General features: G+C 45.1%; 2 protein-coding genes across 2 annotated transcripts in view; both read left to right on the top strand.

Annotated features, from left to right (window-relative positions):
- Positions 1-7,798, top strand: part of LOC136576787 (cytochrome P450 2W1-like) — a 22,087-nt gene extending 14,289 nt beyond the window's left edge. The window contains exons 8-9 of the mRNA XM_066576352.1: positions 3,375-3,516; positions 6,383-7,798. Coding sequence (XP_066432449.1) covers positions 3,375-3,516; positions 6,383-6,579 — 339 coding nt within the window. The 3' untranslated portion in view covers positions 6,580-7,798. The remainder of the gene's footprint in view (positions 1-3,374; positions 3,517-6,382) is intronic.
- Positions 7,799-50,229: 42,431 nt separating this feature from the next.
- Positions 50,230-137,820, top strand: LOC136576786 (cytochrome P450 2W1-like). The gene is made up of 9 exons (XM_066576351.1): positions 50,230-50,439; positions 62,845-63,007; positions 64,321-64,470; positions 70,851-71,008; positions 73,572-73,745; positions 74,159-74,306; positions 75,043-75,227; positions 131,342-131,483; positions 135,303-137,820. The coding sequence occupies exons 1-9, from the start codon at positions 50,260-50,262 to the stop codon at positions 135,497-135,499; spliced, it is 1,497 nt and encodes a 498-aa protein (XP_066432448.1). The 5' UTR covers positions 50,230-50,259; the 3' UTR covers positions 135,500-137,820.
- The last annotated feature ends 6,359 nt before the right edge of the window (positions 137,821-144,179 follow it).

The following is a 144,179-nucleotide window of genomic DNA, read 5'->3' as shown; positions in this document are numbered from 1 at the left end:
TCCACAGGGACTTCACAATAGGGAGTTGTACCTGCCTGTGTCTATGAATTAAAAACCCCTGTCAGGTTGGGGCATGCAGTGTGGGCCGAAGCCCACCTGCATTTAATCTGACGTTAGCTCTGCCGTCCAGGGCACTGCAATGGGATACATTTATGTACAGCCGGTGGGTTCCAGGGAGCCACCCATGCTGTGGGTGCACACGGAATTCCCATTGCGGAGTTGTACCTGCCTGTGACTATTTATAAAAAACCGCGGTCTGACTGGGGCATGCAGACACCTTGACAGAATGAATAGTGTGTGGCACATAGGTTCCCCATTGCTATGCCCACGTGTGCAGCTCCTGATGGCGGTGGCACAGGATTATATTTCTCATTGCTTCTGTACAGCATTGTGGGCTATCACCCCTTTTAAAGAGGGTCGCTGCCTAGCCGTGCCAACCTTCTGCAGTGTGTGCCTGCGGTTCCTCCTCATGGCACACGCACTTTTAAATAGACATGAGGGTGGTGTGGCATGAGGGCAGCTGAAGGCTGCGCAGGGACACTTTGGTGTGCGCTGTGGACACTGGGTCGTGCGGGGGGGGGGGGCGGGGTTGGGCATAATGTAACCCAGGAGAAGTGGCAGCGGAGTGTCATGCAGGCAGTGATTGTGCTTTGTTGGAGGTAGTGTGGTGCTTAGCTAAGGTATGCATTGCTAATGAGGGCTTTTCAGATGTAAAAATTGTTGGAAGGGGGGGGCGGGCCACTCTTTCCGCTATTGTGGCTTAATAGTGGGACCTGTGAACTTGAGATGCAGCCCAACATGTAGCCCCTCGCCTGCCCTATCCGTTGCTGTGTCGTTCCCATCACCTTCTTGAATTGCCCAGATTTTCACAAATGGAAACCTTAGCGAGCATCGGCGATATACAAAAATGCTCGGGTCGCCCATTGACTTCAATGGGGTTCGTTATTCGAAACGAACCCTCGAGCATCACGAAAATTTCGTCCCGAGTAACGAGCACCCGAGCATTTTGGTGCTCGCTCATCTCTAGTCTGCACCCATTGTATATAGAAGAGCTGCAGACACTGTTCTCTTACATCGTTACACTTTATTAAAAAATGTCACTATTACATATTCTTATTTTCTTGAGGACTACTAGTATCAGGGGTAAAGCTATAGGACAGAAGCACACAACCTTCAGCCAGATAGAAAATGGTTGTGGGCACCAACCATCAAGACAGAGACATATTAGTATGAATCCTGATGGTACGGAAAACATGGCTGTCAAAACACAACTGTAACCTTTAGATATAGACACCAGACTGTTATCATTGCAGCTCCCCTAATGTTGCTGATGGCCTCTTGGAAGCCTCCTGGACCAATTTTCTTCTGGTCTTTTCATCAATTTTTGATGGGCACCCTGTTCCTGGTAATGTCACTGTTGTGCCAAATTTACTCTACTTCTTGATGATCATTGAGCAGATACAAGGGCGAGCAACTAAAGCAATTAATGGAATGGGTGGACTACAATACCCAGTAGGTTATCAAAATTGGGATTATTTAGTTTAGAAAAAAGACATCTGAGGGGCGACCTAATGACTATGTATAAATATATATATCAGGGGACAATATAAAGATGTCTCCTATCATCTTTTTATACCCAGGACTGTGACTGTAACAAGGGAGCACCCCCTATGTCTAGAAGAAAGAAGATTTCTACACCGACATAGAAGGGGGTTATTTACTGTAAGACCAGTGAGACTGTGGAACTCTCTTCCTGAGTACGATGTCAAATTCGATAAAAGAGTTCAAGAGGGGCCTGGATGGCTTTCTTGAGCGATCAAATATTATATCTTATAATCACAAAAAACTTCAGAAGGGTCGGTGATCCAGGGATTTTTGTGATTGCCAGATTGGAGTCAGGAAGGTTTTTTTTTACTTAAATGATGAAATGAGAAAATTGGCTTCTACCACATTGTTTTTTAAAATTTCCTCTGGATAAACATTGGGTGGGTAATAGGCCGAACTGATATATTTTTTTGGCCTTACATACTATGTTACTATGTATGTTATATATGTCTTCACTATGTTCCATGGTATATGTAATGGCTTAGAAATGTTTTGCTTCCCTTCTCCTGACTGTTTCCTTTCAACAATCAGATCCCTTTGAGGTGCTGTAAGATCTTTACGGCCTTTGCTGAAAAATGCAACTTAGAAAATGTCTGGAAAATCCTTCTAAAAGAGCTGAACTTTATATGTCGGAATTCAGAATCCCTGTAAATAATGGCAGCGGAGTACTGGCTATTTTTTAACATGAGATTAAATGTGATTGGCTAATTCTGAACATAACTGCATCCCCAAATATAGGAGGGTGTTCACACTCATGCAACCACATTATTTAAGTTTTGTTTTTATTTCTCTATCCTAAATGATTTCAATTGGTTTTCAAAATTGTGTAAATAAAATGGATGACACTGAAGGAAGAATTTAATCTGAAATGATTCATCTTTGTCGGATAGTTTAAAATGACAAAAACCTGGCATTTTCACAGGGGTGTGTAGACTTTTTATATCCACTGTATATCCATGTAGGAGTTACAAGATACACGTGAGCGCTCTCTAGTAGCTACTCACATATCTGCCAGATCTGAAGGAGTGGTAAGGGGCACCAGAACAGGAAGAGGTAAATAGGCTGTTACTGTTTGTGAGTCTGGCACTGTTTTTGGGGAACTGGGTGTCTGGCAGTGTTCTGGGAGGGAACTACTTTATGTGATTGGCATTGTTTTGGGGGACACTATGTGGCTGACACAGTTATAAGAGGTACTGTGGTGCTGTATGATTGAAATATTAATCAAATTAAGGGTGGCTTTACATAGGCCAACAACTGGCCAAGCAATTGCTCGAAAGAGCGATTACGGATGATTGGCAGGGCAAGTGAGTGTGAATTGTTCACTTGTCGGAGTCACCTGGTTCTTAGCTCACCATGTGAACAGACAGTTGTTCATGTATGAATGACTGCTCATTTATTCTGAATGGAGGCAGGTAGCCGGAAGATCTCCAGCGTGTGTCACCTCCATTCAGTCACTTGCTCCTGTGTGAAAGCACAGAAGCAATATCATTGGCACGGCTGTCGGGCACTTAAGCCCTCAAGAGTCGTCCCGTGTGAAGCCACCCTAAAGGAGCAATCCTTTGTAAAGGGGTTTTGCAATCTACAAAAGACTACCATAAACCCATAAACAGTGACTATCATGCTGATGGACACTAGACTAATAGCTATTGGCTGAATTTCTCCATTTGTGGGAAAAGCTACAACAATGGCTGACATCCTATTAGAAATGTATTATTACTATATATTTAAAAGAACTATAAAACTTTGGAACTTTTGTCATTATGTTACAGGGAACCGTAATGATTCCACTCTTCACATCTATTCTCTATGATGAAACCCAATGGGAGACTCCCAACCAGTTTAACCCCAATCATTTCTTGGATGCTGATGGAAAGTTTATGAAGAAAGATGCATTCTATGCATTCTCCAAAGGTCAGTCTAAAGTGTAAAGTTTTAAAATGATCTGAAGCTTACTGAAAACAATGACAGTACCAAGCTTACTATATAGATACATTACCAGAACTGAGCTTACCATATAAATATAGTACCTGAACCAAGAACTAGAACCAAGATTACTACACAGATAGGGTTGCATAACCAAGCTTACCACATAGATATGATGACAAAACCAAGTTTACCACATAAATACAACACCAGAATCATGCTTACTAGATAGAGACAACACCAGGACCAAGTTTATCACAAAGCCACAGGAACAGAACAAAGCTTACTACAAAGGTATGGTACCAGAACCAGGAGCACTACAAAGATACAGTGCCAGAACCAAGGTCACAATATACATATGGTAACAGAACCAAGTTTACTACATATATATATATATATATATATATATATATATATATATATATATAGTTATGAAAAAAGCTGATAATATAAATACAATACCAGAACTAAGTGTACTGCATAGATACAATAATAGGACAAAGCTTACTACATTGATAACAAAACCAAGCTAGTCATAAACATATGGTTAAAAAATTACATTCAGAATGTGGATCTCCGGCCATTATTGTGCATGCAAAGAATGTTTTTCATAGTGCTGTGTATAGTGCTCCGCAAAGTGCTCCACTGAAAGTAATGCTATATTTATGGTGTCCTCCAAAAAGCCTCCAAAAAAATATATGGCCACTTGCATCATGTGCACATGTAAAATGTGCCAAAACTACCCCATATGGTATTTCATATAAAACTGTACCTCCAAAATATAAACACATTGCCTGGTGCTTACCTGCATCTCCCTCTGCATGCAGCTGCAGCATTTGCTTTGACTTTCCCGCTGTCCTCTGGTACTTCCGTCCATTCCTGATACAATTCTGTTCCTCATGTTGGAGTAACCCCTAAATTTAGATTTGGTAATAAGGTTACCAAGATCTAAGTTCTCTCATATGTTCAAATTAATTAATGATGATCATCTGAGAAAGAACAAGATATGAAGTCACTGCTGTACTCTTTTTAAAGGGCCCAGCCCAGTTTTAACTTTATTAATAGTGTGAGTAGACAAAGAGACTATAGTGGCCTATCATGGTAGACCACCTTCCTGAACTTAACAAATCATGACAAAGCTTAATGAATAATTATATGACTCGTTGCCAATACCAACGTAGTAAAGGACACAGTGACCAAATATTGTCTCTAGGCAATGTCAAAATCCACCACCACCAAGAATCACCCAGTCAGGTTTGTGCCAGTTTAAAAGTTTTAGACTTAAAGTTGTATTAACCCATGAGTGTAACAACCGTCTACTTTCAAATTCAGCCTGCTTCCGATGTCTTTCCATCCTGCCTCCTTATACTGGTCCTGACTTGCATTCATTTAAACATTTCCTCCTCTCCTTTTGCTGCATCTCCTGACTAACATGGACATGGTTGGGAGCTAAGGACATGTTCTAAGTCTTAAAGTTGGTATCAGTTTGAGGACCCATGGTCCCACTGGATGCCTCAGGACTCATGTAATCGCCATTGACTAAAGGGACAGAAAACCTTAAATATTTCTTATCTGTATTACATGTCCTGTTTTGTTGAATTCAGTTTATAATTATCCCTTAAAGTGAATCTCCAATTTTCAACAAACTATTCTTTTTGGTCCAAAATACTGTGCTGATTCGTTTCTTAATATACCTTAATAGCAGTAAGAGCTCTGTTTCTCTGATATGGAGATCCAAATCCCTTATATAGACACGGTGTTAACCCCTTGAGTGGCACGCCCGGAAATTTTCCGGGACGAGCTCCACTGCTCATAGCAACATAGCCCGGAAGATTTCCGGGCTATGTATCACTATGGGAGCTGCAGAGCACAATGCCACAAGCTGTGACAGTGTGCTCTGCCTGCACAGACCCAGAGAGAACAAAGCAAGGGCTTTGAAAAACCAGCAGAAGATATTGCCAATATGTCGGCAATCTCCTGCTTTGTTTACAGGTTGCCATAGAGACCATCGGCTTGTCAGAAGCAAGCCAATGGTCTCTGTGGCAGGGAGAGCTGGTTGTTAGCTGTCAGAGGACAGCTAGGTATTAGCTCTTACAGCAGAGATCAGAGAAAACCTCCGATCTCTGCTGTGTTAACCCTTTACATGCTGCAGTCTATGTGACTGCAGCATGTAAAGGGCTGTCACTGCAGCATGTAAAGGGCTGTCACCATCGGACCCCCGGAATGTGATCAGGGGCCCTGATGGGTCCCTGTGGAAGTCCCCTAAAGGGACAAAAAATAAAAAATAAAAAAATAAAAAAGTAAAAAAATTATAAAAAAAATAATAAAAACATTTGTCTTCCTTTACTTTGTAAAAAATCAAAAATACAATCACACATGTGGTATCCATGTGTCGTAATGACCCAGAGAAGGAAGTTAATACATTATTTAACCCCTTAATGACATGGCCCCTTTTTTTCTTTTTTCCCCATTTCTTTTTTTCCTCCCCCCTGTTTAAAAAATCACAACTCGTCTCACAAAAAACAAGCCCTTATATGGCCATGTCAATGGAAAAATGAAAAAGTTATGGCTCTTGAGACGCAACTGCAAAATTAGTTGAAATTCAATGATTAGACCATTTTAAAAAACCTGCCCTGGTGGGCACGACAGGGTGGTAGGAAACCCGCCACTCAAGGGGTTAAATGGTATAAGTCTAGCTGATTGCACCTACCACTAGGGGGAGTTTACTGCATACTCTTATTACATGAAATTCAAAAATTAAACAGTATACATCTTCCTTAGTAGTGGATCCAGTTCTGTTATGCTTCTTTAGCAATACTTTACAGACCTTAGTTCCATATTCATGTCTATACAGGGCGCAGAGTGTGTGCAGGAGAGAGCCTCGCCAGAATGGAGCTATTTCTTTTCATCACTGGACTGCTGCAGAGGTTCACATTCACACCGCCTCCAGGAGTGAGTACAGATGACTTGGACATCACTCCAGTACCAGTCTTCACCATGAGACCCAAGAGCTACAAAGTTTGTGCAACTCCCAGGCTGGAGGCGGTTTAGCATAGTGAATATATTCCACATGTATTTGAGCCTTTAAGTTGCACCCATCCAGTAGTAGGTATGAAGCCAACATGGACCTCACTGTTCCACGACTGGGCACTTACTAAACTGACCCTTTCTAATAATTACATTTAACAATTTAAGCTCCATCTTTGTGTTTATGCTGAAGCAAATTATGTAAATGTACCTGTTTTTCTGACTATAAGATGCATTTTTCAGCAGGATAAAATCTGTGCTTTATCATCCAGAGGCAGGAGGGTCAGATAAATCCAGAGACTTATACCAGAGACCCAGACCACTTCAATAATGATCCAGCAGTGTGATGATTGATTGTTGGAAGAGCTCTGCAGCCATACATACTGTTGCTGTACAGTCCTCCCTCTCCATGACCAATAAGTCTCCTCCAGCAGGTAGCACTGGAGATTACCTCCCTATAGATACCTCCCCAGGGTGTGGGTCCTGCTCTATATACACAGGGACAGACAATAGCAAATGTCAAAGGTCTTGCAGCAGAAACATAGATGATATCATAACCATGTTACCAGAAAGCAGCTAGAATCATATATTACTACACTTGTATGTGGGTATTTAGTCTTAACCCAGTAGAGTCCACAGAATGCCTTTTTACTGACCTCACTAATTGTCTCAGGTGGTGGCTTGTCTGACTTCTGAAAGTCAGGCTGCTCTAACAGTCAGTAGTGGAGAAACCTCAGATCCTGACAGTTTAATAAACTCTTGACAAGTCACAATCAATAGTAACTATAGCATGTAAGCAGATAAAAAGGGGAGGGGAGTCCTATGACCCATCAGTACCCTGCAATGCTATCGCAAAATACTTATGGGTTCCCATGGCAGTCAGAAATCAAGTATTCAATTATCTCATTACTGTTTTGCCATTATAATTCGATAGTACTCAAGTAAAACCCTATATGTTGAATATACCATGTACTTGTGTTGTGCGCACATACATACATACATACTGTACATACATACATTCCATTCAAATGGAGATATACTTCTTCTCTCCTAGGTTGTGTTCATTAAGCAGGGGCAAAACTATCAGGCCAGAGAAATCTAACCTATTTTTCTTCTCTCTTCTAATATCACATAGCTCCCTCCACCCCTTATGAACTGGAATTGTTATTTTTCTTTTGTGTGCCTCCAATAAATGCAATAAAAGTCGTATGCACCTCAAAATGGTACTAAAAAAAAAACTACGTTTCCTGCAAAAACAAGACTCCACATAGATATGTTGCTGGAAAAATGAAAATGCTATGGATCTAATAATGTGGCAATGGAAATTCATTTGTCTTTCTTTAAAAAACTGTTTAAAGTAGTAACAAAGAATTCTATATAAACTTAACATAGTATGTAAAGCCGGAAAAAGACACATATCCAACCAGTTCAGCCTATTATCCCCTTCAGTGTTGATCCAGTAAAGGCAAAATAACCCCAATGAGGTAGAAACCAATTTTCCCCACCTATGGGAAAAAAATTAATCAGAAAAATCCCTAGATCAACAAACCTCTGAAGACATTAGTGACTATAATATATAATTTTATATCCTGGACTCTTTTTTTGAATTTGCCATCACCACATCCTCAGGCAGAGTTACATACTCTCACTCCTCTTACAGTAAAGAACCTGCTTCTGTTAAAACCTTCTTTTCTCTAGACGTAGGGGGTGCCCCTTGTCACAGTCCTGGGTATAAATATATGGGAGAGGTCTCTATATTGTCCCCCGATATATTTATACATAGTTATTAGGCATCATTTTTCAAAATGAAAAAATCCCAATTTTTCTTAACCTCTCTGGGTATTTTAGTCCACTGTTATGGGAATAATATCATATTCCAGAAGATTGCGCCAGTCTGCTGCAAATTGGTTATAATGAGAAGCTTCATGCATGATAATGTATTTGAGCTTGACTCATGTTATCAGTTACTAATACCCTTCTCATTTATTCAAAGGAATACAAATCGCTTTAATGGACAAACATTACATCACAAAATAGGAGTATACAAAAATAGTTATTGTGCTCATACAGGATTGGTTAATACAATAATATGGTAATTCACGTGTTAGTAAAGTATGAAAAGTGAAAGAATTTGCAGAAGGTATAATCTTATCTGTAAAGGAGCAGCTTTCTTGTGAGCATGCTTGCATGTTTTTTCCAGAGCTCACAATTCAGTTTCTTGGGCTGACATGCAAGATGGAAGAGGTTCGGCTTTGATCACATCATACAAGGAGAGCACGACATAACCTTTATAGAACCTGCCTTCTTGACCATACCTCGATCCATCCACAAAGAGTGCAAATCAGGGTTATCTAATGACTGATCAATATGACAGAATTACCTGTCTCCTGGGCCATTAGCTAGTGCATAGTTATATGCATCAAGCTGAAAGGAAAAAAACTGTCAGGTGATTATAACCACTTCTCTCCTTTTCCAGAGGCAGCAAGGTAGCGGGACTGGGGGCATTGCGACGCTGATACGTTGAGTAGCATGAGCAGAGCATACTGTAGGTAAAAGGGAAATTCTATGGAGCAAAGTCTGAGCAACAACCTATGACAGTGTTAACTGAGACATCATAGGGCTAAAGACTGTCATATGTAAATTGAAGGCTCATCTTATAACTTATTTTCTTCCAGCTGCAGTTAGCATTTCTACAATAAGAGGGTGCAACAAAAGCAACAGGGTGAAGGCATTTTGAGTAATATGCTACAGGGCGTTGCCAACCAGTCTAAGCTTGTCCGTATGCTATAGTCTGTAACTCCAGAGCTGAGGGAAGCAAAACTAAACACTTTTTTAATATCAAAGCCTGAGAAGGCAATATTTATCAGTGCTTAGCCTGAATTAATGAATAGAATCACAGTTTCAGTGAAAATTGACACTGATATATACAAAGGCATAGAAATAGAAAAACAAAAAATGTGGCTGAAATTGACATCCTACCCTGACCGGTCATTAAAGTCTTATGCATAGGGGGAGAGAAATTTTTATCCCCAGTCAATATCTGCATCACACATTTTACATTCATCACAGCCTGAACACTTGTCATTAACTCTCATCCATCCATGCGGTCAAGTCTGTCTCTCTCATATAAATATTAATAACCATATAATCCTCTACACACAATGTTTACTGCTGTCACGGATTTCAGGAAATTGTGGATCCACTGGACCAACCAAATCAAGCTGAGGACAGTCCCTGAGTGGTCGGTAGCCGACTCCTCAGATAGAGGGACTGTAGACAGGGAAAGGGTAACTGGCCCTTGGCTGCAGGGAGAATTACAGACCCCCTACCTATAAGCAGAGTGACCACCCTCATAAGAGCAGCCCTGCGCCGAAACCTCGGGTCTGCCTATCTTTGAAGGGGAGAAAACTCAGAACCAGAAGGAACTGGCAGCAGACAGATGCAGGAAGATACACATATATAGACAGAACTGGTGACCATGCCAGCTCAGAAAGCCTACAGCAGACCCACTGAGACACAAGCATGGGATAGTTCACACAGAATGCAGTAGGATGTACACCAGGACATACAGATATGCTTGAAACAGACACAACACAGGGAAGGCTGAGTGTGATGAACAAAGAAACATCAATTGAAGGGCATTAAAGTGCATCAGTTCAGCTTAAATAGGAGTGTAATGACTAATGAACCCCTCAGGTGAGCTCAGAAGGAGAGAGCTGGGTAATCTTCTCAGTGCTGGACAAAAGCAGACAGGGAAAGCAGAGGGATGCTAGCCACTGTCCGCAACAGCATTACACAAAGAAAAATTTACAGAAGTGCTACAACTCTCCTCATCCGCATACAAATACAATTAATTGCTACCACCTTTCTCTGGAATTCCTGTTATCAGGAGCAGCAAACAGAAGAAAAACATTCAACCTTTAACGGTTTCCAATACTAGAACTGTACAACAGATTCCACAGCCAACACTAATATCACTAATATTTTTCCATAATAGTAACACTTATTTCTCCTACAGGACATTATCACACTGAAAACAGAATAACACCATTTAGCAAGTATACACATGTCCCACCAATGACAGAACTGACATTTACGCAAATAACAGCAAGAATGTACCTTAGAATTCCTATCTTTCCTATTTTTAAGACATAGTTATTCACTTGATTCATTACATATTTCTATTCCATTCACACAAACGAGTACCGCTGCAAGATTTACAAAGTCAGTCACAATGTGTCCCTCCTTCCCCGCTGGTTATCTATCTATCTATGAGGATGAAAGAAAAGGAGGGAGCCTGTACCCATAGCTCCCTGCAAGCACACATGTCGTCTCTCGCTGAAAGTATCTGACAAGTGCTGAAAAGGAAGGGGAAGGGGGGGGGGGGGACTCCAAGGTGGAGCTGAAGCTTTGTTATCAGAGGTTCTCAAGAATCAAGCATTAACCATTTACCTATTCCTAAATATATGTCTATTATCATACATCTTTACTTTTCTATATATAGCACTCCTGCACTGTCTCAAGGCTATCAATGTGTGATTGTTCTCACTGAGAGAAACCAAGTAATCTTGAGGATATCATACATTTGAATGGCTAACAAAAATGCATGATGTTACAGCAAGCTTTCAGATTCTTTATTGATCCTTCCTCAAGCTAAAATGGAACTGGTTTGGATGGGGCACATATATAATATACAAATGCAGAGAGGACACCTCCTATTGACTGAAATACAAATGTTCACACACAGAAATTTGAGACTGTTCTGCACTCAAAACTTAAAACAACAGACAAACAGAGCTGAGACACTACTTAATCAGTCAATTGAGCTCAGGAATGTTGCAGTTTTATGATGTGTTTTATCTCTCCTTCAACCTGCACATGGAAGATGATGCAGCACCACCTATTGGATGGCAACCTTATTACAAGTCAAGTTCTGAATTTTTTTAAAGTTCAAAAAAAAAATGATTGGAAAGAGGAAATCCCTCTAGAGATGAGTGAGCACACTCGTCTGAGCTTGATGCTCGATCGAGTATTAGGGTGCTCGAGATGCTCGTTACTTGAGACGAACACCATGCAGTACTCGAGTTAATTGCATTTCCCTTCCCCGCATGTTTAGCGCCATTTTCTAGCCAATAAACATGCGGGGAAGGCATTACCACTTCCTGCTGTGACATGCCAGCCCTCTCCCCCCTTACAGTAGTGAGTGACTGGCGATATCTGGTGACCGCCGAGTACTTAAACTGGTCCCGCACACGGCTTGCCTCAGATGCATGCTGGCAGTGGTTAGGGAAAGAGCTGAGGCTTATACAGGGAAAGTGTTAGAGTAGGATACTGTCTTCAAGAACCCCAATGGTCCTTCTTAGGGCTACTCCTCATCGTGTGCATTACTGTTGTGGCTGGCTGGGAGCAGTAGTGCAACAATTTTTTTTAAGCATCTAGGCCTGTGCAGGCCATTATAGTGATACTGTTCTATGTGTGCAGTGCATTAGAAAGAGTTGAGGGAAAGAGCTGCTTATATAGGGAAAGTGTTTGAGTAGGATCCTGTCTTCAAGAACCCCAATGGTCCTTCTTAGGGCTACTCCTCATCGTGTGCATTACAGTTGTGGCTGGCTGGGAGCAGTAGTGCACTATTTAAAAAAAAAAAAAAAACATCTATCCCTCTGCAGAGCATTACAGCTATAGCAGCTCACTCTCATCGCTAAATGGTACGCAAATATTTCCTGGCCCACTGCAAAACAGCATTTCACAGGTACCATTTTATGTGTTGAGTGAATAAGCCGCAGTTATCAGCACTATCCACTGGTTGTATAGCTTTCTGCCCCTGTGCAGACCATCGCACAATACCCTTTCCTTGGGTGCAGTGAAGTTGCCGCAGTTATTAGCACTGTTTACTGGCTGTATAGCTTTCTGCCCCTGGGCAGACCGTAACACAATACCCTTTCCTTGGGTGCAGTGAAGTTGCTGCAGTTATTAGCACTGTTCACTGGCTGTATAGCTTTCTGCCCCTGTGCAGACCGTCACACAATACTCTTTCCTTGGGTGCAGTGAAGTTGCCCCTGTTATTAGCACTGTTCACTGGCTGTATAGCTTTCTGCCCTTGTGCAGACCATCGCACAGTACCCTTTCCTTGGGTGTGGTGAAGTTGCCGCAGTTTAAAAAAAAATATATATATATCTCTGCAGAGCATTACAGCTCTCAGTCTGCAGTGCATTAGGCAGAGTTGAGGGAAAGAGCTGCTTATATAGGGAGAGTGTTTAAGTAGGATCCTGTCTTCAAAAACCCCAATGGTCCTTCTTACGGGCCACTCCTCATCGTGTGCATTACCGTTGTGGCTGGCTGGGAGCAATAGGGCACCATTTTTAAAAAAAAACATCTATCCCTCTTACAGCTATAGCAGCTCACTCTCATCGCTAAATAGTACGCAAATATTTCCTGGCCCACTGCAGAACAGCATTTCACAGATACCATTCTATGTGTTGAGTGAAGTAGCTGCAGTTATCAGCACTATCCACTGGCTGTATAGCTTTCTGCCCCTGTGCAGACCATCGCACAATACCCTTTTCTTGGGTGCGGTGAAGTTGCCGCAGTTATTAGCACTGTTCACTGCCTGTATAGCTTTCTGCCCCTGTGCAGACCATCGCACAATACCCTTTTCTTGGGTGCGGTGAAGTTGCAGCAGTTATTAGCACTGTTCACTGCCTGTATAGCTTTCTGCCCCTGGGCAGAGCGTCGCACAATACACTTTCTTTGGGTGCGGTGACGTTGCCCCTGTTATCAGCACTGTTCACTGCCTGTATAGCTTTCTGCCCCTGTGCAGACCATCGCACAATACCCTTTTCTTGGGTGCGGTGAAGTTGCAGCAGTTATTAGCACTGTTCACTGCCTGTATAGCTTTCTGCCCCTGGGCAAAGCGTCGCACAATACACTTTCTTTGGGTGCGGTGACGTTGCCCCTGTTATCAGCACTGTTCACTGGCTGTATAGCTTTCTGCCCCTGGGCAGAGCGTCGCACAATACCCTTTCCTTGGGTGTGCTGAAGTTGCACTAAACACTGGCTTTATATTTTTCTCCCACTCCATACAGCCTCTATGTTATATACAAGTCTCTGTGAGCGTTAAATGACCCTTTGGTATCAGCGCAAGACAGCGGTTTAATTTTCTCCGGTCACCGCATAGAGCCTCCGGTATCCACAAGTCTCTGTGTGAGGTAAATTAGCCACAGTTCTCAGTGCTATACAATGGGGTAATTTATTTTGGCCCTGCTCTACCCTTAATCCGACATGATGAGGATTAGGGGTAAGGGTCGAGGACGTGGACGTGGGCGTACAAGTGAGGATGTGGGCGCAGGCTGAGGTCCTGGGCGGGGTGCATCACAGCCGGCTGCTGAGGGATTAGGAGAGCGCCAAGTCCCTACAGTCCCCAGTTTCCTATCACAATTTGCAGGTCCGCGTGGTAGACCTTTATTACAAAAGGAGCAGTGCAAGCAGGTCCTGTCGTGGACGGCAGAAGTAAAGCGTCCAGCAATGTATCAAACCCTCAATCTTCTACGTAGTCCACTACTCCCGGCCTAGGGACTGCACCTCTGAATCCTCTGGCTGCTCCTCCTTCCTCCCAGCCTCGTCACTCCAGGAAAATGACAGATTCTGAGCAGGCAGACTCCCAATGAACTATTCTCAGGTCCCTGCCCAGAGTGGGAAAAAACGGTTCCTCTCTCACCTGAGGAGTTTGTCATGACCGATGCCCAACCTTTGGAAAGTTCCTGGAGTCCGGGTGATGATGCTCGGGACTTACGGCAACTGTCTCAAGAGCTTTTTGTGGATGAGGATGATGAGACACAGTTGTCTGTCAGTGAGGTAGTAGTAAGGGCAGTAAGTCCGAGGGAGGAGCGCACAGAGGATTCGGTGGAAGAGCTGCTTGACGATAAGGTTACTGACCCTACCTGGCTTGTTAAGCCTACTGAAGACAGGGCTTCAGAAGGGGAGGCAAGTGCAGCAGCAGGACAGGTTGGAAGAGGCAGGGTCAGAGCAAAGAATCCCCAAACTGTTTCCCACAGCACCCCCTCGCAGCAAGCCTTCATCGAGAAGGCTAGATGTTCAAAGGTGTGGATGTTTTTCAGTGAGAGCGCGGATGACCGACGAACAGTGGTGTGCAACTTGTGCCGCACCAAGATCAGCCAGGAAGCCACCACTACCAGCCTCACCACCAGCAGCATGCGCAGGCATATGATGGCCAAGCACCCCACAAGGTGGGACGAAGGCCATTCACCGCCTCTGGGTCACACCACTGCCTCTTCCCCTGTGCAACAACCTGTGCCACAGATCCAATCCCCCTCCCAGGATGCAGGCACGAGCGTCTCCCGGCCTGCACCCACACCCTCACCTCCACGGTCCTCCACAGCCTCTAGCAATGTCTCCCAGTGCAGCGTTCAGCTGTCGCTAACACAAGCATTGGAGCGAAAGCAAAAATACGCCCCCACCCACCCGCATGCACAAGCTTTAAACGTGCACATTGCCAAATTAATCAGCCTGGAGATGCTGCCGTACAGGCTTGTGGAAATGGAGGCTTTCAAAAACATGATGGCAGCGGCGGTCTCACGCTACTCAGTCCCCAGTCGCCACTATTTTTCCCGGTGTGCCGTGCACGCCCTACACCAGCACATCTCCCGTAACATTACCCATGCCCTGAACAATGCAGTTACTGGGAAGGTCCACTTAACGACGGACATATGGACAAGTAATGGTGGGCAGCGCCACTATATCTCCCTGACGGCACATTGGGTGAACTTGGTGGAGCCTGGGACCGAGTCAGAGCCTGGGACCTCTCACGTGCTACCCACACCAAGAATAGCGGGTCCTACCTCGGTGCTGGTATCTGCGGCGTATTATGCCACCTCCTCCAACCGCCCACCCTCCTCCTTCTCGTCCACCTCTTAATTAAAAAGTGTGAGCACGTCGATTGTGCGCGGCATGGAGCACAGCGGTGGGCAAACGTCAGCAAGCCATGCTGAAACTAATCAGCTTAGGTGACAAGAGGCACACGGCCCCTGAGCTGTTACAGGACGGAGCAGACACACCTCTGGCTTTCACCGCTGAGCCTCCAACCGGGCATGGTCGTGTGTGACAACAGCCATAACCTGGTGGCGGCTCTGCTGCTGGGCAGCCTCATACACGTGCCATGCCTGGCGCACGTCTTCAATCTGGTGGTTCAGCGGTTTCTGAAACACTACCCCAACTTGTCTGACCTGCTTGGCAAGGTGCGCCGTGTGTGCGCACATTTCTGCAAGTCAACCACGGATGCTGCCACCCTAAGGACACTGCAACGTCGGTTTCAGCTGCCAGAGCACCGACTCCTGTGCGACATGGCCACGCGCTGGAATTCTATGCTGCACATGTTGGCCAGGCTATACGAGCAGCGTAGAGCAATTGTGGAATACCAGATGCAACATGGGCGGCGGAGTGGTAGTCAGCCTCTGCAGTTCTTTACAAAGGAGTGGGCATGGATGGCCGACATCTGCCAGGTCCTTGGAAACTTTGAGGAGTCTACCCAAATGGTGAGCGGCGATGCGGCCATCATCAGCATTACCATCCCGCTGCTTTGCCTGATGAGATCTTCGCTGCTAAGCATAAAGGCCGACGCTTTGCGGTTAGAAGAGGAGACGGGGGATGACAGTATGTGGCTTTATAGCCAGACCACCCTCACATCTATATCTCAGTGGGTTTTGGAGGAGGAGGGCAAGGAGAAGGGGGAAGAGACTGCTGGCCACACTGGAGAGGGTACCCATGCTGCTTGCCTGTCATCTGTTCAGCGTGTATCTCTTTAGCCCAAAGAGGAGGAGGAGGAGCATCCTCCTAGTGAGGACATTGATGTGTTGCGTACTGGGACTCTGGCACACATGGCTGACTTCATGTTAGGCTGCCTTTCCCGTGACCCACGCGTTAGACGCATTCTGGCCAACATGGATTACTAGGTGTACACTCTTCTCGACCCACGGTATAAGGAGAACCTTTACACTCTCATTCCCGAAGAGGAAAGGGGTACGAGAGTGATGCAATAACACACGGCCCTGGGGGAAAAAGTGATGCTAATGTTCCCATCTGACAGCACTAGCGGTAGAAGACGCAGTTCAGAGGGCCAACTAGCAGGGGAAGGCGTGGGGATCTGACAGCATGTCCAGAGCAGACAGGGGAACACTCTCTAAGGCCTTTGCCAGTTTTATGGCTCCCCAGCAAGACTGTGTCACCACTCCCCAGTCAAGACTGAGTCGGAGGGAGCACTGTAAAAAGATGGTGAGGGAGTACATAGCCGACCGTATCACCGTCCTCCGTGATGCCTCTGCTCCATACAACTATTGGGTGTCAAAGCTGGACACATGGCACGAACTTGCGCTGTACGCCCTGGAGGTGCTGGCCTGCCCTACCGCTAGCGTCTTGCCCGAGAGGGTGCTTAGTGCTGCTGGGGGGGGGGGGGGGAATCATCACGGATAAGCATACCTGCCTGTCACCTGACAGCGCTGACATGCTTGCCCTCATAAAGATGAACAAAAGCTGGATTTCCCCAGAGTTCTTTTCTCCATCGGTGGAAAGCAGCGGATCCTAAAGAATCTTTTCGCTGCAACAGAAGAAAAATGCATCCTTTATCACCCCCAAAAAGGGGAGAATTAGCTTTGTGTATCCCTTTCGGATATTATTACTCCTCCTTCTCCTCCTAAAACAGCATGTCATCACGCTGAACTGCCAATTTCTATGCGGCCCAAAAGGCTCTGTTTAAAAGTTTTATACGTTTTTAAAGTTTTAAAAGTTAAACTTAAACCAATTTTTGCAGAGGGCTGCCTCCAGGCTCTGTTACAAATTGACCAATAACGAGCTGTAGCTTCAAAAAATGTTTGTGGGTTTCACCTGCCCTTGGCGTTCAGCAATTTTTCTCGGATACACTTGTACTCTTGGTACACCAATTTTTCAGGCTATTGCCAATAGTGTTAGCAAACTAATTTTTCCAGGCTTCGCCTACACTCTTGGTAAACAAATTTTTACAGGTGTTCGCCTATACTATTGGTACACCAATGTTTCAGGGGTTTGCCTATACTCTTGCTACAGAAATGTTACTGCAGTCTGCCTATACAGTTGCTACTGAAAGGTTTGAGGGGTTTGTCTATACTTTTGCTATAGAAATGTTACTGGGGTCTGCCTATACTCTTGCTACAGAAATGTTACTGGGGTCCGCCTACTCTTGCTGTAGAAATGTTACTGGGGTTTGCCTATACTCTTGCTACAGAAATGTTACTGGGGTCCGACTATACAGTTGCTACTGAAAGGTTTGAGAGGATCGCCTACACTTTGCTACAGAAATGTTACTGGGGTCCACTTATACTTTTGCTAAAGAAATGTTACTGGGGTCCGCCTATACAGTTGCTACTTAAAGGGGTTGTCTCGCGAAATCAAGTGGGGTTATACACTTCTGTATGGCCATATTAATGCACTTTGTAATATACATCGTGCATTAAATATGAGCCATACAGAAGTTATTCACTTACCTGCTCCGTTGCTAGCGTCCTCGTCTCCATGGTTCCGTCTAAATTCGCTGGCAGCTTGCTTTTTTAGACGCGCTTGCGCAGTCCGGTCTTCTGCTCTCAGCACGAGCCGCTTCAGCCTGCTAGCCGCTACAGCTCTTCTGCGCATGCGCAGACGAGCTGTCACTTCTCGGGAGCACGCTGGAGCGGCCATTCTGTACCATCCTCTCTTAGAGGAAGGTGCAGAAACTTGAGCCGCCCAGCTGTCCCGGGAAGCCGCCCAGCTGTCCCGCCGTCCTGCCGCCCAGGTAAGTGATGGGCCGGGGGGGCTGCCGCTGGGCCTGGGGGGCTGCCGCTGGGCCGGGGGGGCTGCCGCTGGGCCGGGGGGGCTGCCGCTGGGCCGGGGGCGTCTAGCGCCGGTTACCTGCTGCCTGGCGGTGGGTGACTGTGTGCCGTGGTCGGCCGCGTTCAATCCAGGGGTCCGGTCGGCGGCTGCGGGGCGTCTGGTTGTCAGGGAGACACAGCTGGTAGCGTATCGGGAGCGTGCACGTCGGGCTACAGCAAGCGACAGGAAAAAAGCCGGCAGCCATCTTGGGAAAATTTTTATAAGTTGCTGAAACGCTGGAACTGTAAGTACAAACCAGCTAGAAAAGTCATTTACAGGGGGGCTTAGTAATGTATGCTTAATAAGGGGGACTGGGCAAAAAAAAAAATTCACTGCTTCCTCGAGACAACCCCTTTAAAGGTTTCAGGGGTTTGCCTATACTCTTGCTACTGAAATGTAACAGGGGTCCGCCTATACTCTTGCTACAGAAATGTTACTGGGACCGCCTATTCTCTTGCTACAGAAATGTTACTGGGGTCCACCTATACAATTGCTACTAAAAGGTTTGAGGGGTTTGCCTATAGTCTTGCTACTGAAATGTTACAGGGGTTTGCCTATACTCTTGCTACTGAAATGTTACAGGGGTTTGCCTATACTCTTGCTACTGAAATGTTACTGGGGTCCGCCTATACTTTTGCTACAGAAATGTTACTGGAGTCCGCCTATACTCTTGCTACAGAAATATTACTGGGGTCCGCCTATATAGTAGCTACTGAAAAGTTTGAGGGGTTTGCCTATACTCTTGCTACTGAAATGTTACAGGGGTTCACCTATACTCTTGCTACTGAAATGTTACAGGGGTCCGCCTATACTTTTGCTACAGAAATGTTACTGGGGTTTGCTTATACTCTTGCTATATAAATGTTACTGGGGTCTGCCTATGCTGTGGGTGCACAAAGACTTCCCATTGCGTTGTTTTACCTGTCTGGCACAAATACACTGACTGACTAGGGCAGAAATGTGGGCCGAGACCCTTGGCGGGGTGAAACTCTGCCATGTTTGGGCACTCTGTTTTCCTCATGTGTAATACTATCTTTGAGTTCCTTGGGCTCGCCTATGCTGTGAGTGCACAAAGACTTCCTATCGCAGTGTTTTACCTGTCTGGCACAAATACACTGACTGCCCACGTTTGTGGCTCCAGACAATTTTGTGACGGAGGTGGCATGGGATTGGAATGATGATCGTACGTCAATTTATCATCAATTCTCAACAGCATTGTAGGCTATCGCCCACACTTTCAGAGAGGATCGCTGCCTGGCCCTGCCAACCCTCTGCAGTGTGTGTCTCTGGTTCCTCCTCATCACAGACGCCCTTATAAATCAACATGAGGGTGGTGTGGCTATGAAGCGAGCGTGTGGCATGAGGGCAGCGGTATCATCCGCAGGCAGTGATTGTTCTTGGTTGCAGGTAGTATGGTGCTTAGCTAAGATGTTGCAGCGCGTGTGCCTTGCTAATGAGGGTTTGTCCAAAGTAAATTGTTAGGGGGGGGGGGGGGGTGACCGCCAGTCTCTTGCCCCATTTTGGCTTAATAGCGGGACCTGGGAGCCTCAGATGCAGCCATGCATGCTGCTCCTGCCCTTCCCTATCAGTTTCAGTGGTGTTTCCATGGCTTTCTGAGGTTTTCCAGAGTTTCACAAGTCATCACCTATGTGGAGCATGGGTCCCATACAAAAATGCTCGAGTCCCCCATTGACTTCAATGGGGTTCGTTACTCGAAATGAGCTCTCGAGCATTACGAAAAGTTTAATTAGAGCAACGAGCACCCGAGCATTTTGGTGCTCGCTCATCTCTACATCCCTCTTGACCTCCTTCAGACCTTTCATATTTTCCACTTATGCAAGAATCCCAGGCTGAGGTTCATTCCATTCTTGAGGGTATCAAACATTGCCATAAATTTGTATTCCCAAATTTTTCTGTGATGCTGCGACTTGAAATTGCCATTCAGTATGATAACTCTCATCTGCTCTATGCTGTGTCCCTGACCACAAAAATCTTTTGCTACAGGTAATTCAGTCTTTCCCTCTCTAATTGAGTGACAATGAGATCTCATCCTGGCTCTCAATTTTTGTCCTGTTTCTCCGATATAAAGCCCTCCAACAGGACATTTACTGCACAGGGTCAGGTACACAACATTGGACATGGAACATGTGAATGTCCCAGTGATCTTATAGTCCTGCTGTGTGTTGGGGATCCGTATCCTGTCTGCAGTCAGTATATGTGAGCAGGTCTTGTAGCTCCTTACCTTACAGGGATAAAGTTCCTCAAATTAGGAGGTTGCCTATAACATAGGAGGGGAGGGTCCGGGAATATGGTTTTCAGACAGTCATCCTTGTGTAGGGTATGATGGAGTTTCTTTGTCTTTCTTAGTACCTCTTGCTGTGAATTGTAGGTCACTACTAGAGGCACAGTTCCATTTTTTTCTTTCTCCTTGTATTGGAGTAGTTGAGTTCTGGGTATCCTGGTGGCTCTGGTAATTCGGTCATCGATTGAGATGGGATGGTAGCCCTGATTTAAAAATGTCTTTTTGAGATTGTGTAAATGTTCCTCTCTGTCTGTTGGGTTGGAGCAGATCCGGTTGTATCTGATGGACTGGCTGTAGATGATGGACTTTTTGTTGTGTTTAGGATGGGAACTGTCCCATCAGAGGTATGTGAGTCGATCAATCGGTTTTCGAAATTTTGTATGGTGATATCCAAAAAGGTTGATTTCTGTATACGAGTAGCTTAATGTCAGGTTTATGGTGGGGTGAAATGCATTGAATCTCTCATGGAATTTTATTAGCTCTTGTTCGGTGTTGGTCCAGATGATTATGATGTCATCAATGTAGCAGAGGTAGGCCAATGGTTTGTTGGGGCCAGAGGCCAAAAAGTCACTGTCCAGTTTTGCCATGAAAAGGTTGGCATATTGTGGTGCCATTTTACTGCCCATGGCAGTGACGGTGAACTGTAGGAATATTTTTTTTGTCAAAGGATAAATAATAGTGTGTGAGTATGAATCTTGTGAGTTGTAATTACACACAAGGCTATCAAAAGTATCACATATTAATACTTTCTCTCTCTGAAAGTTTTTTTTACTGCCGTCTGCTATCTTCTGTTCTGTATCAATGTTACTGTCACCCATATTGACCTTTCCCCGCAGTGTGGACGCTATCTGACACTTATGTGAAGAAGACAACATATACAGCAATGATCAGTGTTCAGACATCAAAACATACAGGCAAATGGTGTTTGTCACATGTTTATCCACAGATTCAGCATGAACTTGCTTCATGTCATAGGGGGACACAGACTATAAAAGGATTCACTTCTCCGCCATTTCCCCCCTCCCCCACTGCTGAGTGGAAAAGATCTTTCCAGCAATTACTACATATGTGGTAGGGATGATGAGACACCTTATCTCATGTCTGAACAAAAATTTTACAGCTCATAGCAACACAGAACCAGAGAAATCACAAGTCAGGGTTCGTAAGTAGACAAGTGACCACTTAACAAAAGTTAACCTTTTCGATGAAAATTACTCAACGAAGCCTTGGCAAGCAGAATGATGGACGCACAATGGGGGAGGGGAGAATAGAACTCACTGTTTTCTGCAGTGTCCCCATTATTGATGTCCAGCAACTCGCATGCCCATAAGTTGGATTCGTATTTCCAAAGATCACTTGTCAATTTTTCCAACTCGGGCACCAGATGTTGTGGGAATAATATCATATTCCAGAATATTTCACCAGTCTGCTCAAAGTTGGTTATAATGAGGAGCTTCACACATGATAATGTATTTGATCTTGATTCATGTTATCAGTCAGTCTCTAATACCCTTCTCATTTATTCAAATGAATACAATCGCTTTTACAGGCAAATGTTACATCACAAAATAGTATACAAAAAGAGTTATTGTGCTCATACAGGATTGGTTAATACAAGGGACCAGCTTATCCAATCAGAATACACAACTGCTTGTGAAAATCATGTGTAGGAGGCATACACATGATTCTAACACATTCTGATGTTCTACATGAACACGTTTAACTGTTAGCTATATATATATATATATATATATATATATTAGGCAGTTAAAGGGTGAAGTTGTGGATGGAGTATATCTCCCTTCCAGGCTCTTAGTCTGGACAGGTTGGCGGTCCAGGCCACAACTTCACCCTGATTCCTAGGAAGCTCAGCTGTAGGCACTGACCCCATTACTGGGGCATAAAAGGCTGCAGGTCTTTGGGAGTCAGTGCCTGACAGCTTGAGGAGGAAGCCTCTAAGCACCCTGCGTGGTGCAGCAGTTCATTTCTGTTATACTGCATGAACTTTGTGTTCCTGTCTTGTGTAGCCTGGAGCATACGCCAAAATAAAGACTTAAAGTGAGTTTTGACGAACTTTGGAGTCCAGTGTGTCGTTGTTGCTCCCACCCCCTGGATAACAGTCTTACTATATATGTAAATGTGTTTGCCTATGCTGGTTTAGGAAACACATTTATTATTACTGTTACTACATGACCACCCATTCCGTTTATTACTTTAGTTGCCCGCCTTTGTACGCTTTCAAGTTGTGATATGTACTTCTTGAGTACCAGTGCCCAAAACTGTACACAATATTCTGTGTGTGGTCTGATCAGTGATTTGTAAAGAGGCAGAACAATATTCTCGTTATGTGACCCTAGTTCTCTTTTGATACACCCCATGATTCTATTTGCCTTGGCAGCAGCTGCTTGTCACTGGTTTCTCCAGGCAAGCCTACGGTTAACTAAGATCCCCAAGTCCTTTTCCAATGTCAATGTTACCCAGTGGTTTTCCATTCAGTGCTCAAGCCCCTAACTTATCCAGATCGTCTTGCAACCTCCTTGTTTTTTGTATCATCTACAAATATTGCTATTTTACTGCACAATCCTTATACAAGGTTATTAATAAATATATTAAAAACAATAGGGCCCTGTACCGATCCCTGTGGTACTATACTTGTACTAGTAACGGTGACCCAATCAGAGTATGTACCATTTATAAGCACTTTCTGCTTTTTATCGCTGAGCCAGTTACTTACCCATTTACACACATTCTCGCCCTGGCCTAAGCCAACTCATGTTATATTCAGACATTTTGTTTGTCACAGTATCAAACGCTTTGGTCAAAGTCAAGATATTCAAGATCCAATGACTCTTCTCTGTCCAGTGTAGAGCTTATCTTCTCATAGAAGCTGATCAGGTTGGTTTGACAGGAGCGATCTCTCATAAACCCATGCCGATAGGGAGTTATACAGCTATTTTCTTTGAGGTACTTTAGGATAGCATCTTTTAGAAACCCTACAAACATTTTACCCACAATTAAAAAATATGACTTACTGGCCTATAGTTTCCAGATTCACTTTTTGACCCCTTGTTGAATATTGGCACCACATTGGCTAGTTGCAATTTATCACATTATGGTCACGATTTCCCAGGAGCTCCCTGACCTGCATCCCTGTTATTCTGTCAGGTCTGAGGTTACTATTAAATCCAAAATGGCTGTTGTTCTAGTTGGGTACATATTGGGTAAGGTAATTATCTTTAATAATTGACAGAAACTTGTTACCTTTATGCGATCCACAGGTTTTGGATTCCTAGTTTATATCTGAATAGTTAAAATCCCTTATAATTATTACTTCATTGTGATTTGCTGTTCATCTTTTTGCCTCAGTAATACATTTTCAGTGGCTTCTCTTATATTTGGTACTTTGTATGAGGATTTTATTTTGTATTTCCCTCAATTTTTTTTTACTCAGAGGCTCTACTTGTTCATCTCCTTCTCATATATTTTCCTGTAGTGTAGGCTGTAACCCTTTGCAATCCAATTTTGGATTCAGGGTTTCCTAGGGGGCTTTCTCCTTCTGCCATTATACAATGGCACCATCTGCTGGCTAAAGCCAGTACTGTGGTATGGGACTTGCTGGAGAGGCCTCCGACAACAAAGCGGCCAGTAATATACAGTAAGAATACCCTGCCGGACGTCTTCCGACATCGGAGCTGTACAGGCTTCAATCAGAATGTCTTCAGACGTCAGACAGTGGATTGGAAAGGGTTTAAACAGGATTTTATAGGGTGCATGGCCTAACTAGGGAACATAGGAGATGCGGATCCAGAGTGTTCCCCGGGAAAGCACACATTTCCTGCTGCTGCCGGGACCCACAGAGCCCAAAGGCAACTAAAAACCCCACCATCATCTCCCTAGTGGCAATCACCTAAGCCGGGGCCTCAATTAGTTGGAGGTCCCATGAATAGCAGTCGCTGCCAGGAGAAACAGGGGGAGGCAGCAGTCGGATTGCACCCCGGATGGAAGAGCCAGGTGTGGGCTAAAGGTGTACAGCCACCAGGAGGGGATACTGTTAGCCTGCTGACAGGTCCTGAGAGAGCCGATGGCAGCCTGTACGGCAGACAGGCTCACCCTGTGATGTGAGCGGGGCAGTGCTAATTTACATTCTAGGCGGCCAGCAACGCGGGAATAAAAGCAGAAGAGTCCCCCTAATCAGAAGACAGGCGCTGTAGGGGAGGTAAGTCCCTCTATTTACAGCATAAAGCATGGGCTAGAAGGGGTAGCCCCCACTCAACATCATCAGCTGCTCCCCTCCTTCTCCCCCAGCCACACATCGCAAGCAGCCTCTGGACGCTCCCCCCTCCTTCTCCCCAGGCCATACAGCACAAGCAGCCTCTGGACGCTACCCCCCCCCCCCTCTTTTTCCCCAGCCATACAGCACAAGCAGCTTCTGGACGCTCTCCCCCTCTTTCTCCCCCAGCCACACATCATAAGCAGCCTCTAGACCAGTGATGGGTAACCTTTTGAGCTTGGTGTGCCAAAATTCGCCAAAAAACCAAGCATATCTCAGGTGGTGTGTCACTTCGAGAAAAAAAAAATAAATTCGCAATATTTATAGTTTAAATAACGAAAATGTATAATTGTAATGTATAACTGTATTTAATAAACCCAAAACACCCATAGCACAGGCCCTCGCCTCTCGCTGTCTCCCCCTCACTCATCTCAGTAATGATGAGCTTCCAGCAGTGACAGTGCCCCCCACAGCAGCCCCAGGCAGTGACAGCGACCCCCCCCCAGCAGTGAGAGAGCGGCCCCCCAGAAGCGACAATGCCCCCCACAGTGGGCCCCCAGCAGCAACAGTGCCCCCCCATGGCGGGCCCCCAGCAGGGACAGTGCCCCCCAACAGCGGGCACCCAGTAGGGACAGCACCTCCAACAGCGGGCACCCAGCAATGACAGCGGACCCCCAGCAGTGACATTGCCCCCCCACAGCAGCCCCCAGCAGAGACAGTGCCCCGCCACAGTAGCCCCCCAGCAGCAACAATGCCCCCCCACAGTAGCCATCCAGCAGCAACAGTGCCCCCCACAGCAGCCCCCCAGCAGCAACAGTGCCCCCCACAGTGGCCCCCCAGCAATCACAGTGGCCCTCTAGCAGTGACAGTGCCCTCCAGCAGTGACAGCGGCCCCCCACAGTGACAGTGCCCCCCACACAGCCTCCCGAGCAGTGACAGTGCCCCCCCGAGACCCACATACTTAGCCCATCCATGTCCTGGAAGGTCTGGTCCTCCGCTGGCCTCCGCGCCGCTAGCAGCAATGATCTCCGCACACGTCTCTTTCCCTGGACGCTCTCACGGAACCAAGTGGTAAGAGACGTCAGGGGAGGGGGGAGGAGGATCCCGGCTGCACACTGACATCACATTGTGAGCCGGGATCAGCGTTGCTACCTGTAGTAGCACTGGTTAGTGAATACCAGCAGGGGAGCCGCGGCCCCTGCTAGTATTCACTAACGGGGTAAATGGCAGACAGCGGCCGTGTGTCAGCGACTACGGCCACGCGTGTCAGTGCTGACACGCGTGTCATAGGTTCGCCATCACGGCTCTGGATGCTCTCCCCGTTCTTCCACCACAAAGTTACACAACATAAAGTTAGCCCACATACCTGCTGCACTGTGTCTGCAGAATATTGCTCTGTTCCTCCTGTGTCCTCACATGAAATGCTGATCCTGCCATAGACACTAGCTGTTAGCTACTGCTGAAAATGAAACTGCTGCCACCTAGTGGTGAAAATCTGCATTACAAGAATCTTAGAAGACATTAGCTGCACATTTTTATAGCTCAGTTAGGCAGTAATGTAGTTGCTGAGCATAGGCGTACTGGCAGGGGGTGCCGGGGTCACAACGGTGACCCGGCCCCTGTGTTTGAGGGGGCCAAGAGGCTGCCCTCCACCATATACTTTCACTTTCCCCTGCACTGTCAGCGGCCACGTGCTTAGTGCAGTCCAGCCGACAGCAGGAGCCAGAGACGACAGAAGGAGAAGGGAGGAGGAAGTACTTAGAAAGATGACAGGGGAAGAGGAGGGGGGTGGGGGAAGGAGCAGAGAGGACACAGACTCACCGGCACAGCACGGCATCGAGTGGAGCAGGGATGATGATGTCATATCCCTGCTGCTTCTCCTGCTGACAAAGCTGCTCTCCTCACCAAATTAAATGTCCTGACACTGGGGTATGTATCTATCTATCCATCTGCTTCTCTGCCTGTCTGTATGTCTTTCTCCCTATCTATCTCCCTATCTCATATCTATCTATCTCTCTATCTCCTATCTATCTATCTATCTATCTATCTATCTATCTATCTATCTATCTATCTATCTATCTATCTATCTCTCTATCTCCTATCTATCTATCTATCTATCTATCTATCTATCTCTCTATCTCCTATCTATCTATCTATCTATCTATCTCTCTATCTATCTATCTCCTATCTATCTATCTCATATCTATCTATCTCATATCTATCTATCTATCTATCTATCTATCTATCTAATGTCTATCTATCTATCTATCTGTCTTATGTCAATCTATCTATCTTATGTCTATCTATCTATCTATCTATAGAAAAGAAAGAAAAAAATATCTCAGCGCTCAAGAAAAGGGTACCAGTTAATGAAACTGTGAGCAATAGGTGTAATAAAGAACTTACTTCACGGAGGCGTCCGTGCGCAGACGCCTCCGGTCCCAGTAGGCATAGAACAAAGTCCTGCGGCAAGGCAACTTGATGGTACTTGATGAAGGCCAGATGACCTAACTGGCCAAAACGCGTCTACCATTACTGTAAGTTAATAAATACGTGGAACCGATTGCCTTGCCGCAGGACTTTGTTCTATGCCTACTGGGACCGGAGGCGTCTGCGCACGGACGCCTCCGTGAAGTAAGTTCTTTATTACACCTATTGCTCACAGTTTCATTAACTGGTACCCTTTTCTTGAGCGCTGAGATATTTTTTTCTTTTTTTTCTATATACTTTCCCCACCATTTATATGCTTGGGGGTCATCTCAAGCTGCTCTGCAGTATCCACTTTATCTGCATGAACTGGGTACACATCATCTTCATTTCAAGATCTGCATCTTCATCCACTATTGCATTATTCCTTTAATGCAATATCATCGTTGGTCATCTGAACAGTGAGCGCCTCCTTCTAATAACATTTATCTATCTATCTATATTATGTCTATTTATCTATCTATCTCTGAATCTCTCTCATATCTTTGTATCTATCCATCTATGTATCTATCCATCTCTCTCTCTTAGGCCTCATGCCCACTTGCACGCATGGATTTCACTGCTGAAACCCGCAGTGAAATCCATGCATGCCCGCAGACATGGAGAGGGAAAATACATTATACTCACCTCTCCGGACGCTGCGGGGCTCCCCTCTGTGCTGGCCGGATCTTCTTTCTTCCAGTCGGCGGACGTGCTCGGCACGCCGGCAGCGTGCCGCGTGCATGCGCGCCAATATTGAAAAAAATCTACTGTTCTCCCGCATATCCGCGGCACAGCACACAAACAGCTGTGTCTGTGCTGCGGATGCGAATGGCTTCCATAGGCTTCAATGGAAGCCGCAGGAGCCGTCCGTGCGGCAGATCCGCAGAAAAATGGAGCATGCTGCGATTTCTTCCTGTGCGTGTGACCCGCACGCCAGGAAGGAATCCCATCTGCATGCTTTTAGCTGTCCTACAGATGCTAAAGGATCCCTATGGGCAGCGAGATGCACGGATCTCCTGTGCGGGGGCCATGTGCAGATTTTATAAATAAAATCCGCACATGGACATTGGCCCTCTGGCATAGATACGGGGCGAAGGGGGACAAAGGGCCTGGGGGGGGGCCCGAGCTGAACTTTTGCACCCGGGCCCCTAAGCCTTTAGGTACGCCCCTTTTGCCCCTTTAGGTAGCTCCCCATCGCCCACACAGCGAGTGGATAAATTCTCCATATTTTTTTTTTCCAGCAACATCAACCATTTTTTAGCTACCCCTGGAAACCCCTTTGTATTGCTAACAAACAGATAAATGGCCAAGGGAGGCCGTAACAGATTTAACGCGTCCCCAAAAAGGAAAGATCGCTCCCTTAAGAATTTGTTCGACATGGCTTTTGCCCGCTCACAGGCGGCTGGCCAACAGCATACAGCGACGAATACAGTGAATACATCTCCGCAAAGCCTTCCACCTCCCCTGCAGATTCCAGCCCCAGATATGTCCCTGAACCTTTGGACAGCCCGGGAGCAGAGTCTCTCTTTCATAGCTCACCATCCCCAGGGGGCTCACATACTCTATCAGAGGGACAACCAAGTCAAGTTGCCTTCAGTTCACTCTGGGACCAGTGGGTCCAAATCAAGCCGATTACTCACCAGACGCTGTACTTCTTGACAGATTCAAAGAGTTACTTACAAGTGAACTCTCTAAGTCAACCAGCACTATAACCAAGACCATTCAAAAAGATCTCTCGGATATAGACAGATGTCTGGAATCTCTCGATTCCAAGGTGGATAACTCTGTATCTAGAGTTAATCAAAATACTAGGATGATATGAGACCTACTGGAGAGACTCGACACAGCAAACATGAAGATTGAGGACCTTGAAAACAGGTCCAGGAGAGAGAACTTCAGAATCTGGGGATTGCCTGAAAACGTTATGGACATTCCCGTAATAGTAACAGAGCTCCTGTGGAGATTGATCCCAGATATTGACCCAGTTCATTAGGAAATCGATAAGCACATAGGGCCTTAACAGCACCCCACAGGGATGGCAACCCCCGTGACATAGTAGTGAAACCGCATTTCTACTCTATCAAAGAGAAAGTAATGAAAGCATCCAGAGCTCTTCAATCAATTTCCCTCGTGGGGCATGAGACCAAGATCTTTTCAGATATATCCCCAGGAACGATATAGAGAAGCAGGTCTTTGAAGCCCTTATTGCAATGTCTATCCTCCAGGGACATACGTTATCGTTGGGCTTTCCCATTTAGGCTGTGCTTCAACTATAACAATGACCACTGTGAGGAATTCTGTGGAGCGCTGGATGACCAGGGTGATATGTGATGAAAGGTATCACTGCGGGGGTCAATTCATCCTGTATGTTTATACTAGCAAGGTGTAGTAATTGGACCTGGGCATACTCCCCCTAATGGTGGAGCTAACAGCCTATTTAATTGGGGCACTGATGTTGAGACATTGCAGCCCTGACCTACCATCAAGGCCAGAGGCTATGTCTCTATTCTCTGTTTTGTTAGGCTATCCTAGCAAGCAATTATACTATAGTAGCTCTGACTATTATGTCAGTGACGTCTAATGCAATTCAGCGCCGCTAAACTGGCCGCTATCACTAACGACCAACATTAAATATCATCACTAGGGGTTGCTGCAACAATGGTGTGACCAGTTCTTATAAAGAAACTATTCCATCTCAGCCACCCACCTGATATTTAAGGCACTGCAACAGCGAACGCTAGATATGACTAATAATATCGCTATCAATAGTATCCGGTTATACCTTGAGTCATTATAGTTACCGGTATATTGTCTAGTGCAAATATATCGAATCACTACAATTACCGGTATATGCGTTCAGTGCATAACAGTGGTGCGCTAATGACCACTACTTAATCCTACAAAAGTACAACTATGCAATTACATATAGAATATAAGTGAGCTCCTTTAGTTTGTGTATTTAGCGGACTTCATATCCCAGCACCGCTGGATAGTAGCCATCGTTACACTTAGGGTGGCTTCACATGAGGAGAAGACGGAGCTGAGCCTCGGCAGTTGAAGGGAGGTAAGCATTTTTTTTGTTTGTTTTTTACAGCACTTTTTCAGGATTTTCAGGGAAGGGCTTATATTTAAAGCCCTTCCCTGAAATCAATTGAAGGGGTTTCCAGCAGTACAATCCTCTACTGCAGCTGACATATGTGACAACTGCGGTAGAGAATAGAATTTCTCTGCTGCATCTGTCACAGATGTGGCAGATGTAGCAGTAGGGAATTCTTTTGACTAACGGGGGATGAAGGAAACATCTGCCTCATGCGGCAGATGTGTTCTTCATACCCGCGGGGGTCACGGCAGCGGCGGAGAGGTAAATAAATATATATATATATATTTTTTTTTTTACACTAAAATCTTTCTTTTTTAGGGTAGGGGCTTATATTTAAAGCCCTTCCCTGAGAAAAAATGCAGGGGTGCCGACAGACCATTGTTTTCAATGAAGCCGCTGGCAGCAGTTGCGGCTCCATTGAAAACAATGCACGGACCTGCATTCACGCGTGTTTTTGCTCGTACATGGGTGCGCACCTATGTACACGCAAAAACATGCTCGTGTGAAACTACCCTTAAACTGACAGCACTATCATTCAACTGAGATTACAGATAGGCTAGGTACTATTTTGACACCGAGCCTTCTCAGTTTTCTCCATAGCTTGCTTGGTGACCCCAAGAGATAAAGAAAATTGTGTACAACAAAACACATTGAAAGTTGTGCTTTTTTATACAGCACTTTAATTACTCTGACACGCAATACAAATTATTTAGATATTGGTTTAATACAATCAAAGAGTAAATCTTCACAGCGGATGTTACTTATGCAGAGCTCCTTATGTTCCTGATGATCTGCCAATACTAAGCGGTGAAACGCGCTGAAATAAAGTTATTGAATCATTTAAGAGCTGTAAAGAAAAAAATACATTTGAGCTCTAATTAAAAACTACGTTGACCAAAATTACATTGATCAAATAAGGTCTTCATGGATTAAATATCATAACTCCGATACAAAACACTGTAAGATCTTGACCATATCAAGCATTCATAAATGGGATATATACATATATAGATCTAAATACCTATATTGTGACATATTAGAACAAGGTCCCCTCAGGGCCCTCTATTGGTCACAATAAAATAGCCTATATCTTATAATGGAATCCCTACTAGCCCGTAGCATACGGATAGGGTATCTCATCAGAGTTTGCCATCCATGATTGACAATCGTTTTTGTGTCTGAGTATGTCTTTGGATGTTTTATGTCATGTTTGTTAGTCCTATCTACGAAACGAGACACCTATCCCCATATTTCTAGAAGGCAATCCGTGACCTATAGTGTTCATGGTTTTAATAGAATACCCAATAAAATTTATTTTACGTACTCTAGTCTGTGAATAATAACAAGGTGCAGAGCTTCTGCTCCTTTACAGATGCAGAAGCCTTGTTGGGACAATTGGGCCTCCTGTCTGGAGATCTTCCTTCTGCATCTTCACCAAGAAGAGATCCTGCGCCGCTATCCCCCCTTTGGAAAACGGCATCTAAAAGAAAAACTGTCCCAGCTACTTGATGGACACCTTGTACTCTTTGCAGGGAAAGTCTCTCTGTGGCATTCTACTACTGGGCACCGTTGGACCACCTACTGTGTGTCGGTCATGGTCTTGGTTTACTAGCTTGTTCTACTTACCAGTTTCAATTGATCTTATAATAAGTAATCTATATTATAAGTAGAGATGAGTGAGCAGCAAAATGCTCGGGTCCTCGTTATTTGAGTCGAGCTTTTCGTAACATTTGAGAGCTCTATTCGAGTAACGAACCCCATTGACTTCAATGGGAGACTCGAGCATTTTTGGATGGGACCCGCCGGTTGCCGAGTCTTTTTATTTTTTCCTGTTCTCTCTCTCTCTCTCTCCTCCACTAAGCCAGCCACAAACTACTGTTGACGTGTGCAGCGTCGCAGTGCGGAGGGGTCAAATCTGACACGTCAGCGGCGGGGAGGGGCCAAACCTGGGGCGGGGTCGAGCACGGCATGATGCTTGCTCAAATAGCAAGCACCGAGTATGCTAATACTCGAACGAGCATCAAGCGAAGAGTACGCTCAACCCTAATTATAAGGTTTCTAGTTAACTAATTGTTCTTTAAACAAATAAGTATGGTTGTTGTTTAAGATTCTGCGTGGGGTGGATGACTGAGGACCTCCTGCTCCCAACCCCGATGGATTGGCGGTTGGACGGTTACTCTGATGTCACTCTATCTTTGGTCTCACTTGTGACATTATATATGGGATTTTGGGTCCCAGTCCTGCTAGTTGGTTTGTTATCTGTTATGTTTTCTTTTGTTTTTGGTCTTGTACTTGTGCATCTTTCTTTCCCAATCTACCTGGCTCTCGCGATTTGAAGGCCCGGTAATTGTGGGAGGAGACTCCAATTTGGCACTTGCCACTTCAATTGACAAATTGGATCTGGTTAAAGCAGGGCTTGCTCCCCTATCAGAGGTGAGACTTTGTTTCGCAAAATTAATACACTTATTTGATCTAGTGGACGCATAGTGGAATTGTCATCCTAGGGTGAGAGACTACACATTTTACTCTGCTGTACATAACACTTATACAAGGATAGATCATGTCTTTATCCGTACGGGCCTGGTCCCAAGGGTGAGCCATGCAAAGATATTGCATTGTGCATGATCTGATCATTCCCCAGTGCACTCAATCCCAGATGCGGAAAAATTTTGTCTGCAGCAGATTAAACATTTTGTGTTGTCTCTGACAGAGGATAGGTGCACATTAGCTACTTTGCCCATTTTCGAAACTATCTGCAACACAACCTTAGGTGGTGCGGGAACCATTTCCAAGCTGTATTCCAAATTTGCGACTTCATGGGGTAAACTCTTTTACATGGCTAAATGGGAAGAGGAACTAGGGGAGGAATTATCGGCTTCTGACTGGGATAAAATAACTAAGACAACAGCAAAACTATCTATCAACGTATCTATCACAGAGACAGGATATAAACTCCTTATGCGGTGGTGCCTAACCCCCCAGAGGCTTTCTAAGATGTTCCCAGGGACGTCGGGTCTATGTTTCCGAGGTTGCGGATGGGCGGGCACATACTTACATATTTGGTGGAATTGCCCTAGATTAAGACGATTCTGGATACAAGTTTATAATTTGATATTCTCCATCATAAATGTAAATTTACGTAAATCCCCATGGGAGGCACTCTTGGAAAGACGGATACGTGATATACCCAAATGAGTGGCTAAAGCGCGCTCCTCGGTCAGCATTGACCTCGTTAAGGTTAAATTGTCGTGGATAATGACTAACGAGAAATTGGCCTCCCTCCTGATGGACCAAGAGGAACTCTTTGATCGCACATAGGCATCCTGGTACCAATATTCCCTTACTATTCGGACCTGGAACCCCACGACCCTTGCCCAGACTACCCCCTGCGATCTGAGTCAACCTATTAGTGCCTGTATAACGGGAAGTAGCTCAAGTGAAACCCTGAGATTGGAAGAACTCTATAGACCAGACTGATATGAAGGTGCCCAACCCCTAAGCATCCCCCCCCCTACAAATAAACCTTGTGTCTTATCCTCAATAACCCCCCCCCCCCTTTTTTTTTTCTTTTCCTCTCCCCCCTCTTTTTTGTCAATGTTTTGGCAGTTATAATTCTGAATTATTTCTAATGATTATATTTTTGACTTGGATAAAAGGAAGTAGTTTGTTTTTCATACTTGGACAAGGTATGCAGGATCTTCTATACGGATTATAAATTTCATTGATGTATCCTATATCCGATGTTTATCAAACAATGACTGCTTTGTTTATATTTGTTTTAATGTATTATTACTCTATTCAAAATTCAATTAAATTTATGAGAATTAAACTGGATTTTATATAAAGACAAACCCCTCCCCTTTTCCGTTTTTTACAATCCCTTCTGAACAGACTATAACCCTGTAAATTCACCACACAGTCACAGCTTTCATCCAACCAGGTCTCCATTATTCCTACTATGTCGTAGTTTTACAGTATTACTTCCAGTTCATCAACCTTATTGGTCAGACATCTGGCATTAGTCACCATACAGTTTAGAAGGTTTTGGTTATTTTTTATTTCATGTGTCCGTATTAACTGCTCTGTCAGTTTTAACTGTATCAAACCCTCCCACTGCTCCACCCCTCTTTTTATTTCTTAGTCCCATGTCACTGTCTACTGTACACTGTCTTCCCCTCTATCTCTCTCTCTTCCCCAGTCCCTAGTTTAAATACCCCAACCTTCTAGCCATCATCTCCCCCAGCACAGCTGTACTCTCCCCATTGAGATGCAGCCCATCCCTGTGGTAGAACCTGTAGTCAACAGCAAAGTGAGCCCAGTTCTCCAGAAACCCAAAAGTCTCCTTCTTACGCCAACTCTTGAGCCACTTGATTACCTACCTAATTTACCACTGCCTTTCTGTTGTGGCATGTGGTTCAGATAGTATTTCAGAAAATACTATTTGGAGATCCTTGCCCTAAGCTCACATTCTAGTTCCCTGAAATTGTTTTTAAGGACCTTCCACCTACCTCTAACTTTGTCACTGGTTTCGTTGCTGGACCAATAAATCCTTCACCTCTTCATGTCCAATTCCAAATTGGTAGTTTTATAATCCCAAAAATACTGTATTTTCAAATGGGAGCTTAATCTTTTAGGAGTATATAATTATTTGTTTTACACAAAATGCATTGTATATTTTAATATTTTGCTCAGATCTTTTTAAGAAGTCCACAATGCTTTTAACTGGCATGAAAATATTTGCTGGGAAAATGAATTTATTTCAGCACCAGTGTGAAATGTATATCATGGGTTCAATTATGTCATTTTATGGGTCATTTTATATGCTAGATATGTTTAGACATAAGGCCCTTTTACATAGGACGATTATCGTTAAGAGTTGTTCAAAACCCTGCGCTCCCGGGGGTTTTAAACAACAAGCTGATCAGTGTAAACGACTCCAATACAGAAGAAGGTTTTACCAGAAGCACCCAAGTATAGATTAACCTACTAGAGTGAGGCATTCAGATCTTCATATGCTACGCCACCAGGGAATCTGAGCCCTGATTCGAATAGAATCCACAAAAATTGATATATCGCATATGACATAAGTGATGTAGATAATAGGGTACTTGATCCATTATAGAATTCTAAAATAACACAAAAAGCTTATCTTTTAGAAGAGAATCTCTTTAAAAATATTTTTTTTAGAGAGAATTTCTCTTTCATTCCATAGTACCTGGAATGTCAATGAATGAAAAATGATCAATTACAACTAGGTTGATATGGAAATAGATATGCACATTTTTACTCTCTTGTACATATAGATTGCCGAATCCTTTATAAGCAGATATGCCGATGGATTTGCGCATGCGCGATTATTTAAGACTCTTATAATGACATCTCTTAATAAATATGAAATAACAACATACAGTGGTTGAGATACAGAAGAGTAAACTCTGTGCATATGTAATTCGTGACATAGAAGCGACACTGTTTACTATACGTAATGTAATACAATAGCGCTACTAAGATCGGAAGTCTTACGCTTACGCAAAGTGGGGACAAGCCTTTATTATATACTAGACACTTGATATGAAGAATCCTGTGTTTGTGCAACTGACTAAGTGAGATGCTGTTGGGCAGTGATCTCAGGATGACCTAGCCCTCCAGATGTGCATGCGCATCTTTTAGCATAATATATCTATGGTAAAGTAGAGACACTTAATATCGCAGGACTATGAAGAATCCTGCATTTGCGAAATTTACTGAATGAGACAGTGAGCTCCGGATGAGCGGGCTGTAAATATACGCATGTGTACTATGTAGCAAAGCATAACTCTGCGCTAGCAGAGGCAGGCTGAGGGATAATACCACGAGAAGTGGAATAAACTCGCTTATGCGTGATTAGATTGCAGAAACGCTGGCGTAAATTAACTGTAAGATGTCTGACATGAGTAATGGCGCCTGGATCCTGGACTTCTTCTATGGATTTTGGGGGGGTAATTATAGAGTTAAAATAACTTTTATTGTAATTGATTGTTCACAACTGAGGTTAATTGTAAAAGGAGTGTACACAGAGTGGTGATTGGGTATGATATGTTTGTCTTGTGCAACAGTTCTGAACGACTGTCTGCTTACAGTGAATGGAGGCGGGCAGGGGAAGAACACTCTCTGGCCACCCTGCCTCCATGCTGGCAGTGCTCTGAGTGATCCAGGAATACTCGCTCCTGTGTAATAGAGCAGCAGCGAGCATCACTGGGACGCGCTGTCCGGCATCGTTTGCCCGAAAGTTTTTCCCGGGTAAAAGGGCCCTAAGTTGGTTAGATAGTTCCGCTGATTACATGTGACCAATAGACTCAGTGAGGACAGAGCTGCTTGTGACAGACACATATGACACAACAACCCAATACCATGCTAGTTAAGTCTAGTTCTAACTGGCAACAAAGTAATGGTAAAGTGTTCCAAATTTTATTGCTGAGATAAACACGCTAAAAATAAAGAATATTTGCTTTCATTAAAAAGAACATTACAATCCATACATTTTACAATAATAACAAAGTCATTATATAAAGTTCACAAGTACAAATGTATAAATTGTCTCTGCTGGGGGTAGTTGTCCTAATTCATACGCAGCCAGCTAAGTGTTACAGCAGGCTTGCGCAAAATTCTTTCCTGCCTCTGTGTTGCCTCTTACATCACCGCTGTATTCCTGTCCACAAGTGTACTGGGTCTCTGCTGGGGGTAGTTGTCCTAATTCATACGCAGCCAGCTAAGTGTTACAGCAGGCTTGCACAAAATTCTTTCCTGCCTCTGTGTTGCCTCTTACATCACCGCTGTATTCCTGTCCACAGTGAAACAGTCTGCAGTAATTTTACATTGTCCAGGGCCAGTAGTGGTGAGGCAGGGACAGAAGACATATTTAGTATATATAGGCAGTGGGCCTTTCCAAAAAGATTTGGGAAAAAAAATCTATTTGGGCTGCCTGCGACCGTCCTCTGTGTACTGGGTCTCTGCTAGGCGTAGTTGTCCTAATTCATACGCAGACAGCTAAGTGTTACAGCAAAATTCTTTCCTGCCTCTGCTGTGCGTTCCGTAAGCGAAGTCAGCCTCCAACCACAGGCCAATAAGCGGCACATTTAATTACAGCGTTCTGTTTCTGCACTACTGGTAATACACCATGCTGAGGGGTAGGGGTAGGCCTAGAGGACGTGGACGTGGGCGAGGACGCGGAGGCCCAAGTCAGGGTGTGGGCACAGGCCGAGCTCCTGATCCAGGTGTATTGCAGCCGACTGCTGCGGGATTAGGAGAGAGGCACGTTTCTGGCGTCCCCACATTCATCTCACAATTAATGGGTCCACGCGGTAGACCTTTATTAGAAAATGAGCAGTGTGAGCAGGTCCTGTCGTGGATGGCAGAAAGTGCATCCAGCAATCTATCGACCACCCAGAGTTCTGCGCCGTCCACTGCTGCAACTCTGAATCCTCTGGCTGCTGCTCCTCCTTCCTCCCAGCCTCCTCACTCCATTACAATGACACATTCTGAGGAGCAGGCAGACTCCCAGGAACTGTTCCTGGGCCCCTGCCCAGAATGGCCAGCAATGGTTCCTCTCCCACTGGAGGAGTTTGTCGTGACCGATGCCCAACCTTTGGAAAGTTCCCGGGGTCCGGGGGATGAGGCTGAGGACTTCCGGCAACTGTCTCAAGAGCTTTCAGTGGGTGAGGAGGACGATGACGATGAGACACAGTTGTCTATCACTCAGGTAGTAGTAATTGGAGTAAGTCCGAGGGAGGAGCGCACAGAGGATTCGGAAGAAGAGCAGCAGGACGAGGAGGTGACTGACCCCACCTGGTTTGCTACGCCTACTGAGGACAGGTCTTCAAAGGGGGAGGCAAGTGCAGCAGCAGGGCAGGTTGGAAGAGGCAGTGCGGTGGCCAGGGGTAGAGGCAGGGCCAGACCGAATAATCCACCAACTGTTTCCCAAAGCGCCCCCTCGCGCCATGCCACCCTGCAGAGGCCGAGGTTCTCAAAGGTCTGGCAGTTTTTCACTGAGAGTGCAGACGACCGACGAACAGTGGTGTGCAACCTTTGTCGCGCCAAGATCAGCCGGGGAGCCACCACCACCAGCATGCGCAGACATATGATGGCCAAGCACCCCACAAGGTGGGACGAAGGCCGTTCACCGCCTCCGGTTTGCACCGCTGCCTCTCCCCCTGTGCCCCAACCTGCAACTGAGATCCAACCCCCCTCTCAGGACACAGGCACTACCGTCTCCCGGCCTGCACCCACACCCTCACCTCCGCTGTGCTCGGCCCCATCCACCAATGTCTCTCAGCGCACCATCCAGCCGTCACTAGCGCAAGTGTTGGAGCGCAAGCGCAAGTACGCCGCCACGCACCCGCACGCTCAAGCGTTAAACGTGCACATAGCCAAATTTATCAGCCTGGAGATGCTGCCGTATAGGGTTGTGGAAACGGAGGCTTTCAAAGGTATGATGGCGGTGGCGGCCCCGCGCTACTCAGTTCCCAGTCGCCACTACTTTTTCCGATGTGCCGTCCCAGCCCTGCACGACCACGTCTCCCGCAACATTGTACACGCCCTTACCAACGCGGTTACTGCCAAGGTCCACTTAACAACGGACACGTGGACAAGCACAGGCGGGCAGGGCCACTATATCTCCCTGACGGCACATTGGGTGAATTTAGTGGAGGCTGGGACCGAGTCAGAGCCTGGGACCGCTCACGTCCTACCCACCCCCAGAATTGCGGGCCCCAGCTCGGTGGTGGTATCTGCGGCGGTGTATGCTTCCTCCACTTAACCACCCTCCTCCTCCTCCTCCTGCTCCTGCTCCTACGCAACCTCTGTCTCGCAATCAAGATGTGTCAGCAGCAGCATGTCGCCAGCAGTCGGTGTCGCGCGGCGTGGCAGCACAGCGGTGGGCAAGCATCAGCAGGCCATGCTGAAACTACTCAGCTTAGGAGAGAAGAGACCCACGGCCCACGAACTGCTGCAGGGTCTGACAGAGCAGACCGACCGCTGGCTTGCGCCGCTGAGCCTCCAACCGGGCATGGTCGTGTGTGACAATGGCCGTAACCTGGTGGCGGCTCTGCAGCTCGGCAGCCTCACGCACGTGCCATGCCTGGCCCACGTCTTTAATTTGGTGGTTCAGCGCTTTCTGAAAAGCTACCCACGCTTGTCAGACCTGCTCGGAAAGGTGCGCTGGCTCTGCGCACATTTCCGCAAGTCCCACACGGATGCTGCCACCCTGCGCACCCTGCAACATCGGTTTAATCTGCCAGTGCACCGACTGCTGTGCGATGTGCCCACACGGTGGAACTCTACGCTCCACATGTTGGCCAGGCTCTATGAGCAGCGTAGAGCTATAGTGGAATACCAACTCCAACATGGGCGGCGCAGTGGGAGTCAGCCTCCTCAATTCTTTACAGAAGAGTGGGCCTGGTTGGCAGACATCTGCCAGGTCCTTGGAAACTTTGAGGAGTCTACCCAGATGGTGAGCGGCGATGCTGCAATCTTTAGCGTCACCATTCCTCTGCTATGCCTCTTGAGAAGTTCCCTGTAAAGCATAAAGGCAGACGCTTTGCGCTCGGAAACAGAGGCGGGGGAAGACAGTATGTCGCTGGATAGTCAGAGCACCCTCCTGTCTATATCTCAGCGCGTTGAGGAGGAGGAGCATGAGGAGGATGAGGAGGAGGGGGAAGAGACAGCTTGGCCCACTGCTGAGGGTACCCATGCTGCTTGCCTGTCATCCTTTCAGCGTGTATGGCCTGAGGAGGAGGAGGAGGAGAATCCTGAAAGTGATCTTCCTAGTGAGGACAGCCATGTGTTGCGTACAGGTACCCTGGCACACATGGCTGACTTCATGTTAGGATGCCTTTCTCGTGACCCTCGCGTTACACGCATTCTGGCCACTACGGATTACTGGGTGTACACACTGCTCGACCCACGGTATAAGGAGAACCTTTTCACTCTCATACCCGAAGAGGAAAGGGGTTCGAGAGTGATGCTATACCACAGGACCCTGGCGGACAAACTGATGGTAAAATTCCCATCCGACAGCGCTAGTGGCCGAAGGCGCAGTTCCGAGGGCCAGGTAGCAGGGGAGGCGCAGAGATCAGGCAGCATGTACAGCACAGGCAGGGGAGCACTCTCTAAGGCCTTTGACAGCTTTCTGGCTCCCCAGCAAGACTGTGTCACCGCTCCCCAGTCAAGGCTGAGTCGGCGGGAGCACTGTAAAAGGATGGTGAGGGAGTACGTAGCCGATCACACGACCGTCCTCCGTGACGCCTCTGCCCCCTACAACTACTGGGTGTCGAAGCTGGACACGTGGCCTGAACTCGCGCTGTATGCCCTGGAGGTGCTTGCTTGTCCTGCGGCTAGCGTCTTGTCAGAGAGGGTGTTTAGTGCGGCTGGGGGAATCATCACAGATAAGCGTACCCGCCTGTCAGCCGACAGGCTTACACTCATCAAGATGAACAAAGCCTGGATTTCACCAGACTTCTCTTCTCCACCAGCAGACAGCAGCGATACCTAAACATTAAGTAGGCTGCACCCGCGGAAGGAAGCATTGTTCTCTATCACCATCAAAAACGTGGACCTTTTAGCTTCATCAATCTGTGTATAATATTCATCCTCCTCCTCCTGCTCCTCCTCCTGAAACCTGACGTAATCACGCCGAACGGGCAATTTTTCTTAGGCCCACAAGGCTCACTCATATAATTTTTGTAAACAATTTTTATACGTTTCAATGATCATTAAAGCGTTGAAACTTTCACCTGAACCAATTTTTATTTTAACTGGGCTGCCTCCAGGCCTAGTTACAAATTAAGCCACATTAACCAAAGCGATTAATGGGTTTCACCTGCCCTCTTGGTTGGGCATGGGCAATTTTTCTGACGTACATTAGTACTGTTGGTACACCAATTTTTTGGGGCCCTCGCCTACAGTGTAATCCAATTAATTTTTTGCCCACCTGCATTAAAGCTGACGTTACATCAGCTGTGCTGGGCACTGCAATGGGATATATTTATGTACCGCCGGTGGCTTCCTGGCACCCACCCATGCTGTGGGTCTACAGGGAGTTGTAACTGTATGTGTCCACTTCTAAAGAACCCCAGTGTGACTGGGGCATGCAGTGTGGGCCGAAGCCCACCTGCATTTAATCGGACGTTACCTCAGCTGTGATGGGCACTGCAATGGGATACATTTATGTACAGCCGGTGGGTTCCAGGGAGCCACCCATGCTGTGGGTGCACACAGAATTCCCATTGCGGAGTTGTACCTGCCTGTGACTATTTATAAAAAACCGCGGTCTGACTGGAGCATGCAGACACCTTGACAGAATGAATAGTGTGTGGCACATAGGTTCCCCATTGCTATGCCCACGTGTGCAGCTCCTGGTGGCGGTGGCACAGGATTATATTTCTCATTGCTTCTGTACAGCATTGTGGGCTATCGCCCCGCCCCTTTTAAAGAGGGTCGCTGCCTAGCCGTGCCAACCCTCTGCAGTGTGTGCCTGCGGTTCCTCCTCATGGCAGACGCACTTCTAAATAGACATGAGGGTGGTGTGGCATGAGGGCAGCTGAAGGCTGCGCAGGGACACTTTGGTGTGCGCTGTGGACACTGGGTCGTGCGGGGGGGGGGGGGGGATTGGGCAGCATGTAACCCAGGAGAAGTGGCAGCGGAGTGTCATGCAGGCAGTGATTGTGCTTTGTTGGAGGTAGTGTGGTGCTTAGCTAAGGTACGCATTGCTAATGAGGGCTTTTCAGAAGTAAAAGTTGTTGGGAGGGGGGGGGCACTCTTGCCACTATTGTGGCTTAATAGTGGGACCTGGGAACTTGAGATGCAGCCCAACATGTAGCCCCTTGCCTGCCCTATCCGTTGCTGTGTCGTTCCCATCACTTTCTTGAATTGCCCAGATTTTCACAAATGAAAACCTTAGCGAGCATCGGCGACATACAAAAATGCTCGGGTCGCCCATTGACTTCAATGGGGTTCGTTACTCGAAACGAACCCTCGAGCATCGCGATAATTTCGTCCCGAGTAACGAGCACCCGAGCATTTTGGTGCTCGCTCATCTCTACACATGACCAATTCCTTGCTTCAGCGGTAGACGGCTTCAGACCACTGAAGAAATCAGAAATAGTCTAAGTCTTTATTACCCAACCTCTTTTGTATGCATCTGTGAAAAACGGATTAGGATTAAGGCCGGATTCATACGACATTGTTGAACTCATTGATTTCAATGGGTTCATTCACGTCAGTATTTTGCGTACGCATTTCGGTCATGCTAATGAATACGCAACATGCTCAATTTTCTGTGCATCTGCACAGTGCAAAAGCCCACTGAAATCAATGGATTTGCATGATTGTGCACACAAAAACACACCCGACCAAATTAAATACGCAGGTGTAAGTGAATTTCGGCCATGCTAACACGTGACTTACTCATTCTCAGTCACACGTGTGTTTTTCTAGGAAACAGGGTTGGTTATGTACCATGAGTATCTGCTTGTTCCCATAAATTTCGGCTTAATAATTAAAAGCTGATGTTTATCATGTATCCAAAATCAATAATGGGAACATAGCTTAAGGGTGCTGGCATACATCCAATTTTTGTCCAAGTTTTTTAATTAAGTTTTTGAAGTCAAAACCAGCAGTGGATTAAAAAGAGATAAGTAGTATCTGTTCAGGCAGGCACAGCTCCAAGGCTGAGGGGTTGTAAGCACCCACTGAACCCCTTAATTTACCATTAGGCACCTGGGCCTGTAGCCAAAATAATCACACAACAACCATTATTCTTTGGCTGGATAGTAGTTGGTCACAGTATTTATTAACTTTTAAACTGAAAATTAGCTTACTTTTTATTGTATAAATTCAAATTTTCTTGAAAATAAAAGTCGACCGGAGGACAGAGCCCAGGTTAGTCTGCGTTCCAAGCTCCAACTTCCCCATTTCTCACCACACACCGCCATGGAGGAGGCCATCTAAACCCACACAGTACTCCGACACCACCCAGCAAAAACAAAGCATGCTCCACACCACCTTAAGCCGTCCAAGCCTATGTAATTTAAATGGTCAACATCTGGGCGCATCAAACTAGAGTTCTCAACCTGCAGGAAAAGGTGCTGTACCACTACTGAGGACCTAGAACACACAAATATACAGATACGGTAATAAATGGTTCATTGAGCTTTCTCTATTGCAGCGGCATCCCCGACACCTTGCCAAACTACTTGGGGAATTATCTGCGACCACTCCATAATGACTTCCTCAAAGAACCCAGGGAAACACTGCAAAACAGATCTCATTAGTGTCAGGAGCTTGGTGACTTGCAGGGAGAAGAGGTCATTTCCACCTGCATGGATGACCAGGACAACCGTCTCATTAACAGTTGGCTGATGTTGACATCTTCCAGGAGGACCTGGGTCCACCACAGTCCTTGGAGAACCAACACTGCTTGTCCTAAACTGCTGGATGGGATAAAGTAATGTTAGAGTCTTCTTTCTAAGATCACAGAGAGTGAGCCAACCAGACTGCAATGGCAGTATTATCCTCCAGAATAACAGCTCATGCTGCTACTCCTACCAGGTATATGGCCTCAGTGCATGACTGGTGCCGACAGTGCTGCTACAGTCACCAACACAACAAACCGCTGGAGGTTGCAATTGCAACCCGCCCTTTAGCAAACAGGGGGGCCGCAGGCGCTTGCCATATGCTGTATCACCACCGGCGCGCGGGCTGGCTATGGGTGGCACTCCGGAAGGGGAGGGCCATTACCCGGGGAAGCAGCAGCCAATTACAGGCTGCAGTCCATCCGGCAGTGCACTCACAGTATCGGGGAGTGGAGTCAGCGGACCATGCTGACAGCATGTACTGTATATAATCATCTATGTATAGCAGCCGCATATATATAATTGTATAAGGAGATATTTAGGTTATACCTGCATGCTGCATATCACTATATACAGGAGATGTACAGCACATCTCCTATTTATAGTGATATAGACCATGCTGGTATAATCTGGGTATCTCCTGTATATTATCATGTATATATAACTTATACATCCTGTATATAGTGTGATGGTGCAGTAGCAAGAGTGGCGTGCGTTGCTGTGAGCACTGTGGTGGATAACAGTGTTCAGTTGCATGTTGCATATGATATGCTGGACTGTTTGTAAACTGAATACCTATGCTGAAATAAATGCTGGAGGAACCAGCATTTGGACTTTACCCTGTTTCTGGACATCATTGCGGTGCTGCCACCCCTGGGCAGAGAAAAACAAGCAGGAGATCCCGGGCAAGTAACCCCAACTTGCCACATATGGTGTTTGGATGCGAGCAGTGAGTTTTTACACCAGTGAGGTCCATTTGAAAGTAAAGTCCTGTGTGCTCAGCTAAAGAGCCAGCAGGCTGAAGTTTAAAGGGCCAGCAGGCCGAAATTGTGGTTGCAGCTGCACGCTGTGGTTAAAGGGCCAGGAGGCCGAAGTCTGTGGTCGCCATGGGCAAAAGACGTCGACAACGAGAGGCGATTGCCAGGAGGTGCGACCATATGGACGGTGGTGTACCAGAGAATCCAGTGGTCAGGAGGTCAGTGCAAGTGGAGGTGAGAACCTGCTAGCTTATAGTGGGTGGGATCCCACTGTTGGTGGACTTGGATCCACAGCCAGACAGGTCAGCAGTTATGCCAGACATTTTGCCATTCCTTCGTTGCGGTCCAGAGACAGACAACGTGGTGAGTCTAACCTTTGAGACTCCATGTGGCACTGTGACCTGACTAAATGTGAAACTCTGCAAGTGGAGTTTGTGTTGGGCACGGACTTTCCCCATTTTTTTCAGCTGTTGGAGGGAAAGGATCCACTGAAGTCTCATACAAAAACTGTAGGTGTGAACAGTGCTCAAGGACTGTCCCTTATGTGCCCAGAGGAGCGGCTGTAGTGTCACACATCAACTCGGGAGAGTGAGGAGAGCACTCCGAGGACTGATGAAATGGGGGCCAAATGGACTGGAACATTATGATAATGTGGTTTTCTTGCATGATGGGGGAAAACTTAATAATGCAAAGTCATGTAAAGTATATAATATGTCTTTGGTGCAGGTTGGTGCAGGGAAATCTGCACAATATGAACACATCTGTAGTAGAAATGCTTATGATGATGAAGTGAAATCTGTACATTGTGAAATGGTTTCTAAAAATGCATATGTGGGGAATTGCTCAGGCATGGTTAGACTAGATAGTAACCCTGAAAAGGTGCTGTGTGGCACATCTAGAGTTAAAGGGATTAACCCCAAAGGTTCTGACTAGAGATGAGCGAGCATACTCGTCCGAGCTTGATGCTCGTTCGAGTATTAGGGTGCTCGAGATGCTCGTTACTCGAGACGAGCACCACGCGGTACTCGTCTTGATTAAACGAGCACAGAGCATTGAATTCAATGGAGCCGGCAATACAGCCGGCTCCATTGAAAGCAATGGGCTGCCGGCGATCTCAGGATGAATTTTCGGGAAGGGCTTAAAAATATAAGCCCTTACCTGAAAATCATCCTAAAATGTGTAAAAATAAAAAAAATAAAAATATGTCAGCATAAAGATCATTCTCCTCTGCCATAGCTGTAACAGCTGTGGCAGAGAAGAATGATGTTAGCCCATTGAATTCAATGGAGCCGGCAATACAGCCGGCTCCATTAAAGCAATGGCCTGCCGGCGAGCGCGGGATGAATTTTCGGGAAGGGCTTAAAAATATAAGCCCTTACCTGAAAATCATCCTAAAATGTGTAAAAATAAAAAATAAAAAATCTACACTCACCTTTACGCTGCAGCCGGAGTTCAGCCGCGTCTGGCCGGCAGTTCTCCTGAACTGCTCTTTGTAGTATTCAGCAGGTGGGGATTTAAAATCCCCGCCTGCTGAATGAGCTGCCTCTGATTGGTCACAGCCTCACCAATCAGAGGCAGCTCTCACTCACACCCATTCATGAATTCATGAATGGGTGAGTGCTGCCTCTGATTGGCTCAGCGCAGGGACCAATCAGGGGCCGCTCTCAGCTGTCAATCAGAGGCAGCACTCACCCACAATGGCAGAGGAGAATGATCTTTATGCTGACAGGGGGGGGGGGGGGGGGGCACTCTTGCCGCTATTGTGGCTTAATAGTGGGACCTGGGAACTTGAGATGCAGCCCAACATGTAGCCCCTCGCCTGCCCTATCCGTTTCTGTGTCGTTCCCATCACTTTCGTGAATTTCCCAGATTTTCACTAATGAAAACCTTAGCGAGCATCGGCGATATGAAAAAATGCTCGAGTCGCCCATTGACTTTAATGGGGTTCGTTACTCGAAACGAACCCTCGAGCATCGCTCATCTCTAGTTCTGACACTTCAGTGCAGCTGCAGGAAGAAGAAAAGGCTGCTGCTAGTGAGAAAAGTGAGATTATCAGTGCAGATCCTGAGGTCCAGGTTGAGACAGCAAGAGAACGCTTGTTTAAACTTCAGGAGGGATATGCACTAATGCAAGCTTATATAAAGTTTCTGGAGGAAACATGTCAAACTGCTAATGAAAGACTTGACGCGCAGTTTGAGAAAGAAAGGACTTGTGTCTGCTTGGAGAAGAGGCCAAGAGGCAAAGGCTGTTAGCAGAGGAGCAGATTGCAACACTTTAGGCTGAGGTGGTGGATCTGGAATATAGACTGGAGAAGAGTGCTGTGTGCTTGGATTCTGTGAAAAAGCAGAAAAGAGAAGTACAAGGAGAATTAGAAGCTACAAGGCAGCAGTATGAAGACAAAATAGCCGCCTATGATAAACTTGAGAAGGTTAAAGTAAGTCTTCAGCAGGAGTTAGAAGATGTTACTGTGAAGCTTGGTCACCAACAGGAGCTTGTGTCCAACTTGAAGAAGAAACAAAAGAAGTTTGATCAGTTGCTTAGTGAGGAGAAAACCATCTCCGTTAAGTATGCAGAAGAATGTGATCGTGCGGAAGCAGAGGTTCGTGAGAAAGAAATCAAAGTGATCTCCTTGCAGCACACCTTGGAAGAGGCCTTTGAAATAAAGGTTGTGTTAGAAAGACTTAACAAGCAGTTATGTTCAAATCTGAACATGGAGGTACAGAAGCAAGAGGGGCTTCAGGATGAGCATGAGAGAAAGTCAGAGGACTTAAAAGGACAGCGTGTGATTGTCCAAGCATTGTAAGAAGACCTAGCCCGGTGAAGCTCCAGCTGTCACAGGTGCAAGCAGAGATGGAGAACGTCAAAGCTATGGCAGCAGTGTCTGAAAACGCTAGGCAGGAAGCCGAAGATAAAGTGAGAAAGCAATGGCAGGATGAAGCATCCCAGCTACAAAAGAGCTTATATAAGGAAGCTAAAATACATAAAGCTCAAGTCCAGGAGCTTAAACAGAAGCGGATAAAACAAATAGTGAATTTGCAGAAGTACATACAGGTTCTACAACAAGAAAACAAAGGCCTTAAGGGGTCTGTTGTTGACTTACAAGGCAAATTAAATCAAAATCTAGAAAGGTTTGCAGCCTTTACTCAGAGTATGTGTTCTGTCCAAAAGGATAGAGACCGTGTTCTAGAAGAATCCAGAACATTGAGTTAGACATTCACAGATGCAATGCAGAAAAAGGGAATGGAGATCAAGGTATTAAAGGAGAAACTGTCTGACACTGAAGAGTTAAAGAGAGAGTTACATGAAGTATGTCGTCTTCTGGAGCTTTACATATAAGCCCTTCGATGAAAAACAATCATTTTAGTGTAAAAAATAAATAAATAAACTTACCTCTCCTCTGCTGCCGTGTCCCCTGCGGGGATGAAGAACACATTTGCCGCATGCGGCAGATGTTTCCTTCATCCCCGCTAGTAAAAAAAATTCCCTGCTGCTGCACCTGCCACATCTTTGCGGTAGAGAATCCTGCTGTTGGCACCCCGTCATTGGCTTTCAGGGAAGGGCTTTAAACATAAGCCCTCCCCTGAAAAACAATAATTTTAGTGTAAAAAAAAAACAAACAAACAAAAGAAAAACTTACCTGTCTGCCGCTACCATGTCCCCGCGAGGAAAAGAATTCCCTGCTGCACCTGCCACATCTGTGACAGATGCAGCAAAGGAATTCTTCATCCCTGCGGGGAATAAAGAATTTCCTACCACAGCTATCACAGATGACAGCTGCGGTAGAGGATCCTGCTGCCTACACCTGGTAATTGTTTTTCAGGGAAGAGCTTTAAACATAAGCCCTTCCCTGAAAAACAAGAAGAAATGGTGAATAAAATAAAAAAAAAAAAAAAAGAATACTCACTTTTCTTTAGCTGCTGGGGCTCAGCCACGTCTAGCCAGCTCTTCTCCCTGCACTGCTCTCAATAGTATTCAGCAGGTGGGGATTTAAAATCCCCGCCTGCTGATTGGGCTGCCTCTGATTGGCTGAGTACTGTGACCAATCAGAGGCAGCTCTCAGCTATGGAATGACAGCTGAGAGCTGCCTCTGACTGGTCCCTGCACTCAGCCAATCAGGGGCAGCACTCACCCATTCATGAATACCTCTTTGGCTAAGATATCATCGCCCTACTATGCAGAATCATAAATGTCTACTGGCCATATCTGACTTCTTGTCCTCCCACTTTCTAAACCTTAACATGGAGAAAACTGAACTCATCATCTTTCTTCAATATCACTCAACAACCTCTCCAGATTTATCAATCACAATCAATGGCTCCATATGATGCCACATGTTCCCACAAGTTCACTGTCTTGATGTAACATTTGACTCTGTCCTCTTCTTCAAACTGCACTTACAATCCCTCACCAACTCTAACTCAAAAATACCATTCGAATATGGTCTTTCCTCAACCCCAAATCAACAAAAATGGTAGTGCATGCCTTCATTATCTCCCATATAGACTACTGCAAAATCCTTCTCTGCGGTCTCCTATCCAATGGTCTTGCATACCTTCAATATATTCTCAACTCTGTTGCCCAGCTAATTCACCTCTCATCCATTACTTTCCTGCCTCTTCCCTCTGGAGTCCCTTTACTGGCTACTCATCATCCAGAGAATCCAGTTCAAATATTATCATTGATATACATGGCTGTCCACAGCCTGTCCATACATTCTTCTGGAAGCTCTGAAAGCAAACATGTTTCAAGTAGAGGTGGACTCTCCATGTTTTTCCTTAACTATGCCATTTGTGAGTGTAATAAAAGGGACGTACTTTACTTCAACCTCTGTATTAGAGATGACAGATGGTTTTCGAAGTGAACAGATGTAATTATGAGGAAGCGATTGGCATGGAAGATTGGTACTTGTGTCAGGGATTTTTGGAATGGCAATCACTTCTCAACTGACATTTAATTCTTTGGTTTCCAATGGAGAGTATCCCACTCTGTATTAATTTGTTATTTATTTAGTAGACATCTACTGTTCCTATTGAGATAGATAATAGAACCAGTTCTGTGCATGAAATTAAATTAGTACATTTAGTTATTTGATACTTGACATGTAGGGTGGATAGGTACATAGAGAAATAGTATTAATTTATCCAAGTATCTTTCATCAGCCAATTGAGTCTCCCTGGGGCCTTAAGTCCTAAATATCAGAACAGTATGTGAAAACAAGAAAAGCTGTTTGGACTGGGTGGAGTTCTGTTATGCAAGTACAGTATGTATATAAAGGGTTACTTTACAGTGATTGCTACAGGAGACTCACCATGGCTTCAGAATCAGTGACCATTTTCCTTCTATGCACCATCGTCATAATGGTCGTGAAGATCCTAATGAGCTTTTCAAAAAGAAAGATTTATAAATTCCCAACAGGACCAACACCGCTCCCCATTATTGGTAACCTGCATTTACTGGATATAAGAAGACAAGACCTTACTCTTATGAAGGTAAAATAATAACTTTAGTTCTGATGACTAAACGTGCTCTGATTTCATAGATGCCAATGTCACAATTTGTCTCCAATTGCTGATCTTGGAAATATGTTTATACAGTCTTCTTGGCTGATGTCATTAGCGATTTACAAAATTATCATATTCAGTTCATATGGATGAAATTGAAGTGATGTTACTAAGTGGGTGTTCACCAACAATCCATTATACATTGATCAGAACACTGAGGAATGAACTGATTGTTTGGCTGAGGAAGGTGTAGTTACAACTTTGTGTATGACACAGAACTTCATTATTAGGGCAGTATGATGATATTAATATGTAATAGTTTCAGACTCTCCTGTTCAATTGCTTTGTCTCGCAGGAGGGTTCACTTTCCCCACCTTCCCGCAGTAGGGAGGAGAATGAATGGAGTGCTGGTCCTGAAAGCGTGCGGGAACTCCATTCATTTTCAATGATACTGCAGAGATAGCCAAGCAGCAATCGCTTTGGTATTTCTGTTAGTCCTATTGAAGTGAATGGAGCGTTGTTACCGTGTATGCACAGCCAGCCCTCCATACACCCTGATGTCACTGTGGGTGAGAGAACCCTTCCCATAGTGACGAGAATAGGGGGATAACGGATCCCTGTTCTTAGGATTGTGGGGTCTCAGTGTAAGACTGCCACAGATCAGCAGGTTTTCATGTGGATAGGAGATAACTTGTATTTCTGGTACAACCCCTTTAAGTGCCCCTCCTCTGTACAATGATTATAGAAGGGACAAATTACCGGCTAGGTCACCGTAAAAAAAAATGTGTGTTTTTAAAATAGTCTCAACGTATTATAAATGAAAAATAAAGCAGCTTTGCAATAAGTTTCCTATTTTTTAGATTTTTTTACAAGGTGTTTGGAGGTGTCTAGCGAAAAAACTATGTGGCAGAACCCAATAAACGGAGCGTATGTTCAGTTGGCTATAGGGTTTAGATTTCTCAAAGAAAACAAAGGACCAAATCTTACCACAAAGGGAATATGTGGCGCTGCTGAAGTATAAGATATAGGAGCACATCACAATTCATCCATCTATTGTGCTTTGGGACAAGATTATGTCTACTGTATGATGGCACAGTGATTTGTAATGTTGGATAAACCTATAGACACGTTTCAATCTGCGCTCCTTGCACATGGTCGATTAATTTGTTACCTCGCTGATGAAGTTTAACCGGCAAGATACATTCACGATCTAAATAGCAGAGTCACAGAATCCTTTCACCAGCTGCATTATATATACTTATCATTTGTGTACAGCGCCACATATTCCCCTGGTGGCAACATTTGGTACCCTTTTTGTTTCTTCTTTGTTGCCCCATAGATTTTTTGCTAGAGAACCCCTCTAGGTTAATTAACTCCTTAGTCATGAAGCATGTTTGCACGTCAATAGTTTCTTTTTATCCTCGTATTTCAGTAGCTAAGTCTTTTTAATTTTTCCGTTGAAATATCCATATGATGGCTTGTTTTTTGTGGGACAAGCATCATTCTTGGGTATGTATAATGAATTGTATAACTTTAATACATTTTTTTAGTGGGATTAAGGAAAATGAAAAATTCTGCAATTTGTTTTTTGGATATACTTTTTACAGCATTCAGTATGCAAAATAAATAATGTGAAAACCTTATTCTCTGGGTCAGCTCGATTCCGACGATACTGAGTTTATACAGTTTTTTAATTGGTAATTTTTTAAAAAAGAGTTGCTTTCCAATAGCCATAACTAGAGATGAGCGAGCACCAAAATGCTCGGGTGCTCGTTACTCGGGACGAAATTTTTGCGATGCTCGAGGGTTCGTTTCGAGCAACGAACCCCATTGAAGTCAATGGGCGACTCGAGCATTTTTGTATATCGCCGATGCTCGCTAAGATTTCCATTTGTGAAAATCTGGGCAATTCAAAAAAGTGATGGGAACGACACAGCAACGGATAGGGCAGGCGAGGGGCTACATGTTGGGCTGCATCTCAAGTTCACAGGTCCCACTATTAAGCCACAATAGCGGCAAGAGTGGGCCCCCCCCCTCCCAACAATTTCTACTTTTCAAAAGCCCTCATTAGCAATGCATACCTTAGCTAAGCACCACACTACCTCCAACAAAGCACAATCACTGCCTGCATGACACTCCGCTGCCACTTCTCCTGGGTTACATGCTGCCCAACCCCCCCCGCACGACCCAGTGTCCACAGCGCACACCAAAGTGTCCCTGTGCAGCCTTCAGCTGCCCTCATGCCACGCCACCCTCATATCTATTTATAAGTGCGTCTGCCATGAGGAGGAACCGCAGGCACACACTGCAGAGGGTTGGCACGGCTAGGCAGCGACCCTCTTTAAAAGGGGCGGGGCGATAGCCCACAATGCTGTACAGAAGCAATGAGAAATAGAATCCTGTGCCACCGCCACCAGGAGCTGCACACGTGGGCATATCAATGGGGAACCTATGTCCCACACACTATTCATTCTGTCAAGGTGTCTGCATGCCCCAGTCAGACAGCGTTTTTTTATAAATAGTCACAGGCAGGTACAACTCCGCAATGGGAATTCCGTGTGCACCCACAGCATGGGTGGCTCCCTGGAACCCACCGGCTGTACATAAATATATCCCATTGCATTGCCCATCACAGCTGAGGTAATGTCATGTTTAATGCAGGTGGGCTTCGGCCCACACTGCATGCCCCAGTCAGACTGGGGTTCTTTAGAAGTGGACACATGCAGTTACAACTCCGTGTGGACCGACAGCATGGGTGGCTCCCTGGAACCCACCGGCGGTACATAACTATATCCCATTGCAGTGCCCAGCACAGCTGAGGTAATGTCATGTTTAATGCAGGTGGGCTTCGGCCCACACTGCATGCCCCAGTCAGACTGGGGTTCTTTAGAAGTGGACACATGCAGTTACAACTCCGTGTGGACCGACAGCATGGGTGGCTCCCTGGAACCCACCGGCGGTACATAAATATATCCCATTGCAGTGCCCAGCACAGCTGATGTAACGTCAGCTTTAATGCAGGTGTGCAAAAAATTAATTGGATTACACTTTAGGCGAGGGCACCAAAAAATTGGTGTACCAACAGTACTAATGTACGTCAGAAAAATTGCCCATGCCCAACCAAGAGGGCAGGTGAAACCCATTAATCGCTTTTGTTAATGTGGCTTAATTTGTAACTAGGCCTGGAGGCAGCCCAGTTAAAATAAAAATTGGTTCAGGTGCAAGTTTCAACGCTTTAATGAGCATTGAAACGTATAAAAATTGTTTACAAAACTTATATGACTGAGCCTTGTGGGCCTAAGAAAAATTGCCCGTTCGCCGTGATTACGTCAGGTTTCAGGAGGAGGAGCAGGAGGAGGAGGATGAATATTATACACAGATTGATGAAGCTAAAAGGTCCACGTTTTTGATGGTGATAGAGAACAATGCTTCCATCCGCGGGTGCAGCCTACGTATTGTTCAGGTATTGCTGCTGTCCGCTGGTGGAGAAGAGAAGTCTGGGGAAATCCAGGCTTTGTTCATCTTGATGAGTGTAAGCCTGTCGGCACTGTCGGTTGACAGGCGGGTACGCTTATCCGTGATGATTCCCCCAGCCGCACTAAACACCCTCTCTGACAGGACGCTAGCCGCAGGACAAGCAAGCACCTCCAGGGCATAGAGCGCGAGTTCAGGCCATGTGTCCAGCTTCGACACCCAGTAGTTGTAGGGGGCAGAGGCGTCACGGAGGACGGTCGTGCGATCGGCTACGTACTCCCTCACCATCCTTTTACAGTGCTCCTGCCGACTCAGCCTTGACTGGGGAGCGGTGACACAGTCTTGCTGGGAGCCAGAAAGCTATCAAAGGCCTTAGAGAGTGTTCCCCTGCCTGTGCTGTACATGCTGCCTGATCTCCGCACCTCCCCTGCTACCTGGCCCTCGGAACTGCGCCTTCTGCCACTAGCGCTGTCGGATTGGAATTTTACCATCAGCTTGTCCACCAGGGTCCTGTGGTATAGCATCACTCTCGAACCCCTTTCCTCTTCGGGTATGAGAGTGGAAAGGTTCTCCTTATACCGTGGGTCGAGCAGTGTGTACACCCAGTAATCCGTAGTGGCCAGAATGCGTGTAACGCGAGGGTCACGAGAAAGGCATCCTAACATGAAGTCAGCCATGTGTGCCAGGGTACCTGTACGCAACACATGGCTGTCCTCACTAGGAAGATCACTTTCAGGATCCTCCTCCTCAGGCCAAACACGCTGAAAGGATGACAGGCAAGCAGCATGGGTACCCTCAGCAGTGGGCCAAGCTGTCTCTTCCCCCTCCTCCTCATCCTCCTCATGCTCCTCCTCCTCCTCCTCAACGCGCTGAGATATAGACAGGAGGGTGCTCTGACTATCCAGCGACATACTGTCTTCCCCCACCTCTGTTTCCGAGCGCAAAGCGTCTGCCTTTATGCTTTGCAGGGAACTTCTCAAGAGGCATAGCAGAGGAATGGTGACGCTAATGATTGCAGCATCGCCGCTCACCATCTGGGTAGACTCCTCAAAATTTCCAAGGACTTGGCAGATGTCTGCCAACCAGGCCCACTCTTCTGTAAAGAATTGAGGAGGCTGACTCCCACTGCGCCGCCCATGTTGGAGTTGGTATTCCACTATAGCTCTACGCTGCTCATAGAGCCTGGCCAACATGTGGAGCGTAGAGTTCCACCATGTGGGCACGTCGCACAGCAGTCGGTGCACTGGCAGATGAAACCGATGTTGCAGGGTGTGCAGGCTGGCAGGGTCCGTGTGGGACTTGCGGAAATGTGCGCAGAGCCGGCGCACCTTTCCGAGCAGGTCTGACAAGCGTGGGTAGCTTTTCAGAAAGCGCTGAACCACCAAATTAAAGACGTGGGCCAGGCATGGCACGTGCGTGAGGCTGCCGAGCTGCAGAGCCACCACCAGGTTACGGCCGTTGTCACACACGACCATGCCCGGTTGGAGGCTCAGCGGCGCAAGCCAGCGGTCGGTCTGCTCTGTCAGACCCTGCAGCAGTTCGTGGTCCGCGTGCCTCTTCTCTCCTAAGCTGAGTAGTTTCAGCACGGCCTGCTGACGCTTGCCCACCGCTGTGCTGCCACACCGCGCGACACCGACTGCTGGCGACGTGCTGCTGCTAACACATCTTGATTGCGAGACAGAGGTTGCGTAGGAGGAGGAGGAGGGTGGTTTAGTGGAGGAAGCATACACCGCCGCAGATACCACCACCGAGCTGGGGCCCGCAATTCTGGGGGTGGGTAGGACGTGAGCGGTCCCAGGCTCTGACTCTGTCCCAGCCTCCACTAAATTCACCCAATGTGCCGTCAGGGAGATATAGTGGCCCTGCCCGCCTGTGCTTGTCCACGTGTCTGTTGTTAAGTGGACCTTGGCAGTAACCGCGTTGGTGAGGGCGCGTACAATGTTGCGGGAGACGTGGTCGTGCAGGGCTGGGACGGCACATCGGGAAAAGTAGTGGCGACTGGGAACTGAGTAGCGCGGGGCCACCGCCGCCATCATACCTTTGAAAGCCTCCGTTTCCACAACCCTATACGGCAGCATCTCCAGGCTGATAAATTTGGCTATGTGCACGTTTAACGCTTGAGCGTGCGGGTGCGAGACGGCGTACTTGCGCTTGCGCTCCAACACTTGCGCTAGCGACGGCTGGACGGTGCGCTGAGAGACATTGGTGGATGGGGCCAAGGACAGCGGAGGTGAGGGTGTGGGTGCAGGCCGGGAGACGGTAGTGCCTGTGTCCTGAGAGGGGGGTTGGATCTCAGTGGCAGGTTGGGGCACAGGGGGAGAGGCAGCGGTGCAAACCGGAGGCGGTGAACGGACTTCGTCCCACCTTGTGGGGTGCTTGGCCATCATATGTCTGCGCATGCTGGTGGTGGTGGATCCCCGGCTGATCTTGGCGCGACACAGGTTGCACACCACTGTTCGTCGGTCGTCTACACTCTCAGTGAAAAAACTGCCAGACCTTTGAGCACCTCGGCCTCTGCAGGGTGGCATGGCGCGAGGGGGCGCTTTGGGAAACAGTTGGTGGATTATTCGGTCTGGCCCTGCCTCTACCCCTGGCCACCGCACTGCCTCTTCCAACCTGTCCTGCTGCTGCCCTTGCCTCCCCCTCTGAAGACCTGTCCTCAGTAGGCGTAGCAAACCAGGTGGGGTCAGTCACCTCATCGTCCTGCTGCTCTTCCTCCGAATCCTCTTTGCGCTCCTCCCTTGGACTTACTCCAATTACTACTACCTGAGTGATAGACAACTGTGTCTCATCGTCATCGTCCTCCTCACCCACTGAAAGCTCTTGAGACAGTTGCCGGAAGTCCCCAGCCTCATCCCCCGGACCCCGGGAACTTTCCAAAGGTTGGGCATCGGTCACGACAAACTCCTCCGGTGGGAGAGGAACCATTGCTGGCCATTCTGGGCAGGGGCCCGGGAACAGTTCCTTGGAGTCTGCCTGCTCCTCAGAATGTGTCATTGTAATGGAGTGAGGAGGCTGGGAGGAAGGAGGAGCAGCAGCCAGAGGATTCAGAGTTGCAGCAGTGGACGGCGCAGAACTCTGGGTGATCGATAGATTGCTGGATGCACTTTCTGCCATCCACGACAGGACCTGCTCACACTGCTCATTTTCTAATAAAGGTCTACCCATTAATTAAAGGTGGACCCATTAATTGTGAGATGAATGTGGGGACGCCAGAAACGTGCCTCTCTCCTAATCCCGCAGCAGTCGGCTGCGATACACCTGGATCAGGAGCTCGGCCTGTGCCCACACCCTGACTTGGGCCTCCGCGTCCTCGGCCGCGTCCACGTCCTCTAGGCCTACCCCTACCCCTCAGCATGGTGTATTACCAGTAGTGCAGAAACAGAACGCTGTAATTAAATGTACCGCTTATTGGCCTGTGGTTGGAGGCTGACTTCGCTTACGGAACGCACAGCAGAGCCAGGAAAGAATTTTGCGCAAGCCTACTGTAACACTTAGCTGGCTGCGTATGAATTAGGACAACTACCCCCAGCAGAGACGCAGTACACTGAGGACGCTCACAGGCAGCCCAAATAGAATTTTTTTCCCAAATTTTTTTGGAAAAGACCACTGCCTATATAGACTGTATATGTCTTCTGTCCCTGCCTCACCACTACTGGCCCTGGACTATGTAAAATTACTGCAGACTGTTTCACTGTGGACAGGAATACAGTGGTGATGTGACGGGCAACGCAGAGCCAGGAGAGAATTTTGCGCAAGCCTGCTGTAACACTTAGCTGGCTGCGTATGAATTACGACAACTACCCCCAGCAGAGATGCAGTACACTGAGGACGGTCACAGGCAGCCCAAATAGAATTTTTTTCCCAAATTTTTTTTGAAAAGACCACTGCCTATATAGACTGTATATGTCTTCTGTCCCTGCCTCACCACTACTGGCCCTGGACTATGTAAAATTACTGCAGGACGCAATGCTCTGGAAACAATGCTCTGCATGGCCGATATACAAAAAAAAAAATGTGCAACACTGCAAAAAGCAGCCTCAACAGTACTGCACACGGTCAGATGTGGCCCTAAGAAGGACCATTGGGGTTCTTGAAGCCTAAAATAACTCCTAACACTCTCCCTATAGTAGCTCCACCATCAGCAGCACTTTCCCTGAGCTATGTCAGAATGCATCTGTGGCAAGCCGTGGGAGGGGCTGATTTATATACTCGGGTGACACCTGATCTCGCCAGCCACTCACTGCAGGGGGCTGGTATAGGGCTTGAACGTCGCAGGGGGAAGTTGTAATGCCTTCCCTGTCTTTCTATTGGCCAGAAAAGCGTGCTAACGTCTCAGAGATGAAAGTGAAAGTAACTCGAACATCGCGTGGTACTCGTCTCGAGTAACGAGCATCTCGAACACGCTAATACTCGAACGAGCATCGAGCTTGGACGAGTACGTTTGCTCATCTCTAGCCATAATCCTTTTATTTTTCCATCAATGGAGCTCTGTAAGGGCTTGTTTTTTGTGGGATGAACTCTAGTCTTCATTTATCCAATTTTTGGGAAGATATAACATTTTGATTGCTTTTTATTCCTTTTTTTCTAGAAGCAAGATTTACAAAATCTGCAATTCTGGCATGTTTTTTTTAGTTTTAACAGTGTTCACCATGAAGTATGAATAATATATTAAATTAATTCTGCAGGTCAGTACAATTCTGTCATTATCAAATTTATATAGGTTTTAGATTTTTTTGTAATTTTTTCACACTTAAAAAAAATAAATAAATAAAAATATTTGTTAATCGCTGCATTCAAAGACCCCTACCATTTTAATTTTTTAGCTGCGGAATATGTTGGCGCTATACAAATAAAGAAAGTCAATGGTGCTGTGAAAGGACGTTTTTTGGTACCATTTGTTGATCCATGCAACATTTTGATCACTTTCCATTCAGTTTTTTGTAAGGTGAGAATTAGCTATTTTTGACATGTTTTTTAAAAAATTTTTATGGCATGCACTGTGCAGGTTAAATAATATACTAGCTTTTTTCTCTGGGTCAGTATGAACGCAGAAATACCACATGTGTGGTTTTTTTTTTACATAGTAAGACCTCGTTCAGACGAATGTGTTTATGTGCATACATACGTCCGCACAAAACCGCACATCTATTGGAACCATTGGTTACCTGTAGTGTGTTCACATGTCCGTGTTTTACAGGCGTGCAAACGCAAGTACCTGCAAAACATAGGACATATGTGCACCATAAGTCCCTGCTGTGCGTAAATATTCACCACGGGAAGTCCCCTTGTCACTGAACACTGTGACAGCACTGTCACAGTGTTCAGTGACGAGGGGACTCCACGCGGGGAGCAAAGAATCCCCTGCCACAGCTGTGGAAGAGGATCGCAAAGCTCTCCCATTGATTTCAATGGGGCCGCCACTGCCTGTCAAAAAGCAGTATGACGTAATGCTGTAGCATTACGTCATACTGCAGGAGCGATCAAAGCATCGCATCTTAAAGTCCCCCAGGGGGACTTCAAAGCAATGTAAAAAAAAGAATCAATAAAGTTTTTTTAAATTTGAAAAAAAAAAAAGTTGCAAAAGTTTAAATCACCCCCCTTTTGCCATATCTATTATTAAAAAATCTAAATAATAAATTAAAAATATGTATTTGGTATTGCCACGTCCGTAAAAGTCCGATCTATCAAAGTAGTGCATTATTTTTCCCACACGGTGAACGTCGTCTGAAAAAAAAAAATAAAGAACGCCAGAAATGCACTTTTTTAGTTACCCTGTCTCCCAGAAAAAACGCAATAAAAATCGGTCAAAAGTCGTATGTATTCCAAGTTGGTACTATCAGAAACTACAGAACATCCCTCAAAAAATGAGCCCTTGCTGAACTATGTCAACGGAAAAATAAAAACGTTATTGCGCGCACAAAATGATGGCAGAAAATAATTGAAAAAAAATTAAATGTCTTTGAAAAATAAAAAGAGGAGTATAGTAAGAAAAAACCTATACAAGTTTGGTATCGTAGTAATCGTACCGACCCATAGAAGAAAGTTATCATGTCATTTTTTTTTCTGTTTGTGTGCCGTCGAAACAAGACGCACTAAAAGATGGCGAAATGTTTTTTTTTCCATTTTACTCCACTTAGAATTTTTAAAAAGTTTTTCAGTACATTATATGGTACTTTAAATAGCACCATTAAAAAATACAACTCGTCCTGCAAAAAACAAGCCCTCATACAGCGACGTCGATGGATAAATAAAGGAGTTACGATTTTTTTTAAAGGGGGGAGGAAAAAACGAAAATGGAATTTAAAAAAGGGCCGCGTCATTAGGGGTTAAAAGCAATAGGAAACGCCCTTTCCCGAAAATCATCCTCAGCATGTATTAAAAAATAAAAAATATATATATTCACCTGTTTGTCACTGCCAGGGCTCAGGCATGTCTAGCAGCTTGTTCTCCCTGCACTGTAATGAAGTTCTTTCAGCAGACGAGGATTTAAAATCCCCACCTGCTGAAAGGGCTGTGTCTAATTGGCTGAGCTCTCAGCCAATCACAGGCAGCACTCAGCCATTCATAGAAATTGTGCCATTTTTGGCGGGGGTTTGCTTTTATGGTGTTCATCGTGCAATAAAAATGACATGTTAACTTTATTCTGCAGGTTGGTACAATTATGGTAATACCATAGTTATATACTCTTTATAGTGTTCTTCTACTTTTAATTAACATAAATCATAAAAAAAAAAAAAAAAAAAGATGGTCATCTTATTCAAATTCCTGTAACTTTTTCTACTTTTTCGTAAATGAGGGTGGTTTCAGACGACCATAGGCCCAACTCACCGGAACACAGCATAGTTTTGCCTGAATAAGGAAAGTTTCTTCAACTTTGCCATCCGTTCAAACTCTGTGCCATAGAGCAAGAGTTTGAAAAAAACGCGGTTAGATAGGTCCTGCCCTATGTATCCTATACGTAATATTCACTATGTGCTGAAAGATAGAGCATATGTCATCTTTTTTGGCCGTATTAATGGCCAAGAAAAGAGCTAGTGAAAATGAAACCACTGAAATTCATTAAAAACAGTGGTTTTGTTTTGCCGTGCTATGCGGCCACGATTATGATGGCCGTATAAGGGGAGAAATACATGTTCATCTGAAACTGCCCTGAGGGTGTGTGTTGGCTTGTTTTTTTGGCGGTAATCTGTATTTTTTTTTATTGGTACCAATATAGGGCACATGTGACTTTTGATCATATTTCATTCCATTTGTTTTGAGTGGCAGGGTGACAAAAAAAACAAATCTAGCACTGTGTACTTTTTTCTTACGGCTTTTACTGTGTGTGATAAATAATGTGATATTTTGATATTTAGGACATTCACTGTGTCACATTGTGACTGTATGTATTTTTGGGTCTTGTAGTTCTAAGCACTTTCAGGAGCACATCGCTGCAGGTGTGGATTGATTTGGCTAGCTAATTACAGAACCCTGTTGATGATATGCATGCATTTTTATTTGCTTCATGTCTGTATTCTCTTCTGTCTGTAAGGCCAACTTCCCATGACCGGATTCCTATGGTGGAATCCGTGATTGGCATCCCCACAGAGGATCCGCAGCAAATCGCACGCATTGAAAGTCATGTAAAATGACATATTCTGCGAGGAGGAAAATCTGCAGCATGCTCTATTTTGCTGCGGACTCCACATAGACGACCTTCATTGAAGTCAATAAAGGCTGTCTGACCCTCAGCCCATCTGCAATTAACATTGCTTATGAGCCGAGGGCACGGTAAATACAAATATCAAAGAAGAAAAATTGGTGAGCTGCCGCAGTCATACGCAATGCAGAAACCACAGGTATGCGGGGTCACTGTATGCAGAATCCAACCCAATTGTGTGAACTTGGCCTAACTGTGCAATCACCTGGTCAGTGTGAACTAAGTCCTGCTTGGTTCAAGTCTGAATTCCCACATTCCGTAGGTGTGCGGACACCTGTATCTGAACTATGTCTTGTTTGTAGTTTGCTGTGTCTGGAGTTGTTCTGACCCTGTCTGGTGTTCCCTGCCTCTTTTCCTATTTCCACCTAGAGCGAGTCAGGTTTACCCTAGGTTCCGATGTGGGGCCGTCCTTATTGGTACACTCACCCTGCTTTTAGGAAGGGTACCCCTTATTTTGTGGTGTGGGGTTAGACTTTCCCTTACTTTCTTTCTTGTTTGGTGATCTCTACGTATGGTCTTGGGTGCATGTTCATCCCTTTTAGCCTTAAATATATTACAATCCTGTAGGCTGTTGTTCACATGCCCTGCAAGAATGTAACATATGGGCACTGCAGTACCAGTTATGACAATTTTTTAATGTTTTGATTTTTTTTGTATGAAAAATTGAGAAAACAGGATTTTTTAAACATTAATATTTTTTCCTTTTTTTAAAATCAATTTAAAATTTCTTTAGTAAAGTGGTTTTCCAGGACCTATCTATTGATGAACTTTAAGTCCCATAAAACCCATTTAAACTTGTATTTACTTTCCTTTTTTTAAGTCTTAACAGTGGACTTCAACTTGCTTTCCTCTGTTTGTACAGTATACTGCTGTACTTCAGTATATCCATCATAGATCATTGAGGGGTTAGAGAGGTTGCACTAAATGTGCATAATAAGAAAAAGGTTGACAGGACATGTGGCCCACTAGTGATTACTTGTTGGGTATGCACCAAGAGACCACCCCTGAACTCATGGCCACATGACCTACAGTCGTTTGGGCAAGTCTCGCCCCCCCCAAACCTTTCCAAAAATGGGGTATTGTTTCAAGTGTATTGAGCCATAAATGCTATTAAGCAAATGTGTATGCTTACAATGTCATTTTATTAACTGTGATAAAATTTATTTAATTAAATAATAGAATAGTTGAAATAAAATGTCATTAATATTGTTTTCCAGCTTGCAAAGAAATATGGTCCGATCTTCACCTTCCATTTTGGCCCTGCAAAAGCCGTCGTTTTTGTTGGATATGAAGCCAATAAAGAAGCTCTGGTCAATGCACACTATAGTTTTGGAGATCGTGCTCCAATCCCTATTGCTGATAACATTCAGAAAAATCATGGTAATTAACCCCATCAAGTTATTCTAACCTAGAATCACTAAGTTCTGAGACTGAGGAAGAGTCAATGAATTAGTAACAAAACATAGTTCATCAGGCTAAAAAAGACATACGTCCATCCTGTTCACCCTATTAGTAGTGAACAGGTTGGTGGAGGCTTTGCGCTATATCATAGAATTGTCGAGTTGGAAAGGACCTCAGGTCCAAACCCCTGCTCAGTGCAGGATTCACTATGTCATACCAGGCAAATGTCTGTCCAGCCTCTGTTTGAAGACTTCCATTGAAGGAGAATTCACCATCTCCCATGGGAACCTCTTCCACTCATTGACCACCCTCACTGTCAAAAAGTTGTTTCTAATATCTAATCTGTCTCTCCTCCCTTTCATTTTCATCCTATTACTTCTAATTGTAGCATTTCCGGCATTAGGGTGGAGCTTCAGGTGTAGTAGCTGCAGGTATCGAGCAAAATCAGGGATGATCCAGTAGTCAGCAACAGGTAGTCTTGGTATGCAGTAAAGGGGGATGAGGAGGGTAGCATAGTCAGATGAAAAGCCAGGTGTCAGCAACAGGAGGTTTTGTTTTTCAGTACAGAGGGATGAGGCAGGTAATATAGTGAGATGGAAAGCCAGGTGTCAGCAACAGGAGGTCTTGTAACAATAGCAGACGAGCAGGCAGAAGTGGAGCTGATCAATGCTGTGGAGCAAAATAATCACACAAAAAGGGGTGGAGGGGCCAGGCTTTATAGGGAATCCTAATTAGCAGCAGGGTGGGGTTAGGACAGATGGACAGGAACTATATCAGGAGCAAGGAACCAGAAACAAGGATTCAGCAAGGGAGCTTTACCAACATGAAGAGCTGCAAGCTGGAGTACAGGAGGTCCTGGGTTCGATCCCTGACACTAATCTTTCTTTGTGCAAATGAGAATAAGGCTGATCCCTCTTTACTGTGACAGCCCTTTAGATATTTGTAGATAGTTATTAAGTTTCCTCTCAACCTTCCTGGCTGTACCCCTGTCCCATGTATAACAAAATATTAAAATTATGTCTGATAGGTCTTGCATCCATCAACTACTGTAGAGATGGGAACAGGGTGCATATACCATTTAGGCAGTCCATGTTGCTATTATGGGGAACATTAGATCTTGAGTACTGGTCTATTCTGTCATAGGATGTGGTGGCAAGAATTTGTAGGATGTGAAATTTATTTTAAAATGACTCACCTATTTCAGAGAGTTAAGGCATGCAGAAAAAATCTACGGAACTGATAAAAGAAAGGCCCCAGTTGTGAAGTGTGAAATATGTGTTCTTCTCTTCCAGGAGTGATCTTCTCTAATGGAGAGTTGTGGAAGGTAACCCGAAGATTTACACTTTCTATATTACGAGATCTTGGGATGGGGAAGAGACCCATTGAAGCCAGAATTATTGAGGAGCTACAGTTTCTGTGTGCAGCAATTCAGGCTTTTAATGGTGAGTGACATCAGATATGTTTGTATGAAGATGCAGCTGAATTGCTTGGTAATAGAAGGCCACATATTATCCAAGTTTTTTTGGTAGGCATAGTGTGGTGTCAGCTGGTCTAACCCCCGGAGATTTCCATAGGAACTTTAAGAAAACGGATTTTAGTTCACTAAAGAAAGATCCGGGTGCTATCTGTAACACATATAAGAGCCTTCAGGAGGAGACTCACTCATGGCGGTGCATGGCACGGGCCTGGCGGCTCTGCCGGGTGCGGCTGCTGCCACGGTGGCGCTGCTTGGTATCCCTCTGTGCCGCTTGGCATTCGTGGCGGCTTGCGGTGTGTGGTCCGCTGCGCTGCTGGGTGGGGCCTCAGCGGCCGGGCTTGGAGTTCCCCTGTTAGGGGGCGTGGCCAGAGGAGGGTCGGACTTCATGCATTACCGGTCAGTGCATCATCAGGCCCCGCCCTGACCTAGGCAGGGTTTGGATATTTAGCTCCTCAGAGACTGTCAGTCTCTGCCAGAGTTTGCTAATTGTTCTCTAGCTAACACCCGCTCAGGTTGCTTGCTCCAGTCTTCTGACCCGGTTTGCTCTGACCTGTCTGTCTTGTCTTACTCTGCATTCCTGGTTAGTTCCTTGATGGTTATTGGACTCTCTTAGTCCTGACTTGAATTTTGTTATATTCTGTCTTCTGGTTAGTTGGTCTCTCCTGTCCCTGTCCCGGGGTCCCTTCAGTGCAGAGTAGGGACCTGAGGTTTAGCCCAAGGGGGCAAGTAGGTAGGGACAGGGAAGAGGGTTGGTGGTTAGGGACTTCCAGTCATTCGTTCCCAAACCAGCCCTGACAGAGCCTGGGAACCACATAAGTTTTGATTACATTTTTTCTACCCATCCAACAGTCGAGTGACTGAAGTTGGGAATGTATGAATCTAAGGAGGGGAATGTGATTCAAAGTATATACATCCTGTAGGCTCTTTGGCATTTTGATTCCCAGATATGTCAGAGAACTATGCTGGCACCTAAACGGGAATTTTTTTTTTTTCATCAAGGATCTATCTGTCGGAGTAATTGAGATTCCAAGTACTTCACATTTATTTTAAAATTAGAGATGCAACCAAAAGTTTCAAATGTTTGGAGGAGAGACGGAAAAGCTCTGGTAGGGTTCTGTAGGAAAATGAGAAGGTCATCCGCAAATGTGGCTATTTTGTGTTCCCCATCTCGTACGCTAGTGCCTTCAACTAAGGGTTTTTGGCATATGTTTTGAAATAGAGCCTCTATCGTTAAAATAAACAAAGCGGGTAAAAGAGGATAGCACTATCTAACTCCATTTCGGATTTGAAAAATGGGGGATAGAGTTCCGTTTACGTTATGTCGTGCGTATGGTGTGGAGTAAATAGCGGAGATCAGGTCAACAAATTTTTGGGGAAAATTAAATTTAAATAGTGCAAATTTCATAAATGACCAGTCAATTCGGTCAAAAGCCTTTTCTGTGTCAGTACTTAATAGAGAGTTTAGAATTGGTGTTTTTCGTATGTTGAATAGCATAGAGGACCTATAAAACATTTTCACTACCCTCCCTACCCTTAACAAAGCCTGTCTGGTCTGGATGTACTAAGGTAAGAATGTGGCTATGCAATTGGCTATCAGTTTGGACCTTAGTTTGATGTCATTATTAAGGAGGGATATAAATCTGTAATTACCACAGCAAGTGGGATCTTTACCTTCTTTGTGTATGATGATGAAATAGGCCTCTAATGTTGGGTGTCAAAAGGGGCTCCTTCTAAAAGGTTGTTGAATAAAGATGGTCTGGGGTACTGCAAGATGGGGAATCCATCTTGTCCAAGACGTCATTCACTTTGGATGGAGTAAAGTACCGACTTAATTTCATCTGATGAGATGGGGAGTAGCAATGTCTCTTGTTCTTCCAGTGTTAGTTTTGGAAGGGTGATATTATGTAGGACAAGTTGGGTTACGTATACACTGTCTTTTCCTCCCCCTATAGGCCCCCGCCCCCTGCCCAAATGTTATAAAGGTCGGAATAGAAAGAGGAAAAAGAATTAACCACACCCTTTGTGTCTGTCACCAATACATCCTCTGAGGTGCGGATTTTGTGGATCTACGATTCTGCTTTGGATTTCCTGATCAAAGGAAAACATGACCTCCTCCCCCTTATTTCCATGAGCGTTGTATTTATATCCGGAACAAAGCAAGGCCTTGGCAGCTTGGTAGTTTAATATGTTTTTTAATTCATTTCTGAGGTCTGTTAATTGGATTTGTGCCTTTGCAGCTACTTATTTTTTACATGTTTTCTCCAAAGAAGCTATTTTTGAGAGTATACCTGAGATGAGATTTGGGCTATACAGAGCTTTTTCTTATGTGTTCCCAGAGAAATAAATTCCCCTCACATATACGCTTTATGAACCTCCCAAATAGCTACTTGCTGATGGATCTTGGTTATTTTTAAATAACAGTTAATCCTCTTGCTTAATTTGTCAAGGGTACCTTGTGTATCTATAAGAGTCTCCTTTAATTTCCATGTCCATTCATTCTCTAACAGTTCAGGCAAAGATATCTTGGAGGTACACTGGTGCATGATCTGAGGTAGTGATATTTCCTATTGAAGAGTCGACCATATTCTGAATATAAATGTAGCTGATTCTCTGGTAGGTTTTGTGCACACCTGAGAGAAATTTGTAATCTCGAATGTCCGAATGGAGTGTACGATGAATGTCCACTAAGTTGAGATCTGCCAGGGCTTGGTGTAAACTTTTCAAGGCTCTGAATGACGTGTCATGCCTAGTAGTTCTCGAAGAATCCACTAAAGGGTTAAGTACAGTGTTCATGTCTCATCGTACAAATAGGGTTCCTTCTCTATATGCTGCAATTTTCCCCGGTATAGATTTCAGCCATGGGAAGGTATCTTTGTTGAGCGCATCTAAATGACAAAAAGTAACTTTCCACTGTCCTATTTGTCTCTTCAAGAGTATATATTGACCTTCCTGATCAATAACAGAATCCTTATATTCAAAGGGGGTATTTCTCTTAAAGTGTTTTATAGCCAATGAGATACAGTATAATGTTAAACTGATATAAAGGAGAAACTGAGGCTAGAACAAAAAAAAGGAGTAAGTGGGTAGAGATGTAAGGGTCATGGGGAGACAGGGGTAGGGAACACAATTGCTTAGTAGTTACATATTATGTTATGCGTAAGAGCCCTGTGTGTTAAGGCAGAAGAAATGCAGTCCTAAGCTCATGCTTACAACCTGAAGATTGCAGGTTCAATCCCCACTTGGTTCAGGTAGTAGGCTGAAGGTTGACTCCGTCTTCCATCCTTCCGTACTCGGTAATATAAGTACCTAGCTTGCTGGGGGGTAAAAGATGACTGGGGAAGGCAATGGCAAACCACCCCGCAAAAACAGTCTGTCAAGAAAACGTCATGATGTAACTTCACACTGGGAGTTAGTCATTACTCTGTGCTTGCACCAGGGAACTTTACCTTACATGTTATGTGTTTCCACAACAATATTATGTATATTCTACAATCTTATGCAGAGGAGGCTTAAGTAGACCACTCTATTGATCAAAGTTACATCGTGAGTAGGGATCCCAGGTTTTCAAATAGATGTCCTGAGCTCTAACTGGTGAGTTCTTCAAATCTGCATACTTTTGTAAAGCCTTTGGTTCACTAAGAGTGAGGTTGGTTGTAGACACATAAGGGGAATCAGGGACTACACAAGGATTACTGCCGTAATCTGATGAGTAAGGGATTTGTTTTTGAGAGGGTATAACTTTTTGAAGGTTTTGATAACTATTTCAGGGGTTAAATTGAAGGAGTGAACAGTGAAGCGTCTAATAATCTGTTCCAGCCGCTGCCAAAAAGGGGTGATGATCGAGCAGAGCCACCATATATGACAGAGTGAGACCACGTGGTTCCCACAATGCCTACCCAGGTTTGAGTCGGAAAGCTTGTATGCATACAACTACTCCGGTGACTTGTACCACCTAGTCAGTAGTTTGTAATGATTTTCCTGTAATCTAATGCAGTTGGAGAAACTATGTAAACTATGTAGTATGATTTTCTTACCATAAGCTGACAATTTGATATTTAGTTCCCTTTCCCATGACAGGTTAAAAGCAGGTGCAGTGCAATCGCTTGGCATAATGGATTAACGCTTAAAGGGGTTGTCCCGCGGCAGCAAGTGGGTCTATACACTTCTGTATGGCCATATTAATGCACTTTGTAATGTACATTGTGCATTAATTATGAGCCATACAGAAGTTATAAAAAGTTTTATACTTACCTGCTCCGTTGCTAGCGTCCTCGTCTCCATGGTGCCGACTAATTTTCGCCCTCCGATGGCCAAATTAGCCGCGCTTGCGCAGTCCGGGTCTTCTCCTGTCTTCTATGGAGCCGCTCGTGCAGAATGCAGGCTCCGTGTAGCTCCGCCCCGTCACGTGCCGATTCCAGCCAATCAGGAGGCTGGAATCGGCAATGGACCGCACAGAAGAGCTGCGGTCCACGGAGACAGAGGATCCCGGCGGCCATCTTCAGCGGTAAGTATTGAAGTCACCGGAGCGCGGGGATTAAGGTAAGCGCTCCGGTAAGCTTTCTTTACCTCCCTGCATCGGGGTTGTCTCGCGCCGACCGGGGGGGGGGTTGAAAAAAAAAAAAACCCGTTTCGGCGCGGGACAACCCCTTTAAGTTTTGCAATTTTCCTGCTAGAGCTACCTTTTGAAAGAATAGGTTTTTTTTTATTGTGTTATTAGTTACTTTACATAGGGGGTCGCTTACTTTTGCACTTAGAGTTAAATAATCAAGTTGCAATCTCTTTACATTTCTTATTTACCACTTAAAGAATGATTGTGCCAAATTTTATGTTTGTGCGGTACAGATGTGTGTTATTAGTTACAATATGGGTCACTTACTTTTGCACTTAAAATTGAATAATCAAGTTGCGGTCCCTTTCCTTTTCTTAATTAGGACCTAAGAAATGGTCATGCCAAATTTTCAAGTTTGTACGACAGCGGGAAGTTAGAGAATTAGATTAGATGCATTGCATAGTGGGTAACTTACCTTTGCACTTAGAATTGAACAATCAAGTTGTAACCCCTTTACTTTTCTTATTTAGGACCTAAAGAATGGTTGTGCCAAATTTCACATTTGTACGACACCAGGAAGTTAGATAATTAGTGGTGAGCCAGTCAGCGAGTCAATCAGTGAGTTACAAAAAGGACGTTTTCAGCAGCACAAACCTTGTCAGCTGTAATGAGCGAGGCAGTTATGCAGAGCCCAAGGGATGGTGAACCAACAGTCCCAACAGAATCCAATGTATAAAAATGAGGACAGCAGTCAGGTACAATAGCATATCCAAAGTTTTATTCCTCTGCAACAGAATAAATGCACTTTTATTCTGTCGCAGGAGAATAAAACTTTGGATATGGTATTGCGCCTACTGACTGCTGCCCTCATCTTTTTACATTCAGTGAGTGAGTCAGTGAGGGATTTCACCTTTATATATAAAAGGGCTCCTGCACACTGGCGAGAGCAATATCGGGCTGTGATTTACGACCCAATATCGCTCTCGCAAACCTTCAGAAACCCCCTGGATGCGAGGTGTTTTTACAAGGAAACTGCCGTGCATCCCTGTGGGGGTTCCCTTCATCTCCACCGCAGCTAACAGGAGATTGTATGTTCTCCCATTGCTTTCAATGGGGCAGCAACAGTGCTGGCCCTATTGAAAGCAATGGGAGAGGATCGCTATCCCCTGCTTCAGCTGTGACAGCTGCAGCAGAGAACTCCTTAAATATGAAACCCCTAGATGCTGTCACATTCAGGGGTTTAATCTCGTTCTCAATGGTTGTTGGCAGCAGCAGCACTGGCCCCATTGAAAATATAGGGAAATCTCCTGCTGCTGCTATGACAGTGTTTGGTGATGAGAGGACTCCCAGCAGGGGTGAAGGAATTTCCTACTGCTGCTGTCACAGCAGCGACAGGAGATCGCGATGATCTCTTTATGTTTTCAATGGGGCCAGCTCTGCTGCCGCCGGCCATGCTGCGATTTCGTTTTCATGCTGCATCGCAATTGTAAAAACATCACAAATGTGAAGTGAGCCATTGGAAGCCATTGTCTTCATAATTTTGCAATTTCTCACAGACTCACAGTGCTGGGAAATTGTGCAATTTAATCGCCAGTGTGAAGGCACCCTAAATAACATATAGGTGAAATATTCTGCAATGCTGATAAGCAATAGTACTGATTCTAGAATAATAGTTTGGTAGATGCTAACAATAAATTACCAAATGTATTAGTTATTGATGGGACTGGGGGTATTTGATCTTTTTGTGGTGTATGGCCCACAAAATGAGTAATATTTTTTCTCAATGTACATTCCAGGCAAACCTTTTGATAAAAAAGTGTTGTATCTTGCTGCTCCTAACATATCCTTTGGAATGTTATTCGGGAGACGGTTTGACTATGATGACCCTACTTTCCAAGGAATGATAAACATCATGGATGAGCTTGCTATCAATATTGGTACACCAGCTGCAAAGGTAAAGTAGACCATTTAGATTATCAATAAAAAAGTGATTGATACATCATTTGTATACAAGATAAGGCAATAAGACATCCACAGAGGGACAGGAAAGAGATATGGATGAACAGCTGATAATATTCAACATGCATATATACACTGTTACGACTAAACACATTGTCCGGATCAGATATAATAGTTGCCCTAAAAGGACAAATAAACACACTATTTAATAACTCAGAGAGCAAAACTTATGAATAATGAAACTAAAAAGTGGAGGAAATGGGGAATCGTACTCTAACCTAGTAATACAAGGAATCTCTCCCTAAAAGCGGGACAATTGCCCTGATGAGGGCGGCCCTACATCTGGAACCTGGGGCAACCTTGTCTGAATGTAACGAGAGAGGTGATGAATGACATTTGAAATTTCACAGAAGTCACAGCTGGACAAGGTAACAGATATCACAAAGCCCAAATAAAAGATTGATCAAAGCAAACTTATCTGACCCAGTGCTGGAATTAGAGGATGCTAACAAGACCAGAACTCCACCAGACAGCTGAATAACCGGCGGCCAGTGAGAGGAGGGGCCATATTACATACAGTTTCATAATCGTTAATCGACTGGCTGGAGAAATCACCTCCAATCAATCCCCAGACAAGCAGAGAGCAGTGTCCATATTGGTGCTCAGTGCAGAATGACAAGGTGGATGTGCCAGTGCCAAGATCACATGGGTTGGGGCTGATGTCACCCCAGGCTCGACCCAGAGTTGTGGCCAGCATGCCTTAAGACACATCCTGTAACCTATCAGGGGTTGTGCTAATTCTGAAGGCCAAGCTCCGTGCAGCAGCATATGTTTAGAGCAATTTTCTTGTCACTGAAAGAAAGAACTGATTTAGTTAAAATTACAGTTTAAGTGGCAAATCAAATCAGAACTGATCTTCAATAATGAGGCAAAATCCCAAGGAATGGTGGGATTCACATCATGCAAGAGTGGGGAAAGTCAGACTAGAAGGTTTGGGAAGAAATGGGCATTTATATTAAAATGCAATGACACATTGCTGGTATGGTGTTGGTGTGGAATGAAGGTTGGGCATTCATATATCGTGGGGTCAGTGATACAATGTCAAATTGTCATTCACATGCATCTTGTATTAGTCTTTGCTCTGCAGAATCTTTACTGCGCCAAAGGTTCTATCAGAATATTGCTGATTTAGATGCTCAACCCAGTTCTGACCAACAGGATTACAATCTATACATGAATGTGCCCATATCAGTGTGAGATCTGATTAACCAATACTCTCGTAGGTCTCCTATCTGTAACAATGGCACAAACAAGTAGTCGCTCATGCACACGGTAAAGGACAATACTGACTAACAGTGCAATTAAACACAAAGTCCAAATTACAAAAGATTTACACAGAGCCTAATGGTGGAACCTTTTTCATTTTATCATAAGGACTTCATTAAGTCTGACTTAAGACTGCATACTAAGATTCTGGGATAAATACAAGGCATTATGGAAGATTAGGATGAGCCAAATTCATACACATAGTATATCAGTGCTATTAGTAGCTGTATGATATTAAGCTGACATTACACAATGTCATAATACATCTGTGGTGGCCAAGCCGTAAACTAGGTCGTTGCAGGTGAGACCAAGGGGTTCTTAATGTGGGTGGGTGGCTCTGTGATCTCTCTCCGGCAATGACGGAAAAGCCAGCACAATCGCGTGCAATGTAAAATAAAACAGTCAAATGGTAAGCGAGATTAATAACTCCCAAACAGTTGTCACGTGACGCCAGTACCTGTTTTCTAGCAAACAAATATTCATTGTTAAATAAGAGTCCACAAACCAAAGAGATACAGGGTTTCTCTTTACTCACTGAATCCAACTTTGATTTCTCCAGAAACAGCATAAGTTAACAGTCTTAGATACGACACTCCTGACAGCCGCCTTCTCGACTTCCATTCGGTTGCTCACACATACGTTCTCTTAGTAGACACTTTTGAGATGTTCTCAGTCCCAGTTATCTAAGGTACGATCCCTGGTTGTATTTTTCCTGACACGGTGGGGCAACACACAACTCTTGCCTCTTTTTTTGCATCTAGTTTTCTCCTCGTGACTTGTCATAGCAGGGGTTGCTACTCTGTGCTTCAGTGCCCAGAGGGAAGATTATCTCACTGAAGATGAGATAGGCCCATGACTCTGCATAGGCAGAAGCAAAAGCGAGCTTCAGCCTTCCGCTGACACGTCCCTCTCTACAACTCTTCAACTCACTCTACACTAGACTCCACCTCTCAACCACTTCTAAAATTCCTACAACACAACACACAACAAACAAGTTAAGCGAGACAGGACTGCCACAACAAAGCTTGTTGGCACTACACAGATCACAAACCAACACGGATATACATGTACAAAAAAGACAGCTTACACATAAACATACAACTACCCTAAAGACACCCCAACTCTGGGCCACTACACATCTGGGTCCCATCCATTATTGTTTTATGTGGTGATATGGATTGCAGATACTTGCTCATCATATATATGATTTATTGTCTGTCTTTCTCTTTCAGTGCTACAATGCCTTCCCAATACTGAAATATTTCGTGAAAGAACCTGCATTTGCTATAGACAGGGTTAACAAGCTAAATGACATTTTGAAGGTTCTCTTCAAGGAAGCTAAAGAAGTTAAATGGGAAGATTCTTTCAGGACGTACACCGAAGCCTTCTTCCAGAAGGAGGAAAGGGTAAGAGCTTTAATCTGTGTGTTGAGTGATACAGAATATTCTTCATTGTAGAAAAATGTAATTACAGTTTTCAGACACCAGATAGCGCACAGGTTCAATACTGCATGTGGAAATTACTCATATTGCTGCTGACCACATCTTGTTTTGCAGTATTTTACAAAGGTCCTAAACTTTTAGTATTGTATCTGTACCATTACTGTAACTACTGGGTGACTACAATGTTTCCCTATTATAAAGGGTTCAAGGAACTTTGCAACCATCACAAAAACATGATGAGATTGGACTTGTTTTTTGCCATTTCTGCAATAGGGAAACATTAAAGTCTCCTCTGAAATGCGGTAATGTTAGTTTGCAGGTGATTCCCTGTTGCTCCAGGCTAAGGCCACTCTCACATTATTGTCTTTGTCTTCTAGGAAATAGTAGCAGATGAAAAAGAGAAAATCTTTACCGAAAGGAACTTGTTGGCCTCTACACTTGATATTATGCTTGGCGGGACAGAGACTACGTCCACGACGCTACAGTGGTGTATTCTGTTCATGATGAAATATCCTCATCTACAGAGTAAGTTAGAGGGAACTTGTCACCCCGGAACAACACCATAAACTAAGGTATAGCGCTGTTCAGGGAGGTTATGGGACACAGGGGATGTAATTTTTATACTTATCCACTCCCTCATTCCTGTAGTGTCCGCTGGTGAAATTTGCCTGGGATCTGAAAATCTGACTTATTCCAGGTCACTGTGCATGCACACTCCCATAGATGTCTGTGGACTTCAAAGCAGGGGAACGGGGGAGCAGGTCATTATAAAAAATACATCCCTGGCTCCCTGCCACCTCTCCGAACAGCAATATAACTTAGTTTATAGTGTTGTTTTGAGGTGACAGTTTACCTTTAAGGATGTTGTGTATGAATAGTAATAATTCCATCTAATTAGTTTTTGCTTTTAAATGCCACAAATAATTTTAAGTAATTTAATTACCATGGGTAACCAAAAGGAGATGTCCAGTCCTAATAACTGCACATTGTGGGTGCAGCCACTTGTGTGAGTTAATAGTGCTAATGACATTGCAGCCAGTCCATTCATGAAGAGGCAGTTTCATATTACAGAAAATGACTCTCTGTAATGCCGAATAAGAGTTCGGGGGTATAGTCTGCAATGACACTTAATTTTGCAGTACTGGCAGTCATGGCCATGTCATGGCTCAGCATCTAGTGTCAAAGTCAATAGATGAATAGTGACAAGTCAATGGATGAAAGGAATATCACAATTTATTCTGTATGTTTCTGTATTTTCCAGAAAAAGCACAAGATGAAATTGAAAGTGTGATAGGGCTTGAGCGCCCTCCTAGATGGGATGACCAGACAGTCCTTCCATACTGCTTGGCTGTAGCCCATGAATCTCAACGCTGTGCTAATATCTTCCAGTATTTCCCACATTCCACACCTGCAGACGTCCATTTCAAAGATTATTTTATACCAAAGGTAATTCTTTATCTAGCAGCGTGCATCACAAAGCATCATAAAAATTTGCCACAAATTATAAGACACTTTTCTTTTAAAAAGAACAGAATAGGTGATTGTGATATAGAGACTGATAGGCTGTCAGCCATTTTGTTCTGTGTGCCTGGCTTTAGATCTATATTCAGCATCCATTTTTTTTTATCCACTGTATAATCCCATGCCGACCTTGAACAGATGGAATACAGTTATAGACGTTTTTTGCTTCCCCCTTTCCTATTGATATTTATATCTAGAAACAGCCATTGTCTCACCTTCCCTAGACAAGAGCTGTGCTGTAAATATCCCATCTTTCTTTCTTCTCTCACCTGTATTTGTTTGGGTAGTATAAGCATGAAGATACTGAGTTGTATGACAATGCACTTGTTAATTAAATCTTAGAAAAACCATTCACTTTCAGGGCTTTTTTTTAGACACACTGGAGATGAAAAATTCAGATTAGGGAAAATCTTTTAATAAGAATTAGTTGTGTGAGGGTCCTACCTAATATGAAATATATTTTCAGAATCAGGCGGCCCAGCTGAATAAAATGCACAAAAATTTCAGTACAGGCCTCGGAACCACCTCAAACTGCATATCCCCATACCTGGTTATAATTTACGTGTCATGTCTGATATCAATAAAGAGATAAAATCGTGACTAGAAATATGCCGGCGCTATATTCCCAATCGGAGGGCCTCCTGTCAAGATATGACTGAAATGGGGAATTATGATTTCCCAGAGCTTGTACAAATCTAACATGCCTTTCTCTAAATGACCTCAGAGGGGGAGGGGAGAAGTTGTGTTTTAGGGATCCCTTTTTTAATTTGAGGCTACCCAAACCCCAGTTGTCAGACCACAGAGATATGCTGCTGCATGTGGACTGCCCCGTTTTTGCTTTCTATAACTCCGCCAATCAGACACTTTGGGCTGTGTATTCCAAAATCTGGTAACTTTCTTTTAATTTCTTCCTGTTTATTTTAACATACTGTCTGGTTGTGTATTACTACTGTATTCCCTTATACTCCCGTGTAACATCTTTTTCTGTATACTTTTGTATATATATTTATCTGCACTGCTAGTCTTTTTCTAGAATAAATCTACAATTTATTACTCAGCCTTGTCCGTTTTAAAACGACTCATAACTCTGAAGATTCTATTCATAGTTTGGGTACTGGTGATATTGTAATAAACTAGTGGTGGCAATATGTATTTTTGTTGGTATTGCAAAGTGCTGAGTCTCGAGAATGGAGCAGGGGGTGATCTGAGCTTCCGTTCTGCGTGCACGCAGAAGCCTGGGAAAGCTGGGTACAGATCCACCTGTATTCTAACAACTCCAAGCTTGCAATCCTCCTAGACTGATCGATCGAGGCTCTGCCATGACAGTTGGTAGCAGACAGTGTGCTCAAAGTAGTTGATCCGTGAGTACTTTGGGACAGAGGCAGGATTGATAGGTATCGCCCCCCCCCCCTCTCTCTTCGTGACAGTGATTCTAAGCATTTTTGCAATAGGTATTATTAGCCTATTCTGTGTATATTTCTTACAAACCCCTGTACTGCTATTCAGCTAGATGAAGACGGGGCTAAGAACTCCGTCTTTATCTACTTGTATAACAGTAGAGGGCGCTCCATACAGAAGTGTCTGCAACCCTTTCTCTGTAGAACAACTGCAGACACTGTTCTCTTCCCTTATTATAATTTATTAATAAATGTCACTATCATATAATTTTTATTTTCTTGAGGACTACTAGCATCAGAGGTAAAGCTATAGAACAGAAGCACACAACCTGCAGCCAGATAAAAAATGGTTGTGGGCGCCAACCATCAACATACAGACATTTTTGTATGATTCCTGGTACAGAAAACATGGCTGTCAAAGACAACCGTATCCTTTAGATGAAGAGACCATTTTGCTATCATTGAAGCTCCTTTACTGTTGCTGTTGGCCTCTTGGTAGCCTTCTGGATCAATTTTCTTCTGGTCTTTTTATCAATTTTTGAGGGACATCCCATTCTTGGTAATGTCAGTGTTGTGCGAAATAGAATCCTCTTCTTGATGACCGTCTTCACTGTGTTCCATGGTATATGTAATGCCTTAGAAATGCTTTGGTATCTTTCTCCTCACTGATACCTTTCAACAATCAGATCCCTTTGATATGTTGTAAGCCCTTTAGGGCTTTGACTAAAAATTGCAACTAAGAAAATGTCAGGAAAATTCTACTAGAACAGCTGAACTTTATACAGAGTAAATCAGAATCCATGTAAATAATGGCAGTCGTATACTGACTACTATTTAACATGAGTTGAAATTTGATTGGCTAATTCTGAACACAACATTCTTAAATATAAGAGGGAGTTCACAAACAGAGTAGGAACAGAGGCACAACAGACAAGAGCTAAATAACAGAAATCCTAAGTGAGTGTGTGTGGTTGTCTTCCAACTGTACTGTGTTGTCAGTGTATTGTGTCATAAGTGTGTAACTTTGGTTCAGTGATTGCAGCAGGATATTAGGGAAGTAACAAGTGGCTCTAGAATTGGTGTAAAAAGGAGGGGTTTGAGTTCCTGGAGAATTGGGCCAACTTTGCTGTCGGTTATGGATTCTACCATAGGGATGGGTTGCATCTCAATGGGGAGGGTGCATATTACCATGAGGCCGATCAGGGACCCCGGGTGGCAGTGGCGTGGTTCGCTGTGGCGTTCTGGGATGGTGTAGTGCCCACGTTGAAGTCGGCGAGCGGCAGTGCCAAGCTCCGGTATGCAGGAGCGGCATGTGGCACACGCGCGTGCTTGCTATAAGAAGTGCGCGCACTCTATCTCTGTAAGTTATAGTGGCTGGCTGGGAGCTCCGGTCAGCCGGCTTGATTGGTCTCCGTCCAAGGGCCGGAGACTCCTGAATATAGTCTGGCAGCTGCTGATAGCGGTTGCCAGTTATTGGCTCCGTTTCCTGTGTGCTTGACTTCGGTCCTGCTCCAGTGGAAGTTACTATGTCTCGATCCAGCTCTGCCTGTGTTCTGTGGTTTTCCTGTCGTGTTGGTTTATTCCATCTGCCTAGCCTGTCAGTACTAGTAAGTTGTCATCTACATATGTACGCTGGTTCTCCCTGTCCTACCACTAGGCAGCGTAGGGTCAGTGTTGGCGGCCTGGACCTGTCCACCTTTTTGGCTACCTCCAAGAAGGGACATTGGTGTGTGTGAGGGTCAGGGAGTCCCGCGCCGTGCGTACCTGTGCACACTAATAGTACTGTAACAGTGAAGCTGTGTTGGTGGAGAATATGGCTAGAGGGTTGGAGTGTTTAAACTAGGGACTCAATGGGAGGTGAACCAGAGAGATAAAGGGAGAGACAGTGTAGACATTGATCTGGGACTAAGTAATGGAAGTCAGAGTGGAATAACCAAAACCTTCTATACTGTATGGTAACTAATGCTAAAGGTCTGACCAATAAAGTAGACGAATTGAAAGTAATAATATCTGAGGAAAACTATAATATAACATGAGCAACGGAGACCTGGTTAGATGGAAGCTGTGACTGGGCGGTGAATTTACAGAGTTACAGTCTATTCAGAAGGGACCATAAAAGCTGGAAAGGGGGAGAGGTTTGTCTTTATGTTGAATCCTTTTTAAAGCCCACATTACAGAAAGATATATGGGAGGAAGATAAACATGTGGAGTCTCCATGGGTATAAATACATGGAGGGAAAAAACAACAATAAAATCCTTATAGGGGTTTTCTATGGACCACCAAATATAACAGAAGCTACTAAAGATCTCTTATTGAAGCACATAGATGTAGCAACAAATCACCCTGAGGTAATTATTATGGGGGACTTTAACTATCCAGATATAAACTGGGAATGCAAAACCTGCGGCTCTCATAAAGGAAACCACTTTCTGTCAATTAATAAAGATAATTTCCTTACCAAACTTGTACAGGACCCGACTAGAGAGACGGCCATTTTGGACTTAATATTAACAAACAAACCTGACAGAATAACAGTGGTGCAGGTTGGGGGGCATCTGGGAAATAGTGACCAAAATATAATAAAATTCAACTTGTTTTTCAAAACATTTTGAAAGTTACAAAAATAATACATTTTAAGAAGGCAAAGTTCTATTGGCTCAGAGATGCCCTTAACCTTATTAACTTTGATAATGTCCTCAAAAATATGAGTATGGACAATAAATCGAAAATGTTTAAAAACATCCTAATTAGTTACTGTAAGAGGTTAGTACCTCAGGAATAAAAGGTTTAGGAATAGGAGAAAACCAGTGTGGCTCAATAAAGATGTAAAAGGGGCAATAAATAGGAAAAAGAAAGCATTAAAACTACTAAAACAAGAAGGCAGCGAAAAAGCATTAAAAACCTATAAGGCAAAAAATTAATTATGTAAAAATCAGATAAAAGCGGCAAAGATGAAGACAGAGAGACTTATTGCCAAGGAGAGTAAAAACTAACCCTAAACTGTTCTTCAACTTTATTAATAGTTAAAAGATTAAAACTGAAAATTCTGGCCATTTAATAAATAGGAAAAATTGCAGAGGCTGATGAGGAGAAAGCAAATCTTCTAAAAAGCTTTATCTCCAAGGTATTCACAGAGGAAAATTAAATATCTGATGAGATGCAGAGTGATAAAGTAAACTCTCCACTAAATATCACGAGTCTAGCCTACGAGGAAGTGCAGAGCCATCTTAAAAAGGTTAAAATAGACACATCACCGGGTACCGATGGCATATATCTCTGGGTTCTAAGGAAATTAAGTAATGTAATAGACAGACCCTTGTTTCTTATATTTAAGGACTCAATAGGGACGGGGTCTGTTCCACTAGATTGGTGCATAACCAATGTGGTGCTGATATTCAAAAAGGGGTCAAAAAAATCGAACCTGGACACTACAGGCTGGTAAGACTTACTTCCATTGTGGGTAAAATGTTTGAAGGGTTTCTAAGAGATGCTATCCTGGCATACCTCAAGGAAAATAGCTGTATAACTCTGTATCAGCATGGGTTTATGAGTAGAGATGAGCGAGCGTACTCGGAAAAGCACTACTCGCTCGAGTAATTTGCTTTATCCGAGTATCGCTGTGCTCGTCCCTGAAGATTCAGGGGGCCAGCACGGAGCGGGGAGCTGCAGGGGAGAGCGGGGAGGAACGGAGGGGAGATCTTTCTCTCCCTCTCTCCCGCCCGCTCTTCCCTGCTCCCCGCTGCGACTCACCTGTCAGCCGCAGCGGCACCCGAATCTTCAGGGACGAGCACAGCGATACTCGAATAAAGCAAATTACTCGAGCGAGTAGTGCTTTTCCGAGTACGCTCGCTCGTTTCTATTTATGAGTGATCACTAGAGATGAGCGAACGTACTCGTCCGAGCTTGATATTCGTGCGAATATTAGGGTGTTCGGGATGCTCGTTACTCGTAACGAGTACCACGCGGTGTTCCGCTTACTTTCAGTTTCCTCTCTGAGACGTTAGCGCGCTTTTCTGGCCAATTGAAAGACAGGGAAGGCATTACAACTTCCCCCTGTGACGTTCAAGCCCTATACCACCCCCCTGCTGTGAGTGGCTGGAAAGATCAGATGTCACCCGAGTATAAAAATCGGCCCCTCCCGCAGCTCGCCACACATGCCTTGTGACTTAGCTGAGGGAAAGTACTATCGTGCTGGAGCTGCTGTAGGGAGAGCGTTAGGAGTTAGTGTAGGCTTCAAGAACCCCAACGGCCCTTCTTAGGGCCACATCTACTAGTGTGCAGTACTGTTAGCACAGTATTTTTTATTTTTTTTTCCAAAATTGGATGTGCAGAGCATTGCGCCCTGCAATAGGGACAGAAGTGGGGGTTAGGCAGGGAGAGTGTTAGGAGTTAGTGTAGGCTTCAAGAACCCCAACGGTCCTTTCTAGGGCCACATCTATCCGTGTGCAGTACTGTCCAGGCTGCTGTTAGCAGTGTTGCATATTTTTTTTTCTCTCAAAACCGTCTGTGCAGAGCATTGCACCCGGCATTAATACTACAGGGATAGAATTGTGTAGGCAGGGCCAGAAGACATACATTATTCATTGAATAGACGCAGTGTGGGTGTTCCTTGTAAAAAGCAGGGAAGAAAGTATATTTGCCCTGCTTGTGTCAGTCCTAAGGGCTCTGGGTACGTCTGTGCTGCGTGGAGAACGTAAAAAAATCAGACGCAACCAGCTACGGTTGAGAGCAGCCTTGCGCCAATTTCTTTCCTGCCTGGGAAATACCTGCTCTGCCACAGTTAGTAACTCTGCAACAGTAAAGTTCTGTGACAGTTTTGCAGGGCCGCAACACAGTTATTAAACTTATTATTCAGTGAATAGACGCAGTGGGCCTATCCTTTTAAACAAAAGGGAAGAAAGTATATTTGCCCTGCCTGTGTCAGTCCTAAGGGCTCTGGGTACATCTGTGCTGCGTGGAGAACGTAAAAAAATCAGACGCAACCAGCTACGGTTGAGTGCAGCCTTGCGCCAATTTCTTTCTTGCCTGGGAAATCAAATCACTGGTAATACAGCATGCTGAGGGGTAGGGGTAGGCCTAGAGGACGTGGACGCGGCCGAGGACGCGGAGGGCCAAGTGAGGGTGTGGGCACAGGCCGATCCAGTGCGGTGGCCAGGGGTAGAGGCAGGGCCAGACCGAATAATCCACCAACTGTTTCCCAAAGCGCCCCCTCGCGCCATGCCACCCTGCACAGGTCAAGGTGCTCTACGGTGTGGCAGTTTTTCACAGAGACGCCTGACGACCGACGAACAGTGGTGTGCAACCTTTGTCGCGCCAAGATCAGCTGGGGAGGCACCACCAACAGCATGCGCAGGCATATGATGGCCAAGCACCCCACAAGGTGGGACGATACCCGTTCACCACCTCCGGTTTGCACCACTGCCTCTCCCCCTGTGCCCCAACCTGCCACTGAGATCCAACCCCCCTCTGAGGACACAGGCACTACCGTCTCCTGGCCTGCACCCACACCCTCACCTCCGCTGTCCTCGGCCCCATCCAGCAATGTCTCTCAGCGCAGCGTCCAGACGTCGCTAGTGCCACAGTTTGAGCGCAAGCGCAAGTACGACGCCACGCGCCCGCACGCTCAAGCGTTAAACGTGCACATTGCAAAATTGATCAGCCTAGAGATGCTGCCGTATAGGCTTGTGGAAACGGAGGCTTTCAAAAGCATGATGGCGGCGGCTGCCCCGCGCTACTCGGTTCCCAGTCGCCACTACTTTTCCCGATGTGCCGTCCCAGCCCTGCACGACCACGTCTCCCGCAACATTGTACGCGCCCTCACCAACGCCGTTACTCCCAAGGTCCACTTAACAACGGACACGTGGACAAGCACAGGCGGGCAGGGCCACTATATCTCCCTGACGGCACATTGGGTGAATTTAGTGGAGGCTGGGACAGAGTCAGAGCCTGGGACCGCTCACGTCCTACCCACCCCCAGAATTGCGGGCCACAGCTCAGTGGTGGTATCTGCGGCGGTGTATGCTTCCTCCACTAAAGCACCTTCCTCCTCCTCCTCCTACGCAACCTCTGTCTCGCAATCAAGATGTGTCAGCAGCAGCACGTCGCCAGCAGTCGGTGTCGTGCGGCGTGGCAGCACAGCGGTGGGCAAGCGTCAGCAGGCCGTGCTGAAACTACTCAGCTTAGGAGAGAAGAGGCACACGGCCCACGAACTGCTGCAGGGTCTGACAGAGCAGACCGACCACTGGCTTGCGCCGCTGAGCCTCCAACCGGGCATGGTCGTGTGTGACAACGGCCGTAAGCTGGTGGCGGCTCTGCAGCTTGGCAGCCTCACGCACGTGCCATGCCTGGCCCATGTGTTTAATTTGGTGGTTCAGCGCTTTCTGAAAAGCTACCCCCACTTGTCATACCTGCTCGGAAAGGTGCGCCAGCTCTGCGCACATTTCCGCAAATCCCACACGCACGCTGCCACCCTGCGGACACTGCAACATAGGTTTAATCTGCCAGTGCACCGACTGCTGTGCGACGTGCCCACACAGTGGAACTCTACGCTCCACATGTTGGCCAGACTCTATGAGCAGCGTAGAGCTATAGTGGAATACCAACTCCAACTTGCGCGGCGCAGTGGGAGTCAGCCTCCTCAATTATTTACAGAAGAGTGGCCCTGGTTGGCAGCCATCTGCCAGGTCCTTGGAAAATTTGAGGAGTCTACCCAGGTGGTGAGCGGCGATGCTGCAATCATTAGCGTCACCATTCCTCTGCTATGCATCTTAAGAAGTTCCCTGCAAAGCATAAAGGCAGACGCTTTGCGCTCGGAAACAGAGCCGGGGGAAGACAGTATGTCGCAGGATAGTCAGAGCACCCGCCTGTCTATATCTCAGCGCGTTGAGGAGGAGGAGGAGGAGGAGGAGCATGAGGAGGATGAGGAGGACGGGGAAGAGACAGCTTGGCCCACTGGTGAGGGTACACATGCTGCTGGGCTGTCATCCTTTCAGCGTGTATGGCCTGAGGAGGAGGAAGAGGAGGAGGAGGAGGATCCTGAAAGTGATCTTCCTAGTGAGGACAGCCATGTGTTGCGTACAGGTACCCTGGCACACATGGCTTACTTCATGTTAGGATGCTTTTCTCGTGACCCTCGCGTTACACGCATTCTGGCCACTACGGATTACTGGGTGTACACACTGCTCGATCCACGGTATAAGGAGAGCCTTTGCACTCTCATTCCCGAAGAGGAAAGGGGTTCGAGAATGATGCTATACCACAGGGCGCTGGTGGACAAACTGATGGTAAACTTCCCATCCGACAGCGCTAGTGGCAGAAGGCGCAGTTCCGAGGGCCAGGTAGCAGGGGAGGCGCAGAGATCAGGCAGCATGTACAGCGCAGGCAGGCGAACATTCTCCAAGGCCTTTGCCAGCTTTATGGCTCCCCAGCAAGACTGTGTCACCGCTCCTCAGTCAAGGCTGAGTTGGCGGGAGCACTGTAAAAGGATGGTGAGGGAGTACGTAGCCGATCGCACGACCGTCCTCCGTGACGCCTCTGCCCCCTACAACTACTGGGTGTCGAAGCTGGACACGTGGCCTGAACTCGCGCTGTATGCCCTGGAGGTGCTTGCTTGTCCTGCGGCTAGCGTCTTGTCAGAGAGTGTGTTTAGTGTGGCTGGGGGAATCATCACGGATAAGCGTACCCACCTGTCAGCCGACAGGCTAACACTCATCAAGATGAACAAAGCCTGGATTTCCCTAGACTTCTCTTCTCCACCAGCGGACAGCAGCGATACGTAAGCAATACGTAGGCTGCACCCGCGTATGGAAGCTACGTTCTCTCTCACCATCCAAAACGGGGACATTTCTGCTTCATCAATCTGTGTCTAATATTCCTCCTCCTCCTCCTCCTCCTGCTCCTCCTCCTGAAACCTCACGTAATTACGCTGAACGGGCAATTTTTCTTAGGGCCACAAGGCTCACTCATATAATTTTTCTAAACAATTTTTATATGTTTCAATGCTCTTAAAAGCGTTGAAACTTTAACTTGAACCAATTTTTCGTTAAACTGGGCTGCCTCCAGGCCTAGTTACCACTTAAGCCACATTAACCAAAGCGATTAATGGGTTTCACCTGCCCTCTTGGTTGGCCATGGCCAATTTTTTGGATGTACATTAGTACTGTTGATACAGCAATTTTTGTGGGCCCTCGCCTACAGTGTAATCAAATGAATTTTTAGCCCACCTGCATTACAGCTGACGTTACATCCACTGTGTTGGGCAATGCAATGGGATATTTTTGTGTATCGCCGGTGGGTTCCAGGGAGCCACCCATGCTGTAGGTGCACACAGAGTTTAACCTACATCTGTCCACTTGTAAAGAACCCCAGTCTGACTGGGGCATGCAGTGTGGGCCGAAGCCCACCTGCGTTAAGCACGACATTACTACCTCAGCTGTGTTGGGCAATGCAATGGGATATTTCTATGTACCGCCGGTAGCTTCCTGGCACCCACCCATGTTGTGGGTCCACAGGGAATTATAAATGCATCTGTTTCCACTTGTAAAGAACCCCAGTCTGACTGGGGCATGCAGTGTGGGCCGAAGCCCACCTGCATTAAGCACGACATTACTACCTCAGCTGTGTTGGGCAATGCAATGGGATATTTTCATGTACCGCCGGTGGGTTCCAGGGAGCCACCCATGCTGTAGGTGCACACGGAGTTTAACCTACATCTGTCCACTTGTAAAGAACCCCAGTCTGACTGGGGCATGCAGTGTGGGCCGAAGCCCACCTGCATTAAGCACGACATTACTACCTCAGCTGTGTTGGGCAATGCAATGGGATATTTCTATGTACCGCCGGTGGGTTCCAGGAAGCCACCCATGCTGTCGGTCGACAGGGACTTCACAATAGGGAGTTGTACCTGCCTGTGTCTATGAATTAAAAAGCCCGGTCTGACTGGGGCATGCAGAGACACCTTGACAGAATGAATAGTGTGTGGCACATAGGTTCCCCATTGCTATACCCACGTGTGCAGCTCCTGATGGCGGTGGCACAGGATTCTATTTCTCATTGCTTCTGTACAGCATTGTGGGCTATCGCCCCGCCCCTTTTAAAGAGGGTCGCTGCCTAGCCGTGCCAACCTCTGCAGTGTGTGCCTGCGGTTCCTCCTCATGGCAGACGCACTTCTAAATAGACATGAGGGTGGTGAGGCATTAGGGCAGCTGAAGGCTGCGCAGGGACACTTTGGTGTGCGCTGTGGGGGGGAGGGGGGGGCGGTTGGGCAGCATGTAACACAGGAGAAGTGGCAGCGGAGTGTCATGCAGGCAGTGATTGTGCTTTGTTGTAGGTAGTGTGGTGCTTAGCTAAGGTATGCCATGCTAAAGAGGGCTTTTCAGAAGTAAAAGTTTTTGGGAGGGGGGGGGCCCACTCTTGCCGCTATTGTGACTTAATAGTGGGACCTGTGAACTTGAGATGCAGCCCAACATGTAGCCCCTCGCCTGCCCTATCCGTTGCTGTGTCGTTCCCATCACTTTCTTGAATTGCCCAGATTTTCACACAAGGAAACCTTAGCGAGCATCGGCGAAATACAAAAATGCTCGGGTCGCCCATTGACTTCAATGGGGTTCGTTACTCGAAACGAACCCTCGAGCATCGCGAAAAGTTCGTCCCGAATAACGAGCACCCGAGCATTTTGGTGCTCGCTCATCTCTAGTGATCACTCATGTCAAACCAACCCAAATCAGCTTCTGTGAAGAGGTGTAAAAGAAGTTCTAGACTGGACCAGTCATTGGATATTCTGTATCTGGACTTTTCCAAAGCGTTTGATACTGTGCCGCATAAAACGTTAGTATTAGAGATGAGCGAACGTACTCGTCCGAGCTTGATACTCGTTACTCGTGACGAGTACCACGCGATGTTCGAGTTACTTTCACTTTCATCTCTGAGACGTTAGCGCGCTTTTCTGGCCAATAGAAAGACAGGGAAGGCATTACAACTTCCCCCTGCGACGTTCAAGCCCTATACCACCCCCCTGCAGTGAGTGGCTGGCGAGATCAGGTGTCACCCGAGTATATAAATCGGCCCCTCCCGCGGTTCGGCACAGATGCGTTCTGACAGAGATCAGGGACAGTGCTGCTGGTGCCGGAGCTGCTATAGGGAGAGCGTTAGGAGTATTTTAGGCTTCAAGAACCCCAACGGTCCTTCTTAGGGCCACATCTAACCGTGTGCAGTAGTGTGGAGGCTGCTTTTTGCAGTGTTGTACTTTTTTTTTTTTTGTATATCGGCCGTGCAGAGCATTGCGCCCTGCAGTAATTATACATAGTCCAGGGCCAGTAGTGGTGGTCAGGCAGGGACAGAAGACATATTTATTGAATATAGGCAGTGGGCCTTTCCAAAAACATTTGGGAAAAAAAATCTATTTGGGCTGCCTGTGACCGTCCTCAGTGTACTGGGTCTGTGCTGGGGGTAGTTTTCCTCCTAATTCATACGCAGCCAGCTAAGTGTTACAGCAGGCTTGCGCAAAATTATTTCCTGGCTCTGTGTTGGCTGTTACATCACCGTTGTATTCCAGTCCACAGTGCAACAGTCTGCAGTTATTTTACATACTCCAGGGCCAGTAGTGGTGAGGCAGGGACAGAAGACATATTTATTGAATATAGGCAGTGGGCCTTTCCAAAAACATTTGGGGAAAAAAATCTATTTGGGCTGCCTGTGACTGTCCTCAGTGTACTGGGTCTGTGCTGGGTGTAGTTGTCCTCCTAATTCATACGCAGCCAGCTAAGTGTTACAGCAGGCTTGCGCAAAATTATTTCCTGGCTCTGCTGTGCGTTCCATAAGCGAAGTCAGCCTCCAACCACAGGCCAATAAGTGGCACATTTAATTACAGCGTTCTGTTTCTGCACTACTGGTAATACAGCATGCTGAGGGGTAGGGGTAGGCCTAGAGGACGTGGACGCAGGCGAAGCCGTGGAGGCCCAAGTTAGGGTGTGGGCACAGGCCGAGCCAGTGCGGTGGCCAGGGGTAGAGGCAGAGCCAGACCGAATAATCCACCAACTGTTTCCCAAAGCGCCCCCTCGCGCCATGCCACCCTGCAGAGGTCAAGGTGCTCTATGGTGTGGCAGTTTTTCACAGAGACGCCTGACGACCGACGAACAGTGGTGTGCAACCTTTGTCGCGCCAAGATGAGCTGGGGAGCCACCACCACCAGCATGCGCAGGCATATGATGGCCAAGCACCCCACAAGGTGGGACGAAGGCCGTTCACCGCCTCCGGTTTGCACCACTGCCTCTCCCCCTGTGCCCCAACCTGCCACTGAGATCCAACCCCCCTCTGAGACACAGGCACTACCGTCTCCTGGCCTGCACCCACACCCTCACCTCCGCTGTGCTCGGCCCCATCCACCAATGTCTCTCAGCGCAGCGTCCAGACGTCGCTAGCGCCACTGTTTTAGCGCAAGCACGCCGCCACGCACCCGCACGCTCAAGCGTTAAACGTGCACATTGCAAAATTGATCAGCCTGGAGATACTGCCGTATAGGCTTGTGGAAACAGATGCTTTCAAAAGCATGATGGCGGTGGCGGCCCCGCGCTACTCGGTTCCCAGTTGCCACTACTTTTCCCGATGTGCCGTCCCAGCCCTGCACGACCACGTCTCCCGCAACATTGTACGCGCCCATACCAACGCGGTTACTGCCAAGGTCCACTTAACAACGGACACGTGGACAAGCACAGGCGGGCAGGGCCACTATATCTCCCTGACGGCACATTGGGTGAATTTAGTGGAGGCTGGGACAGAGTCAGAGCCTGGGACCGCTCACGTCCTACCCACCCCCAGAATTGCGGGCCCCAGCTCGGTGCTGGTATCTGCGGCGGTGTATGCATCCTCCACTAAACCACCCTCCTCCTCCTCCTCCTCCTCCAACGCAACCTCTGTCTCGTAATCAAGGTGTGTCAGCAGCAGCAGCACGTCGCCAGCAGTCGGTGTCGCGCCGTGTCAGGCCGTGCTGAAACTACTCAGCTTAGGAGAGAAGAGGCACACGGACCACGAACTGCTGCAGGGTCTGACAGAGCAGACCGACCGCTGGCTTGCGCCGCTAAGCCTCCAACCGGGCATGGTCGTGTGTGACAACGGCCGTAACCTGGTGGCGGCTCTGCAGCTCGGCAGCCTCACGCACGTGCCATGCCTGGCCCATGTCTTTAATTTGGTGGTTTAGCGCTTTCTGAAAAGCTACCCACACTTGTCATACCTGCTCGGAAAGGTGCGCCGGGTCAGCGCACATTTCCGCAACTCCAAGACGGACGCTGCCACCCTGCGGACCCTGCAACATCGGTTTAATCTGCCAGTGCACCGACTGCTGTGCGACGTGCCCACACGGTGGAACTCTACGCTCCACATGTTGGCCAGGCTCTATGAGCAGCGTAGAGCTATAGTGGAATACCAACTCCAACATGGGCGGCGTAGTGGGAGTCAGCCTCCTCAATTCTTTACAGAACAGTGGGCCTGGCTGGCAGACATCTGCCAGGTCCTTGGAAACTTTGAGGAGTCTACCCAGATGGTGAGCGGGGATGCTGCAATCATTAGTGTCACCATTCCTCTGCTATGCCTCTTGAGAAGTTCCTTGCAAAGCATAAAGGCAGACGCTTTGCACTCGGAAACGGAGGCGGGGGAAGACAGTATGTCGCTGGATATTCAGAGCACCCTCATGTCTATATCTCAGCGCGTTGAGGAGGAGGAGGAGGGGGAGGAGCATGAGGAGGAGGGGGAAGAGACAGCTTGGCCCACTGCTGAGGGTACCCATGCTGCTTGCCTGTCATCCTTTCAGCGTGTATGGCCGGAGGAGGAGGAGGAGGAGGATCCTGAAAGTGATCTTCCTAGTGAGGACAGCCATGTGTTGCGTACAGGTACCCTGGCAACCATGGCTGACTTCATGTTAGGATGCCTTTCTCGTGACCCTCGCGTAAAACGCATTCTGGCCACTATGGATTACTGGGTGTACACACTGCTCGACCCACGGTATAAGGAGAACCTTTCCACTCTCATTCCCGAAGAGGAAAGGGGTTCGAGAATGATGCTATACCACAGGGCGCTGGTGGACAAACTGATAGTAAACTTCCCATCCGACAGCGCTAGTGGCAGAAGGCGCAGTTCCGAGGGCCAGGTAGCAGGGGAGGCGCAGAGATCAGGCAGCATGTACAGCGCAGGCAGGGGAACATTCTCCAAGGCCTTTGCCAGCTTTATGGCTCCCCAGCAAGACTGTGTCACCGCTCCCCAGTCAAGGCTGAGTTGGCGGGAGCACTGTAAAAGGATGGTGAGGGAGTACGTAGCCGATCGCACGACCGTCCTCGGTGACGCCTCTGCCCCCTACAACTACTGGGTGTCAAAGCTGGACACGTGGCCTGAACTCGCGCTGTATGCCCTAGAGGTGCTTGCTTGTCCTGCGGCTAGCGTCTTGTCAGAGAGGGTGTTTAGTGGGGCTGGGGGAATCATCACGGATAAGCGTACCCGCCTGTCAACCGACAGTGCCGACAGGCTTACACTCATCAAGATGAACAAAGCCTGGATTTCCCCAGACTTCTTTTCTTCACCAGCGGACAGCAGCGATACCTAAGCAATACGTAGGCTGCACCCGCGGATGGAAGCATTGTTCTCTATCACCATCAAAAACGGGGACATTTTTGCTTCATCAATCTGTGTATAATATTCCTCCTCCTCCTCCTGCTCCTCCTGCTCCTCCTCCTGAAACCTCACGTAATCACGCCGAACGGGCAATTTTTCTTAGGCCCACAAGGCTCAGTCATATAATTTTTCTAAACAATTTTTATACGTTTCAATGCTCATTAAAGCGTTGAAACTTGCACCTGAACCAATTTTTATTTTAACTGGGCTGCCTCCAGGCCTAGTTACCAATTAAGCCACATTAACCAAAGCGATTAATGGGTTTCACCTGCCCTCTTGGTTGGGCATGGGTAATTTTTCCGAGGTACATTAGTACTGTTGGTACACCAATTTTTTGGGGCCCTCGCCTTCAGTGTAATCCAATTAATTTTTTGCCCACCTGCATTACAGCTGACGTTACATCAGCTGTGCTGGGCACTGCAATGGGATATATTTATGTACCGCCGGTGGGTTCCAGGGAGCCACCCATGCTGTCGGTCCACACGGAGTTGTAACTACATGTGTCCACTTCTAAAGAACCCCAGTCTGACTGGGGCATGCAGTGTGGGCCGAAGTTCACCTGCATTAAACATGACATTACCTCAGCTGTGATGGGCAATGCAATGGGATATATTTATGTGCCGCCGGTGGCTTCCTGGCACCCACCCATGCTGTCGATCCACAGGGACTTCACAATAGGGAGTTGTACCTGCCTGTGTCTATGAATTAAAAAGCCCGGTCAGGTTGGGGCATGCAGTGTGGGCCGAAGCCCACCTGCATTTAATCTGACGTTAGCTCTGCTGTCCAGGGCACTGCAATGGGATACATTTATGTACAGCCGGTGGGTTCCAGGGAGCCACCCATGCTGTGGGTGCACACGGAATTCCCATTGCGGAGTTGGGGATTCCCAGTTGTACCTGCCTGTGACTATTTATAAAAAACCGCGGTCTGACTGGGGCATGCAGACACCTTGACAGAATGAATAGTGTGTGGCACATAGGTTCCCCATTGCTATCCCCACGTGTGCAGCTCCTGATGGCGGTGGCACAGGATTCTATTTCTCATTGCTTCTGTACAGCATTGTGGGCTATCGCCCCGCCCCTTTTAAAGAGGGTCTCTGCCTAGGCGTGCCAACCCTCTGCAGTGTGTGCCTGCGGTTCCTCCTCATGGCAGACGCACTTATAAATAGACATGAGTGTGGCGTGGCATGAGGGCAGCTAAAGGCTGCGCAGGGACAGTTTGGTGTGCGCTGTGGACACTGGGTCATGCAGGGGGGGGGGTTGGGCAGCATGTAACCCAGGAGAAGTGGCAGAGGAGTGTCATGCAGGCAGTTATTGTGCTTTGTTGGAGGTAGTGTGGTGCTTAGCTAAGGTATGCATTGCTAATGAGGGCTTTTCAGAAGTAAAAATTGTTGGGAGGGGGGGGGGGCCACTCTTGCCGCTATTGTGGCTTAATAGTGGGACGTGGGAACTTGAGATGCAGCCCAACATGTAGCCCCTCGCCTGCCCTATCCGTTGCTGTGTCGTTCCCATCACTTTCTTGCATTGCCCAGATTTTCACAAATGGAAACCTTAGCGAGCATCGGCGATATACAAAAATGCTCGGGTCTCCCATTGACTTCAATGGGGTTCGTTACTCGAAACGAACCCTCGAGCATCGCGAAAATTTCGTCCCGAGTAACCAGCACCCGAGCATTTTGGTGCTCGCTCATCTCTAGTTCGTATATAAAATGAGAATGCTTGGTCTGGGCGAGAATGTGTGTAAGTAGGTCAGTATCTGTCTCAGTAATAGAAAGCAGAGGGTGGTTATAAATGCTGCCTACTCTAATTTGATCAACATTACTTGTGGGGTACAACATTGTATGGTTTTGAGCCCTATTCTTTTTATTATATTTATTAATGACCTGGTGAAGGGATTGTGCAGTAAAATATGTAAAGAAATTAACACAAGAGGACACGAGGCAGTTGCAAGATGATTTGGATAAGTTAGGGGCTTCAGCAGAAAAGTAGAAAATTAGGTTTAACATTGATAAATCTAAGGTTATGCACATAGTAACATAGTATGTTAGGCTGAAAAAAAAGAGAAATGTCCATCCAGTTCAGCCTGATTTCACCCCCTTGTTGATCCAGAGGAAGGTAAAACATTTGAAAAGTTCCTACCTGACTCCAAGACCAGCAGTTGAAAGATACCCGTGTCATCAACACTTCTATTTATTTAATGTCTATATCCTGTAATGTCATAGTTCTCTAAAAAGACGTTTAGTCCCCTATTATACTCCTCCATCGATTTTGCCATCACCAGGTCCTCAGGCAGAGAGTTCCACAGTCTCACTGCTCTTACAGTAGAGAACCACCTTCTGTGTTGGTGATGAAACCTTCTTTCCTCTAAATGTAGAAGATGCCCTCTTGTTACCGTCATAGTCCTGGGTATAAACAGATCATGGGAAAGATCCTTGTATTGTCCCCTAATGTATTTATACATAGTTATTTGGTCACCCCTTAACCGTATTTTCTCTAGGATGAATAATCCCAATTTTTATAGCCTCTCTGGATATTCTAATCCTCCCATTCTGTTTATTAATTTAGCTGCCCGTATTTGAACTCCCCCCCCCCCCCCCAAGCATTGCAATGTCTTTCCTAGGAACAGGTTTCCAGAACTCTGCACAGTACTCAATTTGAGGCCTAACAGGTGTCTCATATAGTGGAAGAATAATGTTCTCATCCCTCACCCCTATACCTCTTAATTCACCCCAAAACTTTATTTGCCTTTACTGCAGCTGATTGGCATTGATTGTTTCAGTTAAGTCTACAGTCAACTAGTACCCCCAGGTCTTTTTCTATATCACTTTTCCCTAGCAGTACCCTATTTAGTTTATATTGGTGACATCCGTTCCTCCAACCCATGTGCATAACCTTACATTTATCAATGTTGAACTTAATTTGCCTTTTTTTGCCCAAGCTGCCAGCTTATCTAGATCTATTTGCGTTTCTACCCATAGAGATTCTACCCATAGTCTTCTGAAGAGATTGTAACCCTGTAAGTTCACAGCTCAAATCGCATTCATCAACTAGCTATGTTTAAGTAATTCCTACTATATCATAGTTTTCCTTAGACATTCTCGCTTCAAGCACACCCACTTTACTGATCAGACTTCTTGCACTTGTTGCCATACAATTTATACGATTGTTGTTATTATTTGTATTCATTATGCTAATTTATGGTCCTATTAGCTGTTCTATCACTTCTAAGTGTACTAACCCCACCCCCATGCTCGACCTTCATTCCCATTACTTGATCCCAGGTCTCTGTCTACACTGACTTTCCCCCCATCTATCTGGTTCCTCTCCCACTCTATTCTCTAGTTTAAACACTCCTCCAACCTCCCATCCATTTTCTCCCCCAGCACATGTGCACCCTCCCCATTGAGATGCAGCACATCCCTACAGTAAAGCCTGTAGCCGACAGCAAAGTCAACCCAGTTCTTCAGGAACCCCAATCCCTCTTGTTTACACCAACTCTAAAGCCACGTGTTTATCTCCCTAAACTGATGCCTTTCTGGTGTGGAAAAGCAGAGGAAATACTTGTCATCATTCCCTTCCAAATGGAAACCGCTGGGTAACACTGACATGGAAAAGGACTTGAGGATTTCAGATAACTGTAAATGTAACTGGAGAAACCAGTGTCAGGCAGCTGCTGCCAAGACAGATATGATCAATAGATGCATCAAAGGAGGTCTAAAGGCACATGACAACAACAAAGTTCTTCCTCTTTACAAGTCACTGGTCAGACCACACAGGGAATATTGTGTACAGGTTTGGGCACCGTTACTCAAGAAGGACATATCAGAGCCTGAGCGGGTACAAAGACGGGCAACTAAAGTAATTAACGGAATGAGCGGACTGCAATACCTAGAGAGGTTATCAAAATTGGGATTATTTAGTTTAGAAAAAAAGATAGCTGGGGGATGACCTAATAACTATGTATAAATGTATCAGGGATCAATACAGAGATCTCTCTCATCATCTGCTTGTAGCCAGGGCTGTGACCCCATGTCTAGAGAAAAGCAGGTTTCTACAGTGACATAGAAGGGGGTTCTTTACTGTAAGAGCAGTGAGACTATGGAACTCTCTGCGTAGTGATGGCAAATTTGGTAAGTGTTTAAGAGGAGCCTCGACACCTTTCTTGAGTGATACAATATTATATATTCTAATTAGAGATGAGCGAGTATGCTCGCTAAGGCACATTACTCGAGCGAGTAGTGCCTTAGCCGAGTATCTCCCCACTCGTCTCTAAATATTCGGGGGCCGGCACGGGTGACAGGTGAGTTGCGGCGGGGAGCAGGGGGGAGCGGGGGGGGGGGGGGGAGAGAGGGAGATCCCCCCCCCTCCGTTCCTCCCTGCTCTCCCCCGCCGCACCCCGCCCCTTGCCGGCCCCCGAATCTTTAGGGACGAGCGGGGAGATACTCGGCTAAGGCACTACTCGCTCGAGTAGTTAGCCTTAGCGAGTATACTCGCTCATCTCTAATTCTAATCATTAATAACGTCAAGAGGGTTATTGATCCAGGGATTATTCTGATTGCCGGATTGGAGTCAGGAAATATCTTTTTCCTATAAATGGGAAAAATTTGCTTCTTCCCTATTGGTTTTTATTTTGCCTTCCTCTGGAACAACATTGGGGTTATAGGCTGAACTGGATGGACATACGATGTTCCTTATGCAGCCACATTATTTTAGTTTTGTTATTTTCATTTTTCCAACCTAAGTGATTTCAGTTTGTTTTTCAATGGAATTGTACAGATAACACGGAAGATGGAAATAAATCTGAAATGATTCATCTTTGTCGAATTTTTTGACATTACAAAAATCTGGCATTTTAACAGGGGTATGTAAAATTTTTATATCCATGTAGGAGTTATAAGATTCATGTGAGCGCTCTCTAGTTGCTACTCACATATCTGCCAGATCAGAGGGAGTGATGAGGGGCACCAGAACAGGGAGAGAGAAATACTAACAGAACACTGTGTGGCTGATACTGTTTGTGTGTCTAGCAGTGTTATGGGAGAACTGTGTGTCTGTCGGGCACTTAGGCACCCAAAAGTCGTCCCATGTGAAGCCACCCTAAAGGAGCAATCCTCTGCAAAGGGGTTTTACAGTCTGATATATTTATGGACGAAAAAGTAGAGGAAGCAGAAATAAGGAGATCAAATTTACATGGCCGCCCTCCATCATATGAACAGAGGAAGGAGATATTTATGGCAGTCTGTATTGGATCGAGTGAGCACAGTGGCTGCCATATGACAAGTGTTGTAACAGCCATTTGCCAACATCTTTTGTATATAGACTACCATAAACAGTTACATTTGCAGATGGACATGTGTGGGAAAAGCTATAACAATGGCGGACATTAGAATCCGATTAAAAAGGGGATTGGATCTTTGTGGCAGATTGTGGTGTTACCCGGAGGCTAGAGAATCACAGGGGCAGAACTTTGTCTGACTAAATCAAATTGGAGCCCTTCACAGTGACAGACAGACTAAAATATAACTTTTATTCAAGACTAACATAAAATAATGACTTGGGCTAAGAACAAGACAAACATAAAGACAGAGAATATTACAGATAGGTGGGTAATTGGAGTTATTAGAATCACCCCACCTAGGCTATGGTAAAGACGAGACTGAAGAGTCGCTAGTGATGCATCAGATAGTCCGTAATTTAATGAGTAGAACCACGGGTATCAGATATAAGTCTAAGAACACTTTGGTACTGGAGCAAAATTGCTCAAAAAACCTATGGAGATCGCACTGGTTTAGTCGTCACTTGCGATTAATTAATCCAATGGTCACTAAAGTGGGGCCCCAGTACCTATAAACTATAAGAAAAGTGTCACGCATCAGTATAGCGACCGTCTGTTACAAAGTGGTCACATTCGGATAGGTTGATGATCACAGGATTTGATAGTTACTTAGCCAATAATATGATTTGAGGAAACCATAAAAGTGCCTCAAATATTTGGCTCAGAGTAGTATCAGTCCATATCATTTGGAAAGAACGGTAAGCTCTCTTTAGTATAAGTATAGCTCAATATACAACTCATATAACTCAAGAGAGAAGAATGGATGACCTCTCTTTATGTGAAAGGGTGATTACTGCTCAGGAATAATTACTGCTCGTAGAAATATGATTACTTGCTCAAGAATAATTACTGCTCAACGCGTTTCCCTACTAGGATTGTTGGTAGTTCATCAGGAGCAATTGTATGAGTTATGCCATACGATATGACAGGTTCATTGAGTTGAAAACTCAAGAGAAAGAGAGAGAAAGTACCACAATCGTGTTTTGAGACACGAAGGGTTAAATAATTTGTCAAATTTTGAGAAAGTGCCACAATCTTGTTTTGGGACACAAAGAGTTAAGAGAAAGTGCCACAATCGTGTTTTGGGACACGAAGGGTTAAATACTTTGTCAGATTTTGAGAAAGTACCACAATCGTGTTTTGGGACACGAAGGGTTAATTACTTTCTGCCAGATTTTGAGAAAGTACCACAATCGTGTATTGGGACATAGAGGGTTATATAATCTCTGTCAGATTTTTGTTGGTGTGGTCATGCAGGCTAGTTAGGAGATGTGCAGGAGATATACTGATTTATAGAGAAATACTGCACATCAACTAACCTCAAAGAATTGAAATGGGATCAGAACTAGAAGGTAGGGGATTATTCAAGACCCATACTTAGTTCATCATCCAATAATCTTTGAACAAGGTCGCTAAATAGCTAAATAATAGCGGTCTGCAACTTGTTCATATAATAAGCTCTATAGATATATAGTAGCCTGGGACTAGTCTATCAAAAAAGAAATAGAGTTCTAGGCTACATAGAGCTTTTTTCAGATCCCTTTCATTCTCCATCAGAGCTCCAGGCTCTACCACTTTTGTTATTTTATCTGAATGTGTGTGTGTTGGATGCAGGTCTCATATCTAGGCAGCAAAGACACCGCTCTGCTTATGCTACTATGCGCTGCCTAGAGACCTTGATAGAATGAAAGGGATCTGAAAAAAGCTCTATGTAGCCTAGAACTCTATTTCTTTTTTGATAGACTAGTCCCAGGCTACTATATATCTATAGAGCTTATTATATGAACAAGTTGCAGACCGCTATTATTTAGCTATTTAGCGACCTTGTTCAAAGATTATTGGATGATGAACTAAGTATGGGTCTTGAATAGAGATGAGCGAACGCGTTCGTCCGAGCTTGATATTCGTGCGAATATTAGGGTGTTCGGGATGTTCGTTATTCGTAACGAACACCATGCGGTGTTCTGGTAAATTAAACTTTCTTCCCTGAGACGTTAGCGCTTTTTTTTGGCCAATATAAAGACAGGGAAGGCATTACAACTTCCCCCTGCAACGTTTAAGCCCTATACCACCCCCCTGCTGTGAGTGGCTGGGGAGATAAGGTGTCACCCGAGTATTGAAATCTGCCCCTCCCGCTGCTCGCTATGGATGCATTCTATATGCGCTCAATGGGGCCAGCGGCAGCAGCGCTGACCCCATTGAGAACATATAGAAGACAAATCCTTCTTCTCTGGCACAGCTGTAACAGCTGTAGCAGAGAAGAACGATGTTTGCCCATTGAATTCAATGGAGCGGCAATACAGCATGTTCCACTGAATGCAATGGGCTGCCGGCGATCGCAGGATGAATGGTCGGAAAGGGGTTATATATATAACCCCTTTCCTGCAATTCATCCAGAAATGTGTTACACTAAAAATATATACCGGCGTATAAGGCGACCGGGCGTATAAGACGACCCCCCAACTGTCACCTTATACGCCGGTAATACAGTGGAGCAAAGAATAAAAATCATTACTTACGTTTTTAGATGATCTGCGGCGCTCCTGCAGGCTGTCACTCCCTCCTGGTCCACGGCAGAGTATTGCTTTCTCCACGAAAGACTTTAAATCCCTGCCTCCAGAAGCACATGTGCCTTCAGCCAATCACAGCCAATGACAATGATGTCATTGAATGGCTGTGATTGGCTGTGTTTCTGGAGGCGGGGATTTCAAGGCTTGAAATCCCCGCCTCCAGAAACACAGCCTATCACAGCCATTCAATGACATCATTGTCATTGGCTGAAGGCACGTGTCTTCCTGGAGGCAGGGATTTAAAGCCTTTCATAGAGAAAGCTTGTCTGCCGTGGACCAGGAGGGAGTGACAGCCTGCAGGAGCACCGCAGATCATCTAAAAACGTAAGTAATGCTTTTTATTCTTTGCTCCACTGTATTGCCGGCGTATAAGGTGACAGTTGGGGGGTCGTCTTATACGCCCCGTCGCCTTATACGCTGGTATATATTTTTAGTGTAACACATTTCTGGATGAATTGCAGGAAAGGGGTTATATATTTAACCCCTTTCCGACCATTCATCCTGCGATCGCCGGCAGCCCATTGCATTCAGTGGAACATGCTGTATTGCCGCTCCATTGAATTCAATGGGCAAACATCGTTCTTCTCTGCTACAGCTGTTACAGCTGTGCCAGAGGAGGACGATCTTTATGCTGACAGTGGGGGGGGGGGGGGGGGGCACTCTTGCCGCTATTGTGGCTTAATAGTGGGACCTGTGAACTTGAGATGCAGCCCACCATGTAGCCCCTCGCCTGCCCTATCCGTCACTGTGTCATTCCCATCACTTTCCTGAATTGCCCAGATTTTCACACATGAAAACCTTAGCGAGCATCGGCGAAATACAAAAATGTTCTGGTCGCCCATTGACTTCAATGGGGTTCGTTGTTCGAAACGAACCCTCGAGCATCACGGGAAGTTCGTTACGAATAACGAACACCCGAACATTTTGGTGTTCGCTCATCTCTAGTCTTGAATAATCCCCTACTTTCTAGTTCTGATCCCATTTCAATTCTTTGAGGTTAGTTGATGTGCAGTATTTCTCTATAAATCAGTATATCTCCTGCACATCTCCTAACTAGCCTGCATGACCACACCAACAAAAATCTGACAGAGATTATATAACCCTCTATGTCCCAATACACGATTGTGGTACTTTCTCAAAATCTGGCAGAAAGTAATTAACCCTTCGTGTCCCAAAACACGATTGTGGTACTTTCTCAAAATCTGACAAATGATATATGCAAAAAAATTAGGATAGCGCTGCCTGAGTGTACTGAGAAAAGTATAGATAGATATAGGTGCATAAATTATATCTCACTCACCCGGTGCCTAGTGAGGATCCTGTTTATTAGGGTCCTCACTAACACTCCTTATCCAGGTTCTCTCATAAATATGTACTCCTGCGCCTTTAATTCCCTGATGTCCTGCTGGGCCAGTCAGCTGGGGAGCTGCGGTCCTCCTCCGTCTCTCTCACAGAGAGTCGCTCAGTTCAAGTATATGCAAGTAACAACAAAATAGGTCCGCGCTCCGGGAATATGGCACTTCAATACTTTAATCTCCACAACGCGTTTCATCCCTCTACAGGGACTTTATCAAGTGTGGCAATGTATTACATACACAACATTTATAGTAAAATTTACATACCTCCATTACATGCGGTCCGCTCCGTCCTCCATCCCCCTCAGCGTCCAGCGGCGCCACGCCTCCTCCGCAAGTGTCAGCTGACTAAATCACGTGGGGCCGTGACGTCACCTCGTCCGGCGCTGCTTCTTGTGTGAAAGCGGGAATGTGGACGGGCTCGCTCGCACTCCTGGATATATTAATCATGAGGATGTTACTGGCCAACACCTCCAATATTTCTTAATAAAACCTATATAATACCAAACATTGTATTGTTATTATTTAAACTATGCAATCAAATAGGTAAACAGTAATCAAATATATGTGTTATTTAAATGAACATCAATCTCTATTACATTGTATATTATTCTCATTTAACTATATGTCTAAATAAACATAGATATAAATATTTGATATGAATATTAAATACATAAAAATATTAAAAAATGTTAAAATTATCTCCTTATTATTATAAAAAGTGATTAAATTAATATTAATATTTTATGGGAAAATTCAATGGAATATAATAAATATAATAAATAGATAGATATAATGAAATCAAACAAGGCTATGTGTTTATTTATGGGTTTATATGTGTTTTTTGTGTCTATAATTTCTCTACCACTTCGTTCAAGCCTCTAGGGACTAGGGTGTTCATACGGAATATCCAATACATTTCTCTAGATCTTAGCTTTTCTACTGATCTCTCCCTAATATTTTCTATTGGGATAACTCTCAACAGGGAAAAATCTTTGGCATGATGGGTATTGAAATGCCGTGATATGCTGTGTTTGTCAAATCCTTTCTTAATATTGCTACGGTGCTTGTTAAGTCTTCCCCTTAGCGTATTGATAGTTCTTCCTATGTATCTTAGCCCGCACGGGCATTCCAGCATATAAATGACTTTTGTCACGTCACAGGTCATTCTTTGTTTTATCATGTAATCTTCCCCATCAGGAAGTGGTATTTTCCTAGTACCATGTTGAATATTCGTACAACATATACATCTTTTTTTCTTACACTTATAGGCTCCTCCTGTTTCTCCATCATTATCTCCTCTATTTTTCCTTATTCTTCCATTTTTGGGGTATGACGGAGCAATAAGGTTTTTTAATGTTGCATTCTTCCGAAATATGCACAATGGTTTTGTGGTTAGTTGATTTTCTAAGAATGGATCTTCTTTTAGGATTGTCCAATTCTTCCTTAATATACCATTTATCACCCCTGCATGGGCATTGTACTTTGTGGTGAAAGCTGCTTCATATCTCTCCTTCTCTTTTCTGGAATTTTTCACTTGTTTCGTTCTTTCTGTTGTCAAACTTCCCAAATTTAACGCTTTTTTATATGCTGCCTTCACTAAAGTTTCCGGATACCCCTTCTCTTTAAATCTTTTTTCTACTATTTTAGCTTGCTCTCTATAATCTTCTATTTTCGTGCAGTTTTTTCTAATTCTCTGAAATTGGCCATAAGGGACATTTTTCTTCCATTTTTTATGGTGGCAGCTGTTAAAATTCAAGTAGCTATTAGCATCCACTCTCTTAAAATGGGTTTTTGTGATGACTTCATTGTTTTTCCCTTCTATTTCTAGGTCCAGATATGTAATTCTTGTAGCGGATATTTCATATGTAAACTTGAAATTAAATTCATTTATTGATAGATTCTCCAGGAACTCTATCAGATCTTCCTGTCTTCCGTCCCAAATTATGAGGAGGTCGTCTATATAGCGCTTGTATAATTTTATCCGCTCATCCTTGAACCTCTCTTTTTCGAACATTCCCATCACCAAATTAGCGAACGTAGGGGCGCATTTCGTCCCCATCGCGGTACCGACGTGTTGTTTGTAGATTTTTTCATCATACATGAAAATATTGTTTTGTAAAATGAACATAATACTTTTGGCTATGAACCGTCTTTGGTGTTCTGGCATAAGCATATCTTCCTCCAATATCTTCTCCACTGATTCTACTCCAATTCTATGTTCAATGTTTGAGTAGAGCGCCTCTACATCCACACTACACCATAAATAGGTGGGCTGCCATTTGATATCTCTAATAAATTCTAACAGGTGACCTGAGTCTTTGGTATACGATGGTAAGCCTACTACATACTTTTGTAGCTGGCGGTCTATGTACTCTGATAGTCTGTGTGTAACAGACTCCATGCCCGCCACTATTGGCCTACCCGGTGGTTTGTATATATCCTTGTGCACCTTAGGTGCATGGTAAAAATATGGCATCCCAATGGGGGTCTCTTTTAAGTACAAATATTCTTTTTTACTTATACTATTATTTCCGTATCCTTCTTGTAACAATGCGTAGAATTCCCTGGTAATTTCTTTCGTTGGATCTTCTCTTAATTGGGTATATTGTCCCTCCTTCCCTAAGATTCGTAATGCTTCTTCGTGGTATTGCTGATGATCTATTATTATGATTGCCCCCCCCTTGTCAGCTTGTTTTATGACAATCGACTTCTCCTCTTTCAATTTCTTCAAGACATTTCTTTGTGCCCTTGTGAGATTATGGTGCTTGAGCTTGTTCTCCCTACACATTTTTGTGAAGTCTTTCATAGTCTTATTGTAGAACAGCTCTACGTATTCGCCTTTTGATTCTACTGGAAAAAAACTACTTTTTTGTTTCAGATCTGTAGTTATGGGATCGTTCAAATTGAACTCAATTGTCCCCGCATCCTGTATTTTTGTACTTTCAATATTCTTTATTTCCTGTATCGAAAAAAACCTTTGAAGTGTGATTTTCCTAATAAAAGCATTTAGGTCCACAAATAACTCAAATAAACTTGCTCCTTTCGTTGGGCTGAACGAAAGTCCTTTCGATAACACCTCCATTTCATCTCTCTTGAGTATATAGTCTGATATATTATATATACCGTTCTGTCTGGCTTCCTCAAAAGATACTATCTCTTCGCCGGATTGTTTAGTCCGGTTGTTGGTCTTTGTATTGCGGATACCACCTCTTTTGCCCCTCCGATTTCTCTTGTATTTCTTATGTTGATTGAGGTTGTTCGCAACGGCTGATAAAATTGGTGTATTTTCGTTCTCCCTCTCTGGGGTACACTTATCGTCTTTTGTGGTTGTAAATTGGTCATATTCCTCTGTGTGGCTGATTTCGAGCCTCCCAAACTCTGATTGGGGGATGACGCTGTTATCGGTTCTTTTGGAGTGAGTGGTCCCCTTCCTCCTAAAAAAGGAGCTGTATTGCTATGGTTATTCCCTATGGTTAATCCCGTTGATGATCTCCTACTCTCTTCACCTCTTCTGTTTATGCTCAGATCCAGTATTTCGTTCATTTCCGGTGGTGAATTCGCCATTGGGGATCGTAATAATAAATTTTCCATTTCACATGGGTCTATCCTAGGGGTAAATAATTCCCTTTCTTGTACCACACTTCGCCTATTATTCTTATTCTGCAGGGAATGTATGGTCCTATCCCGTACAATAGGGGTCTGTTCTCTCTCGCTACACACGGTTGTATCTACTGTATATAGAGTTCCGCAATTTTCGTCCAGGAATTGTCCCATGTTTCTTTCTTCAGGATGATGGTTTCTGGTTTGACACAAATTCGAACTTCTTTCTGTTTGTGTGTTATTGTCTCTTACCCTTCTATTGGACTGATGCCTTCTCCTTTCTTGTGTTTCAAAATGTCTATTATTAGAATGTCCAATATTTGTATTCCAACCTGTATTCTCACCACATACTCTACCGTACTGTTGTGCTCTCTTTTGTGTGTTAGTGTTTATTGTACCCATATAACCTTTATAGCCATTGTGTCTACCGCGATTATTCAAGTAATACCTGTTTAGACTCGTATCTTGTCCTCTATTTTGATGGTAAAAAATCTCCTGTTGTAAAAATCTCTCATTCCTATTTCTATTGTATCCATTTATATACCTTCTATTCTGTCCTCTTTCCTGTTGATAAAATCTTCCACTTCTATTCATGTTGATATCCCCATCATACCCCCTATTTGGAATGTCATCTCTTCTAGTGTCAAATTCTCTGGATCTCGGCTTGTTCCATTTGTTAATCCCCCTCCAGTTGTGTTCTCGTTCTATTAGTTCATCCCGTGTACCTCTTCTGCTTCTCTCATATTGATTTTTATTATTACTAAAAGTACTCTTTCTTTTATAATCTTTAGGGAAGTATACCTCTAACTCAAAATCCTTGGCATCTCTTACTAATTTTTTTGTTTTACGTGTTATAATTTCATTTTCAATTCTTTTCACATATTCATGTATATCTTTATAAAAATCAACATTATTATGCATTAATAATTCTTTCATATCTGAAGCCAACAGTTCTAATCTTTTCATTCTCAATTTAGACAACATCAAAGAAGAAAATGTGCCCAACATTATAATCCATTGCCCAGAAAAATCTTCATCATTGGGAAATGCGGGCAATATATTAACCCTCAGACCCCTCGGTACTAATTTATTTGCATCATATATCTTTAAAAACATTATGTCCAACGTATTCCTCCATATGCTTTCTATTTTCTTTTTCATATGTCCCATTTCTTTATCTTTCTCTATAACATCCGTGGTTTCTCCCCAGATTAGATCTTCGTCTCTCAAATGTGGTACCGTAGTTGGATCCACATTTTTTGCATCATTTTGTATATCCATTAAGGCGTCCATGACTCTCATGTCCAGGGTCGCCCATAAATCCTTCAATTTTTCCATTATTTCTCTGTATTCCTCGGTGCGCTTTATCTCCTAAGAATACCCCGGATTTCTCAAGGAAGTCCGTGTTGAAAAATGATATATGCAAAAAAATTAGGATAGCGCTGCCTGAGTGTACTGAGAAAAGTATAGATAGATATAGGTGCATAAATTATATCTCACTCACCCGGTGCCTAGTGAGGATCCTGTTTATTAGGGTCCTCACTAACACTCCTTATCCAGGTTCTCTCATAAATATGTACTCCTGCGCCTTTAATTCCCTGATGTCCTGCTGGGCCAGTCAGCTGGGGAGCTGCGGTCCTCCTCCGTCTCTCTCACAGAGAGCCGCTCAGTTCAAGTATATGCAAGTAACAACAAAATAGGTCCGCGCTCCGGGAATATGGCACTTCAATACTTTAATCTCCACAACGCGTTTCATCCCTCTACAGGGACTTTATCAAGTGTGGCAATGTATTACATACACAACATTTATAGTAAAATTTACATACCTCCATTACATGCGGTCCGCTCCGTCCTCCATCCCCCTCAGCGTCCAGCGGCGCCACGCCTCCTCCGCAAGTGTCAGCTGACTAAATCACGTGGGGCCGTGACGTCACCTCGTCCGGCGCTGCTTCTTGTGTGAAAGCGGGAATGTGGACGGGCTCGCTCGCACTCCTGGATATATTAATCATGAGGATGTTACTGGCCAACACCTCCAATATTTCTTAATAAAACCTATATAATACCAAACATTGTATTGTTATTATTTAAACTATGCAATCAAATAGGTAAACAGTAATCAAATATATGTGTTATTTAAATGAACATCAATCTCTATTACATTGTATATTATTCTCATTTAACTATATGTCTAAATAAACATAGATATAAATATTTGATATGAATATTAAATACATAAAAATATTAAAAAATGTTAAAATTATCTCCTTATTATTATAAAAAGTGATTAAATTAATATTAATATTTTATGGGAAAATTCAATGGAATATAATAAATATAATAAATAGATAGATATAATGAAATCAAACAAGGCTATGTGTTTATTTATGGGTTTATATGTGTTTTTTGTGTCTATAATTTCTCTACCACTTCGTTCAAGCCTCTAGGGACTAGGGTGTTCATACGGAATATCCAATACATTTCTCTAGATCTTAGCTTTTCTACTGATCTCTCCCTAATATTTTCTATTGGGATAACTCTCAACAGGGAAAAATCTTTGGCATGATGGGTATTGAAATGCCGTGATATGCTGTGTTTGTCAAATCCTTTCTTAATATTGCTACGGTGCTTGTTAAGTCTTCCCCTTAGCGTATTGATAGTTCTTCCTATGTATCTTAGCCCGCACGGGCATTCCAGCATATAAATGACTTTTGTCACGTCACAGGTCATTCTTTGTTTTATCATGTAATCTTCCCCATCAGGAAGTGGTATTTTCCTAGTACCATGTTGAATATTCGTACAACATATACATCTTTTTTTCTTACACTTATAGGCTCCTCCTGTTTCTCCATCATTATCTCCTCTATTTTTCCTTATTCTTCCATTTTTGGGGTATGACGGAGCAATAAGGTGTCAAACCAGAAACCATCATCCTGAAGAAAGAAACATGGGACAATTCCTGGACGAAAATTGCGGAACTCTATATACAGTAGATACAACCGTGTGTAGCGAGAGAGAACAGACCCCTATTGTACGGGATAGGACCATACATTCCCTGCAGAATAAGAATAATAGGCGAAGTGTGGTACAAGAAAGGGAATTATTTACCCCTAGGATAGACCCATGTGAAATGGAAAATTTATTATTACGATCCCCAATGGCGAATTCACCACCGGAAATGAACGAAATACTGGATCTGAGCATAAACAGAAGAGGTGAAGAGAGTAGGAGATCATCAACGGGATTAACCATAGGGAATAACCATAGCAATACAGCTCCTTTTTTAGGAGGAAGGGGACCACTCACTCCAAAAGAACCGATAACAGCGTCATCCCCCAATCAGAGTTTGGGAGGCTCGAAATCAGCCACACAGAGGAATATGACCAATTTACAACCACAAAAGACGATAAGTGTACCCCAGAGAGGGAGAACGAAAATACACCAATTTTATCAGCCGTTGCGAACAACCTCAATCAACATAAGAAATACAAGAGAAATCGGAGGGGCAAAAGAGGTGGTATCCGCAATACAAAGACCAACAACCGGACTAAACAATCCGGCGAAGAGATAGTATCTTTTGAGGAAGCCAGACAGAACGGTATATATAATATATCAGACTATATACTCAAGAGAGATGAAATGGAGGTGTTATCGAAAGGACTTTCGTTCAGCCCAACGAAAGGAGCAAGTTTATTTGAGTTATTTGTGGACCTAAATGCTTTTATTAGGAAAATCACACTTCAAAGGTTTTTTTCGATACAGGAAATAAAGAATATTGAAAGTACAAAAATACAGGATGCGGGGACAATTGAGTTCAATTTGAACGATCCCATAACTACAGATCTGAAACAAAAAAGTAGTTTTTTTCCAGTAGAATCAAAAGGCGAATACGTAGAGCTGTTCTACAATAAGACTATGAAAGACTTCACAAAAATGTGTAGGGAGAACAAGCTCAAGCACCATAATCTCACAAGGGCACAAAGAAATGTCTTGAAGAAATTGAAAGAGGAGAAGTCGATTGTCATAAAACAAGCTGACAAGGGGGGGGCAATCATAATAATAGATCATCAGCAATACCACGAAGAAGCATTACGAATCTTAGGGAAGGAGGGACAATATACCCAATTAAGAGAAGATCCAACGAAAGAAATTACCAGGGAATTCTACGCATTGTTACAAGAAGGATACGGAAATAATAGTATAAGTAAAAAAGAATATTTGTACTTAAAAGAGACCCCCATTGGGATGCCATATTTTTACCATGCACCTAAGGTGCACAAGGATATATACAAACCACCGGGTAGGCCAATAGTGGCGGGCATGGAGTCTGTTACACACAGACTATCAGAGTACATAGACCGCCAGCTACAAAAGTATGTAGTAGGCTTACCATCGTATACCAAAGACTCAGGTCACCTGTTAGAATTTATTAGAGATATCAAATGGCAGCCCACCTATTTATGGTGTAGTGTGGATGTAGAGGCGCTCTACTCAAACATTGAACATAGAATTGGAGTAGAATCAGTGGAGAAGATATTGGAGGAAGATATGCTTATGCCAGAACACCAAAGACGGTTCATAGCCAAAAGTATTATGTTCATTTTACAAAACAATATTTTCATGTATGATGAAAAAATCTACAAACAACACGTCGGTACCGCGATGGGGACGAAATGCGCCCCTACGTTCGCTAATTTGGTGATGGGAATGTTCGAAAAAGAGAGGTTCAAGGATGAGCGGATAAAATTATACAAGCGCTATATAGACGACCTCCTCATAATTTGGGACGGAAGACAGGAAGATCTGATAGAGTTCCTGGAGAATCTATCAATAAATGAATTTAATTTCAAGTTTACATATGAAATATCCGCTACAAGAATTACATATCTGGACCTAGAAATAGAAGGGAAAAACAATGAAGTCATCACAAAAACCCATTTTAAGAGAGTGGATGCTAATAGCTACTTGAATTTTAACAGCTGCCACCATAAAAAATGGAAGAAAAATGTCCCTTATGGCCAATTTCAGAGAATTAGAAAAAACTGCACGAAAATAGAAGATTATAGAGAGCAAGCTAAAATAGTAGAAAAAAGATTTAAAGAGAAGGGGTATCCGGAAACTTTAGTGAAGGCAGCATATAAAAAAGCGTTAAATTTGGGAAGTTTGACAACAGAAAGAACGAAACAAGTGAAAAATTCCAGAAAAGAGAAGGAGAGATATGAAGCAGCTTTCACCACAAAGTACAATGCCCATGCAGGGGTGATAAATGGTATATTAAGGAAGAATTGGACAATCCTAAAAGAAGATCCATTCTTAGAAAATCAACTAACCACAAAACCATTGTGCATATTTCGGAAGAATGCAACATTAAAAAACCTTATTGCTCCGTCATACCCCAAAAATGGAAGAATAAGGAAAAATAGAGGAGATAATGATGGAGAAACAGGAGGAGCCTATAAGTGTAAGAAAAAAAGATGTATATGTTGTACGAATATTCAACATGGTACTAGGAAAATACCACTTCCTGATGGGGAAGATTACATGATAAAACAAAGAATGACCTGTGACGTGACAAAAGTCATTTATATGCTGGAATGCCCGTGCGGGCTAAGATACATAGGAAGAACTATCAATACGCTAAGGGGAAGACTTAACAAGCACCGTAGCAATATTAAGAAAGGATTTGACAAACACAGCATATCACGGCATTTCAATACCCATCATGCCAAAGATTTTTCCCTGTTGAGAGTTATCCCAATAGAAAATATTAGGGAGAGATCAGTAGAAAAGCTAAGATCTAGAGAAATGTATTGGATATTCCGTATGAACACCCTAGTCCCTAGAGGCTTGAACGAAGTGGTAGAGAAATTATAGACACAAAAAACACATATAAACCCATAAATAAACACATAGCCTTGTTTGATTTCATTATATCTATCTATTTATTATATTTATTATATTCCATTGAATTTTCCCATAAAATATTAATATTAATTTAATCACTTTTTATAATAATAAGGAGATAATTTTAACATTTTTTAATATTTTTATGTATTTAATATTCATATCAAATATTTATATCTATGTTTATTTAGACATATAGTTAAATGAGAATAATATACAATGTAATAGAGATTGATGTTCATTTAAATAACACATATATTTGATTACTGTTTACCTATTTGATTGCATAGTTTAAATAATAACAATACAATGTTTGGTATTATATAGGTTTTATTAAGAAATATTGGAGGTGTTGGCCAGTAACATCCTCATGATTAATATATCCAGGAGTGCGAGCGAGCCCGTCCACATTCCCGCTTTCACACAAGAAGCAGCGCCGGACGAGGTGACGTCACGGCCCCACGTGATTTAGTCAGCTGACACTTGCGGAGGAGGCGTGGCGCCGCTGGACGCTGAGGGGGATGGAGGACGGAGCGGACCGCATGTAATGGAGGTATGTAAATTTTACTATAAATGTTGTGTATGTAATACATTGCCACACTTGATAAAGTCCCTGTAGAGGGATGAAACGCGTTGTGGAGATTAAAGTATTGAAGTGCCATATTCCCGGAGCGCGGACCTATTTTGTTGTTACTTGCATATACTTGAACTGAGCGGCTCTCTGTGAGAGAGACGGAGGAGGACCGCAGCTCCCCAGCTGACTGGCCCAGCAGGACATCAGGGAATTAAAGGCGCAGGAGTACATATTTATGAGAGAACCTGGATAAGGAGTGTTAGTGAGGACCCTAATAAACAGGATCCTCACTAGGCACCGGGTGAGTGAGATATAATTTATGCACCTATATCTATCTATACTTTTCTCAGTACACTCAGGCAGCGCTATCCTAATTTTTTTGCATATATCATTTTTCAACACGGACTTCCTTGAGAAATCCGGGGTATTCTTAGGAGATAAAGCGCACCGAGGAATACAGAGAAATAATGGAAAAATTGAAGGATTTATGGGCGACCCTGGACATGAGAGTCATGGACGCCTTAATGGATATACAAAATGATGCAAAAAATGTGGATCCAACTACGGTACCACATTTGAGAGACGAAGATCTAATCTGGGGAGAAACCACGGATGTTATAGAGAAAGATAAAGAAATGGGACATATGAAAAAGAAAATAGAAAGCATATGGAGGAATACGTTGGACATAATGTTTTTAAAGATATATGATGCAAATAAATTAGTACCGAGGGGTCTGAGGGTTAATATATTGCCCGCATTTCCCAATGATGAAGATTTTTCTGGGCAATGGATTATAATGTTGGGCACATTTTCTTCTTTGATGTTGTCTAAATTGAGAATGAAAAGATTAGAACTGTTGGCTTCAGATATGAAAGAATTATTAATGCATAATAATGTTGATTTTTATAAAGATATACATGAATATGTGAAAAGAATTGAAAATGAAATTATAACACGTAAAACAAAAAAATTAGTAAGAGATGCCAAGGATTTTGAGTTAGAGGTATACTTCCCTAAAGATTATAAAAGAAAGAGTACTTTTAGTAATAATAAAAATCAATATGAGAGAAGCAGAAGAGGTACACGGGATGAACTAATAGAACGAGAACACAACTGGAGGGGGATTAACAAATGGAACAAGCCGAGATCCAGAGAATTTGACACTAGAAGAGATGACATTCCAAATAGGGGGTATGATGGGGATATCAACATGAATAGAAGTGGAAGATTTTATCAACAGGAAAGAGGACAGAATAGAAGGTATATAAATGGATACAATAGAAATAGGAATGAGAGATTTTTACAACAGGAGATTTTTTACCATCAAAATAGAGGACAAGATACGAGTCTAAACAGGTATTACTTGAATAATCGCGGTAGACACAATGGCTATAAAGGTTATATGGGTACAATAAACACTAACACACAAAAGAGAGCACAACAGTACGGTAGAGTATGTGGTGAGAATACAGGTTGGAATACAAATATTGGACATTCTAATAATAGACATTTTGAAACACAAGAAAGGAGAAGGCATCAGTCCAATAGAAGGGTAAGAGACAATAACACACAAACAGAAAGAAGTTCGAATTTGTGTCAAACCAGAAACCATCATCCTGAAGAAAGAAACATGGGACAATTCCTGGACGAAAATTGCGGAACTCTATATACAGTAGATACAACCGTGTGTAGCGAGAGAGAACAGACCCCTATTGTACGGGATAGGACCATACATTCCCTGCAGAATAAGAATAATAGGCGAAGTGTGGTACAAGAAAGGGAATTATTTACCCCTAGGATAGACCCATGTGAAATGGAAAATTTATTATTACGATCCCCAATGGCGAATTCACCACCGGAAATGAACGAAATACTGGATCTGAGCATAAACAGAAGAGGTGAAGAGAGTAGGAGATCATCAACGGGATTAACCATAGGGAATAACCATAGCAATACAGCTCCTTTTTTAGGAGGAAGGGGACCACTCACTCCAAAAGAACCGATAACAGCGTCATCCCCCAATCAGAGTTTGGGAGGCTCGAAATCAGCCACACAGAGGAATATGACCAATTTACAACCACAAAAGACGATAAGTGTACCCCAGAGAGGGAGAACGAAAATACACCAATTTTATCAGCCGTTGCGAACAACCTCAATCAACATAAGAAATACAAGAGAAATCGGAGGGGCAAAAGAGGTGGTATCCGCAATACAAAGACCAACAACCGGACTAAACAATCCGGCGAAGAGATAGTATCTTTTGAGGAAGCCAGACAGAACGGTATATATAATATATCAGACTATATACTCAAGAGAGATGAAATGGAGGTGTTATCGAAAGGACTTTCGTTCAGCCCAACGAAAGGAGCAAGTTTATTTGAGTTATTTGTGGACCTAAATGCTTTTATTAGGAAAATCACACTTCAAAGGTTTTTTTCGATACAGGAAATAAAGAATATTGAAAGTACAAAAATACAGGATGCGGGGACAATTGAGTTCAATTTGAACGATCCCATAACTACAGATCTGAAACAAAAAAGTAGTTTTTTTCCAGTAGAATCAAAAGGCGAATACGTAGAGCTGTTCTACAATAAGACTATGAAAGACTTCACAAAAATGTGTAGGGAGAACAAGCTCAAGCACCATAATCTCACAAGGGCACAAAGAAATGTCTTGAAGAAATTGAAAGAGGAGAAGTCGATTGTCATAAAACAAGCTGACAAGGGGGGGGCAATCATAATAATAGATCATCAGCAATACCACGAAGAAGCATTACGAATCTTAGGGAAGGAGGGACAATATACCCAATTAAGAGAAGATCCAACGAAAGAAATTACCAGGGAATTCTACGCATTGTTACAAGAAGGATACGGAAATAATAGTATAAGTAAAAAAGAATATTTGTACTTAAAAGAGACCCCCATTGGGATGCCATATTTTTACCATGCACCTAAGGTGCACAAGGATATATACAAACCACCGGGTAGGCCAATAGTGGCGGGCATGGAGTCTGTTACACACAGACTATCAGAGTACATAGACCGCCAGCTACAAAAGTATGTAGTAGGCTTACCATCGTATACCAAAGACTCAGGTCACCTGTTAGAATTTATTAGAGATATCAAATGGCAGCCCACCTATTTATGGTGTAGTGTGGATGTAGAGGCGCTCTACTCAAACATTGAACATAGAATTGGAGTAGAATCAGTGGAGAAGATATTGGAGGAAGATATGCTTATGCCAGAACACCAAAGACGGTTCATAGCCAAAAGTATTATGTTCATTTTACAAAACAATATTTTCATGTATGATGAAAAAATCTACAAACAACACGTCGGTACCGCGATGGGGACGAAATGCGCCCCTACGTTCGCTAATTTGGTGATGGGAATGTTCGAAAAAGAGAGGTTCAAGGATGAGCGGATAAAATTATACAAGCGCTATATAGACGACCTCCTCATAATTTGGGACGGAAGACAGGAAGATCTGATAGAGTTCCTGGAGAATCTATCAATAAATGAATTTAATTTCAAGTTTACATATGAAATATCCGCTACAAGAATTACATATCTGGACCTAGAAATAGAAGGGAAAAACAATGAAGTCATCACAAAAACCCATTTTAAGAGAGTGGATGCTAATAGCTACTTGAATTTTAACAGCTGCCACCATAAAAAATGGAAGAAAAATGTCCCTTATGGCCAATTTCAGAGAATTAGAAAAAACTGCACGAAAATAGAAGATTATAGAGAGCAAGCTAAAATAGTAGAAAAAAGATTTAAAGAGAAGGGGTATCCGGAAACTTTAGTGAAGGCAGCATATAAAAAAGCGTTAAATTTGGGAAGTTTGACAACAGAAAGAACGAAACAAGTGAAAAATTCCAGAAAAGAGAAGGAGAGATATGAAGCAGCTTTCACCACAAAGTACAATGCCCATGCAGGGGTGATAAATGGTATATTAAGGAAGAATTGGACAATCCTAAAAGAAGATCCATTCTTAGAAAATCAACTAACCACAAAACCATTGTGCATATTTCGGAAGAATGCAACATTAAAAAACCTTATTGCTCCGTCATACCCCAAAAATGGAAGAATAAGGAAAAATAGAGGAGATAATGATGGAGAAACAGGAGGAGCCTATAAGTGTAAGAAAAAAAGATGTATATGTTGTACGAATATTCAACATGGTACTAGGAAAATACCACTTCCTGATGGGGAAGATTACATGATAAAACAAAGAATGACCTGTGACGTGACAAAAGTCATTTATATGCTGGAATGCCCGTGCGGGCTAAGATACATAGGAAGAACTATCAATACGCTAAGGGGAAGACTTAACAAGCACCGTAGCAATATTAAGAAAGGATTTGACAAACACAGCATATCACGGCATTTCAATACCCATCATGCCAAAGATTTTTTCCCTGTTGAGAGTTATCCCAATAGAAAATATTAGGGAGAGATCAGTAGAAAAGCTAAGATCTAGAGAAATGTATTGGATATTCCGTATGAACACCCTAGTCCCTAGAGGCTTGAACGAAGTGGTAGAGAAATTATAGACACAAAAAACACATATAAACCCATAAATAAACACATAGCCTTGTTTGATTTCATTATATCTATCTATTTATTATATTTATTATATTCCATTGAATTTTCCCATAAAATATTAATATTAATTTAATCACTTTTTATAATAATAAGGAGATAATTTTAACATTTTTTAATATTTTTATGTATTTAATATTCATATCAAATATTTATATCTATGTTTATTTAGACATATAGTTAAATGAGAATAATATACAATGTAATAGAGATTGATGTTCATTTAAATAACACATATATTTGATTACTGTTTACCTATTTGATTGCATAGTTTAAATAATAACAATACAATGTTTGGTATTATATAGGTTTTATTAAGAAATATTGGAGGTGTTGGCCAGTAACATCCTCATGATTAATATATCCAGGAGTGCGAGCGAGCCCGTCCACATTCCCGCTTTCACACAAGAAGCAGCGCCGGACGAGGTGACGTCACGGCCCCACGTGATTTAGTCAGCTGACACTTGCGGAGGAGGCGTGGCGCCGCTGGACGCTGAGGGGGATGGAGGACGGAGCGGACCGCATGTAATGGAGGTATGTAAATTTTACTATAAATGTTGTGTATGTAATACATTGCCACACTTGATAAAGTCCCTGTAGAGGGATGAAACGCGTTGTGGAGATTAAAGTATTGAAGTGCCATATTCCCGGAGCGCGGACCTATTTTGTTGTTACTTGCATATACTCAAAATCTGACAAAGTATTTAACCCTTCGTGTCCCAAAACACGATTGTGGCACTTTCTCTCTCTTTCTCTTGAGTTTTCAACTCAATGAACCTGTCATATCGTATGGCATAACTCATACAATTGCTCCTGATGAACTACCAACAATCCTAGTAGGGAAACGCGTTGAGCAGTAATTATTCCTGGGCAAGTAATCATATTTCTACGAGCAGTAATTATTCCTGAGCAGTAATCACCCTTTCACATAAAGAGAGGTCATCCATTCTTCTCTCTTGAGTTATATGAGTTGTATATTGAGCTATACTTATACTAAAGAGAGCTTACCGTTCTTTCCAAATGATATGGACTGATACTACTCTGAGCCAAATATTTGAGGCACTTTTATGGTTTCCTCAAATCATATTATTGGCTAAGTAACTATCAAATCCTGTGATCATCAACCTATCCGAATGTGACCACTTTGTTACAGACGGTCGCTATACTGATGCGTGACACTTTTCTTATAGTTTATAGGTACTGGGGCCCCACTTTAGTGACCATTGGATTAATTAATCGCAAGTGACGACTAAACCAGTGCGATCTCCATAGGTTTTTTGAGCAATTTTGCTCCAGTACCAAAGTGTTCTTAGACTTATATCTGATACCCGTGGTTCTACTCATTAAATTACGGACTATCTGATGCATCACTAGCGACTCTTCAGTCTCGTCTTTACCATAGCCTAGGTGGGGTGATTCTAATAACTCCAATTACCCACCTATCTGTAATATTCTCTGTCTTTATGTTTGTCTTGTTCTTAGCCCAAGTCATTATTTTATGTTAGTCTTGAATAAAAGTTATATTTTAGTCTGTCTGTCACTGTGAAATGTTACCCGGAGGCGGTGAATGGCCTTCGTCCCACCTTGTGGGGTGCTTGGCCATCACATGCCTGCACATGCTGGTGGTGGTGAGGCTGGTAGTGGTGGCTCCCCGGCTGATCTTGGTGCGGCACACGTTGCACACCACTGTTTGTCGGTCGTCCGTGCTCTCACTAAAAAAACTTCCACACCTTTGAACATCTAGCCCTCTGCACAGAGGCTTGCAGCGAGGGGGTGCTGTGGGAAACAGTTGGGGGATTCTTTGCTGCACACATAGGAGGGTATAGCTGCAATGATCTGCAGTGGGCCAGGAAATATTTGCGTACTATTTAGCGATGAGAGTGAGCCCTCTGCCTAAGTCATTGCACACATATAACGGTATAGCTGCAATGATCTGCAGTGTCCCCGGAAATATTAGAGTACTATTTAGCGATGAGAGTGTGCCTTTGCCTAAGGCACTGCACACATAGGACGGTATAGCTGCAATGATCTGGAGTGGGCCAGGAAATATTTGCGTACCATTTAGCGATGAGAGTGAGCCCTCTGCCTAAGGCACTGCACACATAGAATGGTATAGCTGCAATGATCTGCAGTGGGCCAGGAAATATTAGAGTTCTGTTTAGCGATGAGAGTGAGACCCTGCCTAAGGCACTGCACACATAGGGCGGTATAGCTGCAATGATCTGCAGTGTCCCAGGAAATACTAGAGTACTGTTTCGCGGTGTGACCTCTGCCTAATGCACTGCAGACTGAGAGCTGTAATGCTCTGCAGATATATATATATATATATATATATTTAAAAAAGGTGCACTACTGCTCCCAGCCAGCCACAACTGTAATGCACACGATGGGGAGTAGCCCTAAGAAGGACCGTTGGGGTTCTTGAAGACAGGATCCTACTCAAACACGTTCCCTATATAAGCAGCTCTTTCCCTCAACTCTGCCTAATGCACTGCAGAAGGAGAGCTGTAATGCCCTGCAGAGAGATATATATTTAAAAAGAAAATTGGTGCACTACTGCTCCCAGCCAGCCACAACTCTAATGCACACAATAAGGAGTAGCCCTAAGAAGGACCCTTGGGGTTCTTGACGACAGGATCCTACTCTAAGGGCTCATGTCCACGGGCAAAAGAAGAATTAAAATCCGCAGCGGATTTTAACTCTTCTCCCGCACGTGGATCTGCACCCCATAGGGATGCATTGACCACCCGCGGGTAGATAAATACCCGCGGATGGTCAATAAAAGTGATTTAAAAAAAAATGGAGCATGAAAAAATCTGGACCATGCTCCATTTTCGTGCGGGTCTCCTGCGGGGACGGCTCCCGCGGGCTTCTATTGAAGCCTATGGAAGCCGTCCGGATCCGCGGGAGTCCTAAAATAGGAATTTAAAAGAATTAACTCACCCGCAGCGGACCGGGAAGGTCTTCTCTTCCTCACGGCTGGATCTTTCTTGCTTCGGCGCGGCGGATGTGCCCGGCGCATGCGCGCGGCACGCCGACGACGTGCCCGCGACGTGCCGCCGGCGTGACGAGTTCATCCGCCGGCCGAAAAAGAAGATCCGGCCGTGAGGAAGAGAAGACCTTCCCGGCCCGCTGCGGGTGAGTTAATTCTTTTAAATTCCTATTTTCAGCGCTCATGTCCGCGGGGCAGGAGGGACCCGCTGCAGATTCTCCATGGAGAATCCGTAGCGGGCCTGATTTTCCCCGTGGACATGAGGCCTTACACTTTCCCCATATCAGCTGCAGTACTTTCCCTAACCACTGCCAGCATGCGTCTGAAACGAGCCGTGGGCGGGACCATTTTAAGTACTCGGCGGTCACCTGATCGGCCCAGCCACTCACTGCTGTTGGCGGGCAGAGGGCTGGCACTTCCCCGCATGTTTATTGGCTAGAAAATGGCGCTAAACATGCAGGGAAGGGAAATGGAATTGACTCGAGTACCGCGTGGTGTTCATCTCGAGTAACGAGCATCTCGAGCACCCTAATACTCAGACGAGTGTGCTCGCTCATCTCTACTCGTCAGTCTGTTTCCTGTTTTTATACAAAACCTCTTCGTCTTCTGTACTTGGTTACTCTTCCTGTCCCAACCTTCAGCTTTCAGGTAGTATGTTGTGTAGACTGGAGGACACACAATGTTAGTGACCCTAGAATAGAGACTGAACCCCCATAACACTTGTCATGTAATGTGAGACAGGATTTGGCATTATGGGTGGAGTGATATGTTCTCTGTTCTCTGTATGTGGAGTCCACCAGAGTTTCTGTCCCTCAGCAGCTGCCGCCATGTCTTTAGGAGATGATACACATCTTTATGTATGTAGGATAAGTCTATTTGTACTTCTGGAACACTAATCAGCAGCAATCGCTCTCATTATGGCCAGCACATAAGACGATAAAAAACAAACATCACAATATCTATATTTTTAATGTCTTTATTGAAATAGCAATAAGCAACATTGTAATAAAACATTACCGGCCCTTTAATAAATAATAGAAGGCTCTCAGAGACTCTAATGTCAGCCCGGTGGAGACCACAGAACTTGCTGCGCCCGTTCACACCATTGTTCTGAGATGAGAATCCCTGGACCCCGAGATCCAGAGGAAGGCGAAGAAAACCCCCGGAAAGTCATCAGGGGAAAAAAAATTCCTTCCTGACCCCAGATGTGGCGATCGGATATCACCCCGGATCTAATCTGTCCTGCTGCCTATTGCTGTATCTGTATATTATTATAAGCTCAGGATCCTGTAAAGAAAGCGACATGTTATACAACCTGCTCCTAAGAGCTTACAATCTAGTGTACAATAGAAACTCTGCTCTTAAGAGCTTACAGACTAATATGCAGTAGAAACTCTAGTCCTAAAAGTTTACAATCTAAGGGCGCGCCCAGATGTCACACATCGTATAGCTGAGAAAGTGTGTACGAGGCCTCAGCACTAAGCAAGGAGTCGCATACTTGGATTCGTCCTCTTCAGGATGTCAGGCTGAAATGACACAAGGTGGTTCAGCATTAGAACTTTAACCAGCTGCACCAATTGTGACATCACATGATGTCTATGATGTCATCTGCTTGTCATGTCGCTGCTGTTGTGTATAAAGTCTGAAACATTAACCCTTAGTGACCCAGACTGTTTGTGCCTTAATGGCCAACTAGTTTTTCTATTTTTTTCATCATCGCATTCCAAGAGCCATAACTTTTAAATGTTTCAGTCGACATCGCAGTATGAGGTCTTGTTTTTTGCAGGACAAGTTTCATTTTTAATGACATCATTTTTACATATGTATAATGTATAGAGATGAGCGAGCACCAAAATGCTCGGGTGCTCGTTACTCGGGACGAAATTTTCGCAATGCTCGAGGGTTCGTTTCGAATAACGAACCCCATTGAAGTCAATGGGCGAGCCGAGCATTTTTGTATTTCGCCGATGCTCGCTAAGGTTTCCATGTGTGAAAATCTGGGCAATTCAAGAAAATGATGGGAACGACACAGCAACGGATAGGGCAGGCGAGGGGCTACATGTTGGGCTGCATCTCAAGTTCACAGGTCCCACTATTAAGCCACAATACCGGCAAGAGTGGGCCCCCCCCTCCCAACAACTTTTACTTCTGAAAAGCCCTCATTAGCATGGCATACCTTAGCTAAGCACCACACTACCTACAACAAAGCACAATCGCTGCCTGCATGACACTCTGCTGCCACTTCTCCTGGGTTACATGCTGCCCAACCCCCCTCCCCCCTGCACGACACAGTGTCCACAGCGCACACCAAACTGTCCCTGCGCAGCCTTCAGCTGCCCTCATGCCACACCACCCTCATGTCTATTTATAAGTGCGTCTGCCATGAGGAGGAACTGCAGGCACACACTGCAGAGGGTTGGCACAGCTAGACAGAGACCCTCTTTAAAAGTGGTGGGGCGATAGCCCACAATGCTGTACAGAAGCAATGAGAAATATAATCCTGTGCCACCGCCATCAGGAGCTGCACACGTGGGCATAGCAATGGGGAACCTATGTGCCACACACTATTCATTCTGTCAAGGTGTCTGCATGCCCCAGTCAGACTGGTAATATGTACCTTAACAGTAACCGCGTTGGTGGTAATGTGGTGGTGACTGCGGACCTAGTAGCGCGGTTTTATTTTGTTGGTTTTCGGAATGTGGCCAGGATTAAGTGGGCCGTGGCGGGGGATGTTTTTGAGGCACTACGTGTCCTCCCCACGTGTCCGTGGTTATATGCACCTTAACAGTAACCGCGTTGGTGGGAAATGGCCTCGCCGCCATCATGTCTTTGGGAAGCCTCTGTTTCCACACCCCAGAGACATACCACTAGCAGCGGTATGGGCAGAGCCCATAATTCGTAACATTTCAGCCGTAGCATTAGGACAGGCCCCACTAACATATCACTAGCAGCATTATAGGGGGAGCACAGTATTAGTTCCATTTCAGTAATAGTAGCATTCAAGACAGGCCCCAGTAACAATTCCGAAGCAGCAGTATAGTGGGAGCGCAGTCTTCGTTCCATTTCAGTAATAGTAGCACTCAAGACAGGCCCCAGTAACAATTCTGAAGCAGCAGTATAGGAGGAGCATAGTCTAAGTTCCATTTAAGTAATAGTAGCAGCCTATACAGGCCCCAGGAACAATTCCGAAGCAGCAGTATAGTGGGAGCGCAGTCTTAGTTCCATTTCAGTAGCTGCAGTATAGCCAAGGCCCAAGTTACATTTATGTAGCTAAAGTGTAGGCCAACCCCACACACCTTTCTGTACCATGAGTGCAGGCGAAGAACATAGAAATTGCTATGATTACACTGTAGGTGAGGGCCCAAAAAAATTGGTGTACCAACAGTACTAATGTACCTCAGTAAAAATTGGCCATGCCCAACCAAGATGGCAGGTGAAACCCATTAATCGCATGGGTTAATGTGGCTTAAGTGGTAACTAGGCATAGAGGCAGCCCAGTTTAACGAAAAATTGTTTCAAGTTAAAGTTCCAACGCTTTTAAGAGCATTGAAACGTATAAAAATTTTTTAGAAAACTTATATGAGTGAGCCTTGTGGCCCTAAGACAAATTGCCCGTTCAGCGTGATTACGTGAGGTTTCAGGAGGAGGAGCAGGAGGAGGAATATTATACACAGATTGATGAAGCAGAAATGTCCCTGTTTTGGATGGTGAGAGAGAACGATGCTTCCATCCGCGGGTGCAGCCTACGTATTGCTTAGGTATCGCTGCTGTCCGCTGGTGGAGAAGAGAAGTCAGGGGAAATCCAGGCTTTGTTCATCTTGATGAGTGTTAGCCTGTCGGCACTGTCGGTTTACAGGCGGGTACGCTAATCTGTGATGATTCCCCCAGCCGCACTAAACACCCTCTCCGACAAGACGCTAGCCGCAGGACAAGCAAGCACCTCCAGGGCATACAGCGCTAGTTCAGGCCACGTGTCCAGCTTCGACACCCAGTAGTTGTAGGGGGCAGAGGCGTCACGGAGGACGGTCGTGCGATCGGCTACGTACTCCCTCACCATCCTTTTACAGTGCTCCCGCCGACTCAGCCTTGACTGGGGAGCGGTGACACAGTCTTGCTGGGGAGCCATAAAGCTGTCCAGGCCCTTAAAGACTGTTGCACTGCCTGGGCTGTACATGCTGCTCGATCTCCGCACCTCCCCTGCTACCTGGCCCTCGGAACTGCGCCTTCTGCCACTAGCGCTGTCGGATGGGAATTTTACCATCAGCTTGTCCGCCAGGGTCCTGTGGTATAGCAACACTCTCGAACCCCTTTCCTCTTCGGGAATGAGAGTGGGAAGGTTCTCCTTATAGCGTGGGTCGAGCAGTGTGTACACCCAGTAATCCGTAGTGGCCAGAATGCGTGTAACGCGAGGGTCACGAGAAAGGCATCCTAACATGAAGTCAGCCATGTGTGCCAGGGTACCTGTACGCAACACATGGCTGTCCGCACTAGGAAGATCACTTTCAGGATCCTCCTCCTCCTCCTCCTCAGGCCATACACGCTGAAATGATGACAGGCAAGCAGCATGGGTACCGTCAGCAGTGGGCCAAGCTGTCTCTTCCCCCTCCTCCTCATCCTCCTGAACGCGCTGAGATATAGACAGGAGGGTGCTCTGACTATCCAGCGACATACTGTCTTCCCCCGCCCCCGTTTCCGAGCGCAAAGCGGCTGCCTTTATGGTTTGCAGGGAACTTCTCAAGATGCATAGCAGAGGAATGGTGACGCTAATGATTGCAGCATCGCCGCTCACCACCTGGGTAGACTCCTCAAAGTTTCGAAGGACCTGGCAGATGTCTGCCAACCAGGCCCACTCTTCTGAAAATAATTGAGGAGGCTGACTCCCACTGCGCCGCCCATGTTGGAGTTGGTATTCCACTATAGCTCTACGCTGCTCATAGAGCCTGGCCAACATGTGGAGCGTAGAGTTCCACCGTGTGGGCACGTCGCACAGCAGTCGGTGCACTGGCAGATTAAACCGATGTTGCAGTGTCCGCAGGGTGGCAGCGTCCGTGTGGGACTTGCGGAAATGTGCGCAGAGCCGGCGCACCTTTACGAGCAGGTCTGACAAGCGTGGGTAGCTTTTCAGAAAGCGCTGAACCACCAAATTAAAGACGTGGGCCAGGCATGGCACGTGCGTGAGGCTGCCGAGCTGCAGAGCCGCCACCAGGTTACGGCCGTTGTCACACACGACCATGCCCGGTTGGAGGCTCAGCGGCGCAAGCCAGCGGTCGGTCTGCTCTGTCAGACCCTGCAGCAGTTCGTGGGCCGTGTGCCTCTTATCTCCTAAGCTGAGTAGTTTCAGCACGGCCTGCTGACGCTTGCCCACTGCTGTGCTGCCACGACGCGCGACACCGACTGCTGGCGACGCGCTGCTGCTGCTGACACATCTTGATTGCGAGACAGAGGTTGCGTTGGAGGAGGAGGAGGAGGAGGGTGCTTTAGTGGAGGAAGCATACACCGCCGAACATACCACCACCGAGCTGGGGCCCGCAATTCTGGGGGTGGGTAGGACGTGAGCGGTCCCAGGCTCTGACTCTGTCCCAGCCTCCACTAAATTCACCCAATGTGCCGTCAGGGAGATGTAGTGGCCCTGCCCGCCTGTGCTTGTCCACGTGTCCATAGTTAAGTGGACCTTGCCACTAACCGCATTGGTGAGGGCGCGTACAATGTTGCGGGAGACGTGGTCGTGCAGGGCTGGGACGGCACATCGGGAAAAGTAGTGGCGACTGGGAACTGAGTAGCGCGGGGCCGCCGCCGCCATCATACTTTTGAAGGACTCCGTTTCCACAACCCTATACGGCAGCATCTCAAGGCTGATAAATTTGGCTATGTGGACGGTTAACGCTTGAGCGTGCGGGTGCGTGGCGGCGTACTTGCGCTTGCGCTCCAACACTTGCGCTAGCGACGGCTGGACAGTGCGGTGCGAGACATTGCTGGATGGGGCCGAGGACAGCGGAGGTGAGGGTGTGGGTGCAGGCCAGGAGACGGTAGTGCCTGTGTCCTGAGAGCGGGGTTGGATCTCAGTGGCAGGTTGGGGCACAGGGGGAGAGGCAGCGGTGCAAACCGGAGGCGGTGAACGGCCTTCGTCCCACCTTGTGGGGTGCTTGGCCATCATATGTCTGCGCATGCTGGTGGTGGTGAGGCTGTTGGTGGTGGCTCCCCGGCTGATCTTGGCGCGACAAAGGTTGCACACCACTGTTCGTCGGTCGTCAGGCGTCTCTGTGAAAAACTGCCAGACCTTAGAGCACCTTGGCCTCTGCAGGGTGGCATGGCGCGAGGGTGCGCTTTGGGAAACAGTTGGTGGATTATTCGGTCTGGCCCTGCCTCTACCCCTGGCCACCGCACTGCCTCTTGCAACCTGCCCTGCTGCTGCCCTTGCCTCCCCCTCTGAAGACCTGTCCTGAGTAGGCGTTGCAAACCAGGTGGGGTCAGTCACCTCATCGTCCTGCTGCTCTTCCTCCGAATCCTCTGTGCGCTCCTCCCTCGGACTTACTGCCCTTACTACTACCTCACCGATAGACAACTGTGTCTCATCGTCATCGTCCTCCTCACCCACTGAAAGGTCTTGAGACAGTTGCCGGAAGTCCCCAGCCTCATCCCCCAGACCCCGGGAACTTTCCAATGGTTGGGCATCAGTGACGATAAACTCCTCTGGTGGGAGAGGAACCACTGCTGCCCAATCTGAGCAGGGTCCCGAGAACAGTTCCTGGGAGTCTTCCCGCTCCTGAGCATGTGTCATTGTAGTGGAGTGAGGAGGCTGGGAGGAAGGAGGAGCAGCAGACAGAGGATTCGGATTTGCAGCAGTGGACGGCGCAGAACTGTGGGTGGACGATAGGTTGCTCGAAGCACTTTCTGCCATCCACGACAGGACCTGCTCACACTGCTCATTTTCTAATAACGGTCTCCCGCGTGGACCCATTAATTGGGCGATGAATGTGGGGACGCCAGAAACGTGCCTCTCTCCTAATCGCGCAGCAGTTGGCTGCGATACACCTGGATCAGGAGTTCGGCCTGTGCCCACACCCTCACTTGGCCCTCCGCGTCCTCGGCCGCATCCACGTCCTCTAGGCCTACCCCTCAGCATGCTGTATTACCAGTGATTTGATTTCCCAGGCAGGAAATAAATTGACTTTTTTCCCTTTTTTTTTTAAAAGGAAAGGCCCACTGCGTCTATTCAATGAATAATAAGTTTAATAACTGTGTTGTGCCCCTGCAAATGTGTCACAGAACTTTAGTGTTGCAGAGTTATTAACTACAGCTGAGCAAGGAATTTCACAGGCAGGAAAGAAAGTGGCGCAAGCCTGCTGTAAAACGTAGCTGGTTGCGTCTGATTTTTTTACGTTCTCCACGCAGCACACACGTACCCAGAGCCCCGAGGACTGTCAGAGGCAGGCCAAATATACTTTTTTCCCTTTTTTTTTAAAAGGAAAGGCCCACTGCGTCTATTCAATGAATAATAAGTTTAATAACTGTGTTGTGCCCCTGCAAATGTGTCACAGAACTTTAGTGTTGCAGAGTTATTAACTACAGCTGAGCAAGGAATTTCACAGGCAGGAAAAAAAGTGGCGCAAGCCTGCTGTAAAACGTAGCTGGTTGCGTCTGATTTTTTTACGTTCTCCACGCAGCACACACGTACCCAGAGCCCCGAGGACTGTCAGAGGCAGGCCAAATATACTTTTCCCCCTTTTTTTAAAAGGAAAGGCCCACTGCGTCTATTCAATGAATAATAAGTTTAATAACTGTGTTGTGCCCCTGCAAATGTGTCACAGAACTTTAGTGTTGCAGAGTTATTAACTACAGCTGAGCAAGGAATTTCACAGGCAGGAAAGAAAGTGGCGCAAGCCTGCTGTTAAACGTAGCTGGCTGCGTATGAATTTTTTACTATCTCCACCCACCACACACATACACAGAACGCTGAGGACTGTCAGAGGCAGGGCACATAGAATTTTTCCCTTTTTTTAAAAAGAAAAGGCCCACTGACTATATTCAATCAGATAAGAAATCTGTTCCACAGAAATGCAGTTATATGAAGTGCAGCAGAGCGGTGATTTTTCCCAGGCAGGAAATAAATTGGCGCAAGCCTGCTGTTAAACGTAGCTGGCTGCGTATGAATTTTTTACTATCTCCACCCACCACACACGTACACAGAACGCTGAGGACTGACAGAGGCAGGGCACATAGAATTTTTCCCTTTTTTTTAAAAGAAAAGGCCCACTGTGTATATTCAAATCAATAATATATGTCTTCTGGCCCTGCCTACACAATTCTGTCCCTGTAGTATTACTGCAGGGCGCAATGCTCTGCACAGCCGATTTTGAAAAAAAAAAATAATGCAACACTGCTAACAGCAGCCTGCACAGTACTGCACATGGTTAAATGTGGCCCTAAGAAGGACCGTTGGGGTTCTTGAAGCCTACACTCACTCCTAACACTCTCCCTGCCTAACCACCACTTCTGTCCCTGGACTATTACTGCAAGGCGCAATGCTCTGCAGACAGCCGATTTTGAAAAAAAAAAAAATGTGCAACACTGCTAACAGCACCCTCCACAGTACTGCACACGGATAGATGTGGCCCTGAGAATGACCGTTGGGGTTCTTGAAGCCTACACTCACTCCTAACACTCTCCCTACAGCAGCACCAGCAGCAGCACTTTCCCTCAGCTAACTCAGTCACAAGGCATCAGAGGCGAGCCGCGGGAGGGGCCGACTTTTATACTCGGGTGACATCTGATCTCCCCAGCCACTCACAGCAGGGGGGTGGTATAGGGCTTGAACGTCACAGGGGGAAGTTGTAATGCCTTCCCTGTCTTTCAATTGGCCAGAAAAGCGCGCTAACGTCTCAGAGAGGAAACTGAAAGTAACCGGAACATCGCGTGGTACTCGTTACGAGTAACGAGCATCCCGAACACGCTAATATTCGCCCGAGCATCAAGCTCAGACGAGTACGTTCGCTCATCTCTAATAATGTACTGTAGAACCTTTATTAATTATTTAGGGGGATTGGGGGTAAAACAGAGAATTCTGTCATTTAGTTTTTTGGATTTCATTTTTATAATATTTTACAAAATACATACCATGATAACATTATTCTCGGGGTCAGCACGATCCGGAGACACGAAGTTTAGACGGAGCTCTATAAAGGCTTGTTTTTTTGTGAGAGGAACTCTAGTCTTCATTTATCCAATTTTTGGGAACATATAAGGTTTTGATTGCTTTTTATTTCAGACTATATTAGACAGTATATCTGCTGAATGTAGTCAGGGAGCAAAAAATTCCCTCTTACTTAAACAGAATAGTCAGCTTTTAATTTGGTAATCTAATAATGCTCTGCATGTTCGCAGAGAAACTGTTTCTTGTTTTTCTTTCCCACATGCTTCCCGGTTTTTGATCCCGATAAGCGGATTTCCTTTTTTTCTTTCAGTATCCACCCCAAAAATTTATAAATAAAGAATTTATACAAAAAAAATCTGCAATTTTGATATGTTTTTAATGTTATTTTTAACAGTGTTCACCATGCAGTATATATAACATGTTAATATAATTCTGCAGGCCAGTACGATTACACCAATACCAAATTTATGTAGTTTTGGGGGGGTTTTGGCAACTTATTTTACACTTTTTAAAGAAATTTACTTTCTGTTTAGCTAATTTTGCCATGACCGCGGCGTGTAAAGAGTTAAATAGCGGGAATTAGGTGTCTCTTCGGTCCCTGCGAGTAGAGCAAGTGCCCGTCTACTGAGCACCCCACCCTCCGCCCCATGTCCCACAATACATTACCTAAGAGGCGCTGTCTGCTCCACTGCACGTCTCCTTGCAGGCCCCTGGCACACTTGCTTGTAGTTGTTCCCCAGCGTTTCCTTGTCAGGGGTTCAAAAACCCCGCATCCAGGAAGCACTGGCTCTGATTGGTTCTTGAGCGCCACAGCTCAGGCAATCATGGCAGCAATCAATGAACCAATCACAGCCATCATGACTTTGTAGCAATACAAAATCGCAGCAATATCGCACAGAACACAGATGTGAGATCGCTGTAGCCTGTGTTAAAGAGGCCTAAAGCTGAGGCTCTTCAGGAGTATCTCCCTACAACGGTGTTATTGTGGTCTCTGATTATTTCCCTCATTGTTACTACCTATAATATTTTTATTACTTTTTACCCCTATTGATGCCCTTTAAGGAGTTTCATGAAGATTTTATCACAACATAAAATATATTTATATGCTCTGCCCGTATTACCGTAATGATACTCACCCAACCCTTATTCTCTTGACACATCCAAGTACGTACACACCTAAATATACATGTGTATGCACACATATAAGCACATATAGATACTCACAGGCATACTTCTACTAGTTCATCTGGCAGCTTAGCCAGCGCCATATCTAGAGTTCATACTGCCCGTATTGCATGGTGTATTGCACATTTGCACATATATATTAAGTGCACATTTGCACACCTCCCATAGACTTCTATGAGGCCCTTGGTGCGCAGATACACACAAAAATAGAGCAGGTCCAAGACACACTCATGAGAATGAACCTACTGATATGAATGGGTTCTATTCTCTGCATATTGCAGAAAAATATTTCACACATGCAAAAACACAAGCAAATACAGTCGTCTGAAGCCGCCCTCAGGCATTTAGATAGCGGTCAACGCAACACTTGTGAGACCACCAGCTATCCTTCCTGACTCCCGTGCAGAGGTGAAACTTCAGTACATATACTACTTGTATTTAAATGAGAAAGACTTTAACAACTTATCATTTTGCCCAAAACATCCACTTTAATGGATTTCCATCGTTTCGATATGAATGAAAATGATCCAAGTCTCCACTTTATTGTTAAGGGCTAATTCCCACGAGCGGATTTCCGCCGCGTATCACGCAGCGGAAATCCATCACATTGCCCAGCAGCTATTAGGTTCTGTTGAACCTAATAGCACAATGCTCATAGTGCGGAATTCCACCGTGGAATTCCGCATCGTGAAATCATACATACTTACCCGTGGCAATTTCTATTTTGCCACGGGTGTCGCGCGCGGATGGCTTCCATTGCAGTCAATGGAAGCCGTCTGTCACGCTATCTATCCGCTGTAAGCACAGCAGAAGATAGAGCGAAACCGCTTCCCCGCCTACCGCCAGCCGCGTCACATGACACTGCCGGCACGTCATGCGCTCTACTGCGCATGCGCTCCGGAGCGTTATGCAGGACGTCGTGCGGGCGGATCCGGAGGTAAGTATGGGGTCTCTGGGGAGGATGCCGTGACAGGCTCCGCTGCGGTATTCCACTTGCGGAGCACGGCACGGCCGTGGGCACTAGGCCTAAGACGCCTTACATTATTAATCGTCAGTAGAGATAAGTGAGCACACTCGTCCGAGCTTGATGCTCGCTCGAGTATTAGGGTGCTTGAGATGAACACCACACGGTAACTCACAGCACCTTAGGTCACACAAGGAGAGCCTGGGATTGAGCCTGACCCTGGGTCCGCTCATGTGCTTCCCACACAGAATATTGCTGCATTGTGGAGATGTGTAGAAGTGCTTGCACCTGAGTCCCCTTTATGCCTACGTTTGCGGCTCCTGACAATTTTTGTGACGGAGGTGGCACAAGATTGGAATGATGATGGGCCTGTGGAACTTTTTCCTGGCTAATCCAGTCTTTGGAGCGGTGAAAGAAAACGTAACTGATTTATTGAGACCTTCACAGGTGTACTAGCATCAAAGTCCGCTTCATGCCTGCGATTGCTGAGGGTGTGGGCTGAAGCCTATGTCCTCGGCACAGTGAAAGTCTGCCATGTTTGGGCACTCTGATTTCTTCATGGTTCATGTCTTGGGTTGCCTAGGACCCACCTATGCTGTGGGTGCACACAGACTTCCCATAGCGGTGTTTGACCTGTCTGACACAAAGACACTGACTGAGTTGGGTAGGGGGCATTGTGCAGATGGCTTTCCCCTTGCGGTGTCGATTGAGCTATCCGACACCAACACAAAATGAATAGTGTGTGGGCACATAGATTCCCCATTGCTATGTAACTCGCGGCACCTTGAGTCACACAAGATGGAGGCTGGGAACGAGCTTGACCTTGGGCCCACTTATGTGCTTCCCACACTGAGTATTGCTGCATTGTGGAGATGTGTAAAAGTGCTGGCACCTGAGTCCCCTTTATGGCCACGTTTGCAGCTCCTGACGGAGGTGGCACAGGATTGGAATGAAGACCGCGCCGTTTCAAAGAGGGTCGCTGCCTGGCCCTGCCAACCCTCTGCAGTGTGTGCATCCGGTTACTGCTCATCCAGTACGCACTTATTAATAGACATGAGGGTGGTGTAGCTATGAAGCGAGCGTGTGGCATAAGGGCAGCTGAAGGCTGCGCAGGGAAACTTTTGTGTGTGCTGTGGACGTAGGGTCGTGCAGGGGGTTGGGCAGCATGTAACCCAGGAGAAGAGGCAGCAGTGTGACCTGCAGGCAGTGATTGCCCTTTGTTGCAGATAGTGTGGTGCTTAGCTAAGGTGTGCCTTGCTAATGAGGGTTTGTCCAAATTAACAATTGTTGGGGGGGCAGACTATTGCCCCTATTGTGGCTTAATAGTGGGACCGGGGAGCCTGAGATGCAGCCCTGCATGCTGCCCCTGCCCTGCCCTATCCCTTTCTGTGGGGTTCGTTACTCGAAACGAGCTCTCGAGCATCGCGAAAAGTTCGACTTGAGCAACGAGCACCCAAGCATTTCGGTGCTCGCTCATGTCTAGGTACAATCAATTTAATAAACTGAGTGCTATGTGAGGCTGCAATTATCCCCAATGAAATCTAGTTTATGGGACCCCAGATATTCTGCTGTACCCACTCTAGTAACCAACGGTCTATGAAAACTGCTTCATCTAAATGGGCCAGAAGTCTTAGAAGAATATGTATGGCCTGTATATATTATATCTTTACTGTCAAAGAGGTTTTTTTATTGTTTTAAAGAAAGTTTTGGATTTATCCTAAACTGACATTAAACGTTTTACTAAAAGAGTATATGACACTTCCAATATCGGTCAGTAAAAAAGTATTAAAAGATGTTTGTTCAATCCTGGCCAGCAGGATTCTGGCTTTGCTGGAGAGAGGCCTGTGATGAGGGTCAGAAACGCTATCTTTTCTCCTTAGGGAGAGCACCTAGACGTTGAGTGAGAAAGCTTAAAAAGCCATTCATGCACTTTAGAGTAATATACAGATAAGGGAGCTAACTCAAACCCTCCACAGTACCACCTATTGGAAGACAGCATTTCTTCAAATTAACGTTAGACTCTTTATACAAGCCTTGTAACAATAACCAGGAATTGAAAGCAAAGACAGCGTGCTGTGAAGGGGATTGGATCTTTGTGGCAGATTGTGGTGTTACCCGGAGGCGGTGAATGGCCTTCGTCCCACCTTGTGGGGTGCTTGGCCATCACATGCCTGCACATGCTGGTGGTGGTGAGGCTGGTAGTGGTGGCTCCCTGGCTGATCTTGGTTCCGGCACACGTTGCACACCACTGTTTGTCGGTCGTCCGTGCTCTCACTGAAAAGCCTCAACACCTTTGAACATCTAGCCCTCTGCACAGAGGCTTGCCGTGAGGGGGTGCTGTGGGAAACAGTTGGGGGATTCTTTGCTGCACACATAGGACGGTATAGCTGCAATGATCTGCAGTGGGCCAGGAAATATTTGCGTACTATTTAGCGATGAGAGTGAGCCCTCTGCCTAAGTCATTGCACACATATAACGGTATAGCTGCAATGATCTGCAGTGTCCCCGGAAATATTAGAGTACTATTTAGCGATGAGAGTGTGCCCTCTGCCTAAGGCACTGCACACATAGGACGGTATAGCTGCAATGATCTGGAGTGGGCCAGGAAATATTTGCGTACCATTTAGCGATGAGAGTGAGCCCTCTGCCTAAGGCACTGCACACATAGAATGGTAATGTATTATTTCTGTATATTTGAAAGAGCTATAAAACTTTGGAACATGTTACACATTTGTCATTATGTCACAGGGAACCTTAATAATTCCACTCCTCTCATCTGTTCTCAATGATGAAACCCAATGGGAGACTCCCAACCAGTTTAACCCCAATCATTTCTTGGATGCTGATGGAAAGTTTGTGAAGAAAGATGCATTCTATCCGTTCTCCAAAGGTCAGTCTAAAATGTAAAGTTTTAAAATGATGTGAAGCTTAATGAAAACAATAACGGAAACAAACTTACTATATAGATATACCAGCCCGGGTACCCAATACAGAACGCGTGCAATACAAATCATGACATTTTAGGGTGACTACCCACTAGCATTTTTTTTTTCTGCTGCGAATTTGCTCCTATTTTTTCTTCCAATTGTCAATGGGACTTCCTAATGTTAAAACCGCAACGCAACTTTGCGTTTTTAACATTAGAAAGTCCCATTGACAATTGGAAGAAAAAATAGGAGCAAATTCGCAGCAGAAAAAAAAACTCTAGTGGGTAGTCACCCTTACGTAGGAAAAGATATCAGAACCTATTCATAAATACGTTGAAGGACACCTATGCTGCTTAATGCTATGTGACTGTATTAACTTAAGATAAACAAATTCAATGAGCCTGGCGTTGATTCTCGAGTCGGCTATTAGTTTGGTCCGGGCGTCTCAGCTAGTCGAGCGGCAGTTTGTAGAGTGCGGCTGTTGTCCTTCTGCTCAAACAGGTCCTTCGCTTGCTTGGTATCTTATATCTAAAACACAAAATCTGTTTGTTTGTGTCGTATGCAAATCCCCAGTTCTGGTCCGATTTGAGTAAAATGTGGCTTTTTTTTTGCATTTATTATTCTGCTGAGCTAAAATGAAAGCTGCGCCATCATTGGTTGCTATATATTATACAGCTGAGGTAAAATAAAAGTTGTGCTGTGATTGGTTGCTAAGGGCAATAGCTTTTAATCCTCTTAATACTGAGGTAAAATGAAACCTGTGCTGCGATCGGGTTGCTATGGGCAACAGTTTTCAATCCTCAGTGCTGAGATAAAATGAAAGCTGTTCTGTGATTGGTTGCTATGGGCAACTGTATTTTATCCTCTTAGTGCTGAGGTAAAGCAGTCCTAAAACACAAATTTTCAACGCACAGTATGACTCTTCTAGTGCGAATTACTTGTTGGAGATAACCAGGAATACTAAATCGAGTATGTAGAATCCATTGGTGAAAGCAAATTTGGGGGTTGCTGCATTAAAATTCAAGCAAAGGCAAAAAATGCAAATAAAGTTGCCAAGACAAAAGCATTTATGTACTTGTTTTACCCTATAAACTTCTCCGGGTGAAGACTGTACTATGTGCAAAATGTCATGTTAATCGGTTGTACAGTTTGTGCATGATGCTTGAACAAACAAACATTGACAAATATATAGATTATCAAAACTAAACTTACCACATAGATATAGTACCAGAACCAAGAACCAGAACCACACTTACCATATAGGTAAGATAACAGAACCAAACGTACCACATAGATACAACACTAGAATTAAGTTTACTGCAAAGATATGGTAACAGAACCAGGTGCACTACAAAGATACAGTACCAGAACAATATAGGTAATGGAACAATTTTTTCCACATAGATACGGTTACAGAAAAAAGCAGATGACATAGATAATATAGCAGAACCAAGCTTACTGCATAGATACAATAGTAAAACCAAGCTTACTACCTAGATATAAAAACAGAACCAAGCTTGTTAAAGGAGATATGGCAAACAAAATTACTTTCAGAATGCTTATCTCCTGTCATTGTTGAGCATACAAAGAATGTTTTTCATTGTGCCATACAATATATGGACAAAAATATTTGGACACTGCATGTTTTTCAGAAAAAGTGCTTTATTATTCTATTTGGTAACATGCAGGCCCTCCTTTTGCTTGCATCACAGCGATAACACATCAAGGCATACTTTCCACAAGTTCTCTGTAAGTCTGGGCAGGAATTACTCGCTATTCCTCATGCAGAGCTGTGAGAAGAGATTGCTGTGAAGATGGGTGTGGATGACGGTGTCGTACCCGTTGCTCCAGTTTGTCCCACAAGGGCTCAATTGGATGAATTAATAGTTATTACAAAATGAGCAGCTTTTTATTATACCCATGAACTTCCCAGCATACCGTTCGGCAAACTCAGTATTTCCAAATTTGCTGATTTTCTGCAGTGTCCAAACACTTTGGTCTATATTGTGTATATAGTGTCCCACAAAGTGCTCCACTGAAAGTAATGCCATATTAACGGTATCTTCCAAAAGGTCCCCCCAAAAATATAGCTGCTCAAGATGTAAAATGCGCCAAAACTACCCCAAATGGTATTTCATATAAAACTGCACCTTGAAAATATATACACATTGCTTGTGCTTACCTGCCTCTCCCTCTGCATGCAGCTACAGCCTTTTCTCTCTTCTACATCTGTCTCTTCATTCCTCATTTTCTTCAGCACTCCCGCTGTCATCCGGGGCTTTCATCCATCCCTGACACTCCTTTTTTCCTCATGCAGGAGTAACCTGTTGAATTTAGATTTGGAAATAAGGTTACCGAGATCTGAGTTCTCCCATGTTTTCAAATCAATTAACAATGATCATCGGAGAAAGAACAAGAAACGTGCACTGTGTGAACAGCCTTTCTAAAGAGTCTAGCCCAGTTATATCTTTATTTATAGTGTAGACAGAGTATAGTGGCCTATCATGGTGGACCACTTTCCTGAAGGTAACAAATCATGACAAAGTTTAATGAATTATTATGTCACTCATTGTCCAGGCCATCCTAGTAAAGGAAACAATGGTCAATATGGTCTCTTTTGGGATGTCCAAATCACTCTGTCAGGTCTGTGCAACTTTAAATATTTCAGATGAAAAGTTGCATTAACCTATGAATGGCAAGTGTAACAACCATCTTAAGGCCTTATGTCCATGGGCATAATTCATTTAGCAAATCCGCGTGTCTCCCACGCGTGAAATCCGCAGATCAATTTTTCCATAGGGAATCATTGACCATCAGCGGTTAATTTAACAGCCACAGATGTGATTTATTTCGATTTTGTGGATTTCATGCGCGGGGGAAAAAAACGCAGCATGCCCCTTTTTAACGCGGATCACATGCGGATGGGTCCTATTGATCTCTATGGGTCCGGGAGAACCGCAGTGCATCCACAAATACATTTGCGGATACACTGTGGATTTGAAGGTTAAATTCAATAAGGATGGTGGGGAAAAGGCTGGGAGGTGGGATTGCGTTTCTTTCATGTGCGGATGATCCACAGTGCATCCACGTACATCCACATGTAAAAAATCCGGAAACCATGATCTCCCGCAAGCCAAAAAAGTACAATTTAAAGATCATCTACAGTGCATCCACTGTGAAAATCTGCATTAAATATCCGCGCAGGCCGTATTATGCCCGTGGACACGAGGCTTAATACTTTTACACTTATCCTGCCTCCCTACACTGGCCCTGGCACGCATTTATTTAAATGTCTCTCTTGCTCCCCTTTGCCACATCTCCTGGCTAACAGGGACATGGCAGGGAGCTAAGAACCTGTTGTAAGTCATAAAGTTGGCATCAGTTTGAGGATTGATGGGTCCTCAGGGAAGCCTCTGGACTTATGCAGCCGCCATTGACTAATGGAACAGTAGACCTCAAGTATTTCTTATCTACACTACTTGTCCTGTTTAATGGAATTCAGTCTATAACTATGCCTTAAAGTGAATCTTCAATTTTGCACATAATATACGTTTTGGTCCATAATTCTGTGCTGATTCATCCATTCCCTCTACATAGACATGGAACTACATGATATAATTCTAGTTGACTGCAAATACCACTAGGGGGAGCTTACTGTATACTCTTTTACGTGGAACTCAATAATAAAACAGTATACAACTCCCTTAGTGGTGGAGCCAGCTATGTTGTGTTTCCTTAGTAATGATTTACAGACCCTGATTGGTATCTTCGTGTCTATACAGGGCGCAGAGTGTGTGCAGGAGAGAGCCTCGCCAGAATGGAGCTATTTCTTTTCATCACTGGACTGCTGCAGAAGTTCACATTCACACCACCTCCGGGAGTGAGCACAGATGACTTGGACATCACTCCGGAAGTAGTCTTCACCATGAGACCCAAGAGCTACAAAGTCTGTGCAACTCCCAGGCAGGAGGCAGTTTAGCATTGTGAATATATTCCACTTGTATTTGGGCATTAAGATGCCTGCATCCAGTAGTCAGTATAAAGGCCACGTGGACCTCATTGCTCCACCACTGGGCACTTACTAAACTAAACCTTTTTTTAATATTTGCTTTAAACAATTTAAGCTCCATCTTTGTGTTTATGCTGAAGCAAATTATGTAAAATGTATCATATTTTTCTGACTATGATAGAGCCAAACGAGAAGGAGAGAAGCAGCACTCCAGGGAATTATCTCAAAGAGTTGTCTTTATTGTGCCCACAACGTTTCAACCCTAGTTACACGGGTCTTTGTCCAAATATTTTTCTGACTATGATATGCAGTTTTTAGCAAGATAAAATATTGCTGAGAAGCGTTAGCACTTTATCATCCAGAGGTAGAGGGGGTCAGATAAATCCAGAGACCCCTGACCGCTGCAATAATGATCCAGCAGTGCGCTGATCGATCATCGGGAGAACTTTGCAGCCACGCATACCACACAGTCCTCCCTCTCCCTGCCTGATCAGTCCCCTTCAGGTGGTAGCACTGGAAATTACTTACATATCCTCCCTAGGGTGCAGATCCTGCTCTGTATTCACAGGGACAGATAATAGCATAGATAAAAGGTCCTGCAGTAGTAGCATAGATGATGTCATAACCATGAGACCAGGAAGCAGTTAGAGTGGGCCATATATTACTAGACTGTATGTGGGGAATTAGTGTTACATAGTTAAAAAGACATATGTGCAGGTTAAAAGCCAAACATTGAGGTCAGTAAAAAATTGTATTGAGGTCTCTAATGGTTTAAGGTGATAACTTGGCTGACTACTGACAGCCAGGCTCCTGCTCTAACAGATAGTAGTGGAAAAACCTCAGATCCTGGTAGTTTTACCCCTTACATGCCACAATCAATAGGAACTGTAGAATGTTAGCAGATGACTGGGGAAAACGGCTTCTTTTCTCATCCATCGGCACCTTGCAAACTACCAACGGGTTCCCATTGCAGCCAGAAGCCTGACAAAGACCTCCATGTCTGCCATATAACTCAGCCTATAAGGCCCCGCCTCCTACAGAGTCTAATATGCTGTTGTCGTAGATTTAGTATGTGCTGTACTATTCTAGCAATTGAACAATCGTATCTTCAAGTTTCCTTCAGCGACTAAAAAACAGCATAAAAAATTCAATAAAGAAAATCTAGTTTAAAAAAAATATGCATTTTTCCCTAAGAAAAAAGTTTTAAATGCATCAATTTAAAAAAATGCATAAAGCAACACATAATAGGTATTACTGCATTCATAACAACACAGACAGTAAAAATATTTTGTTATTTATATGACTGTGTGTAAGAGATGCAGCACCACTATGACACTAAAGACCGGCTCCACACAGGCGTAAGCATAGTGACCCAGAAGGGCACAACAAAATGCTGTTGTAACATAAAGGTTAGTGCAGACAGGTACCTCGTACCCTCAGTGGGGTTATTTCTAGTCCCCATTAGGAGTAGGGGTAATCTGCCTAGCAACAGGGTACTGCAAAAATCTGCCTGGAAACCAGCCAAGTTTGATTGGCTGCCGTCATTTTATATCTTATTGACCAGCCCGTATGTGGTCAAGTATATTGTTGTTGGCTGGAGAAGGCGGGGTGATGTGGAGAGAAGAATGAGAGGAGCGCTGCAATTGTCCGGCGCGTTGCTAAGGAGACAGAGAGATCCCACATGGGAAGATAGAGAGGAAGTGCGTGCTTAGAAATTGGGAGTTGAGAGGAAAGGGAGGCGAGTGTTAGAGCAGACAGACTAAGGAGAACAGTGGTTGTAATTAGTGTGGAGAAAGAGAGAGTTTAGTCAGGAGTACTCAGACAGCTGAGTCGGCGAGGGGACAGAACGTGGAAAGGAAAGCCGACACCTGAGAGGGCCTGGGGAAAAGCAAGTCGGGACAATTGGAGTCCAGGGGGATTCTTCTATCAGTAGGAGAAACTGAGTAACCAGTAACTGAGTGGGAATACCATATTGTTCATAGGCCTAGTCAATACCCGGGGTGTACACAACCCAATGGAGCTAGAACTGAACAGTCTTGGCGGCAGTTTATGTAGCAGACCAACGGTCAGAATCTTCATATTCCTACCAAAGCTATTGCTGTCACACAGAACCGGATAGATGACTACCAAGCAGCATTACACCACCGCAACAATTACCTCTCCAGATCGCCCCATCTTTCTCCATAACAACTGAATATGGTTTCTATGCAAGTAAATGTCACTTTATACAGTTGGAAATTGATTTGTACAGTTCTGTTCAGTGAAGATTTAAGTAAAGTGTTTATTTTCTACCACTACTGTGTCCTCCTGATTGCGTCTCTCTCCAAAAACGGATGTGCTATATAGCACTGGTGTCACGAGTGACAAATACCCTCACTGTGTGGTCGTAGCCGTGTGGGAGGTGGTGGTGAGGAGCACAGTAGCAACTGTGCCAGGAGCCGCAATTACTACTCCCATCATCTCACTTCTACAGCCATAGCACACTGTGAAAGCGCATTTGCATGCACATTTCCACTGCATATTTGTGTGATGGGTATTGCGATTTTGCATGTATGTGTATTTACTGTAAGAGATTAGGGAGGTAAAGTGGCTCTAGAGTTGGTGTAAGGAGGAGAGGCTTGGGTTCCTGGAGAACTGCGCTGACTTTTCTGTTTGCTACAGGTTCTACAGTACTGCATCATAATAGGGAGGGTGGAGCTGTGCTGGGGAGAAGATGGCTAGAAGATTGGAGGAGTTTAAACTAGGGACTAGGGGAAAGCAGAACCAGTGATATAAAGGGGAAGACAGCGTAGGCAGTGACCTGGGTAATGCCAGTGGAGTGGTGGGAGGGGTTAGTGCAGTTAGAACTGGCAGAATAGTTAATAGGGATACAATTAAAAAATAACCAAAACCTTTTAACCTGTATGGTGACTAATGCTAGAGGTCAGACCTTTAACCCCTTAACGACCGGGCCATAGTGTTTTTACGTCCTGCCCAAGTGGGCTTTATTCTCTGAGGACGTAAAAACATGTGTCCTGCAGAGACTAAAGCCCCGTGGGCTCTGGACATGACAGCTCCATGCTGTCGGTGCCCGCAGGTAGCCGACAGCATGGAGCTGTCATCCCGGGCTGCTGGGACCCCCCCCCCCCCCCCCCGGCATTGCAATCGCGCTATCCAATAGATAGCGCTGATCGCAAAAAAGTAAATAAAAGTGCCCCAAAAAATAGATATTCAGCTGCCCTGATAGATCGGATCCATCAGAGCAGCTGAAAATTCTTACCTGGCTTGTCGGCAGTGATCTGGTCCTCCCGGACCCGCCGGCGGCCTTCTGCGCATGCGCGCCAGACGATTACGTCAGGCGCATGCGCAGAAGCCCGGGAGCCCCCGGCAAATTCAAAACCTCCTGGCTCCCGGCTCCTGAAGGTAGCCGGGAACCAGGAGGTGTTACCGGGGACCGCGGTGAGCGGTCCCTGGGCCCGCGATCGCCGCTATCCATTGGATAGCGGCAATCGCGAAAAAGTTTAAAAAGTAAAAAAAAGTGCTAGTTTCACCTCCCCTCATGGATCGGATCCATGAGGGGAGGTAAAAATACTCACCTAAGTCGTCCCCGATGTCCCGATGGTCCAGGACCCGAAGTCCCCCTCTGCGCATGCGCGCTCGAGCCCCGGGAAATTCAAAATCCCTTTGCTCCTGGCTGCCATGTGTAGCCAAGAGCAGAGGGATGTCACTGGGGACATGATCACGGTCATCCAATGTATCATGTAAAGTAAAAAAAAAAGTGTGAAAAAGTAAAAAAAAAAAAAGTTAAAAAAGTTTTAAAAAGTTTTTAAAAAGTTTAAAAAGCGTACGTTTCATCTCCCCTCACGGATCATATCCGTGAGGGAGGATGAAAGTACGCACATAAGGCCCCCAGATTTATCCGCGGACCTTACCCCAGCTTCTGCGCACACGCCCGTCGCCAAAATGGCGGACGCATGCGCAAAAGCTGTGGATTGCCAGGATAATTGAAAGTCTCCCTGCTCCTGGCTACAAAACTGAGCCAAGAGCCTGGAGATTTCACGGGGGGGCCGCGGTGAGCGGTTCCTCATCACGTGTTCCCCGTTATACAATGGATAATGGCGATCACGTAGAAGTTTTAAAAAAAATTTGAAGTTTCATCTCCCCTCACCGATGCGATCGGTGAGAGCAGATGAAACTTTTTACCGGAGGCCTCCGTATTTGCACCCCGACGCGATCCTCATCCATGAACTTACCCGGATTCTGCACATGCGACCGCCGGCAAAACACCGGACACATGCACAGGAGGCAGGGAGCACAGGAAACTTAAAATCTCCTTGCTCCCAGCGACCAACGGTCGCCTGGAGCAGTGACCGGTGGCCCTGATTGAGCGGTCCCCAGTCACGTGATAAATAGGTAGAGATCTACCTTTGGCCGGTCTCACATGACCGGATAGGAATTACGGATTCCGCATGCGTCTGATCCGCGGTAATACGCAGATCAATCGTATTGGATTACACAATTCCGCTCACAGTAGTGGGTCGGAATTGTGTAATCCACTCGCAGAAAAGAGAACACAGCAGGTTCTATTTTACCGTGGATATCCACAACATAGAGCCCATTGTGCTCCGTGGTCACGGATATACCTGCTGCCCATACGCAACTACGTTGTATACGGGCTGCGGGTACCCGCGTCATCGCTAAGCGACGGTGCGGGAAATACAAACAAAAAAAGGTACTGCGCATGACCGCCTGTGTGAGTACGCAGTTATGCGCAGTACATTACGTGGCCGTATGCAGGGTCACAGCTGGAATCCACTGCGGGCCTCCGCAAGCAGATTCCGCCTACGGCTGCGTAAGCCCGGCGCTATTCAGACCGCTACCTGTAATACGTATTTTACAAGAAGCCCCAGGGACTCTCGCCTTCCTGCAGTTCCAGGAGCAGCTTGTTGAGCGCCTTCTATGTGAGACCACAGCACCTCATCAAGCTTACGGAGACTCATGGAACGCCACTTTTTACACCCCATACCCGCTACTGAGGTCAAGAAATGACCCCCAAAAAGCATGAGAGGAGGGGGATACCAGTTTTATTGCCCCATGGGCCCATTCCAACCAGCCTCCGTAATTACCCCTGTCTTCGGAAATACCACACAGTTGCCATTATTACTTTTATCTAAGATTTGCGAACGCCAAAAAGGGCGCGGAGTGTTTTTAGGGAGTCAATTTTTATTCCGTACAAATGAACAATGGGGCCTGGTATTTATTCAGTTGTGCCCTGAAATCCAACTGGTGTTCCCTCCTTTATAGGCCTTGCCATGGGTCCTGTAAGTAAATTAGGGTCACAATGGGTATGTTTCTCAACACGGGACAAACGGGGGTATCCATTTGGGGGTGAATGTCTCCATTCCTATGTACACTGTACAAAAAAACTGTTTTTAAATTTAAAAAATTGCCAAAAAAATTGAAAATCGTAACTTTTTCCTTCTGCTTTGCTTAGATTCATTCAAATACTGTGGGGTCAAAATACGCAGTACACCCCTAGATGAATTTGTTAAGGGGTCTAGTTTTCAAAATGGGGTCATTTGTAGGGGTTCTTTATAGTTTTGGCCACTCAATGGCTCAATAAGTGGGCAATGGGGCCTGGAATTTTTTCAGTTGTACCCTGAAATCCAACGGGTATTCCTTTCATTGTAGGCCTAGCCAGGTGTCCTGTAACTCTATTAGGGCCTCATTGGGTATGTTTCTGAACACGGGACAAACAGGGGTATCCGTTTTGGGGTGAAAGTCGTCATTTATATGTGTGCTGTACAAAAAATCCTGTTTTTAAATTGACGCAATAGCCCAAAAAATGAAAATCGTAATTTTTTCTTACTGCTTTGCTTAGATCTATTCAAAAATTGTAGGGTTAAAATACACAGTATACCCCTAGATAAATTCGTTAAGGGGTCTAGTTTTCAAAATGGGGTAATTTGTGGGGGTTCTCTATGGTTTTGGGTGCTCAAGGACTCTACAAGTGGGCAATGGGGCCTAAAAAGACTTCAAGCAAAATCTATGTTCTGAAAGCCACCGATTACTCCTTTCATTTTGGGCTCCGTTGTGCATGCGGACATAAGATTAGAGCCACAATGGGTATATTTCTGAAAACAGCACAAAAAGGGGTATCCATTATGGGGTGCAAGTCTTCCTTCATATGTGTGCTGTACAAAAAAAGCTGTTTTTAAAATGACAGAATTGCCAAAAAAACGAAAATCACAATTTTTTTCTTTTGCTTGGCTTAAATTCATTCAAAAACTGTGGGGTCAAAATATGCAGTACACCCCTAGATAAATTCCTTAAGGGGTCTAGTTTTCAAAATGGGGTCATTTGTGGGGGTTTTCTATGGTTTTGGGCGCTCAAGAACTCTACATGTGTGTTATGGGGCCTAAAAGGACTTCAAGCAAAATTTCTGTTCTGAAAGACACTACTTCTTTCATTTTGGGCCCCATTGTGGACTCAGATATAAATATATTTGCTCAGTATCTCTGTCACGAACATAAGGACTATGCTCCTAAGCATTAGGCCATCTCAATGCCGGGAGATTGTCTCTCACTGAAACCTTCTCTAGCTAATTATCTGGGGGAGCTTTCAGAGCAGGACTTCATCAGCGGGAGTTTTGCCTGCATAATTTAGCAGTGCACTGGTTGTACACATTCTCCGGTTGCGCTGCTGGTACTGATCCATGGTTTTTCCTGGGGCAGACAAATATAGCTAAAGATCTAGTGAGATACACATATCTTACAGACCTAACGATCATCACTTTCCTGTTTGAGGTGCACACTTATAGAGAAACCCAAATCGGGTGGATAATCGATCAGCATTAGTCGTCTTATTTTGAGCTTCCACACCTCAAGAGAAGCTCTTGTCTGTTCAACCTAGACCCTACTGGACCGCCAATCAACGTGGTCGATCTCTTGTTTAGCGATGTAGTATGCACAACAGGGTAACTCAGTGAGATGCAATATTTCTCCGATTATATACTGCCAGAATCAGTACAGTCTATTGGATAACTGCGGCCTCTCAGGATTAGTACAGTATTGTCACTGTCATTATATCCCGACAGCTTAATGTACATTGTGGTCTATGAACCTATTAGTCTTGTGATACCCATTGTTTATTTTCTGATATTTTGCGGGAATAACAAGGTATATTTGTCTCTCTGTGCTCCCAATAGGGTTTTCACATTAGTCCTGTCAGTCTATGTATGTTTGTCAGTCCAATTGTATATTTTAAGAATCATAAATAAAAATTAGTTTTAATTCTAGCCAGTCTATTCTGTGAAGGGCTTCCTAATATTAATATAGACTATACTCTGTCTCTTTGACTTTTTTTATACACTACAAGTAGTAGGAACCCAGTGTGGCTCTACAAGACTGTAAGGGGGGCAAAAAGCAAAAAAAGAAAGCATTTAAATTACTAAAACAAGAAGGCAGCGAAGAAGCGCCCCCCGCTGTTAATCACTTGCCTGCCGCAATCTATGTAGATCACAGCATGGGAAGGGTTCGCAGAGGGAGCACCAGAGCCTGTGATCGCTGTATAAGTCCTGCCATTAGAGATGAGCGAGCACCAAAATGCTCGGGTGCTCGTTGCTCAAGTCGAACTTTTCGCGATACTCGAGAGCTCATTTCGAGTAACAAACCCCATTGAAGTCAATGGGGGACTCGATCATTTTTGTATACGACCCATGCTCCGCATATATCTTCACTTGTGAAACTCTGGAAAACATCAGAAAGTCATGAAAACACCACAGAAACAGATAGGGAAGGGCAGGGGCAGCATGTATGGCTGCATCTCAGGTTCCCAGTTCTCACTATTAAGCCACAATAGGGGCTAGAGTGTGCCCCCCCTAACAACTTTTACTTCGGACAAACCCTCATTAGCAAGGCACACCTTAGCTAAGCACCACACTACCTGCAACCAAGGACAATCACTGCCTGTGGGTCACACCGCTGCCTCTTCTCCTGGGTTACATGCTGCCCAACCCCCCGCACGACCCTGCATCCACAGCTCACACATGTTTCCCTGCGCAGCCTTCAGCTGCCCTCATGCCACACGCCCGCTTCATAGCTACACCACCCTCATGTCTATTTCTAAGTGTGTCTGCGATGAGGAGGAACCGGAGGCACACACTCTCTTTGAAAGGGGGGGGGGGGCGATAGCCTACAATGCTGTTGAGAATCGATGATAAATTGACGTACGATCATCATTCCAATCCCGTGCCACCTCCATCGCAAAATTGTCAGGAGCCGCAAACGTGAGCATAAAGGGGACTCAGGTGCCAGCCCAGCACTTCTACACATCTCCACAATGCAGCAATACTCGGTGTGGGACGTTTGTGAGCAGGCCCTTGGTCAGGCTCGGTCCCAGCAAACACCTTGTGTGGCCCAAGGTGCCACGAGTGACATAGCAATGGGGAATCCATGTGTCCACACACTACTCATTCTGTTTGGGTGCCGGATACCTCATCGACACCGCAAGGGTAAAGCCATCTGCACTCTGCACCCTACCCAAGTCAATCAGTGTCTTTGTGCCAGACAGGTAAAACACCGCTATGGGAAGTCTGTGTGCACCCACAGCATAGGTGGGTCCTAGGAAACCCAAGACATGAGCCATGAAGAAATCAGAATGCCCAAACATG

This window comes from Eleutherodactylus coqui, chromosome 8, assembly GCF_035609145.1.
Source record: "Eleutherodactylus coqui strain aEleCoq1 chromosome 8, aEleCoq1.hap1, whole genome shotgun sequence".
Lineage (NCBI taxonomy): Eukaryota > Metazoa > Chordata > Amphibia > Anura > Eleutherodactylidae > Eleutherodactylus > Eleutherodactylus coqui.
This window is presented reverse-complemented; position numbering and strand designations above follow the sequence as displayed.

Coding starts and splice junctions, on each gene's coding strand:
- LOC136576786 (XM_066576351.1), top strand. CDS start 50,260: ATGGCTTCAGAATCAGTGACCATTTTCCTTCTATGCACCATCGTCATA. Junction 74,307..75,042: donor GAAATATCCTCATCTACAGA/GTAAGTTAGAGG, acceptor TGTATTTTCCAG/AAAAAGCACAAGATGAAATT. Junction 131,484..135,302: donor ATTCTATCCGTTCTCCAAAG/GTCAGTCTAAAA, acceptor GTGTCTATACAG/GGCGCAGAGTGTGTGCAGGA.